Genomic DNA, 144,179 nt, shown 5'->3' with positions numbered 1-144,179 from the left:
TTAGGTCCCATTTGTTTATTTTTGTTTTTATTTCCATTTCTCTAGGAGGTGGGTCAAAAAAAAGATCTTTCTGTGATTTATGTCAAAAAGTGTTCTTCCTATGTTTTCCTCTAAGATTTTTATAGTGTCCAGTCTTACATTTAGATCTCTAATCCACTTTAAGTTTATTTTTGTGTATGGTGTTAGGGAGTGTTCTAATTTCATTCTTTTACATGTAGCTGTCCAGTTTTCCCAACAGCATTTATTGAAGAGGCTGTCTTATCTCCATTGTATATCCTTGCCTCCTTTGTCATAGACTAGTTGACCATAGGTGTGTGGGTTTATCTCTGGGCTTTCTATCTTGTTCCACAGATCTATATTTCTGTTTTTGTGCTGGTACCATATTGTCTTGATGACTGTAGCTTTGTAGTATAGTCTGAAGTCAGGGAGTCTGATTCCTCCAGCTCCACTTTTTCCCCTAAAGACTGCTTTGGCTATTCGGGGTCTTTTGTGTCTCCATACAAGTTTTTTGTTCTAGTTGTGCAAAAAATGCCATTAGTAACTTGACAGGGATTGCACTGAATCTGTAGATTGCTTTGGGTAGTATAGTCATTTTCACAATATTGATTCTTCCAATCCAAGAACATGGTATATCTCTCCATCTGTTTGTATCATCTTTAATTTCTTTCATCAGTGTCTTATAGTTTTCTGCATACAGGTCTTTTGTCTCCCTAGGTAGGTTTATTCCTAGGTATTTTTGTTGTTGTTGTTGCAATGGTAAATGGGAGCGTTTCCTTAATTTCACTTTCAGATTTTTCGTCATTACTATGTAGGAATGCAAGAGATTTCTGTGCATTAATTTTGTATCCTTCAGCTTTACCAAATTCATTGATTAGCTCTAGTAGTTTTCTGGTGGCATCTTTAGGATTCTCTATGTAGAGTATCATGTTATCTGCAAACAATGACAGTTTTACTTCTTCTTTTCCAATTTGTATTCCTTTTACTTCTTTTTCTTCTCTGATGGCCAGGGCTGGGACTTCCAAAACTATGTTGAATAATAGTGGTGAGAGTGGACATCCTTGTCTTCTTCCTGATCTTAGAGGAAATGCTTTCAGTTTTTCACCGTAGAGAATGATGTTTGCTGTGGGTTTGTCATATATGGCCTTTATTATGTTGAGGTAGGTTCCCTCTATGCCCACTTTCTGGAGAGTTTTTATCATAAATGGGTGTTGCATTTTGTCAAAAGCTTTTTCTGCATCTATTGAGATGATCATATCGTTTTCATTCTTCAATTAGTTAATATGGTGTATCACATTGATTGATTTGCATATACTGAAGAATCCTTGCATCCCTGGGATAAATCCCACTTGATCATGGTGTATGATACTTTTAATGTTGTTGGACTCTGTTTGCTAGTATTTTGTTGAGGATTTTTGCATCTATATTCATCAGTGATATTGGTCTCTAATTTTCTTTTTTTGTAGTATCTTTGTCTCATTTTGGTATCAGGGTGATGGTGGCCTCATAGAATGAGTTTGGGAGTGTTCCTTCCTCTGCAATTTTTTGGAAGAGTTTGAGAAGGATGGGTGTCAGCTCTTCTCTAAAAGTTTGATACAATTCACCTGTGAAGCCATCTGCTCCTGGACTTTTGTTTGTTGGAGGATTTTTAATCACAGTTTCAATTTCATTACTTGTGATTGGTCTGCTCATAACTTCTACCTTCCTGGTTGAGTCTTGGAGGGTTATACCTTTCTAAGAATTTGTCCATTTCTTCCAGGTTGTCCATTTTATTGGCATAGAGTTGCTTGTAGTAGTTTCTTAGGATGCTTTGTATTTCTGCAGTGTCTATTGTAACTTCTCCTTTTTCATTTCTGATTTTATTGATTAAGTCCTCTCCCTCTTTTTCTTGATGAGTCTGGCTAATGGTTTGTCAATTTTGTTTATCTTCTCAAGCAACCAGCTGTTAGTTTCATTAGTCTGTGCTGTTGTTTTCTTTGTTTCTATTTCATTTATTACTGCTCTGATCTTTATGATTTCTTTCCTTCTGCTAACTTTGGGTTTTGTTTGTTCTTTTTCTCTAGTTCCTTTAGGTGTAAGGCTAGATTGTTTATTTGAGATTTTCCTTGTTTCTTGAGGTAGGCTTGTATAGCTATAAACTTCCCTCTTAGAACTGCTTTTGCTGCATCCCATAGGTTTTGGATTGTCGTGTTTTCATTGTCATTTGTCTCTAGGTATTTTTTTATTTCCTTTTTGATTTCTTCAATGATCTCTTGGTTATTTAGTACCGTATTGTTTAGCCTCCATGTGTTTGTGTTTTCTACGTTTTTTTCCCTGTAATTCATTTCTAATCTCATAGCGTTGTGGTCAGAAAAGATGTTTGATATGATTTCTATTTTCTCAAATTTACCGAGGCTTGATTTGTGACCCAAGATATGATCTATCCTGGAGAATGTTCCGTGCGCACTTGATAAGGTGTAATCTGCTGTTTTTGGATGGAATGTCCTATAAATATCAATTTAATCTATCTGGTCTATTGTGTCATTTAAAGCTTCTGTTTCCTTATTAATTTTCTGTTTGGATGATCTGTCGATTGGTGCAAGTGAGGTGTTAAAGTCCCCCACTATTATTGTGTTACTGTCGATTTCCTCTTTTATAGCTGTTAGCAGGTGCCTTATGTATTGAGGTGCTCCTACGTTGGGTGCATATATATTTATAATGGTTATATCTTCTTCTTGGATTGATCCCTTGATCATTATGTAGTGTTCTTCTTTGTCTCTTGTAACATTCTTTATTTTAAACTCTACTTTATCTGATATGAGTATTGCTACTCCAGCTTTCTTTTGATTTCCATTTGCATGGAATATCTTTTTCCATCACCTCACTTTCAGTCTGAATGTGTCCCTAGGTCTGAAGTGGGTTTCTTGTAGACAGCATATATATGGGTCTTGTTTTTGAATCCATTCAGCAATACTGTGTCTTTTGGTTGGAGCATTTAATCCATTCATGTTTAAGGTAATTATAGATATGTATGTTCCTATTACCATTTTCTTAATTGTTATGGGTTTGTTTTTGTAGGTCCTTTTCTTCTCTTGTGTTTCCCACTTAGAGAAGTTCCTTTAGCATTTGTTGTAGAGCTGGTTTGGTGGTGCTGAATTCGCTTAGCTTTTGCTTGTCTGTAAAGCTTTTGATTTATCTATCGAATCTGAATGAGATCCTTGCCAGGTAGAGTAATCTTGGTTGTAGGTTCTTCCCTTTCATCACTTTAAGTATATCATGTCACTCCCTTTTGGATTGTAGAGATTCTGCTGAGAAATCAGCTGTTAACTTTACGGGAGTTCCCTTGTATGTTATTGGTCATTTTTCCCTTGCTGCTTTCAATAATCTTTCTTTGTCTTTAATTTTGGCCAATTTCATTACTATGTGTCTTGGCGTGTGTCTCCTTGGGTTTATCCTGTATGGGACCCTCTGCGCTTCCTGGACTTGGGTGGCTATTTCCTTTCCCATGTTAGGGAAGTTTTCGACTATAATCTCTTCAAATATTTTCTCGGGTCCTTTCTTTCTCTCTTCTCCTTCTGGGACCCCTATATAATGCGAATATTATTGCACTTAATGTTGTCCCAGAGGTCTCTTAGCCTGTCTTCATTTCTTTTCATTCTTTTTTCTTTATTCTGTTCTACAGCAGTGAATTCCACCATTCTGTCTTCCAGGTCACTTATCCGTTCTTCTGCCTCAGTTATTCTGCTATTGATTCCTTCTAGTGTAGTTTTCATTTCAGTTATTGTATTGGTCATCTCTGTTTGTTTGTTCTTTAATTCTTCTAGGCCTTCGTTAAACATTTCTTGCATCTTCTCGATCTTTGCCTCCATTCTTTTTCTGAGGTCCTGGATCATCTTCACTATCATTATTCTGAATTCTTTTTCTGGTAGGTGGCCTATCTCCACTTAATTTAGTTGTTTTTCTGGGGTTTTATCTTGTTCCTTCATCTGGTACATAGCGCTCTCCCTTTTCATCTTGTCTATCTTTCTGTGAATGTGGTTTTTGTTCCACAGGCTGCAGGACTGTAATTCTTCTTGCTTCTGCTGTCTGCCCTCTGGTGGATGAGGCTATCTATGAGGCTTGTGCAAGTTTCCTGATGGGAGGGACTGGCGGTGGGTAGAGCTGACTGTTGCTCTGGTGGGCAGAGCTCAGTAAAACTTTAATCCACTTGACTGCTGATGGGGGGGGCTGGGTTCCCTCCCTGTTGGTTGTTTGGCCTGAGGCGACCCAACACTGGAGCCTACCTGGGCTCTTCGGTGGGGCTAATGGCTGACTCTGGGAGGGCTCATGCCAAGGAGTACTTCCCAGAACTTCTGCTGCCAGTGTCCTTGTCCTCATGTTGTGCCTGAGCCACCCCCTGCATTTGCAGGAGACCCTCCAACACTAGCAGGTAGGATTGGTTCAGTCTCCTATGGGGTCACTGCTCCTTCCCCTGGGTCCTGATGCGCACACTACTTTGTGTGTGCCCTCCAAGAGTGGAGTCTCTGTTTCCCCCAGTCCTGTCGAAATCCTGCAGTCAAATCCCGCTAGCCTTCAAAGTCTGATTCTCTTGGAATTCCTCCTCCTGTTGCCGGACCCCCAGGTTGGGAAGCCTGACATGTGGCTCAGAACCTTCACTCCAGTGGGTGGACTTCTGTGGTATAAGTGTTCTCCAGTTTGTGAGTCACCCACCCAACAGTTATGGGATTTGATTTTATTGTGATTGTGCCCCTCTTACCTTCTCATTGTGGCTTCTCCTTTGTCTTTGGATGTGGGGTATCTTTTTTGGTGAGTTCCAGTGTCTTCCCATCAATGACTGTTTAGCAGTTAGTTGTGATTCTGGTGTTCTTGCAGGTGGGAGTGAGAGCATGTCTTTCTACTCCACTATCTTGAACCAATCTACAGTCACATACTCCTTGTTTTTCTTCTACTATTCTTTCTCAGTCTCTTTTGCCGAACTTTTTTTTTTTCCTCCTCTATTCACCCTTTACTGTTGGTGTTCCTCAAAATCAATCTTAGACCTACCATTCTTCTTATGCTATAACCTCCTCACTTGTTTACATGCATATGAATGCTTTCAATTATTATCTATACACAAGTGACTCCCAAATTTATACCTCCAGCTCAGACTTCTGAGGTCCAGGCCATATGTCTAACTGCCTACTTGATAACTCCAGTTAGATGTTCAAAAGGCACCTCACACTTGACATGTGCAAAATCAAACTCAGGGCCTGCCCTCTACCCTGACTACTTGGTCTTTTTTTTGCTTTAACCTTTCCCTGTCTCGCCATCCATCCATTTTCTAGGTCAGAAATGGGGAGTCATCCTTGACTCTTTTCCCTCTCACTTCCCATATCCAATATTTCAGACTGGTAAATTGTTCTCTCCCTGTGTTCTCAGAATTTCCACCAAAGCTCCAAAGCTAACAACAGGCTCCAAGGAACCCCTATCATCTAAAGAGTGGGTTAATGAGAAGCAGCAGAACTAGCTTTGCAAATGCAAGCATCATTCTCCCCCACCCTCCCTTTGCATTTTATACACACACACACACACACACACACACACACACACACACTAGAGTAACATAAAGAGAGTCCCTGGGGATAAATGATGTGTCTCTTTCCCTCCCCATATGCCAAGGTAAGAAAACCAATCAAATTTCTTGTAAAGACAAGAAACGTGTGGAAGAAGGAAATACAAGCATCTCCTTGCTGGGTTGGACATCTACTTAGGCAGTGGACTTGTTAATTTGCTCTCAGCACCACCCTGAGCAGCAGAAAAACAGAACTGGATAATAAAGGAAAGTGACATCAGTTCGAGTGGCACAGCGGTTGGATTACCCAGAAGACACTGAAGAAGAAAGCCACACTTGAAGGGAATTTCTGGTAGGTGTCCAAGAGGGTCACAGTCCAAGTGAGGGTGCCCCAACACCAAGAGGCTGTGGTGTACATTGCTAAAGTAGGGTGCCAAAAGAGGTGGCCCCTCCCACATCAGATAACTATGCAGAGGACCTTGCAGGACCCTGTGAAGAATGCCTCATCAGACAGAGGCAGCATTTGGATGCCTACCAAACAGAATATATCATCAGCAGCTCCAATTACGTGGGAGACATTTGTAACCTTTCCCCAGCTCTACACTCAGGCCCCATAGGCCAGGGAACAGAGAAAAACCAATAATAGAGAAGGTAAGAAAACAGACCACATGGCAACCCAACTTCCAGAGACATCTCTCAGTCCTTGGGTTATAACTGGACTGAGTGGGGGTGGGTGGAGAAAGGTCTGAATTGGGTATAAGATTGGACTAGGCCAGACAGGACTTTTTAATAACAGTAAATGATCTGCAAACTATGATAATCTGCTAGAGATGTCACTAAGGAATTTGAAAGGAAATGGGATCAGCACATGTGAAGACAGTGGTTAGCAACAAAAGTAGAATCTTTCCATGTTTATATCCCACTGAATTCAGTCCCTTCAATCACCTGGTACACAATCAATCATAGAGACTCCTCTCTGCTTCCAGCACTCTTGGCCCTCTCCACACAGCAGCCACAGTGCTCTCCCAAAACACAGATCTGGTCACATAACACTCCTGGTTAAACTCTTTAGTAGCTTATCATTAACACACCTGGGATAAAGATCTAACTCCTTAACACTGCCCACAAAGCCCTGATTCCAGTCTCACCTGCCCCGCCTCCCCGCTCTGTACTCCACCCACTCTGGTCTGTCCAGGCCTCAGGCACACCAAGATCAGCCTTCACATATGCTGTCCCTCTGGCCCAAACACCCTTCCCCACCCCTCCTTTCCCACTTCCCACTCGTCTAGAGTTCCATTCATACGTCACTTCCTCAGGAAACTGTTCCTTAAACTAGGCAGGTATTCCCTCGTTACACACTCTCAGAGCACAGTATACATCTTCATAATACTTATTATAATAATTACATATATTTATGTAGTTGTTCAATGAAAAAAGAGCCTGAGTAGTTTTATTTACCTTTGTACTCCTGACACTTAGCACAGTAGCTAGCAATGAGAAGGCACACAAGAAATATTTGATGAATAAATGAATGAATGAGTGAATGAATGAATGAATTTCCATGCATTTACCAATGTCATTGAGTACATCTCCAACTAGGCATCACTGATCATATTTTATCCTCAGTAACAGCAACAAATGAAGTAGGGCTTACCCTCAACACAAACATTGAGCAAGTCCACCTTAGCTCTTGTCCTCTCTGGGAAATCTCTGATTACAATAATAGACTACTAGTAGTAATAGGAGGTACTTAGTGAGAGCACACTGAGTGCCAGACAGATTGTGCTAAAGTTTCTTTATCTATCTTATCTAATCATCACAACAATACCACGGGCTAGGTGCATTTATTATCCACTTTTTTTAAAAGAGAAGGAAATAGAGGCTTAGAGAAGTTACGGGACTTGCCCAAAACCACACAGCTAATGTGCATTAAGATGGGACTGGAACCCAGATATGGCTGACTCTAAGACCTATGTTCCTCAATAGTCAAGATATGGAAACAATCCAAATGCCCACCAATAGATGAATGGATTAAAAAAAGATGCCGGAGGAGCTTCAAGATGGCAGAACAGTAAGACGTGGAGATCACCTTCCTCCCAACAAATACATCAGAAATACAACTACATGTGGAAAAACTCCTACAGAACACCTACTGAACACTGGCAGAAGACCTCAGACCTCCCAAAAGGCAAGAAACTCCCCACGCACCTGGGTAGGGCAAAAGAAAAAAAAAAAAAAACAGAGACAAAAGAATAGGGACGGGACTTGCACCAGTGGGAGGGAGCTGTGAAGGAGGAAAGGTTTCCACACACTAGGAAGGCCCTTCGCAGGTAGAGACTGTGGGTGTCGGAGGGGGGAAGCTTCGGAGCCACAGAGGAGAGCCAGCAACAGGGGTGCAGAGGGCAAAGTGGAGTGATTCCCGCACGGAGGATCGGTGCCGGCCAGCACTTACCAGCCCGAGAGGCTTGTCTGCTCTCCCGCAGGGGCGGGCGGGGGCTGGGAGCTGAGGCTCGGGCTTCAATCGGATCCCAGGGAGAGGACTGGGGTTGGCGGCGTGAACACAGCCTGAAGGGGCTAGTGCGCCACAGCTATCTGGGAGGGAGTCCGGGAGAAAGTCTGGAGCTGCCGAAGACGCAAGAGACTTTTTCTTGCCCCTTTGTTTTGCGGTGCGCGAGGAGGGGGCAATTAAGAGCGCCGCTTAAAGGAGCTCCAGAGACGGGCGCGAGCCGCGGCTATCAGCGCGGACCCCACAGATGGGCATGAGACGCTAAGGCTGCTGCTGCCGCCACCAAGAAGCCTGTGTGCAAGCACAGGTCACTCTCCACACCTCCCCTCCCGGGAGCCTGTGCAGCCCGCCACTGCCAGGGTCCCGTGATCCAGGGACAACTTCCCCGGGAGAACGCACGGCGCGCCTCAGGCTGGTGCAACATCACTCTGGCCTCTGCTGCTGCAGGCTCGCCCCGCATCCGTACCCCTCCCTCCCCCGGCCTGAGTGAGCCAGAGCCCCCGAAGCAGCTGCTTCTTTAACCCCGTCCTGTCTGAGCGAAGAACAGACGCCCTCAGGCAACCTACAGCAGAGGCAGGGCCAGATCCACAGCTGAACCCCAGGAGCTGTGCTAACAAAGAAGAGAAAGGGAAATTTCTCCCAGCAGCCTCAGGAGCAGCGGATTAAATCTCCACAATCAATGTGATGTACCCTGCATCTGTGGAATACCTTAATAGACAATAAACCATCCCAATTTGAGGAGGTGGACTTTGGGAGCAACGATATATCTTTTTTTCCCCTTTTTCTCTTTTTGTGAGTGTGTATGTATATGTTTCTGTGTGTGATTTTGTCTGTATAGCTTTGTTTTTGCCATTTGTCCTAGGGTTCGGTCTGTCCGTTTTTTTGGGCTTTGTTTTTCTTTTTTTTTAGTATAGTTTTTAGCGCTTGTTATCATTGGTGGATTTGTTTTTTGGTTTGGTTGCTCTCTTCTTTCTTTCCTTCCTTTTTTATTATTACTTAAAAATTTTTTAAATAATTATTATTTATTTTAAATAACTTTATTTTATTTTATTTTCTTGTATCTCTTTCTTTCTTTCTTTCTTTCTTTTTTTCTCCCTTTTATTCTGAGCCGTGTGGACAACAGGCTCTTGGTGCTCTGGCCAGGTGTCAGGGCAGTGCCTCTGAGGTGGGAGAGCCAAGTTCAGGAAATTGGTCCACCAGAGACCTCCCAGCTCCACGTAATATCAAATGGCGAAAATCTCCCAAAGATATCCATCTCAATGGCAAGACCCAGCTCCACTCAGTGACCAGCAAGCTACACTGTATGCCAAACAACTGGCAAGACAGGAACACAACCCCACCCATTAGCAGAGAGGCTGCCTAAAAGCATAATAAGGTCACAGACACCCCAAAACACACCACCAGACGTGGACCTGCCTACGAGAAAGGCAAGATCGGGGAAGGAGGGGCAAGATGGCAGAAGAGTAAGACGGGGAGATCACCTTCCTTCCCACAGATACAGTAGAAATACATCTACACGTGGAACTGCTCCTACAGAACACCCACTGAATGCTGGCAGACGTCAGACCTCCCAAAAGGCAAGAAAATCCCCACGTACTTGGGTAGGGCAAAAGAAAAAAGAAAAGACAGAGACAAAAGAATAGGGACGGGACCTGCACCAGTGGGAGGGAGCTGTGAAGGAGGAAAGGTTTCCACACACTAGGAAGCCCCTTCGCGGGCGGAGACTGCGGGTGGCATAGGGGGGAAGCTTCGGAGCCACGGAGGAGAGCGCAGCCACAGGGGTGCGGAGGGCAAAGCGGAGAGATTCCCGCACAGAGGAGCGGTGCCGACCAGCACTCACCAGCCCGAGAGGCTTGTCTGCTCAGCCGCCAGGGCGGGCGGGGACTGGGAGCTGAGGCTCGGGCTTCGGTGCTAGCCGGGAGGGAGTCTGGGAACAAGACTGCAGCTGCCGAAGAGGCAAGAGACTTTTTCTTGCCTCTTTGTTTCGCGGCGCGCAAGGAGAGGGGATTCAGAGCGCCGCCTAAACGAGCTCCAGAGACGGGCGCGAGCCGCGGCTATCAGCGTGGACCCCAGAGGCGGGGGCGAGCCGCGGCTATCAGCGCGGACCCCAGAGGCGGGGGCGAGCCGCGGCTATCAGCGCGGACCCCAGAGGCGGGCATGAGACGCTAAGGCTGCTGCTGCCGCCACCAAAAAGCCTGTGTGCGAGCACAGGTCACTCTCCACACGCCCCTCCTAGGAGCCACTGCAGCCCGCCACGGCCAGGCTCCCATGATCCGGGGACAACTTCCCTGGGAGAACGCACAGCGCGCCTCAGGCTGCTGCAACGTCACGCTGCCGTCACAGGCTCGCCCCGCCTCCTCTGTACTGCTCCCTCCCCCCAGCCTGACTGAGCCAGAGCCCCCGAATCAGCTGCTCCTTTAACCCTGTTCTGTCTGGGCGGGGAACAGACGCCCTCAGGCGACCTACACGCAGAGGCGGGTCCAAATCCAAAGCTGAGCCCTGGGAGCTGTAGGAACAAAGAAGAGAAAGGGAAATCTCTCCCAGCAGCCTCAGAAGCAGCGGATTAAAGCTCCACAAACAACTTGATGTGCCTGCATCTGTTGAATACCTGAATAGACAACGAATCATCCCAAATTTAGGAGGTGGACTTTGGGAGCAGGATATATTAATTTTTCCCCTTTTCCTTTTTTTGTGAGTGTATATGTGTATGCTTCTGGGTGAGATTTTGTCTGTATAGCTTTGCTCTCACCGTTAGTCCTAGGGTTAGGTCCGTCCATTTTTTTTTTTTTTTTACTTAAAAATTTTTTTTTCCTAATACATGTTTTCTTAATAATTTTTTCCTTATTTTCTATTTTTAAAAAATTAAAAAAATTTTTTTAATAAGTTTTTTCATATTTTTTATTTTAAAAAATTAAAAAATTTTTTTCTTAATAAATTTTTTCTTAATTTTTTTCTTATTTTTTATTTTAATAGCTTTATTTTATTTTATTTTATCCTCTTTCTTTCTTTCGTTCTATTTTTTTCTCCCTTTTATTCTGAGCCGTGTGGATGAAAGGCTCTTGGTGCTCCAGCCAGGCATCAGGGCTGTGCATCTGAGGTGGGAGAGCCAACTTCAGGACACTGGTCCACAAGAGACCTCCCAGCTCCACGTAATACCAAACGGCAAAAATCTCTCAGAGATCTCCATCTCAACATCAAGACCCAGCTTCACTTAATGACCAGCAAGCTACATTGCTGGACACCCTATGCCAAACAACTAGCAAGACAGGAACGCAGCCCCATCCATTAACAGAGAGGCTGCCTAAAATCATAATAAGGCCACAGACACCCCAAAACACACCACCAGACGTGGACGTGCCCACCAGAAAGACAAGATCCAGACTCATCCACCAGAACACAGGCACTAGTTCCCTCCACCAGGAAACCTACACAACCCACTGAACCAACCTTAGCCACTGGGGACAGATACCAAAAACAACGGGAACTACGAACCTGCAACCTGTGAAAAGGAGACCCCAAACACCGTAAGATAAGCAAAATGAGAAGACAGAAAAACACACAGCAGATGAAGGAGCAGGGTCAAAACACACCAGACCTAACAAATGAAGAGGAAATAGGTAGTCTACCTGAAAAGAATTCAGAATAATGATAGTAAGGATGATCCAAAATCTTGGAAATAGAATAGACAAAATGCGAGAAAGGCAAGATCCAGCCTCATCCACCAGAACACAGGCATGAGTCCCCTCCACCAGGAAGCCTACATAACCCACTAAACCAACCTTACCCACTGGGGACAGACACCAAAAACAACGGGAACTACGAACCTGCAGCCTGCGAAAAGGAGACCCCAAACACAGTAAGTTAAGCAAAATGAGAAGACAGAGAAACACACAGCAGACGAAGGAGCAAGGTAAAAACCCACCAGACCTAACAAATGAAGAGGAAATAGGCAGTCTACCTGAAAAAGAATTGAGAATAATGATAGTAAAGATGACCCAAAATCTTGGAAACAGAATGGAGAAAACACAAGAAACGTTTAACAAGGACCTAGAAGAACTAAAGAGCAAACAAACAATGATGAACAACACAATAAATGAAATTAAAAATTCTCTACAAGGGATCAATAGCAGAATAACTGAGGCAGAAGAACGGATAAGTCACCTGGAAGATAAAATAGTGGAAATAACTACTGCAGAGCAGAATAAAGAAAAAAGAATGAAAAGAATTGAGGACAGTCTCGGAGACCTCTGGGACAACATTAAACGCACCAACATTCAAATTATAGGGGTCCCAGAAGAAGAAGAGAAAAAGAAAGGGACTGAGAAAATATTTGAATAGATTATAGTGGAAAACTTCCCTAATATGGGAAAGGAAATAGTTAATCAAGTCCAGGAAGCACAGAGAGTCCCATATAGGATAAATCCAAGGAGAAACACACCAAGACACATATTAATCAAACTATCAAAAATTAAATACAAAGAAAAAATATTAAAAGCAGCAAGGGAAAAACAACACATAACATACAAGGGAAGCCCCATAAGGTTAACAGCTGATCTTTCAGCAGAAACTCTGCAAGCCAGAAGGGAGTGGCAGAACATATTTAAAGTGATGAAAGGGAAAAACATAAAACCAAGATTACTCTACCCAGCAAGGATCTCATTCAGATTTGACAGAGAAATTAAAACCTTTACAGACACGCAAAAGCCAAGAGAATTCAGCACCACCAAAACAGCTTTACAACAAATGCTAAAGGCACTTCTCTAGGCAGGAAACACAAGAGAAGGAAAAGACCTACAATAACAAACCCAGAACAATCAAGAAAATGGTAACAGGAACATACATATCGATAATTACCTTAAATGTAAATGGATTAAAGGCTCCAACCAAAAGACATAGACTGGCTGAATGCATACAAAAACAAGACCCATATATATGCTGTCTACAAGAGACTCACTTCAGACGTAGGGACACACACAGACTGAAAGTGAGGGGATGGAAAAAGATATTCCATGCAAATGGCAATCAAAAGAAAGCTGGAGTAGCAATTCTCATATCAGACAAAACAGACTTTAAAACAAAGACTATTACAAGAGAAAAAGAAGGACACTACATAATGATCAAGGGATCAATCCAAGAAGAAGATATAACAATGGTAAATATTTATGCACCCAACATAGGAGCACCTCAGTACGTAAGGCAAATACTAACAGCCATAAAAGGGGAAATTGACAGTAACACAATCATAGTAGGGGACTTTAACACCCCACTTTCACCAATGGACAGATCATCCAAAATGAAAATAAATACGGAAACACAAGCTTTAAATGATATATTAAACAAGATAGACTTAATTTATATTTATAGGACATTCCATCCAAAAACAACAGAATACACTTTCTTCTCAAGTGCTCATGGAACATTCTCCATGATAGATCATATCTTGGGTCACAAATCAGGCCTTGGAAAATTTAAGAAAATTGAAATCGTATCAAGTATCTTTTCTGACCACAACGCTATGAGACTAGATATCAATTACAGGAAAAAATCTGTAAAAAATACCAACACAGGGAGGCTAAACAATACAATACTTAATAACCAAGAGATCACTGAAGAAATCAAAGAGGAAATGAAAAAATACCTAGGAACAAATGACAATGAAAATACGATGACCCAAAACCTAAGGGATGCAGCAAAAGCAGTTCTAAGATGGAAGTTTATAGCAATACAATCCTACCTTAAGAAACAAGAAATATCTCAAATAAACAACCTAACCTGACACCTAAAGCAATTAGAGAAAGAAGAACAAAAAACGCCCAAAGTTAGCAGAAGGAAAGAAATAATAAAGATCAGATCAGAAATAAATGAAAAAGAAATGAAGGAAACGATAGCAAAGATCAATAAAACTAAAAGGTGGTTCTCTGAGAAGATAAACAAAATTGATAAACCATTAGCCAGACTCATCAAGGAAAAAAGGGAGAAGACTCAAATCAATAGAATTAGAAATGAAAAACGAGAAGTAACAACGGACACTGCAGAAATACAAAGGATCATGAGAGATTACTACAAGCAACTCTATGCCAATAAAATGGACAACCTGGAAGAAATGGACAAATTCTTAGAAATGCACAACCTTCCGAAACTGAACCAGGAAGAAATAGAAAATATGAACAGACCAATCACAAGCACTGAAATTGAAACTGTGATTAAAAATCTTCCAACAAACAAAAGCCCAGGACCAGATGGCTTCACAGGAGAATTCTATCAAACATTTAGAGATGAGCTAACACTTATCCTTCTCAAACTCTTCCAAAATATAGCAGAGGGAGGAACACTCCCAAACTCATTCTACAAGGCCACCATCACCCTGGCTACCAAACAGACAAAAATGTCACAAAGAAAGAAAACTACAGGCCTATATCACTGATGAACACAGATGCAAAAATCCTCAACAAAATACTAGCAAACAGAATCCAACAGCACATTAAAAGGATCATACACCATGATCAAGTGGGGTTTATCCCAGGATTGCAAGGATTCTTCAATATACACAAATCAATCAATGTGATACACCATATTAACAAATAGAAGGAGAAAAACCATATGATCATCTCAACAGATGCAGAGAAAGCTTTCGACAAAATTCAACACCCATTTATGATAAAAACCCTCCAGAAAGTAGGCATAGAGGGAACTTACCTCAACATAATAAAGGCCATATATGACAAACCCACAGCTATCATCATCCCCAATGGTGAAAAACTGAAACCATTTCCACTAAGATCAGGAACAAGACAAGGTTGCCCACTCTCACCACTATTAATCAACATAGTTTTGGAAGTTTTAGCCACAGCAGTCAGAGAAGAAAAAGAAATAAAAGGAATCCAAATCGGAAAGAAGAAGTAAAGCTGTCACTGTTTGCAGATGACATGATACTATACATAGAGAATCCTAAAGATTCCACCAGAAAACTACTAGAGCTAATCAATGAATTTGGTAAAGTAGCAGGATACAAAATTAATGCACAGAAATCTCTTGTATTCCTATACACTAATGATGAAAAATCTGTAAGTGAAATTAAGGAAACACTCCCATTTACCATTGCAACAAAAAGAATAAAATACCTAGGAATAAACCTACCTAAGGAGACAAAAGACCTGTATGCAGAAAATTATGAGACATTGATGAAAGAAATCAAAGATGATACAAATAGATGGAGAGATATACCGTGTTCTTGGATTGGAAGAATCGACATTGTGAAAATGACTATACTACCCAAAGCAATCTACAGATTCAGTGCAATCCCTATCAAACTACCACTGGCATTTTTCACAGAACTAGAACAAAAAATTTCACAATTTGTATGGAAACACAAAAGACCCCGAATAGCCAAATCAATCTTGAGAAAGAAAAATGGAGCTGGAGGAATCAGGTTCCCTGACTTCAGACTATACTACAAAGCTACAGTAATCAAGATAGTATGGTACTGGCACAAAAACAGAAATATAGATCAATGGAACAGGATAGAAAGCCCAGAGATAAACCCACACACATATGGTCACCTTATCTTTGATAAAGGAGGCAAGAATATACAGTGGAGAAAAGACAGCCTCTTTAATAAGTGGTGCTGGGAAAACTGGACAGCTACACGTAATAGAATGAAATTAGAACACTCCCTAACACCATACACAAAAATAAACTCAAAATGGATTAAAGACCTAAATGTAAGGCCAGACACTATCAAACTCTTAGAGGAAAACATAGGCAGAGCACTCTATGACATACATCACAGCAAGATCCTTTTTGACCCACCTCCTAGAGAAATGGAAAGAAAAACAAAAATAAACAAATGGGACCTAATGAAACTTAAAACCTTTTGCGCAGCAAAGGAAACCATAAACAAGATGAAAAGACGACCCTCAGAATGGGGGAAAATATTTGCAAATGAAGCAACTGACAAAGAAGGATTAATCTCCAAAATTTACAAGCAGCTCATGCAGCTCAATATCAGAAAAACAAACAACCCAATCCAAAAGTGGGCAGAAGACTAAATAGCCATTTCTCCAAAGAAGATATACAGATTGCCAACAAACACATGAAAGAATGCTCAACATCATTAATCATTAGAGAAATGCAAATCAAAACTACAATGAGATATCATCTCACACCGGTCAGAATGGCCATCATCAAAAAATCTACAAACAATAAATGCTGGAGAGGGTGTGGAGAAAAGGGAACCCTCCTGCACTGTTGGTGGGAATGTAAATTGATACAGCCACTATGGAGAACAGTATGGACGTTCCTTAAAAAACTAAAAATAGAACTACCATATGACCCAGCAATCCCACTACTCGGCATATACCCTGAGAAAACCATAATTCAAAAAGAGTCATGTACCACAATGTTCATTGCAGCTGTATTTACAATAGCCAGGACATGGAAGCAACCTAAGTGTCCATCAACAGATGAATGGATAAAGAAGATGTGGCACATATATACAATGGAATATTACTCAGCCATATAAAGAAACGAAATTGAGTTATTTGTAGTGAGGTGGATGGACCTAGAGTCTGTCATACAGAGTGACGTAAGTGAGAAAGAGAAAAACAAATACCATATGCTAACACATATATATGGAATCTAAAAAAAAAAAAAGAAAAAATGGTCATGAAGAACCTAGGGGCAAGACGGGAATAAAGACACAGACCTACTAGAGAATGGACTTGAGGATATGGGAAGGGGGAAGAGTAAGCTGGGACAAAGTGAGAGAGTGGCATGGACATATATACACTACCAAACATAAAATAGATAGCTAGTGGGAAGCAGCCGCATAGCACAGGGAGATCAGCTCGGTGCTTTGTGACCACCTAGAGGGGTGGGATAGGGAGGGTGGGAGGGAGGGAGACGCAAGAGGGAAGAGATATGGGGACATATGTATATGTATAGCTGATTCACTTTGTTATAAAGCAGAAACTAACACACCATTGTAAAGCAATTATACTCTAATAAAGATGTTAAAAAAAAAAAGATGTGGTACATATACACAATGGAATATTATTCAGCCATGAGAAAGGAGGATATCCTCCCATTTATGACAACATGGATATACCTTGAGCAAATTATGCTAAGGGAGATAAGTCAGAAAGAAAGACAAGTACTGTATGGTACCACTTGTTTGTGGAATCTAAAAAAGTTACACCTATTAAAAACAGAGAGCAAAATGGTGGTTACCAGGGCATGGGGGGAGGAGGTGCTGTCAAGAGAGATGATGTTCAAGGGTACAAACTTACAATGAGTAGTAAATAGGCCTCAGAGATCTAAGCACAGTAGAATGATTTTAGGTAATACTGTTGTCCAAAAAAATTTTTTTAGAAACCTGTGTTCCTAACCATTATAATACATTGTTTCCACAACACAGGGCTTTCCCCTCATTTAATATTTAAGATTGTATCTGGAGATATAATCTTCCAATCCTTACAGTACTGTTCTTTTCCAGTGCTATTTAACACCTGGATTGAGATATAAGACTTCATGTTTGTATGTTTTGATTTTTCATTAAATTTTAAGTTACTGGCAGAGAGGGGCCTTTTATTGTGTTTTGCTTCTCTGGCTTCCTCACATGGCCCATGCTTGGTTGTGAGGGCTGAGAAATATTTATATAGAATGAATGAATAAATGAGCACCGGAACCACCTTACTTAATAGTTTATATGGACTAAATGTGCCATGTTCATTAAACACAATTCCAAGTTTAGGGAGACATATTTTTAATAAAGATGCCTATGGATCAATGCCATGACTCCTACTTAAGTGTTTGATATGACAATATAATGTTCTTCTGGAAAAGTTAACACACCGTGTTTTCTTATCTAGAACATCAAACCTGACCACTTTATGTTAGATGTTAGTTTCAAAACAAATTGCAGAAATGTTTATGTTAATTTGAGATAAAATATTAAATAGACAATACCTTTTATCAGCTATGTAAAGTACATTAGGTGCATCTTCATTTTGTAAAAGGCTAGAAGGCACCATTCAGATAGTAAACCTCCATTTACCTGCTCAAATATTAAATCTCCCCATGAATGGTGTGAATGTAAAATCTTATTCATGTATTTGAAAACTATTTTGTTACTGAGAAAGAAACCTGGAAGAGAAATCAATAATTCTCCTGGCTTCTGACCAACAATTTTGTAATTGTGTCAACCAAATAATTTTCAATTTATTACCTCACGTCAGGAAATCATAAAGATAATTCTTTCCCACTTACTACAACTGGGAACCCCTGAGGTAATCTCCCTATTTAGTCATAGATATGGGAAACAATACATGAAATATATATTTTTTTGCTTAAATTCATTTTGCCAAAATTGTATCAAGCTCTATCATCTCCACAATAGAAAACATGGGTTGAAATAATTAAATGAAAAACAAATACTGCTCTCACATTCACTGCTTCAAACTTCATGCATCTGCCTCTTTTAAAGGATCCACACTTCACTTCGTCAAGTGCTTTGCTCCTGAACATTCACTGCAGAGTCAAGAAAAGAAAATGAGTTATATGTAGCTATATGAGGTTGTGTTCACTTAATCATTTACTCTAAGTAATATGGACCTAAGTGCATGACACATGGTAAGTTAAAAGAGCAATGGCCTAAAAACTACAATTTGTAGTTTAATCTGGATGCTGTTTTAAATCTCTTTGAATTTCCGTTTTCCCACTGGAAAAATGGTGAAATTCCTGCCTGGCATCTACTTATAGGAATTTTAGGAGGACTGAGATGCTATATCAGAAACACTTTGAGAATATCTAAGGTTAGCTGTATCATAATTCTTGGTATTTTTAAGTAGCTTTGGCTTTATTTTACATAGATACTACTGAGGAAGACTGGAGAGATAAATGGTTCCTTCTATTACAAGCCTTTTTCAGAATTTCTCAACACATATCAACAACCAGAGCAAAATAATATTTGTGATCCTTGATTACTTTAAAAAACAAAATACAATTTTTAAAAAGCACGAAATAAGTAAGACTGGTAACTTTCTACTCAGCTCAAATTTTATTTTAGAAATGTTAACTTCACCATGAACTATTCACCTTCAGTCTTAAATGTATTTCATAGGGACGATTTAAATTTCTGATATTCTGGTTTCCACTGATGAATTCTGCATTTTGACAAGTTTTGATGAAGTCTATTCACTCTAGACAATTAATACAAACCTAACTTGAATAGTTGATTTTGACTTTATCCCCTTGAGTTCCTAGAACTGCCTTGATTAAATTTTAAAATATAATTACAGGTAGCACATTGAGTCAGTCAGTTAGTCAGAGAAATCTGAGCTCTGAATGCCGACTTCCTGCAGCACACTGCATTAAGTGCTCTGGAGGAGGGTGGTGGTAGATGGGAACAGTCATCATGAAATGATTTAAAGATTATTATTAACACAACATATCACTAAGTACAAAGTATTCAAGTGGAAACTGTATACACAAAAGTTCAAGAAATGGAGAATAAAGGAAGCAGCTTTCCTGCTTTAACTGCCTGTCCTATATATTTAGTAAATGTATTTTGTGACTGCTAGTAGCTTTGCTGGCATCCCAAGAAAACAAATTAAACAATGTTGGTCTACTTACAAATGGGCAGCCTGGGTTGGTGCAGAGCAGGTCTTTAATTTCTTTTACCTGGTAATACTGCAACAGTTTTGTTAAGTGAAGGGTTAGGGAGAGATTTTTTTTAAGAAACTTTTTGTTTTGGAATGATTTTAGATTTACAGAAATGTTGCAAAAATAATACATAGAGTTCCTATATACCCTTACCCAGGTTCCCCTAATGTTAACATTTTGCATTGCCATAGTACAATTTTCAAAACTTAGAACCAACATTGGTACATTACTATTACTATTACTATTGACTAAACTTTGGAATTTATTCTAATTTCATTCATTTTCCACTAATGTCTTTTTCTGTTTCAGGATTCAATCCATATATCACATTGCATTTAGCAGGAGTGTCTAATGTCTTGCTGCTGCGATTTAAAAAATCAGCCATTTCTGGACAATGAGGCTAATCAGTCAAAATATTAATGTGAGCAGTAATAGAAATGAATTGAGTGTCCAAGAGCCACCTGGGCACTCCATAGTGTCAGATTCTTAACTAACTTTGGAAAAAAATAAACATGATTTTGTAGGCAGTCATTAATCTCTTTTATTTACCTAAAGGTGACGATTGTATCACTACAAGCTCTATCATCATTTCTAGAGGGGTTTTTTTTGTTTGTTTTGGGGGCTTTTTTTTTTTTTAGTATATCCATGAGAACATTTTGATGTGATCATTCTTTTGGTATCACCTAGTGTAGGCATCTAGATTTTCCAAACGAAGACATGGGAAGAGGCTGATTTGGTTCCCAGTTAAGGAAGCTTACCTTAGACACTAGAGAAAAAAAAAAACCTTAAATGGTCAGCTTATATGTATCAGAAGATAATTATGGATCAAGACCAGTGGGTCTCCAGTTTGGGCATGCACCAGGATCACCTAGAGGGCTTTTTAAAATACAGATTTCTGAGTTCCATCCCCAGAGCCTGACTCAGAGGGTCTTGGCTAGCCCAGGCATTTGCACTTCTAACAAGTTCCCAGGTGATGTGATGCTGCTGGTCCTGGTACTAAACTTTGGGAATCACTTTTGTTGATAGTTGCATGAAAGAAAAATAAAGCTATTTTGTTCTGACAAGGTATAATCATAGGTCCCTGGATTTATCTGTTGCCTACCAGTCAGATAAGGGGTCTGTTAAATCTCATTTCATGTCTGTGCAAGGACTAAGTTAGAAAAATAAGACAAATATATTAGCTTTCCACAGTAGTTCCACCAGTCTGTCTTCCCTTCAAGCAATGTAATCATTTAAAAAATAATATTGTTTTTAACAATAATATTATAAACCAACCATAAATTTTTGGCCTGAAACAAGGCCTCTGACTGATCAATGGACATTAATATGGGTGGGGGATGTAACGCACATTTTCAGCAGTGTTTCTCAGACTTTAATGTGTTTACGGATCACCTGGGGATCTTTCGGTTGGCCTGGGTGTGGACCCTGAGATTCTGCATTTCTGTCGCGCTTCCAGATGGTGCCACTGCTGTCGGGCCATGGATCATACTTCAAGTTAGCTCTATATGCCTTCTGAAGGTTTTAGCAAATACAAGATGTTCTAGCATCTAGTGCTCCCTGGAGAACCCTGGAACTTCCTAGCATGTCTCTGTCATAGGAATAGTGCCTTTGACTAAGGCAAATTTTGGAATATACTAATCTGCCTCTGAACTCTAGACTTTAGAATAAAGAAGGGATAATTGTAGGGAAACTAAATCAACAAAATCTTCCTGGAGGGTACTGGTACATGGTGGAAACTTTTTGGAACCTGGTCACTTACTGAGGGGTCCTTTATCTCTAACCTCCACTTTTTTACCCTAGTTAATCTAGTGAGTAGGAGTGACCTAGCAAAAAAATAGAGAACAGTATAATCCAGTTCTGCAGTTTCTGCCCACATCACTGCTGTGAATGCTGATCTCATGAACACGTCTTCAGTTCCTCAGACTGTTCTTCCATCCCTTACCTCTCTGTCCCAGAGGTCCTACTGGCTCTTATGATGGAAATTCCAGGAAAGCTACTGACTTTTGTTATTTCCCCTAAATGAAGCTTAGCTTTCTTTCAATTTTTGTGGAGCCAAAGGCCAACATTATGTAAGACCTTATCATCCCTATTAGAGTGTAAAGGGATAAAGGATAAGGAGTCTTTTATCTCTATTTCAACTGGTTGCTATAAGAAAAAAAAAAAGGAAACTTCAGAAAAATTGAAAAGGTTTGTTGATTGCCTCAAGAAGAACAGGAGTGGCTATGAGAATGCATTCTTTTCCATAGTGGGTTGGAAAAGAAGAAAAACCTTAGTCAGAAACAACTAATAGTATAAACTTTGGCTCTCCCAAGATGCTGCCTAATGATCCATCCTAGGGTGGGATGGTGGCGTGCATCTTGCACAAATGAACAGGGTAGAAGGACCCCCACAAAGCACCCCTCAGACTGTCTCTATAAGTAGACTCCCAAAATATTTTCAAGTTATTGATAAGGTGGCTCTAGCTAACTAATGGTGGCAATGGAAAAGTCAGGCAATTTTCAGGGGTCCATAGATGAAAAAGCTAACAGTGAGATGGCCTAGCCTGAGAAATAGGCATGGGAAGTATGTATCAACAAGAGGCCCTCACCACTCACGAATCTCCTAATTCCCTGCTTCCATCCCCTGCATTGCATTATAGGCACTACCATCAGTGACCTGGAGCCAAAGGAAGCCCCTATTCAAGAAAATCAGAATTTCAGAAAACTTCTATCCACCATTGTAAGCTTGGCAGCTTAGTAGTACCTGAAGACTTTTCTGATGAGACTAGTAGTGATTTTAACAGACATGATTTTTTGATATTGTAAAATATAGTGTGTTAGCTTTTAGAAGAAATGCATAACTCAGTGAACCAATATTTTCCAGATGACCAATGAATGCATGATATTACAAAAGCATGCATGGGTAAAAGTTCCATTAAAAATGCAAAATGGACTAATAGATTTTAATGTACCAGAGCATAAAGAGCTGCTTAATATGATTTCAGATTGTACATTGCAACTAATCTTTAAAAAACTTACAACTACAGGATTAACCAAGATGGCGGAGTAGAAGGACGTGCTCTCACTCCCTCTTGCGAGAGCACCAGAATCACAACTGGCTGCTGGACAATCATCGACAGGAAGACACTGGACTTCACCAAGGAGGATACCCCACGTCCAAGGACAGAGGAGAAGCCACAGTGAGATGGTAGGAGGGGCGCAATCAGAGTAAAATCAAATCCCATAACTGCTGGGTGGGTGACTCACAGACTGGCGAGCACTTATACCACAGAAGTCCACCCACTGGAGTGAACGTTCTGAGCCCCACGTCAGGCTTCCCAACCTGGGGGTCCGGCAACGGGAGGAGGAATTCATAGAGAATCAGACTTTGAAGCCTAGTGGGAATTGATTGCAGGACTTCGACAGGACTGGGGGAAACAGAAACCCCACTCTTGGAGGGCGCACACAAAATAGTGTGTGCATTGGGACCCAGGGGAAGGAGCAGTGACCCTGGGGGAGACTGAACCAGACATAACTGCTGGTGTTGGGGGGTCTCCTGCGGAGGCGGGGGCTGGCTCTGTTTCACCGTGGGGACGGGGACGCTGGCAGCGGAGGTTCTGGGGGGTGCTCCTTGGCGTGAGCCCTCCCGGAGTCTGCCATTGGCCCCACCAAAGAGCCCAGGTAGGCTCCAGTGTTGGGTTGCCTCAGGCAAAACAACCAACAGGGAGGGAACCCAGCCCCACCCAGCAACAGTCAAGTGGATTAAAGTTTTACAGAGCTCTGACCGCCACAGCAACAGTCAGCTCTACCCACCTCCAGAGCCTCCCATCAAGCCTCTTAGATAGCCTCAACCACCAGAGGGCAGACAGCAGAAGCAAGAAAAACTACAATCCTGCAGCCTGTGGAACAGAAACCACATTTACAGAAAGATAGACAAGATGAAAAGGCAGAGGGCTATATACCAGATGAAGGAACAAGAAAAAACCCCAGAAAAACAACTAAATGAAGTGGAGATAGGCAACCTTCCAGAAAAAGAATTCAGAATAATGATAGTGAAGATGATCCAGGACCTTGGAATAAGAATGGAGGCAAAGATTGAGAAGATGCAAGAAATGATTAACAAAGACCTAGAAGAATTAAAGAACAAACAAACAGAGATGACCAATACAATAACTGAAATGAAAACTACACTAGAAGGAATCAATAGTAGAATAACTGAGGCAGAAGAACGGATAAGTGACCTGGAAGACAGAATGGTGGAATTCACTGCTGTGGAACAGACTAAAGAAAAAAGAATGAAAAGAAATGAAGACAGCCTAAGAGACCTCTGGGACAACATTAAACGCAACAACATTCGCATTATAGGGGTCCCAGAAGGAGAAGAGAGAGAGAAAGGACCAGAGAAAATATTTGAAGAGATAATAGTCGAAAACTTCCCTAACATGGGAAAGGAAATAGCCACCCAAGTCCAGGAAGCGCAGAGAGTCCCATACAGGATAAACCCAAGGAGAAGCACGCCGAGACACATAGTAATCAAAGTGGCAAAAATTAAAGACAAAGAAAAATTATTGAAAGCAGCAAGGGAAAAACGACAAATAACATACAAGGGAACTCCCATAAGGTTAACAGCTGATTTCTCAGCAGAAACTCTACAAGCCAGAAGGGAGTGGCATGACATACTTCAAGTGATGAAAGGGAAGAACCTACAACCAAGATTACTCTACCCGGCAAGGATCTCATTTAGATTTGATGGAGAAATCAAAAGCTTTACAGACAAGCAAAAGCTAAGAGAATTCAGCCCCACCAAACCAGCTCTACAACAAATGTTAAAGGAACTTCTCTAAGTGGGAAACACAAGAGAAGAAAAGGACCTACAAAAACAAACCCAAAACAATTAAGAAAATGGTCATAGGAACATACATATAGATAATTACCTTAAACGTGAATGGATTAAATGCTCCAGCCAAAAGACACAGGCTTGCTGAATGGATACAAAAACAAGACCCATATATATGCTGTCTACAAGAGACCCACTTTAGACCTAGGGACACATACAGACTGAAAGTGAGGGGATGGAAAAAGATATTCCATGCAAATGGAAATCAAAAGAAAGCTGGAGTCGCTATACTCATATCAGATAAAATAGACTTTAAAATAAAGAATGTTACAAGAGACAAGGAAGGACACTACATAATGATCAAGGGATCAATCCAAGAAGAAGATATAACAATTATAAATATATATGCACCCAACATAGGAGCACCTCATTACATAAGGCAATTGCTAACAGCTATAAAAGAGGAAATTGATAGTAACACAACAATAGTGGGGGACTTTAACACCTCACTTACACCAATGGACAGATCATCCAAAATGAAAATAAATAAGGAAACAGAAGCTTTAAATGACACAATAGACCAGATAGATTTAATTGATATTTATAGGACATTCCATCCAAAAACAGCAGATTACACGTTCTTCTCAAGTGCGCACGGAACATTCTCCAGGATAGATCACATCTTGGGTCACAAATCAAGCCTCAGTAAATATAAGAAAATTGAAATCATATCAAGCATCTTTTCTGACCACAACGCTATGAGATTAGAAATGAATTACAGGGGAAAAAATGTAAAAAACACAAACACATGGAGGCTAAACAATACGTTACTAAATAACCAAGAGATTACTGAAGAAATCAAAGAGGAAATCAAAAAATACCTAGAGACAAATGACAATGAAAACACGACAACCCAAAACCTATGGGATGCTGCAAAAGCAGTTCTAAGAGGGAAGTTTATAGCTATACAAGCCTACCTAAAGAAACAAGAAAAATCTCAAGTAAACAATCTAACCTTACACCTAAAGAAACTAGAGAAAGAAGAACAAACAAAACCCAAAGTTAGCAGAAGGAAAGAAATCATAAAGATCAGAGCAGAAATAAATGAAATAGAAACAAAGAAAACAATAGCAAAGATCAATAAAACTAAAAGCTGGTTCTTTGAGAAGATAAACAAAATTGATAAGCCATTAGCCAGACTCATCAAGAAACAGAGGGAGAGGACTCAAATCAATAAAATCAGAAATGAAAAAGGAGAAGTTACAACAGACACCGCAGAAATACAAAGCATCCTAAGAGACTACTACAAGCAACTTTATGCCAATAAAATGGACAACCTGGAAGAAATGGACAAATTCTTAGAAAGGTATAACCTTCCAAGACTGGACCAGGAAGAAGCAGAAAATATGAACAGACCAATCACAAGTAATGAAATTGAAACTGTGATTAAAAATCTTCCAACAAACAAAAGTCCAGGACCAGATGGCTTCACAGGTGAATTCTATCAAACATTTAGAGAAGAGCTAACACCTATCCTTCTCAAACTCTTCCAAAAAATTGCAGAGGAAGGAACACTCCCAAACTCATTCTATGAGGCCACCATCACCCTGATACCAAAACCAGACAAAGACACTACAAAAAAAGAAAATTACAGACCAATATCACTGATGAATATAGATGCAAAAATCCTCAACAAAATACTAGCAAACAGAATCCAACAACACATTAAAAGGATCATACACCACGATCAAGTGGGATTTATCCCAGGGATGCAAGGATTCTTCAATATACGCAAATCAATCAATGTGATACACCATATTAACAAATTGAAGAATAAAAACCATATGATCATCTCAATAGATGCAGAAAAAGCTTTTGACAAAATTCAACACCCATTTATGATAAAAACTCTCCAGAAAGTGGGCATAGAGGGAACCTACCTCAACATAATAAAGGCCATATATGACAAACCCACAGCAAACATCATTCTCAACGGTGAAAAACTGAAAGCATTTCCTCTAAGATCAGGAACGAGACAAGGATGTCCACCCTCACCACTATTATTCAACATAGTTCTGGAAGTCCTAGCCACGGCAATCAGAGAAGAAAAAGAAATAAAAGGAATACAAATTGGAAAAGAAGAAGTAAAACTGTCACTGTTTGCAGATGACATGATACTATACATAGAGAATCCTAAAACTGCCACCAGAAAACTGCTAGAGCTAATTAATGAATATGGTAAAGTTGCAGGATACAAAATTAATGCCCAGAAATCTCTTGCATTCCTATACACTAATGATGAAAAATCTGAAAGAGAAATTATGGAAACACTCCCATTTACCATTGCAACAAAAAGAATAAAATACCTAGGAATAAACCTACCTAGGGAGACAAAAGACCTGTATGCAGAAAACTATAAGACACTGATGAAAGAAATTAAAGATGATACCAACAGATGGAGAGATATACCATGTTCTTGGATTGGAAGAATCAACATTGTGAAAATGACTATACTACCCAAAGCAATCTACAGATTCAATGCAATCCCTATCAAATTACCAATGGCATTTTTTACGGAGCTAGAAAAAATCATCTTAAAATTTGTATGGAGACACAAAAGACCCCGAATAGCCAAAGCAGTCTTGAGGGAAAAAAACGGAGCTGGAGGAATCAGACTCCCTGACTTCAGACTATATTACAAAGCTACAGTAATCAAGACAATATGGTACTGGCACAAAAACAGAAACATAGATCAATGGAACAAGATAGAAAGCCCAGAGATAAACCCACGCACCTATGGTCAACTAATCTATGACAAAGGAGGCAAAGATATACAATGGAGAAAAGACAGTCTCTTCAATAAGTGGTGCTGGGAAAACTGGACAGCTACATGTAAAAGAATGAAATTAGAGTACTCCCTAACACCATACACAAAAATAAACTCAAAATGGATTAGAGACCTAAATGTAAGACTGGACACTATAAAACTCTTAGAGGAAAACATAGGAAGAACACTCTTTGACATAAATCACAGCAAGATCTTTTTTGATCCACCTCCTAGAGTAATGGAAATAAAAACAAAAATAAACAAATGGGACCTAATGAAACTTCAAAGCTTTTGCACAGCAAAGGAAACCATAAACAAGACGAAAAGACAACCCTCAGAATGGGAGAAAATATTTGCAAACGAATCAACGGACAAAGGATTAATCTCCAAAATATATAAACAGCTCATTCAGCTCAATATTAAAGAAACAAACACCCCAATCCAAAAATGGGCAGAAGACCTAAATAGACATTTCTCCAAAGAAGACATACAGACGGCCACGAAGCACATGAAAAGATGCTCAACATCACTAATTATTAGAGAAATGCAAATCAAAACTACAATGAGGTATCACCTCACACCAGTTAGAATGGGCATCATCAGAAAATCTACAAACAACAAATGCTGGAGAGGGTGTGGAGAAAAGGGAACCCTCTTGCACTGTTGGTGGGAATGTAAATTGATACAGCCACTATGGAGAACAATATGGAGGTTCCTTAAAAAACTAAAAATAGAATTACCATATGACCCAGCAATCCCACTACTGGGCATATACCCAGAGAAAACCGTAATTCAAAAAGACACATGCACCCGAATGTTCATTGCAGCACTATTTACAATAGCCAGGTCATGGAAGCAACCTAAATGCCCATCGACAGACGAATGGATAAAGAAGTTGTGGTACATATATACAATGGAATATTACTCAGCCATAAAAAGGAACGAAATTGAGTCATTTGTTGAGACGTGGATGGATCTAGAGACTGTCATACAGAGTGAAGTAAGTCAGAAAGAGAAAAACAAATATCGTATATTAACCCATGTATGTGGAACCTAGAAAAATGGTACAGATGAGCCGGTTTGCAGGGCAGAAGTTGAGACACAGATGTAGAGAACAGACATATGGACACCAAGGGGGGAAAACAGCGGTGGGGTGGGGATAGTGGTGTGCTGAATTGGGCGATTGGGATTGACATGTATACACTGATGTGTATAAAATTGATGACTAATAAGAACCTGCAGTATAAACAAACAAACAAAACAACTAATACTAAACTTTCATTGGGTTATTTGTATGGAAATATGTTAATATAAATGTTTCAGACATTACATGAAATTTCTAAAAATCTTATATGTTCTGGTATAATGTTATAAGTCATAATCCTAGTTATTACTTTAAAATGTATATCTCAGAAATAACTAATTTTCTTGTCAACTGCATTATTATGAACTTTCATCAAATCTTAAAAAAAAAAACAAAAAAAAAAAACTTACAACTAGTCAAATTTTAATGTAATATCAAAGACGAACATCCATGGCTATCTGAGGAAGTTCTTAAATACTCCTCCCTTTTCCAACCACATTCCTGTTTGAGGCCAGATTTTTCTTTATATACTTCAACCAAAATGGTGTGTCACAACAGGTTAAACACAAAAGTAGATATAAACTCAGCTATCTCCTATTAAGCCAGACATAAAAGAGATTTGCAAAGCATGTAAAATAATGTCACTCTTCTCATTAGCTTTTTTGTTTGGAAAAATAGAGTCATTTTCATAAAGTGTGTATGTTATCACATAATGGGTTTATTGTTATTATTTTTAAGTAAAATATATTTTTTCTCAGTTTTAATTTCTACATGGTAAATATTGATAGAAACCACATAAATGAAAGTTCTTTGGGGTCCCCAATAATTTTTAAGGACAAAAAGTTCTAAAACAAAAAGTTTGAAAACTGCTAGCCTAAGCTAAGGACTATGCTTCATTAGCTTTCATTTTTAATATTGTGTCTCTGATAACTGTACAGAATGTTTGCTATATTTTATGTTCATGAAATGATATGGTAGAGAATATTTTATTTCACATAGTAATTCTTTCTATGATTATGGAAAATTAAGACAAATATGGGGAAAATAAACAGTATCGGTTGAAAACAAATAAATGAATGAGTATCTGTGTCTCTGGTCTGAGTTATCTAATCATTACATGCACGTTAATATCGATGGGAAATACATCCTGAGCTACCAACAAGGTATAGAATACTGTAAACGAAAAAGAGAACTCTCAAACTTCCATGAGATAAGTAGTTTAAGTGCCAAAAACAGGTCTTGGGTACCAAGGAAACATTAACAGATGAGACGCTAGCTTTGTAATAGTTCTACTGTTCTGTCAAAAGAAAATTTGGAGAGCTTTACTTGATATAAACATTTTATCAAGCAAGAAACACTACTCACAAACAGGGCGATTTGAGCTGAAAGGTGGTTAGAAGCTCAGCATTTAGCAGTTACAGCTGAATTTATAAAGCATGGATGAGGGAGTACACTTTTTTTGTGATTGGTTACTAGAAACTTACAGTCTTTTTATGGGAGTAGCACTGTGTACACTGACCTGAAGAAAGCTTTTTCGTTTTAGGTCAGAGTCAGTACTTTGGGGAGATCAGGATAGTTTAAGTTTTGGTTATTTAACTATGAGTGTTTGGTCAAAAAGTATATTCAAAATGTGGCCTCTGTTTTGGTTTTTCTTTTAACAATTCTTAGCAACAAACTGAATGGCATAATTCAAGCTCAGAAAGCATTAATTTATTACTTTGTGTTTGTCCAAGGGTTATACCACATTGCAAATAAACAATCTTCCATCCCTAAAACTGCTATTCCTTTTTCTCATGCAATGGATTAATATTTTGAACTTTTGGAATGGTTTCTGTGATATAAAGAGCTTAAGTCATATTGTAAAATACATATCAAATTTTCTCAACAGAATCTTAGGTCATATATTTATTTGGATCACTGAACTCATCTGGTGTCCAAGTGTTGTATTCCATGGTCTCCCAAGTGTCAGAACTAAAACAAGTAAAAAATATTTATTAAATATCAAAAATAAGTGTTTTATTTTAAAATAATGTATACTCTATTAGAAGTGGGCCCTGAAAATAATGAACAATGAAGCAGTTACTGAGAAAAAACAAATGGAAGAAATGGACCTCATATTAAGCAGCACTCTACACTGACCACTACTGAATACTTACACTAGAATTGTGTTTTATCTTCTTCTGAACTGTAAGGTACTTGAGGGCAAACATGATGTCTTTTTTTCTCAACAATGTTTAGCTTAGTCTCTAGACCTAGACGTAATAAAAATAGCTAGTTAGCATTTATGGGGTGTGTGTATTTCTTTAATGTACATTATCTCAACAACCTATGTGGTAATATAATTAGCCCAGTTTACAGATGAAGAAAATGAGGCTCACAGAGATTATGTGATTTAACTGAGATTTTATAGCATCTGAGTCAAAATCTGAACACAGATCTGAATATAGAGCCCACTGTTTCCATCATACTTACTCACCCTATTCATTTATTGAGTAGCATTAAATACACATTTGCTGAATTGATCAATGCTTTTGTGATTTCTTCCAGATAAGAATTTTATTCTGATCATAGAAATTGTCTTATTCAACCCACAGAACTATTATTACCAGTAAGCCATGAAGGCAGTCTCTGTAAACAGCTTTTGGTCTCATTTGTATGGCACCACTGAATAAATTTAAGACAGTTATCTAGTTCAGGATTATTTTGTATTCTTATAAGGAAAGAATGTATTATATGTAGGGAGATAAAATATTAAGGCTAGAAGAGACTTCCAAAATATTTTTTCAGTCTATGTTTTTTAGATAAAGGTTGGTTTGTCTCCTCCTGCTGCCCCTCCTCCTCCTCCTCCCCCTCCAACTCCTTGCTTTTGATCTGATTTTTCCTCTTTAAATAAACTACATAATATTTTATAAATTATTGCAGCCAAACCTGTATGTCAGTGATTTTTTAGCTCAACACTATTTGTTCCTTTCTATTGTATTGTACAATTCAAATCCAGTTTTGGATCTAAACATGATAGGTTTTGTCTTCTAATCACAATTTTGCAGTTGTGGCTTGGTAGTAAGTTTTAGTGGGACTTGTATTCTAAAAGACAGTTTTGATGTTTTTAATGTCCTGTTTAAAAGAACTTAAAAAGGTGAAATACGCAGTATAGACACCAAAATGTTGGATCATCAAAACACCCAATGTCAATATTGAAATACATAACTTGAAATTAAGACAATTTCTGGAAAATCAAGTGCTGACCATAAACCAAAAGGAATTCTGTTTGGAGGGCATTTTCATAAAAAATTAAAATGAGAAATACAGCAAAATTTAACCACTGGGGAAACACTTTCTTCACTTGGCTTCCATGACACTCTACTCTCTTGTTTTTCCCTTCTCATTCTCCTTTACTAGGTCCTCCTTTTCTCTCCAGCTCTTCATGTGGGACTGCTCCAGGGTTCAGTCCTTCATCCTCTTCTATTTTTCAGTTCTTTATCTACACTCATTATAATCGTTTCAAATACTATCCGTTTGCTGATGACTCCCTAGTTTTGCTCTCTAGCCCACATCTCTCTCTTCTGCTGCAGAATCACACATCCCAACTGACTACCTGACAACATGATGACGAGTAAGCATCTCAAACTTAACATAACATTCCGTTACTGAAGTCTTGATCTTACCCTTCAAACTTGCTCCACCTGAAGCCTGTCCCATCTCAACTGATGGTAACTCCATCCTTCCAGTCACTCGGTTAAAAAATCTTCGAGTCATCCAAGACTCTTCTCTTTCTCTCATGCCTTTTATTCAATCGTAGGAAGAATCTGATTACTTCTTACCACCTCCACTAGAACCACCCTGGTTCATGACATTCATTTCGCCCCTCCTGTCACTTTCCCTCCCCTACAGTCCTTTCTCAAAAGAAGAGTCTGAAAGATGCTTTTAAAATGTGTCAGGTCACGCCATTCCTTTTCTCAAAGTCCTCCAAGAAATCTTCACGTCACATAAAAGCCAAAGTCCTTACAAAACCCTACACAATCTGGCACCCTAACCCCCACCCCACCCCGCCAGCACTTACTCTCCTCCTTTCTCATTTGACTCCTGGCTTCCACGGTGTTTCCTGAACAAGCTAGGCTTGCTACTGACTAGGAGCCTTGGAGCTGTAAGTTTCCTTTGCCTGGACAGCTTTTCTCAGATTAACAGATCTTCCCCCAGTTAACTGCATAGTATGCCCCATTACCTCCTTCAAATCTCTGCTCAATAATGAAGCCCACTCTGAGAATCCTATTTAAGAGTTGTAATCTGCCCCTCTATCCCCTCATCTTCTTTTATCCTGTTCTATTCTTTCCACACCGTGCACTACTTAATATTAATAGCTTACCACACTAATTATTTGGGAGCTCATTTTAGTCTCTAGTAGAATGTAAACTCTATATACTTCAAAGATTGTTTTGTTCTTAGGTTTTAGGGGCTCGGCACATGGAAAACCCTCAATAACGGATTCCACCAACTCATCATTTCACTGTTCACACGGCTGGGCAAGCTCCCTAAACTCTCCTTAAGCCTAAATTTCAGCACCTTCTTAAACCGCTAGAACTCACGAAACTATACATTTTCCTTTAAGAACTTTCCGACCCCGGAAGTAATAGCTTACGGACGGGGGTCGAAGGAGAAAGCTACTTCCGTTTCCGTACAGACCACAAGGAGCAAAAATACCATGGCGAAGGCTGGGGATAAGAGCGGCGGCAGCGGAAACAAAGGCTTGAAACGCAAAGCCGCTACTGAAGAACGTCAGGAGGCTGCAGTCGCTGAGGATGGGACGACGGAAAGTGGGGTCCAACCCTCGAAGGCGGCTGCCTTTCCTCCAGGCTTCAGCGTTTCGGAGATTAAGAACAAACAGCGGCGACACTTAATGTTCACGCGGTGGAAACAGCAGCAGCGGAAGGTATGAGGCGCGGAGGCGCCAGAGCGCATGTGCGATGTCCCTCTAGCTCCCCTGGGGTGGAAGTTGGGGTGTGGAGGGGATGTAGAAGGGACATCTAACCCATTCTGGTGTGCAAGTATGGGGGAAGGGTCCTAGAAGACTTCTTGGGACTATAATTTCTAATCCGAGATCTGATGGATTGAGGGTCAACAAGCGCTGGGGGAAAAAAAAACCTATTTTATATTGTGTGTCAAGCATTCTGTTCAGAAGTCGCCAGAAGTTACAGATTTACGGTACATCTTGCCGGTTCTTGATCATTTTAAAAGCACATTTTGTTTATAAAATATTTGAGTAACTAGTGATGGTTTTATTGAAAACAACCTGAAAACTCCTCTCTCATTACCATTTATTTTTATTACTTTTCAAGACAAGCAACCAGCATAGCCACGGTTTTCTTTAGGATGCAACTTGCTAGGAATGCAAAACAAAACAACAAAAACTAGTTAACTTGTTTAGATGTACATTTTGCACTTTCACTTAATTTGAGGCTTTATAGTAAAAGATAAAGCTAGTGAAATTTTAAACATTTAAACTTGTCAATTTAGATTAGTGTTTTGAAGGAGCAGGATGTTTGTTAGAGAAATCTTATTGATTGGCTAGCTCATTTGGTTTACAATAACAGCTGTGAAAATCTAAGTCAGGATGTTTATTTTAATACATTTCTAAGATTGCTCAGTTTAAATATTCATAGCATTAGTAATTTGTAGCTTCAGTATGTGTTTGTCATATAACTGGTGGTTTCTCAATATTGTTCTTTTTTTTTTCAAATCCTTTAGGAAAAGTTGGCAGCTAAGAAAAAACTTAAAAAAGAGAGAGAGGCTCTTGGTGATAAGGTAAATGAAACTTTTAGTCCTCTGCTATCTGTCTGGTATTGAGGAGTGCTCCCTGATACTTACATTGAATCACTTTCTTTTAAAATTTATTATGAAATATTTTGGATATATAAAATGATATAAAAATAATACAGCATACCCCTTTCTATCCTTTACTCAGCTTAAGAAATTATGCATTAGTAGATAGTGTTCAAGTTCTTGTGTACTTTTTTCTGATTGCTTTCCCCTCCAAAGAAACACTCATTGGGACTTCCCTGGTGGTCCAGTGGTTAAGAGGGTTAAGACGCTGCGCTTCCACTGCAGGGGGCACCGGTTTCGAACTTAGATCCCGCTTGACATGTAGCATGGCCAAAAAAAAAAAAGATAAGCACTCATGAAATTGCTCTTTATTGCCCCCATGCACTTCCTTTATTACCGTTACTATGTTTGTGTCCCTAAACAGTAAACCCAGTAGTGGTGTTTTGCATGTTTTCAAAATTTCAAAATGGTGTGTCTACTTCAACTTGCTTATTTTACTTAACTTTATGTGTTTGAGAGGCAGAGACACATCTCCCTGACTGGGAATGGGGAAGATCCCTGGTTTAGGCCTGTAACTGGAGCTCTTCTGACTTGATGCGCTTTGTTATGCAAGGCTGGGGAATGGCTGGGCACAGCCTCTTCTGTTGTAGGGTTGGGGCGTGTAAGAATGAGAGCTGACTCTGAGGATAGGAATCTGCGAAGAGTGAGAATGGGGAGTGGGAGGAAGGTGAGATACCTGAGTGGATTATGGCAAAGAAGAGAGCAGAGATAATGCATCAAGAAAGGATTTGGCTATTTTTGTGATATTAACAAAAAGTGAAATCTTTCTATTGAAAAATTTTAAAAGAACTACTAAATACTTCTGCATTATTGCACAGCTAAGTTATTTTCATTTTAGTTTCATTTTATTTATAGTTAGTTCTAGGTTACAATTTATACTTGCAAAATTTAAAAAATGTTCAACATTTCCCCCCTCCATCCCTTAAGATGAGGGACCAAGAAATGATAAGCATTTTTGAGAAAGGGAAAAATAATAGACTATATATATATATACTATATACAAACTAAACACTTCTTTTTCATGAATTCTCTTTAATAGTATTAGGTTAAATCACAGGAAGTTGCCAATATTAGACTGTTTTGACCTGCGAAATCCTATCAAGCAATGTTAGTCTTTTTTAAACTCTCAATAATCAGTCAGTTATAGCAAATTAATATGCTGATCACCATTTGAAAATATCACCTTTCTTGCTTTTTGGATTGAAAGATGACTTCCTAGAACTGCCTCTTTTAAAAAAATTACTTAAAACTTAACATTCATTTCATAGAATAATAAAAAAATCCTAGTTTGTCAGTTCATATTCATCTCTGTTAGTGTACATATATTTTGGATTAGTTTTAGTCAGTATATGGTTATAGTTCTGTGTTCCTGCTCCTTAAAATTTCATTTACACAATATTTTGGTCCAAGCAAACAATGTTGTGCATGATTGCTGATTCTAATGGTATTCCATTATGCTGGAAATGCTGTAATCATTATCCTGTTGTTGGACATCTGCCCTATTTACTGTTCATTTCCACTAACCATAGTGATAATACATATTTCTTTGTATAAATTGCTCCCCCTTTTCATTCCTTACCATAAATCCCCCAAACTAGAATTACTAGTTCAGCAGATGGAAACAGATTTATAGCTTTTCTTATATATTTCTGAATAGCTTTCTGAAAGTATTGAAACAAAGCTACATATATATGTACCTTTGTAATTTTTTCCCATTTGATATTTTTCTTCTTCATGAATAATTATTTTGATTCCAGTTTCTTCTCTCTGCTACTTCTGCCTGGTTTTAAGCCATTTTATTTAGTGTCAGCAATTCTTCCAGTATGTGCGTGTGTCTGCTCAGAGAATTAAAAAGCCTCTTACTCAATATTGTTATTAGGATTGATGTAGCAGTGGGTGGAAATGAGGAACAGATTGAGTTTTTTTATTATTTGCAGATTTCTGTTACTCTTCCCCAATCATAATGCAAAATTATTAATGTAAAATGCTCCTAAGACTTAACCCTTTTTCTTTTATTTAGGCTCCACCAAAGCCTATACCGAAGACCATTGACAACCAGCGAGTGTATGATGAAACCACAGTAGACCCTAATGATGAAGAGGTAATGTTAGAAGTCTTAAATGAATTTGGATGACCACACTTGATAAATTGTCTATTCGTATGTCAATGTTTAAATTAAAGTACTAGCTGGTGAAGATGTATAATGGACTGATTCAACTGTAATGTTGGCATACTATCATTATTTATTGTAGATTATTTCATAATTGAGTTTCCCAACAATGCTGTAGAAAAAGGCAGTAATTATTTATTTTCTAGAAAGGTATTGTATTTTACGCCTAGGTAAACTTATTTGTCATTTAATCTCTATAATAGTTCCAGTGTTTTTTAATGTCATTTGAAAAGCATTCCTCATACTATAGGTTTTTGTAATATTTGTTATACATTTTTGACACCTAAGGATAACGTTTGATGGTAATTTGTGTCCTCATAAAACTCTTGGTTTCAAGATAATCTTCCACTTTTCACATTTTCCCTTTAAATAGTTTGCAACAGTACAGTGAGAGAATCAAGGTTTTAAAACTTTGTATATATATGTATTCTTTGATTTGTGTACGGGAAACTTGTTTTTGTTATATTTATTTGCTTTCAAACAATGCTGTTACCAACATTCTTTCCCATATTTCCTGGTATAGCCATTCATTCATTCAGTTTATCAGTCAGTTTTCCAGCAAATGCTTCTTGATTGCCTGCTATGTATGGAGATCTGTTTTAGGGACATGGGATTCATCAGTGCACAAAATACACATATACACACAAAATTTCTGCCCACCCAGAGCTTACTTTCTAGGAAGAGAGACAAACAATGAACATAATAAAATAAATTATCATAGGTTAGCAGATGGTAGGTTACTAAAGTTAAATAGGGTAAAGGAGATTCAGGACAACTTGGTGTAGAGCGAGTTTGCAATTTTACATATGGGGGGGTGCATGAGAGAGAGTATCTGTGTGTGTGTGTGCCTGCATTTTATTTATTTCGACATAATTTCAGACTTAATAGAAAAGTAAGAATTCATGTATACACTTCACCTGGATTTCCTAAATGTTAAATTGTATCACACTTCATTTTCATTTATGTTCTCTCTGAAATGCTTGAGAGTAAGTGGCAGACATAAGCCCCTTTACTCATACATGCTTAGTGTGTTTTACCTATAAACTGTTTTTTTTTAATAAGCACAGTGTACAGTTTCCAAAATAAGACAATTAACATTGATATACATTATTATCTGATCTGTACAGCTTACTCAGATGTCACAATGATTTTTCATAAAAGAAAAATCCCAGTTCTTGCATTTCATCCCATTACAATGACTCTAACCTCCTTTAGTTTGGAAGAGTTCCTCAGAATTTGCTTTTAATGACATTGACGTTTTTGAAGAGTACAGACCAGGTATACTTGTAGAATGTCACTTAATATGAGTTTGATGTTTGCTTATGATTATATTCAGCTTATGTACTTTTGACACAACTGAGTACCACAGTTGTGATGTTATGTTCTTTTCAGTGCTCTTAGCAGGAGTCACATATTGTTGATTTTCCCATTACTGGTTATATTAACTTTCATCACATGATTAAAGTGGTGTCTGTCAGGTTTCTCCACTATAACTACTATTTTCCTCTTTGAATTTAATAAATATTTTGGGAGGGAGATACTTTGACATTATATAAATAAATATATGTTACTCTTTAAACTCTCACTCAAGATTTTGCAATTACAAATAATTTTTTCCAGTCTGGTAGGTGAGAAATTGTATTTCCATGTAGTTTTAATTTGCTGTTCTTTCTTTATGAATGAGGTTGGACATCTTTTCATGTTTTCTTCCTTTCTTTCTAATCAATTGTTTGTTCATGTCTCTTGCCCATTTTTCTGTTGGTTAGGGTTGCAATTTTTATACAATGGTTAGGGTAGGCTTCATTGAGGAGATGACCTTTTAGCAAAGACTTGAAGGATGTGAAGAAATTAGCCATCTTTTGGCAGAAAGTAATCCAGGATAAGGGGACATGGCCAGTGCAAAAGCTCTAAGGCAGGAACATGCTTAGTTTATTTTTGAGGATCAATAAGGAAGCCAGTATGCTGAAATTAAGTGAGCAAGAGGGAGGATTGTAGAAGAGGTGCCAGGAAAATACGGGGAAGGGAAGAGGCCAGATCAGTGACTTTGCCGGCCATTGTGAGGACTTTGGCTTTTATACTTAGTGAAATGAGGAGCCATTGGATGATTTTGAACAGGGGAATGATGTGATTGTATTTAATTTTTTTAAGTAATTGGTTGCTTTACTGAGATAGCAGTCAGAGAGGTAAACAGACTAGTTAGGAAGCTAATCCAGGAAAGAGATGATGATGATGGTGGTTGTGGTGGTGATGATGATGATGATTGAGACCACAGTGGTTACAGTGAACGTTGAGAATCAGTCTGATTCTGAGGTTTGAGTTTTTGGCCTTGTTGTATTTTGAAATTAGAGCCACTAAGAATTTCTTGATATGAGGTGTTAGAGAAAGAGGATTCAAAGATGGTATTGAGGTTTTTAGCCTGAGCAATTTGAAGGATAGAAATGATGGAATTATCATTGACAAGATATGGAACAGGCCTTGGCTGGAGATAAATTGGGGATCAAAGACGTGTAATGTAAAAGTTTCCCTAAATATTAACATAGGGGAGAATTTGTTAGGTCATGGGGTGTATAAATGTTCAACTTTACATGAAAGTGCCAAAATGTTTTCCAGAGTAGTGGTTGTATCATTTTGCACTCCCATGGCGTAAAAGCAATATTCCTGGTCATCCATGTTCTGACCAATGCTTGGTATATTCAGGTTAGTGATAAAGGGCTATCTCATTGTGGCTTGAGTTTGCATTTCCCTGATTCCTAAAGTGGTTGAGCATCTTTTTACGCATGTACTGTGGTTTTGGTAGAGATATGCCAGCTCATGTCTTTTGCCCTATTTTCTATCCTGTAGTGTATTTTATTGATTTGTAGAATTACTCTAATTTCTACTAATCCTTTACATGTATTACAAATATCTTCCAATTTGTGGATTCTCTTTTTACTTTCTTCTTTGGTGTCTTTTGATGAACAAAAGTCCTTAATATAGTTGGGTTTAATTTTTTTTTTTTGTAGTGAATGCTTTTTTGTCATGTTTAAGAAATCTGTCTCTATCCTGTAATCATATGATATCATTTTTTTCCTAAAAGAACTGGAGAGCTACCTTTCACATTTATGTACTTAATTATCAGGAATGGATTTGTTTGGTGTGAGAAAGGAAACCAATTTCTTTCTTCCACTGCTCCCTCCTTCCCCCTCATACATAACCAGTTTCCCCAGCACCATTTTTGGAGCAGTACAGCCTTTTCCCATAGTAAATTGTAATGCTGTGTCATATATTAGGTATCCATATATGCTTAGTCTTTTTCTGGGCTATTTTTTTGGTAGTTTGTTGCTGGATCAGTTCTTTACTTTCTTAATTATTTAGCTTCATGATAAGTTTTGATACCCGTTAGGGCAAGATGCCCCTCCCCATTACCATCCTCAAATCCCTCTGTTCAGGAGTGTTCTCTTCCTGGACCTTTGGTCTTCCATATAAAATTATAAATTGTACTAAATCAGATCAGTTTGAGGATATATATATATATTGCTTAATTAGGTCTTGTTTGAATACTGAAAATGTATTTCAGTGAATTTCATTGTTTTCTTAATACAAGTTGTACACATGAATCTTGTTAGAGCTATTCCTGGGTATCTTACATTTTTTCTTATTAGTGTAAAGCACATCTCTTTGAAAACTCTTTAAATTGCTGATTTACAAAAATGCAGTTGATTTTTTTAATACATTTTAAAAAATATCTATCTATCTATCTATCTTTGGCTCCATTGGGTCTTCGTTGCTGCGCGTGGGCTTTCTCTAGTTGCTGCAAGCGGAGGCTACTCTTCGTTGCGGTGCACAGGCTTCTCGTTGCGGTGGCTTTTCTTGCTGCGGAGCACAGGTTCTAGGCCTGCGGGCTTCAGTAGTTGTGGCATGCAGGCTCAGTAGTTGTGGCTTGCGGGCTCCAGAGTGCAGTCTCAGTAGTTGTGGTGCACGAGCTTAGTTGCTCCGCGGCATGCGGGATCTTCCTGGGCCAGGGATCGAACCCATGTCCCCTGCATTGGCAGGCGGATTCTTAACCACTGCGCCACCAGGGAAGCCCCTGCAATTGATTTTTGGATTGTGATCTTCTAACCAGTAGTTGACCTAAATTCATTTCTAATAATTTGTCTGAATGTTTTCATTTCATGTTTAATCATTTCTGCAAATAAGTTTTTGTTTCTTACTTTCAATCCATTAACAGTTTCTTTTGTTCTTACTTAGAACCTCCAGCATGTCAAATAAATAGAAAAAGCAATATTAGCATCTGTGCCATGTTACTGATTTTAAAGAGAATACTTCCAGTGTATCATTATTAATGTTTGTGTCATTAATGGTAGATTCTCCTTATGAGTTATGGAAATTCCATTTATTCTTTTTTTGCTGGGTTTTTTGTTTAACGAATGAATGTAGAAAGTTAGATGCTTTTCCTGCAAATATTAAGATAATTTATGCACTTTTTCTGCAGATATTGAGATGAAGGTGCAGTTTTCTCCTTTATTGCACTAATGTAGTAAATGAAATAGATTTTCTAATCTTAAACCTCTTGTATTCATGGGATAAATCCAATTTAGTTAAGATGACACAGACCTACTAGAGAATGGACTTGAGGATACGGGGAGGGGGAAGGGTAAGCTGGGACAAAGTGAGAGAGTGGCATGGACATATATACACTACCAAACGTAAAACAGATAGCTAGCGGGAAGCAGCCGCATAGCACAGGGAGATCAGCTCGGTGCTTTGTGACCACCTAGAGGGGTGGGGTAGGGAGGGTGGGAGGGAGGGAGACGCAAGAGGGAAGAGATATGGGGACATATGTATATGTATAACTGATTCACTTTGTTATACAGCAGAAACTAACACACCATTGTAAAGCAATTATACTCCAATAAAGATGTTTAAAAAAAAAAAAAGATGTTTTATCTTCTTAACATATTGTTTTGGTTTGTTAATACTGTTTAGAACATGTACATGTGTGTTCATGAGTGAGACTACAGTAATGTCCTATTTTCATTCCTAATTTATTTGGGCTTTTCACCAGAGATGTATCTGTTTTGTTTTTCTTTTCAAACTACTGTTTTCTTTAATCAAGATCTCTATTGAATCTTTGTTTTCTAATTCATTTATATCTCCTCTTACCTTTATTTCTTTTACACTCTGAGTTTATTTTGTTTTTATTTTTTTGATTAGCTTATTTTCATCTTTTTTATTATGAGCAACTAAGGTCATAAAATTCACTTTTGCTATAGCCCCCAAGTTTTAAGATGCATTTCTTTCATTATTGTTTAAATCTGAGTACCTCTTTTAATGAAAGATGATTTCTTCTTGTTTGCTGTATTTTTTTATTTCATTAGTTTTCCCCTGATCCTTGTTATTTCTTTCCTTCTGCTTACCTGGAAGAGCAAATGAAAGCTCTTCCATTTGCTCTTCTTTTTCTAGCTTCCTAAGATGGAAGCTTAGATTATTGATTTTATACTTTTTTCCTAGTGTAAGCATGTAAAGCTCTGGTTTTCCCCTAAGCACTGCTTTAGCCACATCCCATACGTTTTGGTATGCTTGTTGTGTTTTCATTTTCATTCTGTTCAAGATATTTTCTAATTTCTCTTGTGATTTCTTCTTTGGCTTATGATTTTCAAGAAGTGTCCTGTTTAATTTCCAAATATTTGAGGATTTCCCAGATTCCTTTCTGCTGTTGATTTCTAATTCAATTTTATTGTGGTTTGGGACATATTTTGTTTGATTTCAGTCCTTTTCAATTAAAGAAATGTCCTAGCATTTATGTCCTAGCATAAATAAGATCTATTCTGAAGAATGATTTATCACAATCTACTTCAAGTAAATACTGACACGATTCTGGTAAAATACAGCAAGTTTGCACCAGTATAGCTTCATGACTCTCCACTCTTACTCATGCTATTATTGTCAGCACACGTTGTTATATATTACATCTGTCTATGTTATAAACCCAGTGTTGTATTTACTGCTTTAAACATCCTCATGTTTTTTTAAAGAAATTAAGAGCATACATACACAACACACCCACAAAGTCTTTTATGTTTACCTTCATCGTTACCTATTTACAGTGCTCTTCTTTCCTGCCTCTGGATCAGAGTTACCATCTGGTATCATTCTCTTTCAGCTTCTAGGACTTTCTTAAGCCTTTGTTTTTATAGCAGGTCTGATAGCTAATTATCTCAGTTTTTGTTTATCTGAAAGTGTGCTTATTTTGCCTTCAGTTTTGAAAGAATTTTGTGGGATACAGAATCCTTGGTTGACTTTTTTTTTCTTCTGGTACTTTGAACTTGTTCCATTGCATTTTGACCTTCATTGTTTCTCTTGAGAAAGCAGCCATTAATAATCATTGTTCCCATGTACATGATTTATTCTTTTCTTCTTTCAAAATTTTCTGTTTTTTGGCTTTTACCAGTTTGACACTGATGTGTTTAGGTGGTGTTCTTTCTTTTTATTCTACTTAAGGTTTTCTGAGTTTGGACCTTAAGTTAGAGTTTTTCATCCTTTATTTCTTCGAATATTTTTTTTCTGCCCTCTTCTCTCCTTCAGGGACTTCCTTTTCACACACACTGTTGAAATGGTTAAGAGTGTTCTAAAAGTTTCTGCAGCTTTGCTCCTTTTGCGATGATTGTGTTCTCCATTCTTCGGATTGGATACTCATTAATCTATTTTCAAGTTTATTGATTATTCTGTATCTTAGATCTGCTATTAAGCCTGTATTTTTCCTTAATTCCTTGAATATATCTGTTATAGCTGCTTTGAAATTTTCACTAAATTCAACATCTGGGCCCACTCAGTCAGTTTTTATTGACTTCTCTTTTCCTGATTATAAGTCATACTTTTCTGTTTCTTTGTATATCTGATATTTTGGTTGAAAATTGGACATTTTAGAAAACATTGCAATAACTCTGGATTGTTTTATTTTTTAAGGGTTATTGATTCTTTTTGTTTTAGTAACTTGTCTGGACTTAAACTGGAATCTGTTTGACAGTAGCATTATGTTACTACTCAGTTTGTTATTTTTAACATGCCTCCCTAGGGACTGTCCCTGTGTTTGTGTGGCTTAATGGTCAGCCAGTGATTTGGGTAGAGGTTGTGTTGTGACACCATGAACCCCTAAGACATACATACCCTCTGCCAGCTGAGCTGTGTGTGGATTGAGGAATGCATTCAGAGTTGCAGCCATTTCTCAAGTCTCCCTTGCCTTTCAGGTGCACTGGATTCTCAGGTCTCTCTCATGTGTAGTTCAGCTGTCAGTCAGGGATTTTGGGAGAGATTATGTCAGTCCCTCTATGATTTTTACTTCCAGAGCTCTCATTAAATTTTGGGCTGGTCCACATCTACCCTGAACTGGGCCTGTAACCTTGGATTGGCAAAGCTAGGGTCTTCACACCTGCCCCTCCTTGAATCCGGTCTACCACCTCTGGATTCAGGATTGCTGGTTCTCGCCTACTGTCAGTCCTGAAGTTGGTAAAGTTACTGTTTTCACCAACCAGGTTGATAGAGGAAATGGGATAGCTCTAGGCAAGATTCTTGATGTTCTTGCCCACAGATGTATCCATTTTTCAACAATAAACGCATCTCAGTGTGTGTCTTGAAATTGTTTTTGACAGTTTTTTTCCAGTTTCATATTAGTATTCTTCAGATAGAAAATTACCCAATCTCTTCATGTTGCCATTAACCTAAGTCCCTCCTGGGCCCTCTTTAAATCACCAGTCAGCTGGGTAGTTAGTGTTATAGAATCCCTACTGGAACTACTTTTAAAATGCTGGTCCAGTAGAATGTTTGATGTAAAATTATCTCTCTTTCTGTTTTCAGGTTGCTTATGATGAAGCTACGGATGAATTTGCTTCTTACTTCAACAGACAAACTTCTCCCAAGATTCTCATCACTACATCAGATAGACCTCATGGGGTAAACCTATCAATTAGTATAGCTCTTGAATTCTTAATTTTCTTACATTACTTAGATTATTTAAAAGAACTCTGTTCAGAAGAGTTAAATTATTAGTAATTGCCTTAGATTATGCCTGTAAATAAGCTAAATAAAATGTAATGGTGATGTGATATAGGTTCACTAAGCATGATTCTTCAGGATAGGCTTTCTCAGCCTCAGCACTGTTAGTATTTTGGGCTGGATAATTTTTTATTATGCAGATTGTCCTGTTCATTATAGGATGTTTAGCAGCATCTCTGGCCTCTATGCACTAGATATCAGTAGCAGCCAAACCCCACACTACCACCAGTCATAACCACCAAAAATGCTTCCAGATGTTGCCAAACATCCCTTGATGGCAAAATTGTCCCTAGTTGAGAACCACTGCTTTAGGTTGATCAGCCTTTGATGGATGAAACATTGTTTAGGTTTCACTCTTTCCCTAGCCTTGCTCTTTTAATAACACTATCTTATAATAATTACTTCTTTGCTTATAAATATATGCCACACAGATTTGTATTCTTTTTCACTTTTGAGGATTTTTGTTATTTTGTTTTATAGAGAACAGTACGACTCTGTGAACAGCTCTCCACAGTTATACCAAACTCACATGTTTATTACAGAAGAGGACTGGCTCTGAAAAAAATTATTCCACAGTGCATCTCAAGAGATTTCACAGACCTGATTGTTATTAATGAAGATCGTAAAATACCAAGTATCCTTTGTTTTTTTACGGAAGTTTTCCTGTCTAAACAAGAGACAGCTTCAGGGAATTCATAATCTAGTAGGAGAAAAGAAACATGTAAACAAACAAAAATATAGTGTGGATAGTACAATTAAGAGAGAAATACAGGATACAGTGCAAACTCTGGTAAAATCTGCCCTGGGGATATCAGGGAGGAAGTACTTGATAGAAAAAAATGCTTAAACCCCATCTAGGTGGATATGGGTGAATGAGGTAAGGAAGAGGAGGAGTACCCACCGCAAAAATAACCGTTTGGAAAGATAGAGGCGTGAAGGTGCTGACCCAGGTGGGGATCTGCAACTGTCATTTGATATGACTAGATTTTTTGGTGCCAGAGGTGGTATCACAGGATTGCATTTTTGAAGTAGGTATTTGGGCCCATATTATGTATTAACTAGTATATCAGATGCCAAGAATAATCTATCCTTTTACCATGAATCACAGATCTGAGGTGAATGTGTTCCCTAAACCCTAGGTGTTTCTTCCTGTTGTGAGGTAAGAGATCATATAAAGGATGCCTAGATTTTTTGTCATTGCTATTGTTTTACTCATCTCATGGTGGCCTGTGAACTCAGTAACTTTAAGATGGCCAGTTGAATAAGTCAAAATTATTAAAACAAGATTATTAAGGACTTATAAACAATGGGGACAGTACTTCTCTGCTGCCAGGGTAACATTTTTTTTCTTAAATCAATGAACACTTTTTAAAAAATAATGGTTTACAAGCTGTCTTTTTTTTCATCTAAATAATTTTTATGGCTTTTATTGTTTTCAATATAAGTTAAAGACTTTACCCACTTGTACAGGTTGCTTTTCAGAGACTTTTAAGACTAAAACTAGCTTTGTATTGTGGTATATTGTTGGTCATTTTATAATTTGGCCGGATCCTGAGTTACTGTAACAAAGTAACAAAAATCTCTTGAATACTTAACTATTCCAGAAGAGATCTGTTTTAAGGTAGTTGCCTTTTTAAAACTACCCTCCCAACATAAGGTGGCAAGGTCTGCGTTCCTCTATTTTTGACAGTTAAAAACCCATCATCATTTCATTACTAGCAAGCCTGCTAGTAACTCTTTGCTAAGAAGCAAGCATTTATCAATTCAATAAACATTCTATCCATCTCTTGCCTTTAGAAAGCTTATATTCTCTTTACTTTATAATACTGTGTTGTCTTTTTACCCAAAATGTATTAATATTTTTCTGTTTACCATATCGGACACCCTAGAAAGTAAGTTAACCATCAGGTAATTAAGGTACCATCAGTACACAGGCCTGATTTAAGGAAATAATTAGGCTACTTAAGTAATCCAAATGTGAAATTGCTTACTCCTATTCATATAAACATACATATACAGTCTGCCCTCCCTGTCCACGGGTTCTGCATCTGCGGATTCAACCAACCAACCGGATTGAAAGTTGGAGGGCTTACTCTACTATGCCAGTTTATATAAGGGACTTGAGCATCCTTGGATCTGCCATCTATGGTGGGTCCCAGAACCAGTCCCCCACAGATACTGAGGGAAAATTACCCAAGACTTTAATTTTTGGATACAGAATCATGCAGCAGTTTCTAAAAGTCCTCATGATTGGAAGTTTTATAAGTATAATCCTGCCTGGATGTTAATTTTTATAATTTCAAAGATGTTTCACTTTCTTTTCTGATTAACATCTAGTAATGCAGCTGATGTCAAAGTATCAGTAAAAGACACTAGGAAAACAAATCTCTTGATTTGCTTGATCACATAGAATGATCTTCAGACTAATGGACATTGGTAAGCCGGACTGGAAGTCCATCTTGGATAAAGAGATTGTAAGATAAGGCAAAGAATATCTGCAGAAACTTGTAAATGAGACTGTTGCTCTGAGGAAGATATGAGACAGGTAAATGGAGGAAGGACAGTGGCTAATCTTTGCCATGATTCCCCCCCGCCAAAAAAAAATGTAGAATTAAAGGGAGAATAATTTGTAAGCACCTAATAGAAATAGTGGTGATTCCTAGAGACTTAACATGGGCTCAGAAATAACAAATCATGACTCCTAATGATGGCACTTGGAGAAAAGTTGAAAGAATTGAAGATATCCAGCCTGGAAATAAGAAAGTGGGAACATGACAGCTGTCTAAAGATATATTGACAGTAGGAAGGGCTACTGTGTGCCATATGGTGGAAATTTATAGGGGTATACATTTTTGACTTATTCTAGAAAAGAACTTCATTATCCTACCAGTAGCCTTGTGGCTTTGGGTCAGGCAGATGTGATATCAAGTTCAGAGTTCATTACTTGCTATTTTTGTGAATTTAGTCAAGTTTCTTAGTCAGTTTCCTCATATTTTAAATGTAGGAAATAATACCTATCTTTGGGGTTCCCACAAGGATCACATTAAATGTATTATGTTTCAGAGGCATAGTGCCTGGCCTGTACTAGGCATTTTTTTAATTGTGGTGCAGTGGGAAGCATGAAGGCTTTTTCTGGAGAGACAGACTTCCTCTATTCATTATTTCTAAATGGAAATTTGAGGTAGGATAAGTCTTTGTGCTTTTGGCAGCTTATAGGGTGTTTTACATTCCTAGCCTTTGTATCAATCGTAACAAAATGCCTCTATACATTTGTAAATGGAAATTACCAGTCAAGGGTTTGGGCTCAGGTGTAACCCCACCCCAGTTGAGATCTACTGCCATGTAGCACTGAAACTTGGGTTGAATCTCCCTGACCCTTCTCAAACTCTTCCTCATTGCTAAAATCAGTAGGACTCCTATTTTACATGGTTTGGGTTGGAGATTAGCAATAACATAAATAAAGCCTTTTGTACAATGCAGGTACTTAACGAATTGATACGTCTGGATTCTGTAGTTTCTTTTGACACAAACCACAATTTAGTGGGAATGTTCTGGAAAGGATTCAAGCCTTGATTTAGGTTGAAAGAAATGACTTGTACCTCTCTTAACCCCCTCAAGATTTTATGATTTTTTCAATGTGCAAATGATACAGAAGTACTTTGGCCTGTACCTCATGAGGTTGAACTTTTGGTGAGTCCTTGAAGGAAAGAATTCAGACATTTACTGATAATCTGCTATGTAGTAGGCACTAGTATCTGTCAGAAATTAGTTAATGGATTTGTTGGGAAGAAAGGCATTTTAGATGACTGTAACTCAAATGACAAGTGCTGTAGTAACAGTGAGATCGAGAATATTTAGAGCTTAATTTTGACTGTAAAGAAGTGGCATTTGAAGTGGGCCTTAATGGTTGAGTAAAATATTGTAGATATTTGAAATAGCATGAGCAAAAATCACGATAGGATTAATGTGTATGGTGTGTGAGAGACTGTCAGTGTCTACCAGCTGGGAAGCAATATGGGGAGACAGCAGGTTAGAAAGGTAGTTTGGAGCCACAGTATGACTGCTATGACGATGTCTTAAATCTATATAGATGAGTCTGTGGTGAGAGTAGTTTGAAATTAGCTACAGCTGTCAAACTCTCACAGTATCCACTTTTTCACATAGCACACGAGGAGCTATGGTACAGATACAGTGACACAGCTGAGTCCCATAGCTTAGTAACTGTAGAACCAAGGCCTGAATCCAACCTGATTTAGTCTATATTAGAAGATGTACTTGAAATGGTGAGAGGTCAAACCAAGCAAAATACTGTTTTCCTAATCTGGGTGAAAAATCTCAAGGACCTCAATTAAGACAATAACAATTGGGGTAAAGAGGAAGCTGTAGAAGTGAGGAATTTAGGAAGGTAAAAGCAGTAAATAGGATTTGATGGGAGGAGGAAGGTGATGATGATAAACACTGTAGTTTTTCAGTAGATGAATGGGAGAATGTTGATTTTTTTTTTTTAATCTTGGATTTTATATATTTTTTTATACAGCAGGTTCTTATTAGTCATCCATTTTATACACATCAGTGTATACATGTCAATCCCAATCTCCCAATTCATCATGTTGATGGCTTTTAAATATGGCAACATGTTTTATAAAACTCATATTGTGTGCAGATAGACTTAAAACTGTCTAATTCTGACCTCCTTTTAAGGTTAAGTATTTGAAAGAATCAGGTTGTGCTACAAAGACTTGAGGTATGTTGTGTAGTTTAGCCGCATTCCAAACTTTTAAAGCCCTTGGGCTGCTAATCCTGCTGATTGTAGGTAGTTGTCTTACACTTCATTTGTAGTTTAGAGTGTCTAGCCTAATTCTGTTTGTGGTAGGGTCAGTAAGTGGTTAATTAATTGGTTGATTTTAAATTGTGGTACAGTAATCCCAAGAATTAAGACCATGTCTCTTGAGAACACTAATAACCTCGATTTCCAGAAGAGAGTTTGTCTCTGGTCTTGTAGGATGATATTCAAAACTGCATATCCTGAAATTACAAATGTGTAAGACATATATATGTATGAAAGTGTGCCTTTTAAGGGTTATAAAGCCTCTGAACGTAGAGGTAAACTTATATTCCATTTGCAATGCTACAGTTATGCTAGAATCTCATCCTTTTAGAGTATTAGAGTAGTGTACTTCAGTTGAATGCCGCACATACCCTACAGCTATTTACCATATTGTGAAGAGAAAAAGTAGGACTGCTATAGGTTAGTCTATTTTTCTGAAAGATTTAGGTTGACTTCTGTGTCTTGAGTTTTGGGTATAGTAAGAAAATCTGTCAAGCCAGAGGAATACATGCACCCACCTATTTACCTAGCTACAGATTTTAGGAGGCTTTGGGCATACAAAGGACTAGTTATTTAAACAATTTAAGACTTAGATTACAGAGTGTAATCTAAATGTGTTCTTAGCTTTGTGAACAGATGGATTAATTCTGAGTCACTTGCCAAATGGCCCAACTGCTCATTTTAAAATGAGCAGTGTTCGTCTGCGTAAAGAAATTAAGGTAAGTTTTATGCATTCCTTGATTGGTATTGGTCTCCTCACAGTATTTGATCAGTAAATGCTATAACCTATATAGATCTAATTGATTTTAATAATGGTATTTGCTCTTCTGGTTAAAGGGACAGTTTTGTGTACTGACCGTTTTCTTGTGAGATTATAATTGAGTTACGGCAGACAAGCAGTAGCCTTCGTTAATATGAAACATGTCACTTTTTAGTAGAACTTTCTTTTTGGTGCATTCACTGCATATTAAATAATTTTAGATAAATCTTATTTCATGGGTTTGATTAAGCCATTAAGATAACTAAAATGTTTCAACGGCATGTAAATTCCCAAACTTGAAATTGCAGTGAGATCGTTATTGTGACTTTTCATCATTTTTCTAGAGAAGAGGCAAGGAGCCCACAGAACACATACCTGAAATAATTTTAAACAATTTTACCACACGGCTGGGTCATTCTGTTGGACGTATGTTTGCATCTCTCTTTCCCCATAATCCTCAATTTACTGGAAGGCAGGTTGCCACATTCCACAATCAACGGGATTATATCTTCTTCAGATTTCACAGGTGAGAAACTCCTTGGACTTCAATGATGAAATACATTTTACACACAAACCTGTTTTCTAATGTATTCTGACAAGTATTGTAGATGAGAAATTATCTTTCAAACTGTCATATTAAAGAAATAACAGTTTGGGTTCATTCACACTAATTTCCTTAACTCTATTTTATCCTTGAAGATACATATTCAAGAGTGAAAAGAAAGTCGGAATTCAGGAACTTGGACCACGTTTTACCTTAAAATTAAGATCTCTTCAGAAAGGAACCTTTGATTCTAAATATGGAGAATATGAATGGGTCCATAAGGTATGTGCTTACTCTAAGAAAAGCTAGTTAGAGAATTTTAAAAGGATGGAATGAGAATAAAACCACGTACTTTAAGCTTTGGGTGTTTATACCTTAAGTTAGGCTTCTGAATTTCTTCCCAGGAGCAAGCAATAACCAATCTCTGATACAGTGTTCTGGTCTAGAGATTAACCCTGGTTCATCTGAAATATCCCTAAAGATCAGTGGTTCTCAAAGTGGGACCAGTAGCATCACTTAAGAACCTGTTACGAAGGCAGACTGTTGGGCTACAGACCTGCTGAATCAGTAACTTAGGGAGTGGGCCAGCAGTCTGTTTATGAGCCTGTGTTATAATGATTCTGCAGCATGCTTGAACATTATTGCTATAGAGGTTTTATAGAAGTTTGGAGATCATTTTAAATCATAAATGAAAACCTTAATACTTTAAAACACATAATTTTTCAACCTAATAAATATTTCACTTAAGTATGACTAAAATTTTATATATATTATGCACACACATATTGGAACAATAATTTCCAATACTTTTTGTATTAGAGCTAAAGACTTAAATTGTCTCAGAGACAAACCTAGAGGTCCTTTTTTTATAGCACTGTTACAGATTGTTTACTTTTGTTGTTGTTTTCTAATTTTCAGCCCCGGGAAATGGATACAAGTAGAAGAAAATTCCATTTATAAAGTACTGAGGGGATAGTATTGGATTGTGCTGACAGGCCTATCTTGAATTTATGAAAGAAGACCCTTTTCAAAATGGCATTTACTGATTTCATAAGCCTTCTGTCATGTCTGGATAAAGTACCAAGTGCCATGAATTGCCACTATTTATGTAGCAAATAAAAGGTCATTTTGGTAAGAATTTGTAAATTCAAGTTTCCTAAAGCTTAATTCTCTTATTTTTAGGTAACTGTTAATAGTTGAAATTGGGATCAGCATTCAAACTAACATTCCTGTTTGTACTTTCATGGAACATGTGGGCTGGAGAGAAGTACAGTGCTTGGTAGATACTGTGTAGCGCACTGGTTTTCTATCAGACTGATCTTCATAGTTTTAATTCTGTTTCCAGAAAATACATATATTTGGGGGTGAGGTTTCTAGGATGTTTTAACATTTCCTTAAGCCTTTCAAGAAGGGTAGAAATTTTTAAAGCAAAGTGGTTTGCCAAGGACTTAAAGCAAAAGTTGCAAATTATTGATGCTAGTCTTTGGTACTTCTTTACCTCATTACGTTGTACTGTAGTGCTCCACTCAGGAATTACCTCGGGCTCTGAAATTTTTCTCTTGCATCTTGTAATGGAATTCTTATATCTAGTCTTTACTATCCTTACTGGGAGAGCCATCTGTTATGAAGTAAATAACTTCTAGGTGTAATGGTAATACCCCACAAAGTAGTTCATTAGAAAACAAAGTTAACCCTGTAAATAACTCATGAATAGAAACTAGTATTATTAGCAGCCTCCTCCTGACCTTAAAAGAATAAATTTGCAACTTACCTTTAATTCTCTAGCAGTCTTGCAAATGTATGGCATAAAGTTATGTGAGATGAGTTGCTGGAACAAACACTAAAAATTTTAACCCCTTAAAGATGATGGGAAAATTGTCATTTTTTTCTTAGGTGTTCAAAACAAATTAATATTGTACATAGTATATTTAATACCAATAATTAATCCAAAAACTTTTATACTAAGTATTTTATTATACGCTGCCACCAGTGTATATAAAATAATTACCCTTGTGAAACAGAAATTCATGAATATTCAGAGAGGTAGACTGACAAAAGTAGAAGTTTATATAGTATGGCACGTGTTATAGAGACAGGCTTTTGTACAGGCTTCAGATTTAGCTTTCCTTTGAATATTCACCGGTTTATGAAAAGTGGTTTAAAAACCTGAAATGAAAAAAAAAAGTGAATTAGGGTTAAGTATCATAAGAACAGTAGCTTTTTTTCTGAATAGCAGTACATCTTACATTACATTTAAGGCATTCATCTGAATGTCAGCTTATAAAATGCTTTCAGTTAAACTAAGCCTGTTTAAAAAAGAAAAAAAAAAAAAAAACAGACATCACAGGGTTTCTAGGGAAAAAAATGAGAAACAGGATAGAAAATGCCTGTGGTGTAAAATGTAACTTTCTCTTAACCACTCTCAAGTATATATAACTTATGATTTATAACCACTCTGAAGTATATATAACTTAGGGTTTAGAAATAAACAGACTTAAAGTTTGACTTGCCAATATTATTGCCAAAATACACTCTGGATCCTAATTTTAAAAAAGGTTAATATAAAAATCTCTGAAGTTGAGGAAAATCTGAACACCTCTACGAAATGAGCAATAGTATCGAGGAGAGCAAGATGCAATCCCTTCTATTTACCCACATAAACCTATATACAAAGAGAAATGTGTACATGAATATTGACTATAGTAATGGTTTAACAGCAGAGAACTGGAAGTAGCCTAAATGCAACTCAATAAGGCAATGGATAAATAAGGTTCATACACATGACAGAATACTATACAGCAATTAAAATGACTAAACAATCTGTGGATTAACACAAATCTCAAAAGTAATGCAGTAATAGTTCCTTAAAAATAATAGCTATGTTTTAAAACTATAAAACAATAAATATATGTAAAAAGTAAAAACGGGCATAACAACTTCAGGATAAGTCATCTATATGGAAAGGTAGGAAAAGTATCTTTTATTTCTTGAAAGTTGGGAATTCCCTGGCAGTCCAGTGGTTAGGACTTGGCGCTTTCACTGCCAAGGGCCAGGGTTCAATTCCTGATCTGGGAACTAAGATCCCACAAGCCACACAGTGCAACCAAAAAAAAAAAAAGGTAAACCATTTAATTCAGGAGAGTGGACACCTGGTTTTTTATACTTATTTTAAAATTTCTGTTACTTCATTACAAAAATGTTCAAGAAACATAAACAAAATCAGTGGTGAAAAAACAATGTTTAGCCTCAGTTAATCAGTGCAAATTACAAAAATGAGATAGGCAGAAGAAAGTAGCAAAGAATCTGAGATCTGTTTGGCAAGGGCTCAGCAAAAAAGTACTCTTAAGCTCCAGGTGGAATAGCAAAGTTTAATTTGGCAGTTTTCAAGGTTATTACATTTTAAATGTCATTCCTTATTGTTATTTCTGGGAATTTATCTTAAAGAAATGGGTAAAGTATATGTATGGGTACCAAGATCTTCGCCTCAGTGTATCCTCAAATGTGAAAACCTCAATATTCGATGAAGTATAATTTAAGTTATAGTACAACCACAGAAAATCTCATTTACAAGGACTATTAAATGAGAGCACCAAATCCTAACCTCTAGACCACCAGGGTACTTACAAAGACTATTAAATGAAATAAGAAAATTCAAGTGTAGAAAAAAACTGTGCATACTATGATCACTAGTTTTCAATGATTGTTTTTTCTCTTAAAAGGAAGTATCTGTTAACAGTGGTTATTTCTAGGTATGTGGATCATGGTAACTTCTATTTTAATACCTTGTACTATCTGTTGCTAAATTATCTGCTTTTAAAAAAATTATATAAATATATATATTTTTAAAAGCTATGAGTATAAAGACTTAAATACAGACTCTTTGCATCCATGCCACTCAGGGTGCCTAGGACAACCAACATCAGCATAACATCCCAGACCTACTTTCAAGTTTGAGAAGAAATGCTTTTACATCCAAATATTCTTTTCCTAGCCAAAAGTGTTTCAAATCATAATATCCACAAAGTTAAGGGTTTATTATACTGCCAGAATTAGCAGCCATTATTTTACTTTGAAATCTGGATTCTTATCCCAACCATATTTTAACCTTGAGCAACTCATTAAACACTTGTCTGCCGACTCCTATGAAATGAAACTATTAACAGCCAATTAAGAAGCCAGGCTTAACAGTATTTTAAATGAAAATAAACACTTTGTGAAGAGAATACAAGAGGAGCTGTAAAAATATGAAATTTCCCAAAACTGCCATGAAGAATTAATACTGCCAGGAGCAAACGACTTTTAACCTGTTAAATATGAAGGTGCTAGACTGTTAAAAAGAATTACTTCCCTTAATCTCAAAGGCGGGGTTTTTTTTTTTTTTTTTCCTGTGTTTCGAAAATCTTAACCAATTCAACCAATCATTGTATTTACTGGAAACATGTTGTACTTACACAAACTTCCTGGACACTCCCAAGTCTACAAAGTTTAATTAGGGAGGGCACAACTATGTAACATGGTATTTTAGGAAGCAGCTTCCTGCACTTTGAGGAGTCAGAATGTCTGTAGATGGTGTGTGCCATACACAGTCTTTTTTTTTTGAAGCACTATTTAAGTTTGCTTCTCGTAGGTCAATATGAATAAATGCTGTGACAAAAGTCCTATGGATTTGTGAAGGTAGTACCCTTGGATTACATTTTCAATTATGCACATCATGTTTTCTTGTCACATCTCTTTTGGATTAACATATGTTTTTGCATACACTGACATCTGTTCTGTAAGTTACAGGTTAACATATAAAAGTATGCTTTAAACCAGCCCAAAATTTAGTTTCTTAATTCTCTGAAAACCAATCCACTGTTTGCCACCATGAACATATACGCTTCATTTCTCTCATTTTATCTTTACCTAACAACAATAAAATTAAAACCTGTTGTTCCCCAGTCCAAATGCCAACACCATGTTAGCTTATTCGGCTATCTCTTCAGTTTCTCTTGCATTCACAACTCCCAATTATTTTCTATGCTGTTCTATTAGATCATTAATCCAAATCAGTTATAGTACTTCAAAAGCCACCACCATGAACACTGCAGATTTTTTTTTAATGTCTAAATTTTTTTTTTTAAATAATGTGCTGTTATTTACTGATTTAGCCTCTTTTTTTTGTTTTTTGGCCGCACAGCATGTGGGATCTTAGTTTCCAGACCAGGGATCAAACCCGTGCCCCCTGCGTTGGAAGCACGGAGTCTTAACCACTGGACCGGCCAGGGCAGTCCAGTGTCTAAATATTTGCTAGATACACAAAAATAAAACTAAACTAGTATTTGGGGACACCAGAATACACCATTAGGCCAATGCTATAAAAGGTAACATGACTTGTCACAGCAGTGAAATTTTCTAGTAACTCCTATATCCTCTTTATGGTTATTAAATCCTCTACTTAACCCTCTATGGTAAAATAGAAACAACTAGTCTTTTTATGACTACTAAATCAGCAAATTTCATCAATCCTTACAAAACAAAGAGTGCCAGACAAAAGTGTATGGGATGATTTTGCTCAACTTATAAGCGCTGCAGAGAAAGGGACTTGACTAGTTATCCCTACTATGTGGGGCTTTGTTGTTTTAATTTAAGGAAACTTACCTTGCAAAGATTCATTTTACTACAAAAAGGAACAGACTTTCTGAGGTCTGAAGGGATTTGTACTTGAAGATACTCCAGTCAGCAGGGGGTCATGTTGAGCATTCTGCAGACAGAATTGTTTCAAATCTGCAGCTGCCTGGGAAACCTGTATATAACAAAGGGTGGGGGAAGTGGGTGGGAGGTGGTGACAATGTTTTAATGAAGTTTTTCTCAAATCTTCAAAAATACCTGCCAATAAACACTTCTCTTAACTCAAAAAAGATATATACTAATTGACGCTCAACAGTCATATACTGAGCTTTTATACTTAAAACACTGCATGTAAATAAGTACGAACAGTACAATTCTGTTTATTTGTAAAGCATAGCACATCCTGCTAGTTTATTAGTAAGTAGGTTGTTCTAGTGTAACCTTGAGGGTACTCAACATCTTGTCTTTTATTAAAAGCAGTACACAGGATATTATAGTTAAAAAGTGTTAAAATGCTAGTAAACTATCACTCTGTCTTGAAAGCAGTATGGGAAATGGGAAAATGCTACTCTGAGTGAACATCATGTTCAAAATCTGAACCATTCAGTTTATTGTTTTGGTGTATGTACCATCAGCTGTTTAATGTTACAAAACTGGACAGTGACAGTTTCTGCTCAGTGTCATGTGACTGAAAGGCTGATTAGCAAACTTCAGTTTATTTTAACAACTTTACCAAGCAGCCTGCCTTTAAGAAACTGTATGCCTTAAATGTGATTTAATAATTTTCATATATGTATGCAAAGCCATTTAAACAGGACTTAAGGAACTTCTGTGGCTTCATAGTTAAAATAACTTTATATCATTTATCACTTAAACATCTAATATTTGTATATATTCTGGTAACGTGTGATACAGGACACCAAAACAATAAACTGAATAGTTCAGATATATAACATGAATGACTAAAGGATGCCTCAAATACATACAATATCCTAACTCTTGAATTGAGGTTTAAGAAGATGGAGAAGATAATCATTTATTGTTTTAACTTCCCGTAAGGAGGGTGAGAACAGGTGTCCAGTCTGGCTGGGTAATATTTAGCCTTTGAAAGGGAGCTTAGGGCATCACAGATGCTCTCTGCAAAGAATACAGCTGTACCCCAGACATTAACCTGATAAAAGGATCCATCTTCATGAGATGAATCTAAACTCTTCTTGGAATCTATTTATATGTTTGGCTTATATACCAATCCAGGGTAATGAGTTCCATAAATTTATTTAGCAACTGTGTGAGTAAACAGTTTATAAATACCTGGTACCAAGTACTATAACAAATGGGTACCCTGCTCCCCTAAAAGGTGTAGCTACAGTGGGGGAATGGTGGTATAATTTTTCACTGTCTTATAACATGGTTTCTTTCATTCACATTAACCAGCAGTAAAGAATGTGTTAATTATCTGCCTAAAGTGTAGGTAGGCTCCAGCTTAACTCCCTTTCACAAACTTCTCGTCACCTCTATGTGCCAAATATAATTTTAGGCACTGAAAATACGTAAGAACAGCCAGATCCCTGCTGTTATGGAGCTAACAGTTCAGATGAAAAGAGACAAGGTGCTCTGCAGAAAAAAGAGTGGTTTTTTAGATCAGGACCTAAGAGAAAGTGTCTTTGGGGAGGTGACATTTAAATTGAGATCTCAGTGACAAGAGATCCAGCCAAGTGACCATCAGTGAGAAAATGATCAGTGAGAATTCCAATCAGTGGGGAAAATGGACACAAAGGCTTAAAACTCTAACAAGCTTCTAGCCCCTATGGCACTGTAATAATCACCATCCAGGAGGCTGAAACCCTATAATCCTGGCATAATAATCAGTGCCCTCTTTCACTCTCAAAAGTGCCCTGGGTTAAGTGTATGGTTACCCAACAGTGGGAGAGTGTGTCAAGCATTTGTGATAATTTCTATCAACTACTCAAACATAAAGGTTTAAAAAGTAAAGCTGTGGTAATTCAAAAGTAAAATATCACTACAAAACCATCTAGCATAGAGTCATGGGTAAAACAGAAGCACAAAATGAAATCGAACTAACCACATTTTGCAACATGTCTAATGAAAAGCTCATTTAAAGTCCCAAGGTGTGATGCCTCCTCTCCTTGCTACACACAGCCCTGGCATCAGACAAATTGAGATTTCTAAAACCAAATCACTTGTGGCGCCTTTAATGATTCCGACCAAAACCCTCCTAAGAATAGGAGGAAGGCATCATGCTGGGGAGTTATTGGAGGGGCTAGAGTTTTCATGGTAAAGCCCTCAGAGTACTTGAGCCTGAGGACTTCAACTCATTTTCTTTGGAGATTAGGGCTAAATACCCCTACTTAACACTTTTCTGTTTTCAACCAGCATTTTTTCCCCTCCCCCCATTTTTTTCTTTCCCGGGCCACTCCAATCTATGATAAAGACACGCCTGAATGATAAGATAGTGATTTCAAAGTTAAATCCAGCCAAGACTAACCATAAATCACTGGGATGAGGTAAGAATCTGGAGATTAGACAAATGGATTCGAGACTGCAATGGAGTTTACAACACTTTAAGGGCAGGAAGAGAGGAGAATCCCACCCCAAGACTGATGGGAATTTCCCTTCCCTCCCGAGATGACCACAACTGAGTAAACTAGGTCCCTGACATTTCTACTTAAGGAAATGGGTAAATAGGAGACCATCTTACTCCACAAAACATTTCAGGGGGAAGTAAAAACTAGCCTAATGAGTACAGAATCAAATCACCTTGGAAACTGGCTTTTTCTTTCAACAGAGGGCATGCTTTATACTCTTCTCTGTTTCTTTTTTAATTACAAGTGTTTCTCACGTAAACTGACCTGCACCAGAAAGAAGCCAATCCACGCAGGATTTAAGAAATCAGGAAACTCGAAATAGCACTTGAACGTCAGGTTGTCATATCACCACACACAAAAGGCTTTTTCCCCAAAGTAAATACCCCAGGACAAGATCAATGCTAACCAGATGCCAAAATAAATAACACTGGTCCACCCTAATTACTTTTTCGGGTACGCGCGGACCAGTAGATATACCCAAAGTCACAACACAGCAAGCGGTGCCAAACAGATACGACATGCACGCTTTGTACGATGTTGTACAGGGCACCAGTGGTAACCTTAGACATTGCGAACTTTTCCAAAACAGGCTTCTTTAACCTACAGTTAAAGTTATGCAAGAATTCGTTTTCAAGTGTGTGTTCGGTGAATGAGAGGAGCTGGAAGTAAGACTACTACTAAGAGAGTGGATTTGGGAAAGTTCTGAAATGCAAAGAAAAAATACTTCTGAATCAAAAGTCGGATAAAACCCCGTCGGGTGACAAAAAACAGAGGAGCTGGTCGAGAGGGCCGGGAAGGGTGCGGACTGCGCGCAGAGGAGCAGCTGTTGGCGAGCACAGCCGCGGAGTCACTACGGAGGGAGGGAGACAGGGAGGAGGACCGGAATGCGGAAAGCCGCTGTTCAAACCAGGGCCAGCCCGCCTTGGAAAGTCTTGGGGCGGAAGGGCGCACTAACCGGCCCCTCCAAACCACAGCGCCGACCTGCGCCGCTACTTTTCTAAAGCTGGCCGCCGAGCTCGCCGCCGCCGCCGCCGAGAGCGCGTCCTCCCTAGGGGTGGCGAGAGCCGAACGCGAGCCTCGCTCGCCGCGCCAGCTCGCCTGCCGAATCCCCCCCCGCCACCTCCCCCGCCCTCCCCTCCCCCTCAGCCGCCCGCCCCCGCTCACCTTCACGCGGTTGAGCCCGGCCTCCAGCCTGAGCTGTTGAACCACTTTCTTCATAGCGGCGACGCTGGAGGAACCAGACATGGCGCACGCGAGAGCTGGGCAGATCGGCAATCCGGCGGTGGATCGGTGGTGCGTCCGCAGGGCCAGACGGGGGGACTGCGGGGCGGCGGGTCAGCAGAGCGGGGGGCGGGGCTCGGAACTTTGTCTCTAAGTTTCCGGTTCTTTGCCCCGTGGCTCCACCCGCGGCGCGCATGCGCGCCCTCCTCCGCGTTCTGTTTTAGCTCCTCACCCGGGCGGGAGCCCGACCCTCAGGGGGGTGAGGGGAGAGCTGGGAGCGACAAGGGGCGGAGCGGACAGTGGGCGCGGCAGCGGCGGGATGCAAACGGGACCAGACACCCATCCTCTCCGCTCTCCCTCTCTGGAGAGGCCGATTTGAGAGAGGTAAGGAAAGAGCTTGTCGTTATCCTCCAAGACCCGAGGGGACCGGTGAGAGAAGTCAGATATTGAGGGACTTTGTAAAAGGCCTGGTAGCGGGACGACGAGGCGGTTCCTGTTTTCCTGACGGAGTTGGCGGCAGAGGTTGAGGGAAGGGAAGGGGAGAGCCTTACCGAGGCGTAGGAGCTAGAAATACGGGCTTGAGTCACTGGCACCCTGTCCCCTTAGAGACGCATCCCTAAGTGACCCGAGTTTGTCCAACGGGCGGCCCATCCACAGCCCGCTTCCCCATCGTCGGACCCCAATAGAAGTAGATGCAAGGTTAGGGACCTCAACAGCAAAAAAAATCTGACTCTTCTCTCTAGTGCTTAGCTATAAACGTGAATCACCTATGTATCTCCTCAGCTGACATCTCACTACTGGTTCAATCAGTCGTTCTCTCTAGTCTTTATCTCTTTTTCTATTGTGGTTTACAAATGATTACAGCTTTCTCATAACAGGGCTTGCTTCATGGATATGATACTGCTTCATGACTTCCCTTTATACATTCATTTTGCTTCAGTATCTACTAACTACATACTTGAATCTTGAGTTCTTCTCCCAATTCTAATTCCTAAGGGCTCATCTTTTCATGCCAGGCCACTTTGTCTCTGGCCAGCCAGGATTTGGTCTTTAGTATTGATCCAGTCAGTAATGACAAAGGGAATTGTAGCTCAAAACACGGCTTGTTTGCTGTTCCTTTAGAAGGAATACTATAGGGGGGCAGTTTAACTTAGGATAATAGTAAAGCAGGTCTTGATTGCTCTATCTTGAGTTCACTTAATTAAAAATTTGTTCTGAGTTAGAATATCAAGTTTTTAATGCATCCAGAAAAATTGAAAGTTGTAGTCTCCCAATTGGCATACTAGTTAATGAATGCCAGTATGCTGTATTTAATATAGATTATTACCATTAATTCTTATCTAATAAAGAAGCTGAGTTGTGCTTTGTTAGGTTCATAATTGAGACTAATAGTAGTACAATGTCAGAAAGAGCCTTTGGATAGATACAGAAATAGAAATATCTTAATGTTTCCTTAAAGTACTAATGTATTTAAAATAGCGTTTGAGATGGTTAAAATGACAAATCACATTTTGTTTTAATTGTTGTAAAAAATTTATATAGGAAGTAATATGTGGAAATAATTTGATTTGAAAGATTGTGTGTCCCAGAATATAATCTTTTAATTTTGATACCATTAGAACAATTAGTGGAGTCTGACAGTATTTCATAGAGATGTAATCAGTACTAGATCACAGGAATTTTAAGTTCTGTCAGATTTAAATCACTATCTTAACATAAAGCAAAGCTTTGGAATCTTTTTTTTTTTTTTTTTTTTTTAAGAGAAAGAAGGTTTATTCAGGGAGATACACACTCCATAGACAGTGTGGGCCATCTCAGAAGGTGAAAGGCACCAGGGTATGGGGGTTGTCAGTTTTTATAGGGTGGGTAGTTTTGTAGGCTAATGAGTGGGAGGAGTATGCTAGCTGTTTTGGGGGAGGGGTGAGGATTTCCAGGAATTGGGCCATGGCCCACTTTTTGACCTTTATGGTTAGCCTAGGAACTGTCATGGCACCTGTGGGTGTGTCATTTAGCTTGCTGATGTGTTACAGTGGAAGTCAACTCATCCACCATCTTGGACCTCTTTGGTTCTAATGAGTTTAGGTCGTGTCCTCCAGCTATGTCATTCTTTTAAAGGTTGTGCCCTGCCCCTTCCTGTCTCGTTCCCCCGCTCAGAGATTTTACTCCCATAATCTTATGGGAAGCAGAGGGGTGATGGTCTGTCTTCTGTAGCTGCTTCAGGGCTGAGTAGGGGCGTCAACCCTGCCTGTCAGGGAGTGAAAATCTCTGGATGCCTGATCTAGAGACCCCAGGGGCAGGACAGCTTCTTGTTTTGAGTTGGTATGGGCTGGAATCCTTGCATAGTCATCTTATGTGGGACTGTTGTAACTGCTTCTGTAGCCTTCCTATGAATCTTCTTTTTTTTTTGAATTTTTGAATTTTATTTTATTTTTTTTTTATACAGCAGGTTCTTATTAGTCATCCATTTTATACACATCAGTGTATACATGTCAATCCCAATCTCCCAATTCATCACACCGCCACCCCCACCCCCTGCCGCTTTTCCCCCTTGGTGTCCATACGTTTGTTCTCTACTTCTGTGTCTCAATTTCTGCCCTGCAAACCGGTTCATCTGTACCATTTTTCTAGGTTCCACATATATGTGTTAATATACGGTATTTGTTTTTCTCTTTCTGACTTACTTCACTTTGTATGACAGTCTCTAGATTCATCCACGTCTCTACAAATGACCCAGTCTTCTTGAAGAGGAAGTACTTTTGTAACAGCATCAGAGTACAATGATAACTATCTATAAATGACAAGACTTAAAAGGCATGGTTAAACATCTGATTACAGTGTAATCCATAAAGAAGTGACAGACAACATTTTAAGATGACAACTAGAACTATAGCATTATACCAGGACATATCCAAATTCCAGAAACTATATAATTTTTAGAATGTCTATGTTAATAACATTCATCTATACAGTATATCTTAAGTAGGTTAATCGCTCGTGTGATAATGCTCTCTATGTAATTTAACATACCAAATAATACTGGTTAAATATTTCTCTCTGAGATGCCTCAGGGGCCCTCCAAAGCATCCCAAAGTTAGCTGAAAGTCAAAAGAACTTTGATTAAAATTTGATATTTGGGAAGTTTCTCAAAAAGTTTCAACACTTGATCAAATAAGGTCATTGGTCACTGTGAGACAATACTTATTTGTTAACCAAAGTTACAAGAGATTTCAAAAGCAAATACAGATCACTTAAAGGCAAAGAAACTCACATAATATGTTATCAGAAACGGCATTCCAGGGACTTCCCTGGTGGCACAGTGGTTAAGAATCTGTCTGCCAAGGCAGGGGACACGAGTTTGAGCCTTGGTCCGGGAAGATCCCACATGCCGTGGAGCAACAAAGCTCATGCACCACAGCTACTGAGCCTGTACTCTAGAGCCCACGAGCCACAACTACTGAGTCCACACACCGCAACTACTAAAGCCCGCGCGCCCAGAGCCCGTGCTCCGCAATAAGAGAAGCCACCGCAATGAGAAGCCCGTGCACTGCAACAAAGACTAGCCCCCGCTCGCTGCAACTAGAGAAAGCCCGCGCGCAGCAAGGAAGACCCAATGAAGCCAAAAATAAATACATAAAATAAATAAATTAATTAAAAAAACAGTATTCCAAGAAAACCTTGTTCTCGGGACTTCCCTGGTGGCTCAGTTGTTGAGAATCCACCTGCCAACGCAGGGGACATGGGTCCAATACCCTGGTCTGGGAAGATCCCACATGCCGCGGAGCAACTAAGCCACAACTACTGAGCCCGTGTGCCTAGAGCCCATGCTCCACAGCAAGAGAAGCCCGTGCATCACAACAAAAAGTAGCCCCGGCTCAATGCAACTAGAGAAAGCCCACGTGCAGCAATGAAGACCCAATGCAACCCCAAATAAATTAATTAATTAATTAATTAATTAATTTTAAAAAAAAAAAGGAAAAGAAAACCTTGTTCTCTTAACGGAAAGAGAAACCAAATCCAAGTCTTACCTTAGCTTACTCCCAACAAAATCCATTTACCCACCTAAATTCAATCCAATCTTAGAAAATCCTGATCATGCATAACTCTTCAGGATTTTTTCATCCTCACACCTTCTTTTACTGAAGACACATATCTAACTTTGCTTAAAAATTTTTCTACATTGGGTTACTTTTCTTACAAATTTGCAATAGATATAATAAAGTCTAGTAAACCTAAGTACAACAGAAATATTGTGCAGTATTATACTTAACATTGATGACTCTAAAGACGTGTCTATATTAATCAAGCCAACAAGCTTAAGCCACCTTCAATACCAGATATCAGTTTAGTACTGAATATTTTCCAGTACTACTGGGGCTACTCTTTGTTGCAGTGCGCGGGCTTCTCATTGCGGTGGTTTTTCTTGTTGCAGAGCACGGGCTCTAGGCGCGCGGGCTTCAGTACTTGCGGCGCATGGGCTCAGTAGTTGTGGTTCGCGGGCTCTAGAGCGCAGGCTCAGTAGTTGCGGCGCACAGGCTTAGTTGCTTCTTGGCATGTGGTATCTTCCCAGACCAGGGCTCAAACTCATGTCCCCTGCATTGGCAGACGAATTCATAACCACTGCGCCACCAGGTGAAATTCATTCTGGCCAGATTATTTTCTATTTCTGAGTATATAAGCTCTAATTTCCTTTAAGTCAGTGAAATAGAGCTCTTTTACTAATTACATTTTAGCAATACCATACATCTACGACACACATAGATACATAGGAACACACAAACAAACATAGAGGCCTCATTGTTCCCATTCCAAAATTTCAGCCATGAGCCAGGTACAGCAATGTAAAACCCATCAGTCTGCAAAAGAGGTTGGATTAAAATTGAGTTTCTGACAGATGTAACAAATCAAGCTCACTTGTCTAGATGGCTAAACCCTTGTTAATAATATTTATGGAAAAGATGCTTAAGATTTTTATTTGTCCTTGACAAGTTCCTATTTACCCCCTTTTTCAAAATCTGCATTTTAAGAAGATGGCAGAGATAAGGGTTCCTGGAGAAAACCAGGTAGGATATTTGCATCTCAGAGGCACAGGCAAGTTCCTCCTAGGATGACTCTGTTTCCCCATTAATACTTACAAGTCTCTTAAGATAAATAGGGAAGCTTTTGGGAGTGATAAAAGGATTGGTGGGCTTTGGATTATTTTTGGAGCCATACCTCTGATCCTGTAGAGACCAGATTTGTAAAACAAGGACAGTTTTGGGTTTTTTTTTCTTTTTTTAAATAATTGGGTGGCTACCTCAATGATACTGAAGGACCGATATACCTTTTAACCTATGTTGGAATGTTTTACTTTCCTCATTTAGCTTAGGGGAGAACACCTCCCCAAAAATTTCTATCAGGTACGGTTAGCTTAGACCAGTGGCTTCCCATTTTGTTATGCTATTTACAACACTTTTGGGGATCCTCCCTGGGTTTAAGAAATTTTTAAATTATAGCCCTCAGTCAGGCCTTTGATCTGAGGAGGCTTGCCTACAGCCTCATGTGATCTCATTTTTAAAGGTAGCCAGATAATTTTCTTTTTTTTTCTCCGTTCCATTCCTATCCTGCAGGCACCCTCAGCTTGAATTTTAAGTTTTGTCAGATTTAAATCACTATCTTAATATAAAGCAAAGCTTTGGAATCTTGAAAAAACTTCTCTACTATTGGTATTATAGTATATCCCTAAGGATTGTCCCACTTTGATCATTCTTTTTTAGAGTAGTAATTCTGCTACCTTATTTTTTTAAACTTTTATTATATATTTATATACTTTGAATTTTATTGTGTGTTCTTGTAAACTGTCATACATTTTCTGAGGAAAAACACAAGAAATAATACACAAACATAGGTACACAAACCTGATATACTTAAAGACTGATATTTTCATCTGGAATAATTGTTCACATTTATTATTATTGAGGTATCCAAGGCCAGGAAGAAATGCAAAGGGTAAAACAGTTTTCATCATGCTACAGCCATTTGTGTAAGTTTAGTCTTTCTACTTCCAAAAGTATATTTCTACTTTGTGTAAAATACTATATATATTTAACCTTAATTTTTGACCAAGAGAAAATGAATTGTTTAGAATAGTAAAAAATGTTCTAGTCACAGGTCTATTATAATTTACCACTTTACTTAGTTGTATGGGATATATGTTCATTTCATTGCAGTTACCAGCCCTACTTACTAGTAGTATATCTTTTTGAATTATTATAAGATTGTATACTTATCAAGTTTTCATTTTGAGTCTAAAGCCTTTTGTGTTTTTCTGTTTATTTTTTGAATGAATCAAAGACCAGAGGTGAGTGGAATGCTATCTTAAACAAGCCAAAAATCCGTTATAACCTTTATTAAATACTACTTCAATGAAGAAAGATTAAAAAAAACCTACAAAATTCCAACTGATAATTACCCCATTCAGACGTTGGTGAATATGTCCCTCAGTCCAAGTCGACCTTCCTCATCAGAGGTAAGAAAATCTTTTTACACTAAAATATGAGAAAAACCTGCTTATCATTGGTTTTGAAAAGTTTTGATAAAGCAAAAATATGGATTATATAAAGTATTAGATACCAACTCCACTGTGAACCCAACTTTGTGTATCCCAGTACTTGATTACAGTTCTTGTATCTCTAAGGACCCCAATTATACTGGGACCTCCAATGCATTGATCCTATCACCTTTTTTTGTTTGTTTGTTTATTCCTCTTCTCGGGATGCCTTCCATGGCTGGCTTAAATATCAAGGAGCACTCTTTTTTTTTTTTTTTTGGAATTTTTGAATTTTATTTATTTTTTTATACAGCAGGTTCTTATTAGTTATCCATTTTATACATATTAGTGTATACATGTCAATCCCAATCGCCCAATTCATCACACCACCACCCCCACCCCCCGCCACTTTCCCCACTTGGTGTCCATACGTTTGTTCTCTACATCTGTGTCTCTATTTCTGCCCTGCAAACTCACGGAGCATTCTTGATCACTCTCTTGCACATACTTTTGACTCCTTGCCCTCTCTCATTTCATTGTACTCCTTGACAAAACAAAAACCCTGCTTAATCTTCTTCACCTATTCTTCACATATACCTACAGTGGAACATGGCTGGAGAAAAATATACCAGCATAGGACTACTCTCATTTTAAATTAATGACCATGAATCTCAAGTGGAACTTTTTGCTAGTAGGCAATAAGACTGTCTCCCACTCACTCATTCACTCTTCCACTATTCTAGATAACTATTTCATACCTTCTCAAACCCCCAATACCTTCTTCTCATTTTCACTTTAAATCAACTCCAGTCAAGCTTTCACTCCACTATTCCACCAAAACTGCTCTGTTAAATTCACCTTTACATTACTAAATCTATTGCTTAATTCTTATTCCACATATGCTTGATCTGTGTGTGCACAGTAGTTGACACTGTTGATCACTCTGTCTTCCTTGACATAATTCCTTCACTTGGCTTTTAGCATACACATTATCTTGGTTTTCCTTCTACATTCCTTGTTATTCATTCTCAGTCTTCTTTTTTGTGTCTTTTTCTTCTGCCTGATCTCTTGACATTGGGGAATTTCAGGGGTCAGCTCTTTGTTCTCTTCTCTGTGTGCACTCATTGTGATCTCATCCAGTCTAGTAGCTTTAAATACCAACTTTATGCTAAGTATTCTCACATTTATATCCCCATCCCAGCCCTCTTTCCCAAACTCCAGATTGATATTTTCATCTGCCTACTTGAAATCTCCGCTTGGATAACCAGTAGACAGCTGAAACTCAGTATGTCTGAAACTGAACTACAGTTCTCCCCCCAGCCCAAACCCGTACTAACCATGACCTTACCCATCTCAGTTGATGGCGAATCCATCCTTTCGATATCTGAGGCCAAACACCTTGGAGTCATACTTCACACCTTAGTCAAACTTCACTTCTTGGACTCTAGCTTCAAATTATATACAAAATCTGACCACTTCCCATCACCTATATTGCTAGCATGTTAGTCTGAGCCACTATCACCTCACACTTTAATTATTCAAATAACTTTATAACAGGTTCCATTTTCTTGTCCCTTATAGTCTGTTCTATTATCCCTTTAATAATTATTGAATATACAAATATTTGGAAGTAGAGTATTATGTATGCCCAAATGTGAAGTAATATGTAATACAGGGTATTATGAAGTGTTCTTACCCCAGTTGATTAACATGTGTCAATTGAGGGCTATAAAGTCAACTGTTTACAGGAGAGAGAAGGATTGGAGAAATAAGTTAAATGACACCTTACGAGTTAATAAGGTAAATTCAGAATGCAGAACAGCCTGTTAAACAATTGGTCCAGTCTCTTTAAAAAGTGCCATGAAGAGAAAAAAAAGCAGGTCTGGAAAACTCTTCCAAATTAAGCTTTTTAAAAGTTGTGACAAAGGGGAGAGGGAGAGAGGGAAGGACAAATTAGGAGTATGGGATTAATAGATACACACTACTATACATAAGATAAATAAGCAACAAGGATTTACTGTATAGCACAGGGAATTATATTCAGTGTCTTATAATAACCTGTAATGGAATATAATCTGAAAGAAAATAACTGAATCACTTTGCTGTATACCTGAAACTAACACAAATTGTAAATCAACTATACTTCAATTAAAAAAAAAAAAAGACATAACAACCAAATGCAATATGTTATCCTTGATTGAATTCTAGATTGAAAAAACATTCTGAGGACAGTTGGACAATTGGCGAAATTTGTATATGGACTAGATATTAGTTGACATTAAGGAATTGTTAATTTTCTTAGATTTGTATCCGGACTATTCTATTTAAAACTGAAAACTACTCCCTCTTTTATCTTCCCAATTTCCTTGCCCTGCTCTACTTATTCTCTTTTCCCAGTACTGCCCACTTTCTGATTTGCTATATCACTTACCAGTGTTTCATATTTAATGTTTATTGTCTGTGTCCCTCACAGGACGGAGACTAGTCTGAGGAAAATGAGTCACTTGCCTTTGGTGCAAAACTTAAACAGGCACCAAAAAATTAAGTAATTAAGATAAATATTTTAATAAAAGATTTTTAAAATGAAAAATTAATGCAAGAACCTGTGACAAACAAGATATCAACATTTTAAATAGAAACAGGATCTAATAGTGCTATGCCTAGCCATTTTGGAGCCTGAGGCAAAAGGCAAAATATGTGCCCGTCTGTATACCTTTTAATGTATTTTTATTATTTATTTATTTATTGTAAAATAGTTATTTTTATTTTTACTTATTTAAAAACAATTTTTTAATCAAAGTATAGTTAATTTACAATATCATGTAAGTTTCAGGTATACAGCACAGCGATTCAGATATATATATATATCTGAATATATATATATATTCTTTTTCAGATTATTTTCTCTTATAGGTTATTGCATAATATTGACTATAGTTCCCTGTCCTATTTAATGTATTTTTAAAATAATAGTTTTAATAAGAATATTATTGATGAATTTGCTTCCATTAAAGCCAGTATAAAGTTGGGTTTTGATATAAATAGAATGTTTAACCTTAAAATGATGTTGTGAGTTTTAATACAGGCTTTCAAAATTTTCAATATTTTTTCAACTATGTTGTTCTGGAAAAAGTTAACCATTAAGAAATGTATTTTTTTAAAAAACATGTATACAGCAGTTCATATTTTTCCTTTCTACTCAGGCTCTAATAGTACCATTCTGTCTTTAAATTTATAATATTTTATTCATCATGAATTTTTTGCATTGAATAGATTTATTTATTTATTTATTTATTTATTTAATTTTTGGCTGTGTTGGGTCTTCGTTGCTGCGCATGGGCCCTCCCCAGTTGCGGTGAGCGGGAGCTACTCTGCTACTCTCCTTTGTGGTGTGCGGGCTTCTCATTGTGCTGGCCCCTGCCGCTGTGGAGCACAGGCTCTAGGCATGCGGGCTTCAGCAGTCGCGGCACACGGGCTCAGTAGTTGTGGCTTGCGGGCTCCAGAGCGCAGGCTCAGTAGTCGTGGCACGTGGGCCCATCTGCTCCACGGCATGTGGGATCTTCCCAGGCCAGGGCTCGAACCCGTGTCCCCCGTGTTAGCAGGCGGATTCCCAGCTGCTGCGCCACCAGGGAAGTCCCTGAATAGATTTTTTAAAATATTATTTATCTTGATTACTGAGGTTTTGGTACCCCTTTAAATTTTGTACCTGAGGTGAGTGCTTCACTTCCCTCACCCTTCTTCTTGTCCTGATACCTCATTAGAATCTCAGCTGCGTGCAGGCAAGGATCTTTGTTTTATTCACTACGTATTCGTAGTACCTAGAACAGTGCTGGCACACAGTAAGCATATTTGTTGAATGAATGAATAAATCCAAATTCCCAATAAATTAATTTACTTCACAAAATGTTTCAAAGGCCAGGAAATGTTTGGTCAACTATATTTTCTTTGTATTGCTTCCTCTTTCAATTATAGAATGAAAGTCTATACACTTTGAATTATAATTCATGAATTGTTATAAAATATATAGAATTACTTCGTCTATGAAAGCAGAGTAAAAAGTTTAGTTAAAGAAATATTTTTTTTCCTGTAAAATATTAATACATTTATATAATGGGCAAGGCCATATTTACTTCAGATTTCTGAAGGTTTTACAAATATTTAATAGTATAGCTTTAATATTTAATATTATAGTATTAATATATAGTATAGCTTTAGCTGTTAATAGGATGGTATAGTTAGAGAATAATCTTTTAAATGCCCTGATATTCAAAATACAGCATATAGGAAACTTCACTATTCCATCTATTCAAACATCTTAAACTGTTGGTTAATATTCTGACATCAGAACTATACAAGTAATCTGCTTGGTCTATAAAAACAACTTGAGCAAAATACTCAGTTCAAGAGCCATTGTCATTTCCTATAAAAATTACTAATATTAATATAAGGTCATATTTACTTAAAATTTTTAAAATTTTTCTGACTTAATATCATAGAGTATAATCATTTCAATGCTTTGACTTTTAATGTACATGAATAGCAAACTTTCATTAGACTAAAAGATAAGCCTTTATTTGCTGTAATTGTTCTGTTGTAGTAATCTAAATATTCTTCTCAATAGATGAATTCTAATTGAGGTCATAAAACACTAATAGGAAAAAAGATAGTACATATAAGCACAGACAAGCTAAGCTTACAGACATGCCCTATGTGAAAAAAACCATTCCTTTCTGCATCACTGGTCAGGAATAGGTTCTTCCTTGAATTCTGGGAAACAGAAATATTCCCCAAGCCCTAGTATTCACACTTTAGCAGGTGCTGAGAACTAGCACTCATCACAGCTGTGTTAGGGAGACAATATGTAAAGGATAAGGATTCCACAAGATAACACCAATGAAACTGTGTAGGTAGAGGTCAGGGAAGGGGGAAAGGTTGGTAATAAGAAAACTGATCTTGGCAATCTGGTATCCTTACTGAAAGCCACAAAACAAGCATTGTATGTCGGTATGTTAAGGAACTCTAGGACCACAGCTATGACATTGTTTCCAAGGGAAAATGTGCTCCAAGTGCCAAGTAGCCAACCTAACAAATTTATGGCTCTTCATTTTGTTTTTTTATGTTTGTTCAGAAGGATACATGTATTCCATGTTTATTTCAATTATGTTTATTAAACTTAAAATTCTAGAGGACATCAGTTGATTTTTTTCACTTTAAAAATATTTTAACTGATTTTATTCTCAATTTATTCAGTTGGTGGAACTTCATGTTTTTTATGTCCCTGAAGGATCTTGGAACTATCAGTTAAATACCATTTCAATAGAAGTTGTTAACAAATTAATTTTAGCTGGATTTATAAGGCAAGTATTTTGTAGTCATGTTACAATGTGCCTGAAAAAGCAATCTTTTTTTTTTCTGCGGAGAAAAATGCTTTCTGGAAATTCAAAAATTCTAAGTGAAAAATATCTTATTCATGTGATGGATCCAGTCCCTGACTTAATGAATGCTATCAATAAGTGGTGCTATATAACAGTTAGAAAGTACTATAGGAACAGATGTCACTTAGCCATAGTACTGCCACCTAGAAAACAGAGTATAACCTGTGTATTACTATGGCTATACCCAAAGAGAATTAAGAGAGAAATTATCTGAAATTAGAAACCTGTTGAAGAGCTGTGAATAGTGATTAAACCAGTATATCTACAGTGACTTTTTCACTGAACTATTTAAAAATAGAAACAGAATACACACACACACACACGTGTGTATATATATATACATTTTTTTTTTCACATTCACAGAAACACACATGACACTATGTGATCTAACTGCCTGTTATTTTTCTTGAGGACACCTCAATCTTCCTAATCCCCATCATTTTCTTCAAGCACACTAACCTCCTTTCTGTTCTGGAACACATTAGACATGGTCCTACCTCAGAACCCTTGTACTTGCTGTTTGTTTTGTCTAAAATGCTTTTTTTGCCTTTACATATGCTATCTCATCTCCTTCACATCTTTGCTCCAATATTACTTTTTTGTTTATATCTTCTCTGATCAGTGTATTTTAAATTGCAGGTACTCTCCCTTCCCTGCTTTATGTTTCTCTATAGTACTTAGCAGTGTCTTATGAATTAAATTTTTTCTTACTTATTTTGTTAATTTTTCACTCCCACCATTAGATTGTACGGTCTGTAAGGGCAAAGGTATTTGTTTTGTTGATTGCCTTATCCCCAGCCCTTAGAATAATGTCTGACACAAAGAGGGGCTCAATATATATTTGTTAATTGAATGAATTAATTATATAATATTCCCATAAGATCCTAGAAAAATAAGAACTCAGAACAAGAGCATAAGTGATGGCTTTAAATTTTAGTTGTTGAGGAATGACGTATCTCCAGTGAGCAAAGATGTGGAATCTGACAACATTTGATCATCAAAGAAAATTTTAAGCACTAGCTAATCCTGTCAAACTTCCAAAATATCTGTGGCTAAATCCTTCTTTAATATATGTATAAAATTATATAAATTTCATTGCAAAGTTTTATTTTAACAAAAAATTTGAAGGTAGATGAGAAAAGTAGACAAGCATTTTCCTTTTTAGTACAAAAAGGACTTTTATAAACAGTGTTCATTTGCATAATTTTAAAACTTAATGATTTTATGGATTAAATTACTTTTAGTCATTTATTTTAAAAAATATTTACAGCCTTCAGGCCTACAAAGTACCAGGCAATGTAGAAACACAATATATTAAGCTATATATGATACATAAAATTAGTCTTTGGGTTCACAATAGGTGACTAAAGTTATTAAATCTTTAGTACAGCTGAAACCTATTTCATTTTACATTATCAGGCAATGTCATGATATTTCAGAGTATCTCCTCACCTTACTTTACAAACCCTGAGGGAGCGACTCGGTGAGTTCCTTGGTGAAGATCCTGTTGCAGAAAAATTTTTATTTCTGAAATGCATTGGAAAAAATCTAGCTGTAGTAAGTTTTCTTAATTTTTTTCCTTTTGATTAAAGAAAAGCATACCTTAACAAATTTTGTTTCTTAAATGCTTATCAACTCAACTCTTTAACATACTGTGCAATATGTGATCTCAATCATAATGAAATGGAAATATCATTAAGCACACAGGTCATCAAGAAAAGATGGTCCTTTCTGGCATATTATGGGGCACTAAAATATGGGAGTATTTTTTGTGTGAATTTCCTTGGGAAGAAAAGAAAGACTAATTTTAAATGTGATCATGTATTTTTAAATTTAAATAATAGCATTTAAAAGCTTTTTAAACAAGTACTTAGGTTGTGGAAAAAAATGGATTCTCATTGAGGTCACAACTAACCTTATTTGATATGAAATGATATGACTCCAACACACTGCATTTGAGGGGACAGGAACCAGCTATTCTCTATTGAATACTCCTATTTGTAGCTTGAGTGGCAGGATTTTCTAAATAGAGAGTTTTCCAAGCTGAAATTCTCAATCCAGGAAACCATTAGATCTCAAAGCTTCTAGTTTCTCGTATTTATATAAGGTTTATTTCTTTAATCCAGATTTTTCCATATTTAAACCCTTTAAAATGCAGTATATTCCTATTCTATGCTAGTTAACATATCATTATTATGTATTTGCTTATGCGATTATTTGTTTAACATAACTCTGCCATTAGACTGTAGCTCCCTGTGAGCAGACTTTATTTTATTCACTACTGTATTTACAACCAGTGCCTAACAAGGTGTTTAGCACTTAGAGGCATTTAAATGTTTATTGAAAAAATTAAATAATGAATGATAATGGGAAAATAAAACCATTTCCCCCCAAAGTAGAACTATAAAGGAATTTGCTATGTGGAATTCTTGGGCTCAGTAGGTAGATTTAAAGTTTTTGTCATTAGAGTTCTGTTTAATATAGCAGAATATTAATTTGCTGATCATTAAGTTAGTTTTCCTTAATCAGGGAAGGAAAGGAACAACCTCATAACTTTTTGTTCTTTTTCATGATATGTAAAATTGCAAAATACCAATCACAGAATTCTAGATTGGAAGGGACCTAATGGCAATTTAAGCCAACTTCTAAAATGCTTCTAATATCAATATTTTATTATAATATTTTCAACAAATATTTATTGATGTTTTTCTGTATACAAAATGAGAAAAAATTGACTATGGATCCTGCTCTTAAAGAATATTCAGTGTAGTGGTAAAGATAAAATACATAAATAATTAAAATAGCATATTCTGTATATTTAGAAGAAAAAGAGACTGCTTCCAGCAGGACAAGAGGGGAGATGGAGAACTTTAAGGAAAAAGTGATCATCAGTTTAGATTTTGACAGATAAATATTTGATCTTGCAAAGATGTTGGGTGGGAGAAGCTTTCTGAGCAGAGAAAATAGAATGAGCACAGAAGTGGCAGAGGAGGCAACTCTAGGGAAAAGTGAGTGGTTCAGTTTTTACTAGAGCATTGACTGTGTGAAAGGGAATAGTAGACAACAAGTTGTAAAAGTTGTTTATTGAAGGTCTTGAATGCCAGATTAATGAATTTGGATTTTTTTTTTCTGAAGCTTTGGAGTTTTTGAGCAAAAGATGACATGATGAGAGCCTTAAGAAACTAGAGACAGGAATGGTAACCCGGAGACTTTTGCAGTGGTTAGGCAAGAGGTAAGGAGAGTCTCAGGAACAGGCTGCCTCTCAGATTTCATCTACTACTATTTTCTCCTTGGTTCTACACTTTAGCCACAAAAATCTTCCTTTGATCCTCAAATACTGTGAACTCATCTCTATTTTGTCATCTTTGTACTTGCCTGGAAATCACTTCCCCCGATTTTCAAATAGCTTGCTTCTTGTTTTCGTAATTCAGTTCTCAGCTCAATTATTATCTTTCAAAAATGGCCTTCTCTGACCACCTAGGTTTCACATATTCTTTCTCTGAATTCCTCTCTATTACATCACTCTGTTTCATTTTCATAAATCACATATCACTATCTTAAGTCACATTTATTTAACATATGCTCTCCCAAGTAGAATATAAGCTACATGAGAGCAGGGACTTTGCATTGTTTACAGTTGTATCCCCACCATGTAGAACACTACCTGACACATAGTATACCTCAATATTTGTTGAAAGAATGAATGAATAACAAATTAACTCTGTGGGCTGAATATTTAGGAAATAAAGTTTACAAAGTTGGATTCTAGAACCAGATTACCTGGTTTTGAATCCCAACTTGAAAACTTCCTATTTATAAAATCTTGGGCAAGATGCTTAACCTCTCTTTGCCTCATTCTTGTCTGTGAACTACAGACAATATGTGTGCCTATCGCATGGAATTGTGAGGATTAACTGAGCTTTATATGTAAAGCATTTAGAATAGTACCTGGCACATAGTAAGTTCATGCAAGTGATAGCCATAATTATTATTATTAAATGACATAGAATTTCTATTATGTTTAGTACAGTGAATAGAAATAGGATTATATTCTACATTTTCTAGAATATAGCCTTAGTTACTAGCTTTTTGATTTGATTTTTATGTCACAGAAATATGCCGTCTGCAAAAAAGTGAGGGTAAAAGTAATTGAAAAATGTTACAGAAGCTTTAATTATTTCCTCATTTATTTCCAGGTGAAGGCAAAGCAAGAATCAGAACTGAAACTCAAATCATTTGCTCCTCCATATGTATGTAATGTGACATTTTAAACTTATACTAATTTTTTAACTTATTTTTTAAAGTATAAACTAATTTTTTTAAAATTTCCTGTATGTTTTAGGCTCTTCAACCGGAATTATATTTGCTTCCTATAATGGATCATTTAGGAAATATTTATTCAGCATCATCAGCAGTTTCTTTAGATGCGCAGCAGACTAATAGTGGTGTTGCTTAGGCTGATGGAATAATACACAGACCACTTAGTGTAACTTCGTCAAAGGAAGAACTTGGAACAGATCCCAGTTGTTTAGAAAACACTTTGAAAAAGCTTCTTAACAAGAATCAGGAAGAAGGTGATTTCAACTGGAATGGGAAAGACAAAGAGGTTGTTATAGTACATTTTAACAGTCAGGTCTGGGCAAATTCTGGGCAAATCTAGCCTTACAAATATAGGCAGTATAAAAGGAAAGCTACAATTCAATATGGGGATTTTAAAAAATAGTTTCACCAGTTGGGAGGAAAAAAAGACAATTTAAGTACTGTTCGAAAATAAAAATAAAATCAGGGCTTCCCTGGTGGTGCAGTGGTTAAGAATCCGCCTGCCAATGCAGGGCACACGGGTTCAAGCCCTATTCTGGGAAGATCCCACATGCCGCGAAGCAACTAAGCCCATGTGCCACAACTACTGAGCCTGTGCTCTAGAGCCTGCAAAAAAATAAAAATAAAATTTAAAAATCAAATAAAGTCAAAATACTTACAGCACTTAAAGTCTACCACCTTTTATAATAGTTTCAGATAAAGTTAAGGCTAAAGGAGAAAAGAAGTTATTGTTTCATAAAACCTTCGTATTATTATTATAGTTCAGAAGTATCTTAGCCAGGAAAACAGTATCAAACCAAAGCAAAACAACTTTAATGTTGGGAGACATTTGTATTTCAAAGACTTTGAAAATGTTTATATGGTTACACCCACCAATTTACTGATAATTCAGTTCTTAAAAAGTGGTAGGTAATTAAAAAAATCAAAATTAAACATAAACATATAAATAAAGCTGGAACTAGGGCTTCCCTGGTGGCGCAGTGGTTGAGAATCTGCCTGCCAATGCAGGGGACACGGGTTTGAGCCCTGGTCTGGGAAGATCCCACGTGCCATGGAGCGGCTGGGCCCGTGAGCCACAATTGCTGAGCCTGCGCGTCTGGAGCCTGTGCTCCGCAACAGGAGAGGCTGCGATAGTGAGAGGCCCGCGCACCGCGATGAAGAGTGGCCCCCGCTTGCCGCAACTGGAGAAAGCCCTCGCGCAGAAACGAAGACCCAACACAGCCATAAATAAATAAATAAATACTTTAAAAAAAAAAAAAAAAAAAGCTGGAACTACACTCTAAGAATCAATTGAAAAAAAGTCAGTTGCATTTTTTTACCTTATTGCATACAGCAAATAAATTGTGATGGAAAAGCAAATATACTAAACATTTATGAATTCCCCCCCAAAATAATGACAACATTCATTACAGCTGCAAAATACACTTATTCTTAACCAGTTTTTCTTCATCTTCAATTATAAATTATTACATTCTAAGTTTATACTATACCTAGTGATATTCCAAACCTAGCCCCTTCTTTAACCTTAGGTACATTTAATATGCTCAGTGAGAGTCTTTACCTCCTTCTTTATCTAGGTATGTCCCTGCAATGTTAAATATGGCTTTCTAGTCATGGTATCAATTAGAGATTAAATGAAAAAACACCTGGGAAAAAATTCAGAGTAGAATCCCACTAGTCCTGAAAAGTACAAGATGAGGTAGCTAATGAAGTAGGCAATTGCCCTACATAAAGTTGTGAGTAGTATCATATTTTATACCCTGGGCTACTGGCCAAGTTCTTGAACTATGCTATTGATACTTGCACAAAACCCCAAAAAATATTTGGTTGAGAGTATTTAATCCTATGAATTTTGTGTAAGTGTAATTTTTAAATAGTATTAATTTGGTGCTTCACACCAAAAAAACTATAATTTAAGTGAGAGCCTAGTGTATGCTCATTTTTAAAAGTTCTAGAAAGATCAATGAGTATTAAGAAGAAAATAAGGATTAACAATAATTCCACCATCCAGAGATAGCTGTTAGTATCTGTTAGTATTTTGGTGTATATTCTTCCAATTTTTTTCAGTTCTTGCTCAAATAAATATTTTTTAATTTTTAAAAAATGAGGACACATACAAACTCTTTTAAATCCTCTTCTTTTATTTTAGAATATATCATAGGCATTTCATACCAATAAATATAGATCTACATCATTATAGAATTCCTTTGTGGTATATTTGTTTATATAATCTTGTATTAATGTTCTTGCTATTATGAATAGTGCTGCAGCAACATTTTTCTAAATATAGCTTCATGCATTTATCCTGTTATTTTTTTTAGAAGTTTAATGGCTGTTTCTAAGGTAATGTATTTGTTTGTTTGTTTGTTATTCTTATATTCATTGGTTTTATTTTTTAGATTCCACATATAAATGACAACATACAGTATTTGTCTTTCTCTGACTGGCATATTTCACTACGCTTCTTATAAGAACTTTCCAACCTTGTGTGTCTCTTTCTGGTCACGTCTTCCTCCTTCCCCAATAGAGATAACTACCACTTTGATTCTCTGAGATAATTATTTTCTTACTTTTCTTTATAGTTTTACAACCTGGATATGTATTCCTTAACAATAATTTAGTTTTGTCTCTTTTGAATTTTATTTAGACAGAATCATATTGAAAGCATTTTATTTGGGACTTTCTTCTTTTACTTGATATTGTAATTGTAAGATTCAATCATGTTGTCATGTATAATACTATTTCATTTCTTTTTATTGTTGTATAACATTTTATTGTATGACTGTATCGTAATTTATTTACCTATTTTGCTGATGGACAGTTGGTTTCCAATTTGGGGCTATTACAAATACACTATTTTCTACATTCTTATACGTGACTCCTAAATGTACATGTGCAAGAGGATCTCAAGAGAGTATACCTAGGATTAGCATTGTATGCACATGTATAATTTCCATGTGTTTTCCAAAGTGGTTGTACCCAGCAGCAATGTCTGAAAGTTCCTGTTGAACCATAATCTTGCCATTCTATCAGACTACATTCTGGACAATTTGTTCAGATCTTTCTTCCAAATCTACCTTACTCATTCTCTCTTTAGCTGTGTGTAATCTGCTATTAAACGCTTACACTGAATTTTTAATTCCAAATATTTTATTTTTCTTTTCTAGTGGTTCTCTTTGCTTGAACATTTTTTCATACATTTCATGGCCATTTGAATTTATTTTCATTCACGTGTTTTGCCCATTTTATATTCTTTTAAATATTGATTCATTTTATGTACAGATGCTTTTTCTAGCATGTGTGTGTGTGTTGTGTGTGTGTTTATAATTCACTCTAGATTTTAGTTTGTGGCTTGTCTTTTTTTTTTTAATTGGGGTATAGTTTTTTACAATGTTGTGTTAGTTTCTATGTGGCTTGTCTTATTTTTCTCTTTATGATTCTTTTGATGAAAAGAATTCTTAAATTTTGTCAACATGCTCTAACACTTACAGAGATAAGAGTGTTGACATTTTCAACTGTCAGTTTTGTTTTATGCATTTTGAAGCTCTGTTATGAGATGTATGCACATTTAGGATTATTATGTTTTCTTGATGAATTGACCCCTATATTATTATGTAATGTTTCTCTTTATCTCTGGTAATAGTCTTTAGTTTGAAGTTCACTTATTCTGATATTAATATAGTCATTCTAGCTTTCTTTTGATTAGTGTTTGCATGGTATATCTTTCTCCATTCTTTCACTTTTGTCTGACTTTATATTCAAAATGGGTTTCCTGTAGACAGCATGTATTTAGATCTTAATTTTTAATCCAGTTTGACAATCTATGCCTTTTAATAGGGGTCTTTAGACCATTTATATTTAATGTAATTATTGGTTTTAAATCTACCATTTTATTATTTGTTTTCTATTTGTCTCATCTCTTCTATTTTCTCTGTTTTTCTTGTTTTCTTGGCTTTTTTTTTTGATTGAGTAGTTTTTTATGATTCAATTTTATCTCCCCCATTGGCTCATTAGTTATTCCTCATTTTAAAAAGCATTTAGTGGTTACCATAGGGTGGAGGTCAGCAAACACCTTTTTTTTTTTTTTTGCTTTATTTTAATCCATACCCTATGGCTTGTTTTTTATAAATAAACTTTTATTGGAACACAGCCATGCATGCCCTTTCACTTACATATTGTCAGTGACTGCTTTTGCACTACAGTGACCGAGTTGAGTAGTTATGACAAAGACTGTAATGGTCTACAAGCCTGAAATACTTACTGTCTAGCCCTTTAAGAAAAAGTTTCTCCAGGATATACATTATACAACTGTAATTTGAAGTACACTTTCAAATTATATACAACTTCATATATAGTATAAGAACATTACAGCAGTATACTTCTAATTCCTCAAATCTTTTGTGCTATTGTTGTTCTACATCTTACCTCTATATATGTTATAAACTCCATAATACATTTTTACCATTTTTACTTTATACTGTGAGTTATCTTTTAAAGGAATTAAAAATAAGGGAAAAATGGACTTCCCTGGTGGCACAGTGGTTAAGAATCCACCTGCCAATGCAGGGGACACGGGTTCAATCCCTGGTCTAGGAAGATCCCACATGCCATGGAGCAATTAAGCCCGTGCGCCACAACTACTGAGCCTGCTCTCTAGGGCCCACGTGCCACAACTACTGAGCCTGCGTGCTGCAACTACTGAAGCCCACGTGCCTAGAGTCCATGCTCCACAACAAGAGAAGCCACTGCAGTGAGAATCCTGTGCCCCACAACGAAGAGTAGCCCCTGCTTACTGCAGCTAGAGAAAGCCCACGCGCAGCAACGAAGACCCAACTCAGCCAAAAAAAAATTTTAATTAAAATTTTAAAAAATAAGGGAAAAATGACTTTTTTATATTTAGGAGAAAATTTCTTTCCCCTAACCCAGTGGTAGTAAACCCATGATGTGTACGTTTGTGATCCTGGGCTCACGATGATCCTGCCAGCTTTTGTTTCTACCCTTCCTTAGCCTTTGCCTAAGACTGGCAGTGGGAGGGTTTCCTAACCCCCCCTCAGTAGTAAGACTTTACAAGGCTAAGATTGGTGGGACGGGAGTTACCTGCTTTTTTGCTGGCTTTTGCTTCTATTCCTTCTTCAAAGCCAGTGGATTTTTGTCTGAGCCCTGCGATGGGAGAGTTTCCTGCTCCTTCCCCATTGGCTTAAAGCTCTTGCTTTGTGTGAGAGAAGAGTGTTAAGAAGGATGAGGTTTCATACCTGTGTGCCATTGATGGCTCTTTTGAGTCTCCTGCCCTGCCCCCAGTCTTTCTTGAGAGCATATGATACAGGTACATGGAAAGGAGCTTGCTGTTAAGTATTGACTGCCTTTTGTGTCTGGGGATCCTAGAGATTCCAGACTATCTTGGTAGCCCACATTAGCCTTTAGAATTCCTTAAAATTTTAGCTGTTTTCTTCTTACTTCTTTTAATGGAGTTACCTCTTCCTCCTATGTTTTGCCAAATATGAAACAATTAGTTTATTTTCTCCCTGGAGGGAATTGGAATCTGATTCCTTGCAACCTCAACTCTTTGATGAGTTCAAGAAGAATTATTATTTTATAGATTATTTATGTTTTTCTCTTTGGGTGGGTGCACTGTTTTGTCTTTCTACATCCTCAGCAAAAGTAGAACTGCAGTTCTTTAATATTGTCAAGTTTGCTGGCATTTTCTTTTATGGTTAGTGCTATTTATGTCTTCTTTAAAAATCCCTTTTCTACCCTGAGATCATGAAAATAGGGCCCTGTATTATATTACAAATATGTTATGGTTAGCTTTTCACATTTAGTTCATTAATATACCAGGAATTAATTTTTATGTGTGATGTGAGATAGAGTTCCTTAATTGTTTCCATATGTACACTACCATTTATTGACAACAGTTGTGCAGTTTCTTAAAATTGTCAGATTGCTCTTTAGTAGTGCATGAAAATACAAAATATCTGAGCTCTAACATTGTGATATTATCAAATATGACTGGTAAAAATATGCACAGTATGTTTTACAGGTCCTTTAATGAAGAAGAAAAGAAGTATTGTGTTACTTATTTTTATGTATTAAAATTGATAGTCCCTTGCATTAGTTATCTTCTTTCCCAGTGCTACACATCTCTACATTTTTGACACGCCTCAACTTTAACATGTTTGATCCTTGACTCTGTTGTTGTCTCCAAACCAGTATACTTTCTTGACTTATTTCTTTGGTTTCATCATTCTTCCAGGTGTTCAGACTTCAAGCTTTGAAAATTTCCTTATTGTATAATAGAATGATAGATTCTTAGGTTAAAAGAACCTTAAAAGCCACCTCAAGTAGCCTCCTTGCTTATATTTTTTCTAATCTGTCCTCTAGAGTGCCGTTAGCATCATTCTTCTTGTTACGAGTTAGATTATTTATATCCCTACTTAAAAACCCTTGAAAGATTCACTGATTACTACTTAAAGCCCACATCCTTAAGATGGCATAGAGAACTCTTCATACTCTGACTTCAAACCCAGAGTTGCAAATGTTGGTACATGTATGTTGTTCACTGCCTAACTCCAGAAGACTGTCTTCATGTAGATTATGATATGAATGGAGCTTTCAGGATTTGCTCAATGTGGTAGCTGGTTCAATAATTTCTAGCTGTTATTAGTATTAGTACTATTATTATTATAGTTTGGTGGTAGGGGGAGGAAGAAGTACCAGGTAGTACAACTGGAGGTAGGTAGGGATTTAACTGCAAGATCCTTGTTTGCAAAGCTAAAAAATTTTGTAGGCAATGGGAAGCCATCTGAAGTTTTTAACAGGAGTGGCTTGATTGGATTTCAGTTCTAGAGAAACAATGTAGGTGACAATATGGAGGCTAGACTGAGGTAATAAAGACCTGAATTAGGAAATGCAATGGAATGGAAATCAGAACTTGAAGTCTAGAGACTTCTAAGGATTGGGTACTGTGCTGAAAGTGTTTTACATGCACTATGCCGTTTTAGAGATAAGGAAACTGAAGCAAGAGAAATAACTTACCTGAGGTCACACCCGTCGTGATAATGCCAGGACCTGAACTCTTGTGTGTTTGACTGAAGCCCATGCTTTACAACACTGTTCTAGAGTAATACTGAACTTTTCACTATTGTCAAAAATGCTATATACATTAGTACAATACTTTGTCTTGCAAATGCCATTTTCTTTGCTTAAATTCCTCTTTCTTCTTTGCCAGGCAAACATCTCACAGTTAAAAACATAGTTTCACAGTTATCACTTCTTTTTCTGTGACTCTATAACATTTTTTATGTACATCTACTCTAGCTCTCAAAACACTATATTTTTTCAAAAGTAAATAGGCCTGCTTTCTTATTAAGTTGCATAGGTATTGAATGGTGCATTGCATCATTCTCTAAACTGTTATTAGGAATAAGAGATACATGTCATATATTCCTATCAAAATGTCACTCAGAATCTACTGAGTTTTCCATTGTTTCTTTTTGGGGGCAGGTGGGGGGAGTGGTATTTTACTACCAGTTTTAAGCAGCTGACATATCTATTTTTTGTTCCTTTGCCTTGAATATATCTTTTAGAAAATCCCTATTTGTTGTCTTTAAATGACTAAATCCAGTGCCAGATAGGAAATAAGTGGTAGCAACCTGACTAAAACTAAACCAATATGGGCTTCAGGTTGCAAAATATTGTGGCAACTCTTGTAAAATGACTTTGCAAACACTAATATGACTCCAATTTTTTCTAAATTAAAAAAAATTGATTTCCCCAAGGGAAAAAAATCTGCATTAACACTACCCGGTTCACGGATCTCTTGTTCATATAGATCATGTGGAACATTAGTGTTAATGTTTTAAAGACATTGTGTGGTTTTCTTATATGGAGATATTCTGTTAAAATGAAGGGAGATTTTATAAATGAAAATGTATGTGAAATAACAAATGGCATTATATGCTTTGTATTTATACCCAGCACTTTCCAGAGAAGGATCCTCAGAATACTATTTTAAAAGATGCTTTTGGCAAAAGCTTTATGAAGACAACAAAGTTTGAATAAAACCCAACTTACCCCCTCTTGCAGATTCATATTGTACATAAAAACAGAGAAATCCTGCAATAGGGGTGTGGGGGGGAGGGAGGGGGGGATTTGTGTTCTGTTAGGATTGCTTAATCCAATTTTTCCCAAACTGAATTTACCAAAGAATTCTCCTTTTGCATAAACTAAAGTTTCATGAAATTCAGTTTGGAAGAGTAAAGTTCATAGAGATTCTGAAACATGGGACAAGAGTGTATAGTATGTACATTAAAAAACAAAATTTCATTTTAGTATTTTCTTAATATTATGAACTTTCTTTGCTATGGATGGACATCAACATCAGCTGGGAGGGAAAGCCACTCCAAATGAAAATCAGACTGGAAATAATCAAATTGGAAATGCTGAATTGCCAGGATCACAGGAAGATTCAGATAATGATTATTTTAGCGGCAAAAAAAGGTAATTAATATGGATGTTGATTCTACATGTCATAATCTAGACTATAAGAAAAAGAGTGAGATATCCAGGGTACTGTTATAAAGACTTCTAATTAGAACAAAGATATGAGTGAAGTTAGTGACATTTTTAATTAAAATTACCTTGATTCTGATGTTTACTGTTATATACTAATATTCCCTTCCAACATAATGAGGAATAATTTATTGCTTAAATTTATTCTGTTGTAATCCTTTTGTCATCAGGGGCAACCTAATGACAGAAAAATTTCTGTCTTCATTTGCCTTTCTTAGAATTAATTTTTCTGCCTCCTTTTATATTCCTGGTTTTGAGTAAACTAATCATGCTTGAGTTTCACATTGGTATCATTTCATTCAAAATTATAGTACTTAGACAACAGTTTTGCATATAGTCTTCTGAAATTAAGATAAGGAATTTTATAAACAATTATTCACAAAAGAACTATAAGCAAAGTATGTTTACAAAATTTCCAGTTATTTTACCTTGCTATAGACATTGGACTATGATTTGAATTTAGCTATAATATAATGAAATATTATTTTATAACTCATGCTAAATGTAGTTGATGTTGATCATTAATGATTTTGAAAGATAATATAATGGTTTCAAGCAGACTTTAAAAATTTTTAATGTTATATTTGTGTTTATAGAATATTAAATAAAAAACATGAAAAGTTAATATTCATGGAATCATTTTTTAATATGACTTTCAAATCTGTCATTCCCCTTTAAGTCAGTTTCTTTGGAAAAATGAAGATGATAGAACTAATATCATTAGAAGAGAGGACAATCAGGTATGATTTCTAAATTTTTAAAAAATTTTTATTTATTTTTTTATACAGCAGGTTCTTATTAGTTAGCTATTTTATACATATTAGTGTATATATGTCAATCCCAATCTCCCAATTCATCCCACGACCACCCCCACCCCCCCGCCGCTTTCCCCCTTTTGTGTCCATACGTTTGTTCTCTACATCTGTGTCTCTATTTCTGCCTTACAAACCAGTTCATCTGTACCATTTTTCTAGATTCCACATATATGCATTAATATACGATATTTGTTTTTCTCTTTCTGACTTCACTCTGTATGACAGTCTCTAGGTCCATCCACATCTCTACAAATGACCCAATTTTCATTCCTTTTTATGGCTGAGTAATATTCCATTGTATACATGTACCACATCTTCTTTATCCATTCGTCTGTTGATGGGCATTTAGGTTGCTTCCATGACCTGGCTATTGTAAATAGTGCTGCATTTTTTTAGATATGGTATTGTACCATAATATTTATACTGAAATTGAAATGGAACTGCAGATTAAAATGTCTTAAGTTTTCTAACCTTAAATGTTAGAGTAGGGGAGATAAACCTCAAAATTCAGGAGCCTGCCAATTCAGTGAAATTTCTGGGAGTTTCATGATCTGGGACATGTTGAGGTATGCCCTTTAAAGTAAAAACCAGGTTTTTGTATCTTGCCCCAGCTACCATGAAGAATGAGTCACTTGATGGACCTCTTTGGAATTTGGAGATTTACTGCATTCGGATGCATGGCTCCAATTCTTTTTTTTTTTTAATCAAGTAATCTAAAAGACTGCCAACTTTGAGTGGGCCCAAAGCAAGAGAAGGCTCACAAGGTGATCCAAGAGGCACAGCAAGCAGTGCTGCCAGTTGTGTGCTAATATCCATCTGGTGCAGTGATGCTTGATATGTTAGAATACATATGTTGGTTGTTGGTTGTTGATTATATATGATATGTTGGTTGGAATGCTGAATGGAGTCTGAGACAAGTCCTGATAGGAGAATCACAGCTCAGAGCCTTTGAGTTTTGGAGCAGAGGCATGCCATATTCAGCAAATAATTGTTTTATTTTTGCTAGATATTAATAAAATATGCTGTCTTCACACTTCAAAATTTTTCCAGCTGGTGGGTGCTTAATGCTATTTCACTGTGGTTTGAATTTTCATTTCCCAGATTACCCATACAGTTGATCATATTTTTATATTTTATAGACTCCATTTTGATAACTTTTTTGGAGAACTGCCTTTTCAAGTATTTCTATTGTGTTGTCTGCCATATATTTCTGATTAGTAAGAGTTTTTAATATACTTTGGAAGATAGTCCTTTGATGCTTATGTGCATTGCAAATATCTTCCCCTACTCTGTGCCTCGTCTATAATCTGCGTTGTTTAATATGTTGTTTAAGTGTTCCATATCCTTATTTTTTTTCTACATTTTTCTATGTCTTGGACTGAGAATAGTATATTAGAATCTTCTGTTATTAGTATGTTACTGTTTATCCTTACATCTCCTGTGGTTTTTGATTTATTTAGATTTCTATGTATTATTTGACACAAAGTTGTTCTCATGAAAATAGTAATATTATCACTTTTGCATTATGAAGTGCCCTTCTTTGACTCATTAAGTGCTTTTTTGACCTGAATTCTCCCTTACTGCATATCAAGATACTAACCTCTCCTTTCTTTTTGTTTACATTTATTTGGTATACCCCTATACTCCTCCCCTACTTTTTTTCCCCAACTTTTCTGAATTGCTTTGTTTTAGGTATGTCTTTAACAGACACGCTAGAGTTGGGTTTCCCTTTGTAAGCCAGTCTGAAAGTCATTTTCATTGAGTAGATGAGTTATGTCCATTTATGTTTTTGATAGGACTGATACATTTGACCTCAGATTTCTCATTTTACTTTATGTTATAGTTACTATGTGTTACTATGTGGTTTATTTGCACTCCCTCCCCCCCCCACCCCGCTCCTGGTATTTAGGAAATCTGAATCTCTTTCTAGTGTTTACCTTTATACAGATACAAATTTATGCTAGTATTCCTAGCCCTCCTTTTTCCTTTTTTTAAAATTTATGCTTCTGATTTTGCTTTGTTACTTCTAAAATTATCCTCTGACTCCTATCTTTAAATTCAAGGCAATTAAAAAGTCATCTTTCCCCCTCCTTTCTCCTCTCATGTACTTTAAGTTGTGTTATTTCTACTTTGTTAAAGAACAGAACATTTATGGGCTGTGCTTCTTGTCTTATCCTCCTCACCTTTGTTTTAGTCTTAGATCTATAATTAAATATGTTCAACACTTACTGCCAGTTCTTTTGCACAAGATTTTTCAATCATTTCTTCGTTGGGTAAAGGTCCACTTATTAAAAAAAAGCTCCCAGGTATGATATTCCCTTACTTCTTACATATTTAAAATTTTGTCTAGATCAGGAATAGGTAGACAAGGCCCACAGCTTGTTTTGTGAAGCATGGGACCTAAAAATGTTTTTTACATTTTTAAAAAGTTTGAAAAAAGAAGAATTATGACAAATACCATATGTGGCCCACAAAACCTAAATTATTTACTCTGAGGCCTTTTACAGAAGAAGTTTGCTCATCCCTGCTTTAGAGCCTTGATACTTGAAGGATAGCTTGATTGGCTGTAACATCCTTGGCTTACACAATTTTTCCTTGAGTTTATTAAAATGTTGCTCTACTGATGTTTTGTTTTATATGTTACTGTTAAGAAGTATGATGCCAAACTGATTTTCTTTTCTTTGTAAGCTGGCTTGGTTATTTTTGTCTGGAAGGCCAGAGGATTTCTTTAATGTGTAGTAGTTTTATCAGGCTATATTTCAGTTGAGAGTTCTAGGTCTGGTTTTTATGGGTACCCAGTGGACCCTTTCAGTATGAAAATCAGGACTTCTTTTATTTCAAGAAATTATAACTCTAGAAAACAATATAAATAACAGATCCATTCCATGGTTTTTTGTTTTTTTTGTTTTTTTTTCGGGGACCTCAATTGGTCTTATCCTAGTTCTTCTTTACCTTTTATCTCTACTACTTTCTCTCTGATCTAGTTTACTATTTTCTTTATGTTTAATTTTCTTTACTCCTTTTATTTCTGTTCTCCATTATGCTTACTGTATTTTTGGTCATATCTGTTCCTTTTTGGATACCTGTTATTCATTTCTGAGACAGTTTTGTTTTTTCTTTAATTTCTTTCTTCAGTTTGGTCAATTTCCATTTTACATCTTCCTGTTATTTTTCCATTTTTATTCTGAGTTTCTAAATTTGTGATTTGTGGTGTTCATTAATACCTAAAATGATTTAATTTAATTTAATCTATGTTGGGAATATTGTTAATTTTTTCTCTGCTTCTTGGCTGCTGGTTTTGTTTTGTTTTAGTTCTCAGTTTTGAGGGTTTTCAAAAAGTAACTTTGTATGGATGCTAGATTATGTTGTAGATTTTGTCTATGTTTATTTGTGTTGGATTTTTCTGAATCAGTAACAGGTGTTCTTATAGAGAAACAGGTGTTCTGGTGGTTTATTTTAGCTTGTATCAATAGATTAGGAAAGCTCTCTCCTGTTGTTATAGTGAAATGCAGTTATTTATTTATGTATTTTTAAATAAATGGGGCCTTTAGGGAAGTGGTCTTTTTTCTTTGTATTCTTCCCTGCTAATTTAATTCAGCAGAGCTCTTAACTTGACCACCTTCTTTTCTCTTACCACCTAGCCCTGATGAACATCTCTTGCTTCCAAAGAATTTTCCTCTCACCCAGTAGCTGTGTTTTCCCATAATTACCACCTCTGGCCCCCTACATTTTAAAAGCCCCTTTCTTTTAGATTCCTCATAGAAAGAGCTTTGATTTACCATTTGGTACCCTTACTCAGTATTCTTCCACCACATGCAGGACCTTCTCCTTTAAGACTAAATTGTGGTTGATGTTTACTGTGTTCTCTGTGTATTGTGCTCTTTAATGCATAGTTCCCATAAGACTCTGCTCAGGTGTGAGCTCCTAAGCACACTCTGCTGGTCTAGGGTGTTTATTTCCCCACTTACATGTAAATTAAAGTATATGTAAATTAGAGGATTATTATTCTCCAGACATAAATTATGGGTGATTGTATTTGCTTTCTTTTTATAGTAGTTGAGAGCATGCGTGGAGAGATTTTAGTGGCTGCCATTATCCTGTGGAAACCTGACCTTGTAAGTTAAGGTCAATGCAATAAAATAGAAAAAGAATAATAAAACAAACAAAGTAGGGGTAAGGGATTAATGAAGATAAAAGTAGAAGCTAATAAGTTACAGAAGTTAAGAGCCTGGTAGAATTGAAAACAATTCAATGTCTATAAAGTGGTAGTGGCAGAAACATTAACATGGGTAAGGCTTGAGGTAGTTTATCAAAAAAAGGATAGAAACACAAAAATTAGGTGAGATGAAGGCGATATAACACAAATACAGAGGTGATAAAATTTATGAGAATAAAATGTATGCTAAAATTTGAAAATGTGCTAAGATCTCCAATTTTCTAAGCAAATATAAATGATCAAAATTGGCTCAAAATGAAAAAAATTCAATAGCCATCTTAGAAACATTTAAAAGTTGCCATAACAAGTAACTGAAATCAGAAATCTTGGAAGGAAATCATGTTTAGAAAGGAATATGGATTCTTTTTTTTTCTTCTTTTTGAATTTTAAGTTTAAGAAGCTCCTGTGGTATAATGTCCAAGTAATGTTCAGTGGAATGGAGAAGCTAGAGCACGAGGGTCTATAGTTATAAAGAAAGATTTGGGAATTCATCACCATACAAGTAAAAAAATGCATTACTGTTGTGCATTACCAGATGTTTACAAATAGGTGAAAAACAATGTGTAACCCTACCAGATCTTACTGATTTTCATGTTTGCTTACAGCTAGGTAAAAAAGAGTGCATCAGCCTACCAGACCTTATTGATTTTCCTTCAGTTCCTTGTCAACCTGCTCTTTCTCCAGGAATAACTGATACATTGTTATTACAGATTGAGAGTAAGTATGATGATACCATAGGTACAAATGTAAGTACAGATGATTCTGTGAGGTAAAGTTAAATAATGTTAATGAGGAGTTAATTGTTTAATGCATACAGAGTTTCAGTTTGGGAAGATAAAGTTTTGGCGATAAAGGGGTGGTGGTTTTTGCATAACATTATGAATGCATGCAGTGCCATTGAACTGTACATTTAAATATGGTTAAAATGGTCAATTATGTATGTTTTACCACAAGAAGTTAAAGTATTTTAAAGTCTATGACTACATATGTGTGTCACTAATATTATTTCTGCTTTTTAAATATGTACTCTAAAATAAACGTTTTTCCATGTAAGATTTAAGTACAGTAACTTCGGTCCCAAGATAAATTTACTTAAAGAATTAAAACAAGAGGTATAACTACATGAGCTTTGCCTAGTTTCCATACATGTATATAAATGCAGAAGAGACATACTGTATTGTTTACATATATATAAATCCCCTGTAGATACTGAAATGACGACTGAGTGTTTTCCATCGTGGCACATGCTGTACTGCAGCCAGAAAACCAGAGTTTGGGGTAAAATTCATACTTGCTGTTGTAAGCATTTTTTAGTTTTATACTCTATATTTTAGGATATGAGCCATCTTTTAGCTTTTAGACATTGATGAGTATGGGTTATAATCTTCTAGGAGAGAATATTATCGAACAAATGAAACAAGTAAAGGAAGAAAGAAGATATCTGGAAAGAATTAGAGAAGAACTAATAAAAAAAGTTGAAAGGCTATTGGAACAAGGCAAATTAAAGCGATATCATGGTAAAGTTTATTACATATCTTTTATCACTATAAAGGAAACTCAAGTTTTACAGAATTTATGCCTTTGGAATAAATGATAAAATGATAATATTTACTATTTTACTGTTGTAGTTTAAGTGGTACACTACTTATATAAATTCACTATAGGAAAGGTGAAATCATTGTTCAACTCTATACAATAAATGCAACATGCTTTTTATTAAAATTCAATTATTTTTTAAAATGGACATTTGTTTATTCATTTCAACATTCATTTATTAAATAAGTATTTATTAAGGGCCTACTGAACTTAGTCACTGTTCCAGGGGCTGAGGTGATACTAATAGGCCAACATAATCTTGTCCCTGCCTTCAAAGTGCTTATGGTCCTGTGGGGAAATGATGATCAAGTTAAGCAGTAGTGATACATACTGATGACTGCTATGATAAAGGAATTACAAATTCTATGCATAGGAGTACAGAGGAAGAACACCTAAATTAGATGGAAGAGGTCAAGAAAGGCTTGCAGGAAAAGTGGTGTATGTACTAGAATCTGAAGTGTGCCTCCTCTTGGCTGTAGGCCTTCAGGCATTCTTTCCCCTCTGCCACCTAAATCTTCTTTTCCTATCTTCTCCTTCTACCCCCTTCTTCCCAGTTCCTGGTTATTTCCTACCAGTCATTCAATCTCAGCTAAGATACCACTCTCGAAGCCTTCTTTGAGTCCCTTAGTGTCCCCTAGGTGCTCAATTTTTTTGGTGTGTGTGTGTGTGTCTGCTTTGCTAAACTGACTGGATGAGTGAATGAATGAGAGAAATGAGGTAGGAAAAATAGACAGTTTCCTTGCAATAGAATTAGAAACAATGTTGTTAGAACTGGTAGAAATGGAAAAATGAGCCAGGGTGGAGAAAGTATAGGATAATGGTTTGAGAGATGTTAAATAATTTGAGAGGCCTGCATTTTGGGTTGTATTTGAGGATAAAAAGGGTAAAAGGTATATATGGAATTAACTGCCTTTAGAATTCTCAATTTACAGCAAAATTATTGCTTCAGTACTAGATCTGACTAGAGGTTATACAGTGTCAGGAGGTATTTCTTAATGTTCTACCTCATAATATTAAAGTGTTATCCCAGAAGTGGTGGCAATGATTTGGCCTTGTTGTGCTGTTAAAAGAGCAATTTTATCAGACAGATTTGAGCAATGGATTAGAAATCACAGGACAAGGATTCTAATACTAGAATAATCTTATACTTAGGCAAGTTATTTCTCCTCTTTGTGCCTCACTCCTTCTATTTATAAAATGAGAATCATCGGTCACTTTCTATTTCAACAGGAATGTTTCAAGATAAAAGGTATGTATCAGCTGTCAAATATTTATTGAGCCTACTATATACCTCAGTTCTCAGCATTGTTTTAAATGCTGAGGATACAGCAGTAAATAAGACAAACATGGCCCTGCCCTTAAGGAGCTTGCCTCTAATGGGAGGAGACTGACAATAAATAAGTAAGACAATGTCAGCTACTGATTAGAGCTTAAAAGTCAATTAAAAGAGTGCAGTAAAGAGTGGTGGGGCAGGAGAGATGGTTTAGCTAGGGTTTTCAAGGAAGGCTTCTTTGAGGAGATATCACTAAGATTTGATTAATAAAATGGTAAGCATGTGAAGAGACAGGGTAAAAAGAGTCCAAACAGGAGGAACACTAAAAATCAAGGTACAGAGATAGAAATAAGCTTGCATAATTAAGGACCTGAACTAAGACCAGTACGGCTGGAGTGTGATAAATAAGGAGGAATGTAGAGGGAGAAAATCAAAAGATCAGCAAGGCACAGATAGGCCAATTCAAGGAGTTTGGATTTTATTATCAATACAAGTAATATGGGAAGACATCAGAGGATATTTAAACTAGGGATTTATGTGATTTTTAAAATAGATCAGGATGACTGCGGTATGGAATAGCCTGTAGAGGGGCAAGAATGGAAGCAGAGAGACCGTTAGAAAGATAATACAGCTTTCAAAAGATGATAGTGGATTGCCTAGGAGTGTAGCATTGAAGAAGGGAGAATGTTCCAGATGCTCAAAGTATTTTGGCAGTGGTACCAGTAAAACTTGCAGAGGGATTGGATATAGGGCTGAGGAAAATAGTTAAAATCTTGAGTTAAAAGTTCCATATAGTTTTATATTTTTAATTAAATCACTTTATAATATAGAATTTTAAAATTTGGTGTTTTCGTTTCTTCGATAATCTTAAAAAAAGAAACATAAGCATATTCTGGTATAGTAGCATGCAGTTTGTGTTCCAATTAAGTTTATATTTAGAATCTCATTGGTGTCAAAGTGATTTCCTAAACTGGCAGAGTTTAATTTCTAATTTTCTAAACCAGAAGTCTCAGGTTTAAGAAATTCTACCCTACAGAAGTTTGGGGATATACCTGGAATAATGTTGATAAATGATGAATCAGAATCAGCTGATTTCACAAAACAGGTCATTTTGGGGCTGAAAAATAAGGAAAATCTGAAAAAATATATTTTGCCTTTTCTTTCATAGCTTTAATTATATAAATAGTGAATTCAAATCAGATTATAGATAAAAGTAATTGAAATAAAAAGTATACACTTCTTGCTATAGGTAGTATTTTGAAGAAAGATTTTCTAAACAAATTACAAGCTTAAAGAAGAACGTGATTTTGGTTCCTGGATTTATCAGTATTTTACTGTATTTATAAGCAAGTCCTTTTATTATCCAATAAACATTTTACTCTTAACTCTAATTTCCTCAGAATATAAGAGAGGAAGGAGAGGAGAGAGGAATGGTTTAAATTAACTCTAGGGTCCTTTGCAGGTTGAAAAGTTTAAACAAACTATAGCCTTTGCTTTTTTTTTTTAAATAGCCTGTGATGTTTGGAAGAAAAAGTCCTTTGAAACAAAGAAAGTTGCAGCATCATTGGAGGAGGTTTTAACAAAACTTCGAGAAGATTTGGAACTTTACTATAAAAAATTGCTCATTCAGCTTGAAGCCAGGGAGATCAAGATGAGACCAAAGAATCTGGCAACCATCACAAACTCTAAGGTACTACTAAATATGTTCACATTCTGTTAGAGAAGCTCTATTTAAAATACATGCTCTGTAATTGTTAGTATGATCATATCTAGGATGTTTTAGGCTACAGGTAACAAAACCTCGGCTTAACCTGGCTTAAACAATAAGTACATTCATGATCTCGTGTAATGGGTGCTGAGGAGGTACAATCAGCTGCTTAATGATGTCTTTAAGGGCCTAGGTACTTCTGATATTTCCTCCCTATTATTTTCAGTGTTGGCTTCATTCTAAGACTGCTTTTCCTCAGGGTAGCAACAGAGTTACCAATGGCAAGTAGGGATATATGCCTCCAAAACAGGAGACAACCTCTTCCAGACGCATGGACTATATAAAACTTTCCCGTTGGCCTGGTTGGGAATCAACCAAGCCTACCCTGGATTGATCATAGTTACCAGGGAATGCTATATCCTGACTTAGCCTAAGTAGGATCTACCTCTGAACCAGGGGAAAGGGTCAAGATTCTATGGGTAAGAGAGAAATACCTAATGAAGTATGGCAAGGGAATAATAGTGAGCAATACATTCCTTTTCTTTCAGTTGGGGGTGGGAAGTGCAGTTTGATAACCACAGAATCTATAGGTAGTGATATTCCAAATAAATTATAAATTATATTAAATTTTGATCAATTCATTTTCTTGAGATAGTCTTCAATCTTGACAGATGAGAGACATGAAGTTTATTTTTTAGTTGAGTAATTCCACCATATAATTAAACAACAAATTCCAAGGGCCATTTATCAGTTTAATTTTTGTTTGTTGATACCACTTATCCAAAAAAGATTTTATAATATGTTAATTATGATTGAGTGTAGATTTAACTTTAGACATGATGAAATATTAAAAGTTTACTTTTTTTCCCAGTTTTATTGAGATATAATTGACATATAACATTGTATTAGTTTAAAGTAGAAACATAATGTTAAGACATATGTTTATGTTGTAAAATGGACACCACAATAAGTTTAGTTAACATCCATCACCTCACATAGTTATTTTTGTGTGTGATCAGAACTTGTAAGATCTACTCTCTTTGCAACTTTCAAATATACAGTACAGCATTGTTAACTATAATTGCCATACTGTATATTACATCCCTAGAACTTACTTATCTTGTATCTACAAGTTTATGCATTTGACCACCATCACCCATTTCCCCTAATCCCCACCTCCTGTTTCTGCCAGAGCCACTAACCTCTTCTGTTTCTATGAGTAAAAGTTTACTATTTTAGATCAATTTAATATAAAATCCAAATAGTTTCAAGTAAAAGTTTCTTCTTATTAGCTGATACTTTTTTTTAAGCATTATTGAAACTTTTTATCTTACTGTTTTCTCAAGTTCAATATATGCTAATGTTTTTTTCACAAAAGCAGCTTAAATAATTTCTTTGTTGACTATTACAGCTCACAAACTTTTCTGAACAAAAGTAACCAAAAGGCTTCTAGAATAGGTTTTCTCATATTAAACAGATTTTCTTATAAAATACAGTATTTCATTATTAAATATTTTTAAGTAATTCTAATATGATTCCACTGATAAACCATTATGCCAATTTCTAAAGCCTTGCTAAGTATCTTAATCTAGTATATTCCTCTTATAGTAATAGTTGTTGGTTTTTATGGTGCTAATTTAATGGTAACTTTTACAAATACCTATTTATTTTTATAATACATGAAAATGGTAGTAAAACAGAAAGTGGTCCCTAAAACATAAGAAATCAACAGTTCAATAGTAATTTACTCTAAAGCAATAAGTTTATTTTATGGAATGGGTTATTTTCATGATTTCCTTTTTTGATATTTGATAATACTTTGTAGTTTACATTGGCAGGCAATTAAAATTAAAAATGAATAGATGTTATACTAAACAAAGATGTCTTTCTATGTCTCATACAGAATTACCTTATCATCCAGATCACTGAAGTACAGCATGCTATTGACCAACTTAAGAGAAAATTGGATACTGACAAAATGAAACTGATAACAGAAATTAAGGTATTTTGCATTTCCCCTAATTAGATTATAACATTTACCTTGAAATAAAATATTTTGGTGTTTTAACTTTGGCTGTCAGTAGCATAAGGGTAGTAAGGACTGACTGTCTTAAAATTGTTACCTTAACAAAAAAAAGAGCATGAATGGAAGATGGGTTCAAGATGGCGGAGTAGAAGGACATACTCTCACTCCCTCTTGCAAGACCATGGGAATCACAACTAACTGCTGAACAATCATTGACAGGAAGACACTGGAACTCACCAAAAAAGATACCCCACATCCAGAGACAAAGGAGAAGCCACGATGAGAAGGTAGGAGGGGCGCAATCACAATAAAATCAAATCCCATAACAGACTCACAAACTGGAGAACACTTATACCACAGAAGTCCACCCAGTGGAGTGAAGGTTCTGAGCCCCAGGTCAGGCTTCCCAACCTGGGGTTCCGGCAACAGGAGAAGGAATTCCTAGACAATCAGTCTTTGAAGGCTAGAGGGATTTCATTGCAGGATTTCGACAGGACTGGCAGAAACAGAAACTGCATTCTTGGAGGGCACACACAAAGTGGTGTGCACATCGGAACCCAGGGGAAGGAGCAGTGACCCCATAGGAGACTGAACCAGACCTACCTGCTAGTGTTAGAGGGTCTCCTGCAGAGGCGAGAGGTGGCTGTGTCTCACCATGAGGGCAAGGACACTGGAAGCAGAAGTTCTGGGAAGTACTCCTTGGCGTGAGCCCTCCCAGAGTCAGCCATTAACCCCGCCAAAGAGCCCGGGTAGGCTCCAGTGTTGGGTTGCCTCAGGCCAAACAACCAACAGGGAAGGAACCCAGCCCCACCCATCAGCAGTCAAGTGGATTAAAGTTTTACTGAGCTCTGCCCACAAGAGCAAGAGCCAGCTCTACCCACCACCAGTCTCTCCCATCAGGAAACTTGCACAAGCCTCGTAGATAGCGTCATCCACTAGAGGGCAGAGAGCAGAAGCAAGAAGAACTACAATCATGCAGCCTGTGGAACAAAAACCACATTCGCAGAAAGATAGACAAGATGAAAAGGCAGAGGGCTATGTACCAGATGAAGGAACAAGATGAAACCCCAGAAAAACAACTAAATGAAGTGGAGATAGGCAACCTTCCAGAAAAAGAATTCAGAATAATGATAGTGAAGATGATCCAGGACCTCAGAAAAAGAATGGAGGCAAAGATCGAGAAGATGCAAGAAATATTTAACAGAGACCTAGAAGAATTAAAGAACAAACAAACAGAGATGAGCAATACAATAACTGAAATGAAAACTACACTAGAAGGAATCAATAGCAGAATAACTGAGGCAGAAGAACAGATAAGTGACCTGGAAGACAGAATGGTGGAATTCACTGCTGCAGAACAGAATAAAGAAAAAAGAATGAAAAGAAATGAAGACAGCCTAAGAGACCTCTGGGACAACATTAAACGTAATAACATTCGCATTACAGGGGTCCCAGAAGGAGAAGAGAGAGAGAAAGGACCTGAGAGAATATTTGAAGAGATTATAGTCGAAAACTTACCTAGCATGGGAAAGGAAATAGCCACCCATGTCCAGGAAGCACGGAGTGTCCCATACAGGATAAATCCAAGGAGAAACATGCCAAGACACATAGTAATCAAATTGGCAAAAATTAAAGACAGAGAAAAATTATTGAAAGCAACAAGGGAAAAACAACAAAAAACATAAAAGGGAACTCCCATAAGGTTAACAGCTGATTTCTCAGCAGAAACTCTACAAGCCAGAAGTGAGTGGCATGACATATTTAACGTGATGAAAGGGAAGAACCTACAACCAAACTTATTCTACCCGGCAAGGATCTCATTCAGATTCGATGGAGGAATCAAAAGCTTTACAGACAAGCAAAAGCTAAGGGAATTCAGCACCACCAAACCAGCTCTACAACAAATGCTAAAGGAACTTCTCTAAGTGGGAAACACAAGAGAAGAAAAGGACCTACAAAAACAAACCCAAAACAATTAAGAAAATGGTCATAGGAACATACATGTCAATAATTACCTTAAACGTGAATGGATTAAATGCTGTAACCAAAAGACATAGACTGGCTGAATGGGTACAAAAACAAGACCCATATATATGCTGTCTGCAAGAGACCCACTTGAGACCTAGGGACACATACAGACTGAAAGTGAGGGGATGGAAAAAGATACTCCATGCAAATGGAAATCAAAAGAAAGCTGGAGTAGCAATACTCATATCAGATAAAATAGACTTGAAAATAAGACTGTTACAAGAGACAAGGAAGGACACTACATAATGATCAAGGGATCAATCCAAGAAGAAGATATAACAATTATAAATATATATGCACCCAACATAGGAGCACCTCAATACATAAGGCAACTGCTAACAGCTATAAGAGAGGAAATCGACAGTAACACAATAATAGTGGGGGACTTTAACACCTCACTTACACCAACGGACAGATCATCCAAACAAAATTAATAAGAAAACACAAGCTTTAAATGACACAATAGACCAGACAGATTTAATTCATATTTATAGGACATTCCCTCCAAAAACAGCAGATTACACTTTCTTCTCAACTGCATACAGAACATTCTCCAGGATAGATCCCATCTTGGATCACAAATCAAGCCTCGGGAAATTTAAGAAAATTGAAATCATATCAAGCATCTTTCTGACCACAGTGCTATGAGATTAGAAATCAATTACAGGGAAAAAAATGTAAAAAACACAAACACATGGAGGCTAAACAATATGTAACTAAATAACCAAGAGATCACTGAAGAAATCAAAGAGGAAATCAAAAAATACCTTGAGACAAATGACAATGAAAACACGACGATCCAAAACCTATGGGATGCAGCAAAAGCAGTTCTAAGAGGGAAGTTTATAGAAATACAATCCTACCTCAAGAAACAACAAACATCTCAAATAAACAATCTAACCTTACACCTAAAGGAACTAGCGAAAGAAGAACAAACAAAACCCAAAGTTAGTGGAAGGAAGGAAATCATAAAGATCAGAGCAGAAATAAATGAAATAGAAACAAAGAAAACAGTTGCAAAGATCAATAAAACTAAAAGCTGGTTCGTTGAGAAGATAAACAAAATTGATAAACCATTAGCCAGACTCATCAAGAAAAAGAGGGAGAGAACTCAAATCCATAAAATTATAAATGAAAAAGGAGAGGTTACAACAGACACTGCAGAAATACAAAGCACCTTAAGAGACTACTGCAAGCAACTCTATACCAATAAAATGGACAACCTGGAAGAAATGGACAAATTCTTAGAAAGGTATAACCTTCCAAGACTGAACCAGGAGAAACAGAAAATATAAACAGACCAATCACAAGCACTGAAATTAAGACTGTGATTAAAAATCTTCCAACAAACAAAAGTCCAGGACCAGATGGCTTCAAAGGTGAATTCTATCAAACATTTAGAGAAGAGCTAACACCCATCCTTCTCAAACTCTTCCAAAAAATTGCAGAGGGAGGAGCACTCCCAAACTCATTCTATGAGGTCACCATCACCTGATACCAAACCAGACAAAGATACTACAAAAAGAGAAAATTACCAATATCACTGATGAATATAGATGCAAAAATCCTCAACAAAATACTAGCAAACAGAATCCAACAACACATTAAACGGATCACACACCATGATCAAGTGGGATTTATCCCAGGGATGCAAGGATTCTTCAATATATGCAAATCAATCAATGTGATACACCATATTAACAAATTGAAGAATAAAAACCATATGATCATCTCAATAGATGCAGAAAAAGCTTTTGATGAAATTCAACACCCATATATGATAAAAACTCTCCAGAAAGTGGGCATAGAGGGAACCTACCTCAACATAATAAAGGCCATGTACGACAAACCCACAGCAAACATCATTCTTAATGGTGAAAAACTGAAAGCATTTCCTCTAAGATCAGGAAGAAGACAAGGATGTCCCCTCTCACCACTATTATTCAACATAGTTTTGGAAGTCCTAGCCCCGGCCATCAGAGAAAAAAAAGAAATAAAAGGAATACAAATTGGAAAAGAAGATGTAAAACTGTCACTGTTTGCAGATGACATGATACTATACATAGAGAATCCTAAAGATGCCACCAGAAAACTACTAGAGCTAATCAATGAATGTGGTAAAGTAGCAGGATACAAAATTAATGCACAGAAATCTCTTGCATTCCTATACACAAATGATGAAAAATCTGAATGAGAAACTAAGGAAACACTCCCATTTACTACTGCAACGAAAAGAATAAAATACCTAGGAATAAACCTACCCAGGGAGACAAAAGACCTGTATGCAGAAAACTATAAGGCACTAATGAAAGAAATTAAAGATGATACAAACAGATGGAGAGATATACCATGTTCTTGGATTGGAAGAATCAACATTGTGAAAATGACTATACTACCCAAAGCAATCTACAGATTCAATGCAATCCCTATCAAATCACCAATGGCATTTTTTACAGAACTAGAACAAAAAATCTTAAAATTTGTAGGGAGACACAAAAGACCCCGAATAGCCAAAGCAGTCTTGAGGGAAATAAAACGGAGCTGGAGGAATCAGACTCCCTGACTTCAGACTATACTACAAAGCTACAGTAATCAAGACAATATGGTACTGGCACAAAAACAGAAATATAGATCAATGGAATAGGATAGAAAGCCCAGAGAGAAACCTACGCACCTATGGTCACCTTATTTTTGACAAAGGAGGCAAGAATATACAATGGAGAGAAGACAGCCTCTTCAATAAGTGGTGCTGGGAAAACTGGACAGCTACATGTAAAAGAATGAAATTAGAATACTCCCTAACACCATATACAAAAATAAACTCAAAATGGATTAAAAACCTAGATGTAAGGCCAGACACTATAAAACTCTTAGAGGAAAACATAGGCAGAATACTCTATGACATAAATCACAGCAAGATCCTGTTTGACCCACCTCCTAGGGAAATGGAAATAAAAACAAAAATAAACAAATGGTACCTAAAGAAACTTAAAAGCTTTTGCTCAGCAAAGGAAACCATAAACAAGAGGAAAAGCCAGCCCTCAGAATGGGAGAAAATATTTGCAAATGAAGCGACTGACAAAGGATTAATCTCCAAAATTTACAAGCAGATCATGCAGCTCAATATCAAAAAAACAAACAACCCAATCCAAGAATGGGCAGAAGACCTAAATAGACATTTCTCCAAAGCAGACATACAGATGGCCAAGAAGCACATGAAAGAATGCTCAACATCATTAATCATTAGAGAAATGCAAATCAAAACTACAATGAGATATCATCTCACACCGGTCAGAATGGTCATCATCAAAAAATCTACAAACACTAAATGCTGGAGAGGGTGTGGAAAAAAGGGAACCCTCTTGCACTGTTGGTGGGAATGTAAATTGATACAGCCACTATGGAGAACAGTATGGAGGTTCCTTAAAAAACTAAAAATAGAATTACCATATGACCCAGCAATCCCACTACTGGACATATACCCAGAGAAAACCATAATTCAAAAAGACACATGCACCCCAATGTTCATTGCAGCCCTATTTTCAATAGCCAGGACATGGAAGCAACCTAAATGCCCATCGACAGATGAATGGATAAAGAAGGTGTGGTACATATATACAATGGAATATTACTCAGCCATGAAAAGGAACAAAATTGGGTCATTTGTTGAGACGTGGATGGATCTAGAGACTGTCTTACAGAGTGAAGTAAGTCAGAAAGAGAAAAACAAATATCGTATATTAACGCATGTATGTGCAACCTAGAAAAATGGTACAGATGAACTGGTTTGCAGGGCAGAAATTGAGACACAGATGTAGAGAACAAACGTATGGACATCAAGGGGGAAGTGGTGGGGGGGGTGGGATGAACTGGGAGATTGGGATTGTCATGTATACACTAATGTGTATAAAATGGATACCTAATAAGAACCTGCTGTATAAAAAAATTAAAAAAATAAAATTCAAAAAAAATAAAAACAAAAAAAAAGAGCATGAATGAAAAAAAATACAATAATAATGAAATTCTGTGAAAAGATTCCTAACAAGGCCAAAGTAAAATTGAATAAAATTTCACTAAGAAATAAAGTAAAAGAACCTTGTGAATCAGTATAGAGTCTCCATAAAATATTTTGAAAGAAGAAATATTCCTACATTAGAGTTGTTCATAAATAAGTCTGACAAACCACTGAGCTCTCCGAGCTCCCATTTAATTTTCATTTTTTTGTCCTCTCTTGGGTAACTATCTCATTCTCTCTGGTTATTTTCATATATATATATGTGTGTATATATATATGTGTGTGTATATATATATATATATATGTGTGTGTATATATATATATATATATAAAGTTATATGAGTGCTCTCGATTCACCTCTATCAGAAGTAGCTTTATGACCCAGAATAATTACCCCTATGTTGAATTAGCACTGTCCAATACAACTCTCTGTGATGGTGGAAATGTTTCATACCTGCACTGTCTGATAAGGTAGCCACTAGCCACATAAGGATGTTGAGCATTTGAAATGTAGATTGTTGTGTGACTGAGGAAATGAATTTTAGATTTAATTTTAGTTAATTTCAATTTAAATACTTACATGTGGCAAGTACTCTACTGGACAGGGCAGTTCTAGATTCTTTTCACTAGCAGCATACTCAAGGCTAAATCCTGGCTCAGCGCTGAGAAGCTTAAAACTTAAACTACAGAAAAGGAAAAAGGCAAAGGACAATTTTAAACCAAAAAAAGGAGTTATTTAACATTCTTATACAGTCTGCACTCAAAAAAGTAGTTCGTTCAGTGAATGAAAACTCCTGTGCATTCAGAAAAAAGGAGAGAAATCAAATGTGGAAGCTTGTCCACTTAAGGATAGTTGGATGGGTAGAAGGGAGTAATAAAAATACCCCCAGCGCCTTCATTTATGACTCTCTCAATGCTCTTTTCTTCTGGAAAGCATACAAATTAGTTCTTACCATTTTTGTATATTTTAACTTTATAAATATTACATATAAATGGTTTGAACCCAAATTAGAATTATTAGTGAAAAAACAGGAAAGACAAATGGAAAAAAAGAGAACCAAGTTTTCAGCTTACACACTGGGGGGAAAAAATCCTACATTTAACCATAGTGCCTAATTGTCACATAGTAGACATTATAAGAATTTATTATTGATTTCTGAATGGTTTACTCCAAACTACCCATAAGATACAGAACTAAGGGGCAGAAAACCTAGCTTGACTGTTGCAACCATGTTCAAGATAATATAGCACTATCAATGCTTCTCAAAGTTCAATATAATGTCACCTGGGGATCCTGTTAAAATTAGCAGGATCTGACTCAATAGGTCTGAGGGGAGGCCTGAAAGTCTTCAGTACTAACAAACTCCCAGGTGATGCTTATGCTGCTGGTCTACAGACAATACTTGGAATAGCAAGAGCTCTGGTACCAGATGGTTTAAGTTTGAATCCTGGCTGTGCCACTTACTAGTTTTATGCCTTGAGCAAGTTACTTAACTTCTAGGCATCTCAGTTTCCTCAACTGTAAAATGGGGAGAAATAACAGTATCTGCTTCAATTAAAAATTTGAAAGTATCAAAGTACACTTAGAAGAGCGCTTGCCACACTTATATTTCTTAAGTACTTATTCAGTTTCTAAGGGCTGGGAATTAAGGTTTTTTGGAATTTTTTTTAGGAGGCAGAGGTTTTTTGTTTTTGTTTTTACTACTTTCTTTGCACAATGAGAACAGATTTTGAAATAAGCAAAAGATAAAATTCTTTCTCACTCTAGTTTTTTAGAACCGTTTAATTTTATCATGCCTATATACTAATAAATGAAATTATTTGGTAGCATATCTAGCATGCTTATTCAAAGGGACTTATGAACTACACATTTACCATAGTAATCCAGTGCAAGTGAAGGCATTGAAGGCAAATGAGAGAAGACGTGAAAGCCGTTATAAAAACCCTTATTTATATGACGATTATGTAATTTTAGAAAGGTAAGATAGAAGTTCATTTTTGAAAGTCAATTGTTCTTTTATAGGTGAGAAAACAAGCAGTTTCAGATTTACGCACATTGAAAGCTGAACTGGCCCAGAAGAAATTTAATACATCTTTTCAATCTCAATAAGGTATGTTAACTTAAAATTTTTATTTGTTAAAAAATTTACTTACTTGAACAGATTTGTTTAACCGTTGTTCTCCTTGTTTTCATATAAATTATAAGTTTTACATCTTTTCCCTTTTCATGTGGTTATTATACAGTGTTTCAGGAAATATTAGACGTAAAAAAGCAAAATGGTGTCTATTTGACTATTTTTGAAGGTTTCAGATGTGTTACATATTATTTTACAGTACTATATTGCATTATTTTCATTTTTTAATAGTCTTAAAATGTAATATCTAGAATGACTGTAATATGAAAAATCATATATTTTAATAAATATGAATCTAACTTGCATCTACAGCTATGTAGAGATTAGTACTAAGAATTTAAATTTTTAAAATTTATTTAAAAAATACAGAGACAATAGTAATTCAGCAAGTACTATGGAAAATGGTTGGTTTTACTTTGCCATAAATAATTGTGCAAATAGGAAATGAAATATTCTCATAACAGATGACTGAATTGTCATTTATTCCAATTTGGAGAGGGAAAATGTACAGGGAAGGCAGGATTTATGTAAATCCAGAGTTTAAGGATGCAGATTTCTAATCTAAGTATTTACAGGAACTAATATAAGTTCTACACAATATTCTTCTTAATTGCCTTGAGACAGGAAACTGAGACCTCTGTACATTTCTTTGCACAAAATGTCTCTTTTAGAAAGAAAAAAACAGTTGAGAAACCAATGTCTTTAGATAATTAAAAGTAAAATGCAGATATAGAAAATGAAAAAATTTAACCATGGAAACAAAACTAACCAAGAAATATATTATAGATGTCCATAAATGAAGGAATATTAATAATTGGAAGGGTAAATACCAATGAATAGAATCGGGTTCAACACCAAGTTTTTCATAAACATTTCAGATATAACCTCAAAAAAATAATTTAGTTGGAAAATATTAGGTGGCTCTAACCTACTAATTCAAAATATTACTACTAAGTTATCTTCTTGTATTTTCTAAGTATTTTGATCCTTTATATTCATTATTTTCCCCCCCCTCTGGAGGCATAAGTGAGTTTAATTCAAGTGACTCAGAGAACATGAGTGCTATATGGAGTCAGGAAGGAGAAAAATGATTTGCATCAAATGAACCTAAAGACACAAAATTGCAGGTTTTAAATTTAGATTTATTGAATAAAAAATATAGAGCAAACTGATTCCCAAAGACTAAATTTTTAAAAATGTATTTCTAAGCAAAAAATTTCTACTTCAAATTATACATATTTTAAAAATTAGCATTGATTGGTCAGCATATATTTTAATATGGGGGAAATTTTAGCATAATAAAATTGTGAAAGCAATTGTTCCCAACTATAATATTAAACATCATACAGAGGAATATTTGATATGGTAGGTTGACTTGTTTCTTACCTTTATGTTGTTGTACACTGAAGATGTAAATAGGTATGTATTTTTCAAATTCAAACAATCAAAGCATTTCTTTATTCTTTATCTGTTTTTGAGTATACTAATAACTAAAATATATAGCAATGTGAAAAAAGGTATATATTTTTTAATCTCTTCAAGAAACTAGATCTGTTCAAACAGATCATTTTTCTAAACCTTAATAGTTTAACAAAAGATGGTCATCTCTGTCACAGCTTTGGTTTTAAGGCTTTCCACATTTCTTCAGTTTGCTGTTTGGCTATAGCATCTCCAGAGTAGTCAAGACAGTTTGCATGCCACATGCCAATGCCGAGTAAGCCACGATTTTGTACATATGCTGCCTTTAGAGAAATGCTCTGAGGGTCATCATACCACACTTGATGAAAATGTCCAGCCTGATCCTATACAAATAAATTAAAATGTAACTTTAAAGTATTCAGTGCAATAAGAGAGAAAGGTGTTTCTTAAATCCAACGATTCAAGAAGGATACAATGAAATAATAAACATTTTAGGGCATACATAATACTTTCCATGGTTCTATATGTAATACTTTCTAGATATCATTGCTTGTGGCACTTTTACAACAATAGAGATTACACAAATGAGCCTCCCAGTATATCCTATTTAAAGTCCTTCTCATGCCCTAAGATTCTTTCCTTGCTCTGATCTGATGATTATCAACCAAGATGTACTGTACACATCTGAATCACTTGTGAGGGCTTTTAAAAACAGATTCCTGGGACCCACACCACATGAAACCTATTGAATCAAAATCTTCCAGGGCTAGTGCTATAACATATATTTATTTGTTTCCTTATGTTATGTTTTAATGTTCCATTAGGTAATTCTGCTATGTAGCCAAGGTTAAGGAGAATCACTGCTTTTGTCCTCTAAAACCAGCTTATATACTTTTTTGGATTTCCTTACAGTTCCTGGAAATGTGCCTAGTTAGGAGCTCAACAGGTGATTTTGTTTATGATGAATGGCAGTGGACAAAGAAAACATCTCCTTTTCTAGGTCTTACAGAATTGAGTCTAAGAGCCTGTTGGGTTTGGACCCCATGGGTGACTTAGGCACACACCTAAGAACCACAAACTAGAAACTAGTCTTATGCTCACCTTCCACCCTGTAAAGTCCTTCTCCCCAGCATCACTTGCCTCTATCTAGTACTAAACACAGTCTCTTTTAGAAGGTATATAAGCTATGGATAAAGGATAAAACAAAGAGGAAAGGAGCAGAATTAGGCAAAAGGGTAAAGGAAGAGAAAAAGATAGGAAGTAAAAATAGAATGATCTGTGATTTAAAATAATTTACTGATTTTTATATACCTCTGGGGACTCTTTAAAGACAATTCTCAATGAATACCAGTAATATTTCTATTTATGGTAGCACCACGAGAATTAGAATCATCTCCTAAGATGACTGCTTTAAAGGACAATAGTCACTTGGTAAATGAATAAGCTATGGCATATTTAAGTATAGTAGATTCATTACATACAAGCATATCTCATACTATATCTTATATTTGATTCTTTAAAATCTTTAGAACTAGAAAAAGCTATACATGCTCTAGTTCCAATTGTGATTCAATATTAAAAGGCAACTAGAAAGATTTATTTTTGTAGAGTCAGGGGCAAAGACATGCACCTTTGAATTTTGCCATCATTCTAGCTAGTACTTTGAGCCTTTTTGATATGTTAAGAAATTTCAAATGCCTCAAATAGTGAAGGATCAAAGGATAAAAAACTGAGTATATGTAAGTTTGACAGATGCCTGGTTAAGGAATGTATGCCTCCAAGAATATTGAGTGCAAGATGAAGCTGCTATTGCTGAGACAGCATAAGAAAGCAGAATGATTCTCTTCAGTTAAAACAAAAACTTGATTTGGGTTGCTGTGGAATTTTACAGTGAATGAAGAAGAACAAATTGTTTATAAATAGATGGTTGTCTGAAGTGCCATTAAATGAATGGTTTTCAAGGCTCATCAAAATGTTTCCTGAATTCTAAAATCTTGAAGAATGTGTCTTCTTATGCGTTAAGGAAAAAATAAGTCAGGAATTACAAAAAACAGTACATCATAGGGTAAACTATTTATTCTAAATTACATATTTCCAAACTATGTATAGTTGGTTAAACAAACCCTTTACCAAACTGATATCCATGAAACACTGTTCCCCTGCATGTTTCTAAGAGTGCTAGGAAACAGGGTTCTATGTTAAACAATTAAATGGCTTTATGTACTGTAGTACATCTTAAATCCTTGAATATAATGTTATACATTATAAATCTCCAAGAGAGACTTACAGTTTGTAGTGTTTTCCAAATATATTTGGCCATGGCACATGCGTGTGTATTTGTGTGTGTTTGTGTGTGTGTGTTTGTGTTTTTTTAGTATATTCTTTTTAAGTTTAATCTTTAAAATGAAAAAAAAATTATACAATTTTAAAGGTTACTTTCCATTTACAGTTATTACAAAATACTGGCTATATTCCCTGTGTTGTATAATACATCCTTGAGCCTATCTTATACCCAACAGTTTGTACCTCCCACTCCCCCACCCCTATCTTGCCCATCGCCCCCACTCTTCCCACTGGTAACCACTAGTGTGTGTGGGTGTGTGTGTGTCTATGTGTTATTAACAGTTCCCAGAACAGAGTTCTATAAATACTGTTTGGTAAAGACAGGATCACAGTATACCCTAGTTTAATGTTTATACTTTAGATTCTAAAGTTTAAAAAGCTCTACACTAAAGCTTTCTACATAATTGATATACAGGCATGTACATGTATATCAATTATAATTTATTAAATATGTATATTTGCAGTCATCCTTTTGTAAATGGGTACCAGACCATTAGAAAGAAATGTAAATTCTTGCTGGAATTAACGTTCATCATATCATTTTAGGGTTCCTTTTGTAGTAACATAATTCAAGGTAAATTAAAGATGGTTTGTACTTAGATTTTTGAGCTGTGAAAAAGTTTTTATTATGCTAAAGGTAAACTATGGAAAAGATAACTTTTCTTTGTCCCTTTGGTATGGCAATTCCTATTTATCAAACACCACCTGACAGAATTGCTAGTCATTTACTCTGTTTCTTCCAGTTTCTGTTTGTAATATTTTTCTGTCTCTAATTTTTAATTTTGTTGAATATCACATAGTTTGAATTGTGGAATAAATTTGAAATGATACCATTTTCCATTGTGAAGTCCCTGATGACACATCTCCTGTTCTCAGCCTCATTCCTCCCTATATAAGAGCCTCATCAGAATTTTGAGGCTACTTTGAAATAGAGGTTTTCAGAGCAAGTAACCTATTTTGGCCCAAAGCTCTTTCAAAAGCCACAGACGTCATTTATAATTGTCAACTCTTAAGGAAATCCTGTTTGTGATACACATGTTTTTATTATATCATCTAAAATGACAAGTGGCCCATGCAGAGCAGTTCCACTATTAGCATAACTTGAATTACTCACAAGGGAAGTAAAGTTCCTGATTACACAGATTCAAAGACAAGTCTACTCATGTAAACAGCAGTCTGTATGTTGTACCCTATAAGAAAACTGATAGAAAATCTTACTTTCAAATATGTAATTATGAAAATACGCAATTATGAAAACTAAAGATTGATAACTTGTGAAAAGTCTTACTTGTTAGTGATAATAAGGAGACTGCTGATTTTTATCCCCCAGTCTTCCAGAAGTAGAACTATTTACTTGCTTCATGATCATTTGATAGGCTACCTGACGGTATACAGCATCTTTACAAGGGTATTTTGCAGTGGTACAAACATGATTCTAGAAATGCAAAAATGTTCATGTTATAGATTATCAATTAAGCAAATCTTAAGCAATTAAGCAAATCTAAAAATATAATAAAATTATTTATTAGACATAAAATATATACTATAAATAGATAACCTGACTATATGGAATAAAAGTTGAATTTCATTATTAAATAGAAATATAATATTCAGAAACTTGTATGGGATTTAATTATTTAAAATAAACTGTCTACTTTTTAGTCTCAAACTATATTAAATAAATTCTCAATAAAGTATATATATTCTATATAGAGAGAAATTTCTAAATTCTAAATAAAATGAAGTTTATATAGAGGAAACAAAACAGACTCTAAAAAATATAATAGAAAGAGAAAAAAATTACATAAGAAATGATCTGTTCTTACCGCTGATAGATTTTGGCAGGTATAATCATAACCATACCAGGGAATACCCATTACAAGGTTCTTAGGGTTAATGCCTATCTTGATGTAGTCATCATATCCTAATCAAATAGGGACAGAAAAAGCATATTTTTTTCTCTTCATATGTCTACTAATGTGTTTATACAAGCTATGCAACCACTCAGAATCCAAGTTTGTAACAACAGGTACATTTATGTAAAATACTAATATGGTGTTTTTTGAATATATTATAAAAGTCATCCCTTAAGAACTATAAATTTGGTATCACTTTCTAAACAATTTCTTTTTGAATAATAGAAAACATTCAAAACAATTTAGATCAAATTGAAGCAAAAAATGCACAAAATTTAATTTTAGGAACAATGACCATTTTAGTAACAATGACACATTTTAGGAAAGCATGCTAATTGTGTCTATTAACTGCTAAGGCATGGATTTGATATTCTAGATTCTAAAGCTTTAGAAAAGTTCTGTAAGTCTTAAACTTTCTGGCAGGTGTGGTCTCACAATTACCTACAGAACACACAAGTGTTCCACATTTTATCAATATCCTATAAGCATGGATTACAGCTTGGGATAAGGAATGACCCCATCTTACTCTGTAGTAGCAGATAATTTGTAGTTATAGGAAACAAAGAGAAAAATGAACAAATTCCTGGTACTATCAATCCCTTTCTTGCCCATGCTGCAAATTATGTTTTCCCACCAAGATATGTTCCAAGATTAGCTAGAATGTTGAGTAAATTTGCTGTTTTTCAGAGGCTTTAAAGTTATTGTGTACTGTTAAATATCCAAGAGAGGGGTGGAGTATGCATCATTTCCCAAACATATTTGATAATGAACCTTTTATTGATATACATAATTATCATCTCTTTCATAAACACAGTTGGCAAACATTGGGTTAAATAATTATTTTGTATTATAACACAAATTATTTTTCAAATTTTAAATAGTATATGCTTATGATCAGACTATTCTGTCCAGACAATTAGGACATGATAAAATGAGGCCAGGTTCTATGATTTTACCTCTATATGAAAAAGAAAATAATTTTTATTTATTACTCAACACTTAAATCTATGCTAACTATCCCAGAAAATCTCACTTAAGTCCAAAAGATAGAAAGTAGTCTTTAATTCAATTGGTTGATGGGATACAAACCAATCCAAACTTTGGAAAGGATAATGCAAAGGCCACATCATATGAATGACAGATCAGAAGTACTCTTAATTCTAACAGGAATATAATTTTTAATGTAGCATGGGTACTAATAGTAAATGCCAAATAAGATAAAGCCAATCCTATCAATCATGTATAATAGGTACTCACATTATAGTTACCTTTGCTATTAAATTATTTAACATTGGTTATTTCAACAAAAATATTCTATCAAATTCTAAGTAAGCAAATATCTTCTTCGTGTAACTTTCTGACAAGTGTTGACTTGAGGTTAGAACACCTGCTTGAGTTCCAACCATATAATACTTAATAGCTGTGCAATCATGAGAACTTAACACCCTTCGTCTCATCTATAATAGAGGGTTAATATAATACACCTTCCTCCCAAGATTTTTTAGAGGTAATTGAAAACTTCAGAACTTTAAAACTTTTTGTAAACTTTAAAGCTCTCAAATTAAGAGGTTTTATGCCATGGAGCAGCTGGGCCCGTGAGCCACAATTACTCAGCCTGGGCGTCTGGAGCCTGTGCTCCGCAACAAGAGAGGCCGCGATAGTGAGAGGCCCCTGCACCGCGATGAAGAGTGGCCCCCGCTTGCCACAACTAGAGAAAGCCCTCGCACAGAAACGAAGACCCAACACAGCCATAAATAAATAAATAAAGTAAATTTTTTTAAAAAAAGAGGTTTTTATATGTTTCAAGAAAGTGTTACAAATGGAAAAGGTATACAAATGACTTAGAAATACTAAAATATATCTTAATGTTTGAGGTTATAGAATTAATATTGCTGATAACTGATTGTTTTGTGAATTCTTACCAGTTAATGTCTTAGTATAGGGAGAATTGGCTCCTGCAACACATTGTGACCAGACCAGACTTCGTTCACCATAAGACATCACAAAGAGAAAGTCACAAGCATCTGCAATTCCGGTATAATTATAGCACCTCCTACCTACGCAGTTTGGAGACCAAGATACATCAAAGGTTACCTGTGGGAAAACCATTTTATGAACATGATCAAATATGCATATTATGGCAGATGTTTTGTTGATTATATATTCTCTTGCCTCATATTACTACCCCCCTCAAAAAGAACCACTTATGTATCTGACGTAAGGTTTGACATGTATGGAACTAGAACAATTCTAAGAAATATATTTTTTGCCTACACGGACTGACCCAGACATATATTTTGGACAATGTTTTGGACATATATTTAGATAATGGACATATATTTGGACCCAGGCATATTTGGACATATACAATGACCAGGAGCAGGCACTGTGTAGAAGAGGAGTTTTAAAGTCACATGCCTTCAGAGGACAGACTAGCAACTCGACTGATTGAAGGAAACTGGTGATCACAGTAGGGTGTGGTAGGGCCTATAAGCAACTAGAGAGTAAAAGCACACTAAAAGAATTCAAATACAAAAGTTCTTAAAAGTATCGTGCAAGCTAAATAGGTCATCTCTTGGCACAAGCTTACTGGACTGTGTTGGCAGTTTGAGCCCTTGATTTACAATTACTTTACATGGTAAGTTTAGTCCAACATTATAGGTAAAGAGTAGTGGTGTTTTATGGCTACAAGTATAAATTAATCAACTCAAAATGTTGAACAAATCACTTAAATGGTCTTATTTTATGGAAATATTCAAATAAAACTGGAGTGTTAAATTATCTTTCATTTTGAATAGTGAGCCAGTCCTCAATAAGGATGAATCTCTTTAAAAGATTTATTGCCTTAAGATGTTGGTCAAAGGGTCAAACTTACAGTTATAAAATAAATAAGTTCTGAGACCTAATGTAAAAAAAAAGATTTATTGCCTTAACTGAATATTAATTAGCTTTATTTTATTAATATATGTCTGCAAACATTCTAAATCTTCATTAAAAGTTTTCTTCTTAATTAGGCTCTCAATAAATGTATTGATTAATATTACAAAAAATTGAGGTATTTTAGTTAAATATTTACACTTTGGCTAATTTATTCTACTATAACTCTTTTTAGGACTTTCTCAAAATTCTCTCTATAATTCTTTCATTATTAACACTAAAGGAAGCTCTGCTTTGTAAGAATAGGCTTTCCCCAAAGCTCTCCAGCAAAATAGGTTATAAAGTGAAATTTTTACATATTGGACTTCATTTTATCGCTGTCCCCTCTTAGAAAATGGAAGTATAATAAGGTAATAGAGAAAGTGATTACCTCTAAGCAAGTAAATTTCAAATCCATTTTGTAAGTCCTTACCTCTCTCCTGAGCAGTGAGAATATTTTCAGCTGGGTTTCCTCCTGAGCAGTGAGAATATTTTCACCTGGGTTTCCTGTCATGGTTAATCTCATATTTTTGAGAAGGCAGCATTAGTATATTAGAAAAGAAATCAAGACTTTGGTTCTTATCTTGGCTCTCTTATAACTAGGTTATTTCATTTTAAATATCTGATCTGTTTTCCCACATGTAACAATGAAGGTGTAGAAAGAATTCTTCAAGAGCACTTCTAGCTCTTTAATTCTGTGATCACAAATTCTATAATCCTAAATTATCATCTTTTCCCAAAAACTCATCTCTCCTTCCTGGGGCTCTATATTAGTGATTTTTTTCTGGTCACCAGTTTAAGAACCTTTGGGCCATTTTCTGACTCTTCTTCCCTCACACCCCATAACTAATCTCACATTTTCCTTTGGGTGGCCTCTCACAGTTGTTCTGCCCATTCCTTTCCATTAATTAATTAATTCAATGAATATTGAACACTTGCTGAGTGTTAGGGTTATGCCATCATCCCAATTCAAACCATAAATTCCAAGTTATTGGATTACTGGGTTAGTCCTTACAGGTCTTTCTTTCTCCTCTAGACTTTTTTACGTACTACCATAAATAATCTTCCCCAAATACTTTCTATACACATTACGCATTACATACAGAATAAAATGCATACTCTTCAGTGTCACATCCTGGATCTTCCACAATCTGGTTCATCTTGGCAACTGTACTTCCCACTAACTTAACTAACATGAACTTGACATAGTAGCCCAAATTGCTCTACTTGCCCCTCAAACATGGAAATAGACATTCCTACTGCAAAGTCTTTGCTCAGTCTCTTCCCCCTTGCTCTTTCACTATAGCTTAATCAGGACTAGCAAATAAGTTCCCATACATTAATTCTACCCTATTAACAACAGCAATCTACAGAATGAAGGAAAAGTGTCTGAGACCAAAATGTGTGAGGAGAGGAGTATGGTGGCCTGCATACCAGGTATTTGCTATTCTTGATCTAAATTGTACTCATTTGAAAAGCTGAATTCCACACTGACAAACCTTCCCTACTTGTATAAAGCCACAGAGATGTTGATCGTTACATCATTTATTATTTTTCCAGTGATTCTCAAATTCATGTTGACCAACTACACCAGAATCACCTATAACACTTGGTAAAAATACAGTTCCTAGAATCTATGCCAGAATCAACTTCTGGGCATATTTTTAACAAGCACTCCCAGGTGATTCTGAGATAGATTTAGAGTCATTAGTTTATACTATATATATCCTACTTAACTAGATTTAAAATTTTGAAAGGCAGGTATCATTCATATATTCAATAAGTAATTTTTAAACATTGTGTTAGACATCAAGGAACTGGTCCCTGCCTTCAAAAAACTCACTGTCTAGCCTAGCAGTTTTTTCTCAGCTTTACTGAGGTATAATAAACAAGTAAAATTGTAATATATTTTAAGTGTACAACATAATGATATGCATATATATGCAAAAGTATTCCCATCAAGTTAATTAACATAGCCATCACCTTTATTTATTATTTATTATTTATTTATTTTGGTGATAACACTAAAATTCTACTCTCAGCAAATTTCAAATTATACAATACAGTACAATCAACTATAGTCATCATGTTATGCACTAAATCCTCAGACCTTATTCATCTTACAACAAAGTTTATACCTTTTACCAGCCTAACTGTATCTAACTACAGTTTCCTTATTGATGTTTCCCTATTGATTATCTGTCTGAATAATCTGTCCATTGCTGAAAGTAGAGTACTAAAGTCCTCTACTATTATTATATTGCTGTCCGTTTCTCCTTTCAGATATCTTAGTGTTTAATATATTTGGGTGCTCTGATGTGGAGCACCCACAATAAATATTTACAATTGTTGTACCTTCTTGATGAACTGACCCTTTTATAATTATATAATGAACTTTGTCTCTTGTTACCATTTTTGGCTTAAAGTCTATTTTGTCTGATATAAATATAGCTACCCCTGCTCACTTTTGGTTTCCATTTGCCTGGAACTAGTTTTTCAGTCCTTTCATTTTTAGTCTATGTGTGTCCTTAAAGCTGAAGTGAGTCTCTTATAGGCAGCGTATAGTTGGATCTTGTTGTTTTTTTTAATCCATTCAGCTACTCTGTGTCTTTTGATTCGAGAATTTAGTCCATTTCCATTTAAAGTAATTACTGATAGGTTTCTACGTAATATTGCCATTTTGTTAATTGTTTTCTGGCTATTTTCTAATTCCTTTTTTCCTTTCTTCTTTTCTTGCTCTCTTCCTTTGTGATTTGTGATTCCCGGTAGTGGCATGCTTGATTCCTTTCTGATTTTCTTTTGTATATCTAATGTAGGTTTTTGCTTTGTGGTTATCATGTGGCTTACATTAAAAAAAATTTTGTAACTATGTATGGTGATGGATGTTAACTAGACTTATTGTGGTGATCATTTTGCAATATATACAAATATCAAATCATTATGTTGTACACCTGAAACTAATATAATACTATATATGTCAATTATATTGAAATAAAATAATTTTTTAAAACATCTTATAATTACAACAGTCTATTTTAAACTGTTAACTTAGAACACATACAAAAGCTCTAAATTTTTATACTCCACCACCCAACATTTTATGTTTTGGATGTCAAAATTTACATCATTTTTTATGTGTGTCCACTAACAAATTATTGTATAGTTTTTTTTAAGAAGGAAACATCCTAATGTGTTCCTTTGTAATTTCTGTAATATACTTTTTTATTGACGTATAGTTAATTTACAGTGTTGTGTTAGTTTCAGGTGTACAGCGAAGTGATTCAGTTGTACATAAATATATACCTATTCTTTTTCAGATTCTTTTCCATTATAGGTTATTACAAGATACTGAATATAGTTCCCTGTGCTATACAGTAGGTCCTTTTTGTTTATCTGTTTTGTATATAGTAGTGTGTATATGTTAATCCCAAACTACTAATTTATCTCCCCCCTACCTCCCCCACACCGCTATCCCCTTTGGTAATCATAAGTTTGTTTTCTTTGTCTGTGAGTCTATTTCTGTTTTGTAAATAAGTTTATTTGTATCATTTTTTAGATTCCACATATAAGTGATAACATATGATATTTGTCTCTGTCTGACTTACTTCATTTAATATGATAATCTCTAGGTCCATCCATGTTGCTGCAAATGGCACTATTTCATTCTTTTTTATGGCTGAGTGTGATCATTCCATTGTGTATATATACCACATCTTCTTTATCCAGTCACCTGTCAGCAGACATTTAGGTTGCTTCCATGTGTTGGCTACTGTAAATAGTGCTGCTATGAACACTGAGGTGAATATATCTTTTCAAATTATAGTTTTGTCTGGGTATATGCCCAGGAGTGGGATTGCAGGATCATATGGCAACTCTATTTTTAGTTTTTTAAGGAATCTCCATACTGTTCTCCATAGTGGCTGCACCAATTTACATTCCCATCAGCAGTGTAGGAGGGTTCCTTTTTCTCCACTCCCTCTCCAGCATTTATTATTTGTAGACTTTTTAATGATGGCCATTCTGACTGGTGTGAGGTGACACCTCATTGTAGTTTTGGTTTGCATTTCTCTGAATAAGAATCTCTGGGAGTGGGATCCAGTGTACGTGTGTGTGTTTAATTTTTTTAAGATTCCTGGTTATCTTGGTGTATGACCAGTTTTGAGAATCACTGATCTGGGGCCACACTGTCCTTCTGTTACTCACACATTGCCTGGCAAGATGCCTTATGTTGTGATCTTCTCTCTGATCATGCTCATTATGGTAGTAGGGAAGAATACTGCCTTTTGTCATAGCACTGACAAGTTCTATGGAATTAGGCTTTGAGCCTTACTGGGCCTTGGGTGCTTTGCAAAGTAATTCAGAGTCTATGGAGCAAGTAAGACACTTCCCCAGAACTACCTCTACTCTTAGGCAAGAGCTGTTTCTGTCCTGCACTGATGAAAGCAGAGCCTGGGCAGCTAAATCCTTTCTGATTCCCATTGCCTATCTAATATTTCTAACTGTGCTGCAAGGCAAGTAGGTGGGGCAATTCCAGTATTGTATCCTGATGTGAATAAAGAACAGATTTGGCACCTTAAAATTTTATAAAACTTCTCTAGTTAAGAACCTCAAAAGTTCCAGAAAATTTTTTAGGATGTACTGAAACTCTTCCTACTCAATAAAACTGAGATTCTATTTGTCATACCTTCGTGAATACATTTTGATAGGAAAAGTAAGGGGTTTCCAAAAAACAACAAATGAATTTTTACCTGTGATCTCTCAATTTCACGAGGAAAGAGTCTGCAGTTTCTTTGACTAAAGCAGTTAATGCATAATATTCAGGTGATGAACGAGCAACTTCTTGTCTAGATTAATTCCATCCATATATTGTGTTTTGGCCAGCTTAACTTGTTGAGCTATCCAGGATGCTCTGAAAGTAGCATTAATGATATCCCTTATGGATACATCGCCTATGGAAGAAATATACATCTTTCGTACATACATGCTTTTCACAGTTTAATAAAATTTACTTCACAAACTCATTCCAAAGAGATCCAAATGTCTTTAAAGCATATCATAATTTTGGAATACTAAGCCCCAAATTTAAGTTTTCCAAATGAAGAAATAATATATCAAGATCACAGAAAATCATTAGTCATTAATCTTCTAAATAACCATTATGAATAATTAGTAATATTCTCAAATTAAAAGAAGAAATCATGGACTATGGCTAGCTAAGGGTCATCATGCTAATTAGGATTCATATTTTGCTCAAAACCGTACAGTAGTTTACTTAATTCTTTAAAAATATCTCTACCCAAGAAATGAATTAAACAGTATCTAAGATTAATTTTAGGATGCTAAAAAATATAAACATGAAAAGAGAATTTTTTGGAAATTTAAGATAGCAGATGATGCAAGTAAAACCAATTAGCTTAGACACATCTGGTAAAAACTGTAACTCACCTTTTAGCACTACTCTGGCTCCTTTTGAATGAGCATAGCACATAAGTTCTGAGTCATAATTTGAAAAAAGTACCACAGTTGTAATCTGTGACCAGTCATAATATTTCCAAGTTTTATGTCCAACATCAAACACAAAGACCTGCCAAAACAACAGGGATAAGCACCCTCACTTAAACCAAGAAGAATATCATGCTGACCACCCAAAGTAACAATTAAACATTGATCATATGCCAGGCACTGAGAGTACAACAGTGAATAAGACATAGGGGTCCCAATTAATTGGTGGCAGAGGAAATTAGTGGGGCCTGGAAAGTAGGAGAGGGTAGGCTAGGAAGAAATAGTGGCAAGTGTCAAGGCCTGGAGGCAGAGCATGGAGGTTTATATGGCTGATGCCTAAAATTTGGAGGGAGACAATAGTGAAGAACCTGAGGGTGGTAGGCAGGGTTAAATCATGAAAGGATTTGAAACCCTCCTGAGAAATTATCCCAAGAGAAAGGGTTTTAAAAAGAGAATATACAGATTTTAGGTATTCATTTTAGAAAAATCCCTTCAGCTGAAGTGGGAAATGGTTTAAAGAGGCAAAACTGGAAGCAGAATATCTAATAGGAAAGCTTTGGAAGAATGCAGGCAAGAGATGATGGTGACCTCAGCTAAAGTTGTGGAGCAGCGGAGACTATGAGACAAATGAATAAATCTGGAAGATCCTAAGAAGGCAAAATTAACAGGACTCTGACCCACTGAATGAGTAAGGTAAGAGAAAGGGAGGAGGTTGAAAATACTCAAGTTTCTGGCCGCTGCAGATGGACTCATAGATGCTGCATTTACTATGAATGATTTCTGGTGAACCTTACTTCTTAGACTAGTGCTCAAGTTAAATACTAAGGTGGTTGATGTTATGTTTCTCCCGTATTTTTTTCTCCACAGATAATATTAGAAGCACTGATCATTTTTACTTTATCCCAAAATAAGGTGTTAATTCATTGATTTAGCAAATATTTATTGAATCCCAATAAGGTATAGGCAGGGTATATTGTTAGGCATTAGTGACACAGACCAGGTCCATTGGTTATTTAATGCAATAGTATTAAGGGCTACATGGAAATTCAGGGCGCCATGACAGCATATAAAGGGGACCTGCGACCCTGGTAGGGCAGGAAAACTTCCCTGAGGGCTACACTCTTTAGGGGAGGACTGAAATCTGGGCAATGACCTAGACAGGACAGAGGAGGGGTACCAATGCAGACAAAAGAGCATTCTCAGAAGAGGGAACAAAAAAAGGGCAAAGGTCTCAATACCTCAGGAGAGTTCTGAATTTCTGGAGCCGAAAGAAGGTCAGTGAGGCTGGAGCACAGAAATCCTCAAAGTACATGGAAACAGATGAAACTGATGAAACTACTGAGGTAGGTGGTGGCAGGATCAAGTAGGGCTTTGTAGACCACTGAGGAGTTTCTGTTTTCTCCTGAGATGAATGGGAAGCATTAAAGTATTTTAAGCAGAGGATCATAAGATTTGCATTAAAAAATGAGAGAGACAGACACACAGGGAGAGGGGGAGAGAGAAAGGGAGAGCGCTATCTATGATCACTGGGCCACTGTGAGGAGAATGGATGGGGGAGGTTGGGGAGAGCTAGCTATAAAAATTAAACCAGGCTTTTCCTAATTTTCTGTTTCCTTTTTGGTTTTTTGTTTATTTTTCAGAATTAACTGTGCATAACCCATTTTTCTACTAGGCAGTTACCCACTGAAATAATAAAAATTACAAAATGTGAAACTGAACAGCCCATTGTTTTTAGACTTCTTAGAATCATATTTATGTCACAAACCTTACCCTATTTCAATTCTGATAACTAAGATTGAATATGTTAAAAATATACAGAGAGCTTGTGATATAATAGAAATCCTAAAAAATAGCTTGATGAACCAATTGAATATATAAGGGAAAAAGTAATGCAGTCTAGTCTTTGTCTTTGAAAAATATAGGTCAGTAGAGAGAAAAGACAATTAACCACCAACATACAAATGAACAAAATTTGGCTTCTTTGCATAATTGGTTTTCTAAATGCTCACAGATGCCGACTAACCGACTAAGAGGTATTGGGTGCTACAGAAAGTCTTTCAGATGTTAGGCTTACACACTAGGCAGGTTCTCCATAAACACTTCCACCGTTTTTACTTCTTCTAAGCAATTTATATTACTTTTGTTAACTGACATTTAAATGTCCCTGCCTCAAACGTAATCTGCTAGATTAAGAACTGGCAATTGTCGCTATGTTTACACAAGAATTGCTCTTTTGGACTGAACTTTTCCACCTGCCTGATGTGTCCAGTTCCTGGTGCAGTCATCAAACTCTAGGCAGACAAGTGGTCTTCACGTTACCTCCGAAAGGGTGTTTGCTTAAAGCTGCCCGAGGCCTTATAAATTCTTAGGTGGGTAGATGGAATTTTTACTTAAAGACCTATTTTTAATCCCCCTTCTTGTGTGGCAGGTATAGAAAAGCAAAGTAAGCAGAACGTTCAGTCTTCCACTGGACCGTGGGAGTGCTGAGATTCTTTCAAACTCATCCTCAATTCTCTTGGAAACCAATGGGTCTTGCTACTTAGGGAGTATCTCCTTACCAGCCTCCTTGCTTGTCTGGCCAGACTGCCTGGGGAGAGGCACAGCAGGGCAATGCAAGAAATTTGCACTTGGAGTCAGATCTGGGTTGGAATACTTACTGTGAGACCTGGGAGGAGTTACTCAACTTCTCTGAGCCAAAATTTCCTCATCTTTAAGGCTGAAGGAAATCCGTGGACAGAAAGGCCCCTCCGCGAGCGGTCAAAGCTGGTTTTGCGCCCCCAACACCTCTTTCTCGGGCTCGGTTATTCTACTGTAGCTCCTCTTAGGGCCTTGAGGACCAGACCCGGAGCGTCAGGGGAGAGAGAGGCCACTGACCTCGAAGTCGGGGCGATGGGTGATGGGACGGCACAGCGCTGGGGCCTGGCACGGGCGGTCGGCCCCGAGCCCGACGCGCAGCGCCAGGGGCAGCGGCAGCAGAGGAGCGAGCCCCGGGGCCCCGCGCAGCGAGGGAACCAGGCGCCGGCTCCGCAGCTGCGGCCAGGCCCTGCTAGCGGCTCACCAATCAGCAGAGCTGTCCCGCATTCCCGGGCGGCGCCTGCTTTATAGAGGGGAGGGGAGGGGAGGGGCCGGGCCGAGCTCCCTGGGTGGGCAGGGGAGGAGCTGGGCGGTCGCCAAGTCCGGGGGATCTGGGGCTGCGGGAGAGACGGACCGAGGCCGCGGTGCCCCTAGCACGTCGAGCCCAGGGAGCCGGGGCCTCGGTGCCCGGCAGACAGTTGACTCAAGTGTATATCGCCTACCATCTATGTGCCTCTCTTTGGCTCTGTGTCATAGTTGTTTGTGTCCTCCTTGTGGAGTCTGAAACTGGAGGGAGTCCTCAAAATGGAGAAGTAGGATGCCTTGGAAGGGATGACTGTGCTACATGGTTGGAATGGCCCAAAGATTTTGAAGATACAGATATCTGTTGAATTAAGACAGCGGTTCGAATACGGCCTCCAATTTTGCCTCCTCCCATGTTTAAACTCCAGTGAAAACCTCAACCCACAAGGGAAGGGAGATGACAGCAACATTTTGGAAGCTTGAAAGCACAAGTATGAGGGGTAAGTGCCCCAGGCCCCAACAGTGCGGAAACTTGAGAAACAACGCAATTTAAACCACAGAATCTTCAAAAGGTTCTGGAACTACAAGAGGTGCCTCAGGAATTAGGGGTGAAGGGGAGATGGAGGTTAGGATGTACGAAAATAAAGGGGAATAGGTGAAAGCTGCTTGAGAAGCAGTGAAATCTCTAGATCCTTTCTCCAGCCTTATGTCTCTGGGCAGCTGCCCCTCTCCCACCCAGGCTGAAGTTTGGAGGTTTAATGCTCTGGGGAGGGTGAATTCTCTGGTACTTGCTCGGGTACCATACCTAAAATAGGATATAACTGACTTTGTGCCTGACCAAAGATATTGGCAACATGCCCCCAGATCATCCTATAGCAAAATTTAAAGTCAGAAACAACAGGCACCCACTCAGAGCTCCCTCTTTACTTTTTATCTCTTACTTTTAATCATGGACAACAAACAAGACAATTGAATAATAGAAAAGGAACAACAGAAAAAGGAATATGGAGGAAACAAACATTGTAGGGAGGACATAAAAAAAAAAAAAAAAACTCTCAGTAATATCCGCAGAAAGGCAAGAGAAGATGAAACCACAACAGGATGAAATATTTTAAAAGGGGGGGTGGGAATAGAAAGAGTTCTTGGAAATTAGAAAGAAGATCACAGAAGTGAGGGAAAAATCACAGAAGATTTGAGCAAAGTAACACAAAAATACTCTTCAAAAAGAAAGAAAATTGGAAGAGCAGTCCAGATGGGAAGAAATCATCAATTAAGTAATTCAAGAAAAATTCCAGGAATGAATGACAGGAGTTTTCAGAAGGAAAGGGCAAAGAATAGATCCTAAGAGCTTCCAGAGAGAAAAAAAATCACAAAGTATCAAGAATCAGAATGTCATCAGATTTCTCAACAGCAACATCTAAAGTTCAAAGACAATGAAAAAATGCGTTTGAAATTCTGAAAGAATATGCTTTCCACATAAAATTCTGCAGAATTATCAATCAAGTGGAAAAGTCATGTAAAATTTCAAAATATTGACCTATCATACACTCCAAATGGAGTGTTCTAGGCCCTGCCCCCAGAGATTCTGGTTCACTGAGTCTGGATGGGGGCTGTGAATATGAATTTGAAACAAGAGCCCCAGGTGACTCTGATGCAGGTGGTTGTGGTATGTAATCTGAGAGTCACTGCCATAATTAGTGATTTTATAATCTCTCTAAAGTACAGCATTTCGATTTTACATCTCACCACTATTTCAGAAGACTTCCCCATTTAGTAGGGCAGTATTTCTTATTATGGGAGCTCACAGTTTTGTTTTGTTTTTGAGGATCTGTGAATAGCTATGAACTCTCTCTCCAGAAAACAGCATATACATATTCATACAAATTTTGTGAACCAGTTTTTAGTTTATCTGTGGACCACTAGGTTGCTCTTAGGTATAAGGCTAAAAAGTGGTGTTTTACATTTACATTCCTGGAGTGGCATTCATATTTCTTTTACTGCCACAGTTCACTCATGCCCCATTTTTCAAAAGCTCCTCAGTTCGGCTCCTTCCCATTCTCCTTACCTACTGCTATCTTGTCACTCCTGCTGCTAACCCTGCATATAAAAGTATCGAATTTTCCTGAACCAAATCAGAATGACACTTGATACCAATGACAGAAAACTCGACTTGAGCAAAAAAAGTGGGAATTTATTATCTTAAGGAACTGAACTTTCATGGGTAGATCTTCAGGACCCGGAGACGTTAATCATATCACTAGTTCTCAGTCTCATTCTCCATTTCTTGGCTCTGCTTTTCTCTGAGTTGGCTCTGTTATCGGGTAGATTTTCTCCTTATGGTGCAAAGATGGTTTCCAACATCACAGGCTTCCTGACATCTCCAGAGCCTCCCCTAACATTTGCAGGCCCCAGGGCAAGGGCACAAATGGAAGTCCACACACCTGAAGTTTAATTTTTTTTTTTTCCTAGAGATTTTATTTTTCAACAGGAAGCCAAAGTGAAATGAGTGCAAAACTGAGACTAGAAGTCTCAATATAGTTTTTCCACTGATTAGTATCTCATTTTCTGCCTACAAATCGGTTTAAGGACACTAAATTTTAACTCACAAAGTTGCTGGGAGGATACAGTCTGACAGTTAATATCAACATCTTTTGGTAGTGTTTGTAAATGCTTGGCATTCTCGTTATTAGTAATACAATGTTTTTGCATTCTTATTAGTAACATTTTTGTCATAGAATATTGTAGAGTTAACATTCTGAGAAGATCAAACAATATTCAAATTTTTATTAAGTGCTGGTGAAAAATTAAAGAACACATTGCTTAGTGTTACACATAATTTTTGAGAGGGGGCCTATGCTTTCAACTAATTAACAACTTCCATATCACGTCAGGTTATTTGGGTACACAGAAGTGATTTTTTTTTAACCCACAGCAATTGCGGTAAATTGGCTCCCAAACTGATCACGAGAGACTTCATTTATTCTTGTGTTGTCATGAGGTGAAGATGTATTAGGCCCCAAGTTTGTATGTTAGGCTGATTGCAGTTTTGAATTGTATGAAATGACTAAATTTCTCAGTTATTTAGCTTGAAAAAATACAATTCAAATATTGTAGAAATGAGACTGCACAGTGAATCCCCACAGTAAGGAGAATGATCCACTTATTTCTAAATGGAAATCCCCAGTTGTCACACTACATCAATGATCTGACATATAATCTGACTTCCACTGAGCTGGAATGTGCTTTAAAGATCAGATCTCTGGACAAAGAATTTTAGCTTAGTGGGTTATGCAACAAAAATGCCCAAACCCAGAGCACTGTTTTAATGTTGACAGAAATAGCTTCTGTTGAAATAGCAGACAGGAAGAAAAAAAATGGAAGATTTTAAGCCCAAAGTCTTTTGCCTAAGCACATTTCCTAACGTTTCTGCCTGCATCTCATTAAAAGCTGGATAAAGGAATAGGGGTGGGGATAGAACCACATCATCTACTTTCATAGAAGGTGCATACTGGAGTCCCACAGGCAAATTTATTTGGCCTACACTTTAGAAATTTGGGAAATGCCGTATTATTTTAAAAATCCAGATTTCTGGCTTCTCTTAAGAAATGGAATCTTTGGCCACAGTGGGCCTGTATTCATAAGGGGGGAAAGCAGGCTGGATTTGAGAATCAGCTGCTCTCTTTACACACGCTCTATGATTTCCTGTTCCTTACCACCCTGAACGTCTTACACCACCATGTTCACTCTACCTGCCTCAGCCCTCAGGCATTGCGATTCCTGCAGCTTATGAAATGGATGAACGGGTCTTTTCTTTTTTCCTGTAATAATGGGCACATCTCTTTGTTAAAGGAAGAGGGTCGGGGAATGGGGAACTAATGGCCGGTTTTACTTCCGAACAGTCCTAAATCTGCCATTTTCAGCAATCTGACCCTAACCTACTTTTTCCGAATGGCCCAAAGTATAAAACTAAGTATCAAAGAATGGCCCTTGTAGTCGCAGCTCTATCACAAGTCAGCCATGTGACCCTGGGCAAGTCCATTAAGCCCTCTTGGCCAAAGGTGATGGAAGGTGTCTAAATGGACTTAATACCTGTTCTGAATACTTCCCAGGGCTGTCGCACAGCACACACGAGATTTTGAAAGCACTCCTAAGTCATTTATAAACCGCCAAACGCTCCCTAGCACAAGCGTCTGCGACACCAGTGCTTTAGAAGCTGGGTTACTGGAACCGGCTTTGGTTCCGCTGGGCTGCCACCTCCCACGCGAGCGGAAGAAGATCCTCAGGGGAGGAGCTCTGGAAAAGCGGCTTAGAAATGCAGTGAGAAGTCCCTTAGCAGGGGTAAGGTTGTTGACGGCATTTTCAAGTCCCCAGAGTGGCATACCAACTCCTGGCCGAGATGACAGACCCCGCCGCGCAGCCAGTGCAAGAAAACGGGTCCCCGGGCCACCTTCCTGCTGGAAGCCCGGACCCCAGAAGCCAGGCCTGAACCCTCCCAACCAGGACCCCAGACCAGGGATCCCGGACCTCACCCTCGTCCAAGTCTAAATATTTCAAAGTTATAGCCAAGCCAACAAACTCTTCTCTATCTTGAAAAATATACTTCATAGTGACTAAATAGATAAATGTATCTCTCTCTCTCTCTCTCTCTCTGTGTGTGTGTGTGTGTGTGTAAGGCTATAGTTTTGAGTTTTATTTATTTATTTATTTATTTTTGGCTGCGTTGGGTCTTCGTTGCTGAGTGCGGCTTTCTCTAGTTGCGGCGAGCGGGGGCTACTCTTCATTGCGGTGCGCGTTTCTCATTGCGGTGACTTCTCTTGTTGCGGAGCACGGGCTCTAGGCGCACGGGCTCAGCAGTTGCGGCACACAGGCCCAGTTGCTCCGCAGCGAGATCTTCCCAGACCAGGTCCCCTGCATTGGCAACCAGGGAAGTCCGAGGCTATAGTTTTTATAACTGAATATCAACGAACTATTAAGATGATTACATTTAATTATTATTACAAAGACGTTAATGATTTGTTTGGATTTTTTGTGTTTTTATTATTCCATTAAATTTGTTTATCTTGTCTTTATTTCAGCAAAGTCATGCTGTTATAATGAAGATCTTCACATAATTTCTGTTCTGTTGAGAGTAATGATCTTAAAGATTCAAAATAAGTGTAATAAGTTGTATTCAGAACACATGAAATTTTAGTATATATATTTAAAAAGTAGATTAAAGTCAATGTTAAACAAAAATTTTAAATTATTTTTATGCTTCTAAAAAGTTATTTTTATTCTAAAATAGTCAACATTTTATATTAAAATATAAAAGCAAAATACAAATATTTAATGAGCATAACATTTTTAGAGTAGTTTTATGTTTGCAGAAGAATTGAGCAGAAAATACAGAGTTCCATATACCCCCTGTGCCTACACATGCAGAGCCTCCCCAAATATCAACGTCGCATACCAGAGGGGTACATTTGTTACAATCAATGAACCTACACTGACACATCATTATCACCCAACTTGCATTAGGGTTTATTCTTGGTGCTGTACATTCTATGGGTTTTGGCAATTATAATGACATGTACTCTCCATTGTATAATACAGAGTAGTTTTACTGACCGAAAAATCTTCCCATTCATCCTGCATTCCTCCCTAACCCCGGGCAACTACTAATCTTTTTGCTATCTTCATAGTTTTGCCTTTTCCAAAATGTCATATAGTTGGAATCCTGCAGTATATACCCTATCAGATTGACTTTTTTCACTTAGCAATATGCATTTAAGATTATTCCATGTCTTTTCATGGCTTGATAGCTCATTTCTTTTTAGAAACATGAAATATCAAATATCCATGAATAAATCTATCAAAGTTGTGCAAGACCTCTACCTAGAAAAGTATAAAACATTACTGAAAGAGGCATTAAAAGATATAAGTAAATTAAAACTGCAGTTAGGCAAGAAAAAGGAACAGCATACAAATCAAAAAGAAACCAAATTATCTCTGTTAGCAGATGACATGATCTTACATACAGAAAACCCCAAAGACTCCACAAAAAAACTGTTAGAACTAATAAAAGAATTAAGTAAAGCTGTAGGATACAAAATCAACATACAAAAATCAGTGGCATTTGTATACACTCACATTTTCTTTTTAAAATTTAAAATTTCTTGGGTCTGATACACTTAAGGACATTCTTTTCCAAGTCTCAAAACAGGTTGTTAGAAAACTATAAATTACTTGGGATAATATATTTATGTTACCATATATCCAGTTAAGTATGAATTGTGATCTCCCAGCAAAAAAATAAAGTAACTTTAAAGACAGTGGTCCAATGATCGGAACTTGTGGATTATAGATTCATGTAGAGCACTGCATTTTACTACAGAAACATGATGTGTGAGCATCAGTAGTTTCCACCAGATCCTCACACTGGTGGTCTACATTACATTGCTATGAGTACCAGTGGATCCTAGAAGAAAAGTACCTTTTGAAAAGTATTTTGTGTCTTAAGGATTCTCCTTTTTAAACATCAATAGGCATACAAATTCTTTTCATGACTGGGAAGAAAATAGAATACCACAAAGCTCATAAAATAATAACAATTAAGACACTAATTAAATCATATGAATTTCAATTTATTTTAAACCCCCTGAACACCAGTAAAATTTAAAACGATGTAAATTCCTTTTCCAGAATCAAAATATTACCAAAAGGATGATCTCAATCCAGGTCTCTGAGGAGAAGACAATACTTTAGCTAACTAGAAACAAAAATAAATGAATATATTTCTACTTTACATGGATTTGAAAAGCTGAGTTTGAAATATTGTTTCTGAAAGGAAACCAGATTTCTTTTCCTCATCCTGAAGTCCCCTTTGTGATACTTGGCACCATACTACTGTTCTTTCTGTCTTGTAGGCTCAAAACTCTGAGAGGAGTTTGTTTGTTTGTCTGTTTGCTTGTTTCTTTTTTTCTTAAGTATTTGAGTGTTTTTTTCGATTTATTTTATTTTATTTTTTTATACAGCAGTTTCTTATTAGTTATCTATTTTATACATATTAGTATATATATGTCACACCCAATCTCCCAATTAATCCCACCACCACCAGCCCCACCCCTGCTTTACCCCTTGGTGTACATACGCTTGTTCTCTACATCTCTGTCTCTATTTCTGCCTTGCAAAATGGTTCATCTGTAACATTTTTCTAGATTCCACATACATGCGTTAATATATGATATTTGTTTTTCTCATTCTGACTTACTTCACTCTGTAGGACAGTCTCTAGGTCCATCCACGTCTCTACAAATGACCCAATTGCGTTCCTTTTCATGGCTGAGTAATATTCCATTGTATATATGTACCACACCTTCTTTATCCATTCATCTGTCGATGGGCATTTAGGTTGCTTCCATGACCTGACTATTGTAAATAGTGCAGCAATGAATATTGGGGTGCATGTGTCTTTTTGAATTACGGTTTTCTCTGGGTATAAGCCCAGTAGTGGGATTGCTGGGTGATATGGTAATTCTATTTTTAGTTTTTTAAGGAACCTCCATACTGTTCTCCATAGTGGCTGTATCAATTTACATTCCCACCAATAGTGCAAGAGGGTTCCCTTTTCTCCACACCCTCTCCAGCATTTGTTGTTTGTAGATTTTCTGATGATGCCCATTCTAACTGGTGTGAGGTGATACCTCATTGTAGTTTTGATTTGCATTTCTCTAATAATTAGTGTTGTTGAGCAGCTTTTCATGTGCTTCTTGGCCATCTGTATGTATTCTTTGGAGAAATGTCTATTTAGGTCTTCTGCCCATTTTTGGATTGGGTTGTTTGTTTTTTTGATATTGAGCTGCATGATCTGCTTGTAAATTTTGGATATTAATCCTTTGTCAGTTGCTTCATTTGCAAATATTTTCTCCCATTCTGAGGGATGGCTTTTCATCTTGTCAGTGGTTTCCTTTGCTGTGCAAATCTTTTAAGATTCATCAGGTCCCATTTGTTTATTCTTTTTTTATTTCCATTTCCCTAAGAGGTGGGTCAAAAAGGATCTTGCTGTGATGTATGTCATAGAGTGCTCTGCCTATGTTTTCCTCTAAGAGTTTGATAGTGTCTGGCCTTACATTTAGGTCTTTAATCCATTTTGAGTTTATTTTTGTGTATGGTGTTAGGGAGTGTTCTAATTTCATTCTTTTACATGTAGCTGTCCAGTTTTCCCAGCACCACTTATTGAAGAGGCTGCCTTTTCTCCATTGTATATTCTTGCCTCCTTTATCAAAAATAAGGTGACCATAGGTGCGTGGGTTTATCTCTGGGCTTTCTATGCTGTTCCATTGATCTATATTTCTGTTTTTATGCCAGTACCATACTATCTTGGTTACAGTAGCTTTGTAGTATAGTCTGAAGCCTGGGAGCCTGATTCCTCCAGCTCCGTTTTTCTTTCTCAAGAGTGCTTTGGCTATTCGGGGTCCTTTGTGTTTCCATACAAATTGTGAAATTTTTTGTTCTAGTTCTGTGAAAAATGCCAGTGGTAGTTTGATAGAGATTGCATTGAATCTGTAGATTGCTTGAGTAGTATAGTCATTTTCACAATATTGATTCTTCCAATCCAAGAACATGGTATATCTCTCCATCTGTTTGTATCATCTTTAATTTCTTTCATCAGTGTCTTATAGTTTTCTGCATACAGGTCTTTTGTCTCCTTAGGTAGGTTTATTCCTAGGTATTTTATATTTTTTGGTGCAATGGTAAATGGGAGTGTTTCCTTAATTTCTCTTTCAGATTTTTCATCATTAGTGTATAGGAATGCAAGAGATTCCTGTGCATTAATTTTGTATCCTGCAACTTTACCACATTCATTGATTAGCTCTAGTAGTTTTCTGGTGGCATCTTTAGGATTCTCTATGTATAGTATCATGTCATCTGCAAACAGTGACAGTTTTACTTCTTCTTTTCCAATTTGGATTCCTTTTATTTCTTTTTCTTCTCTGATTGCCATGGCTAAAGCTTCCAAAACTATGTCAAATAATAGTGGTGAGAGTGGACAACTCTGTCTTGTTCCTGATCTTACAGGAAATGGTTTCAGTTTTTCACCACTGAGAATGATGTTGGCTGTGGGTCTGTCATATATGGTCTTTATTATGTTGAGGTAAGTTCCCTCTATGCCTACTTTCTGCAGGGTTTTTATCGTAAATGGATGTTGAATTTTGTCAAAAGCTTTTTCTGCATCTATTGAGAGGATCATATGGTTTTTCTCCTTCAATTTGTTATTATGGTGTATCACATTGATTGATTTGCATATATTGAAGAATCCTTGCATCCCTGGGATAAGCCCCACTTGATCATGGTGTATGATCCTTTTATGTGCTGTTGGATTCTGTTTGCTAGTATTTTGTTGAGGATTTCTGCATCTATGTTCATCAGTAATATTGACCTGTAGTTTTCTTTCTTCTCAAACAACCAGCTTTTAGTTTTATTAATCTTTGCTATCATTTTCATCATTTCTTTTTCATTTATTTCTGATCTGATCTTTATGATTTCTTTCCTCTGCTAACTTTGGGGTTTTTTTGTTCTTCTTTCTCTAACTGCTTTAGGTGAAAGGTTGTTTATTTGAAATGTTTCTTGTTTCTTGAGATAGGATTGTATTGCTATAAACTTCCCTCTTAGAACTGCTTTTGCTGCATCCCATAGGTTTTGGGTCATCATGTTTTCATTGTCATTTGCTTCTAGGTATTGTTTGATTTCCTCTTTGATTTCTTCAGTGATCTCTTGGTTATCTAGTATTGTATTATTTAGCCTGCATGTGTTTGTATTTTTTACAGACTTTTTCCTGTAATTTATATCTAGTCTCATAGTGTAGTGTTTGGAAAAGATACTTGTTATGATTTCAATTTTCTTAAATTTACCAAGGCTTGATTTGTGACCCAAGATATGATCTATCCTGGAGAATGTTCCATGAGCACTTGAGAAGAAAGTGTATTCTGTTGTTTTTGGATGGAATGTCCTATAAATATCAATTAAGTCCATCTTTTTTAATGTGTCATTTAAAGCTTATATTTCCTTATTTATTTTCATTTTGGATGATATGTCCATTGGTGAAAATGGGGTGTTAAAGTCCCCTACTATGATTGTGTTACTGTCAATTTCCCCTTTTATGGCTGTTAACATTTGCCGTATGTACTGAGACGCTCCTATGTTGGGTGCATATATATTTATAATTGTTATATCTTCTTCTTAGTTTGATCCCTTGATCATTATGTAGTGTCCTTCCTGTCTCTTGTAATATTCTTTATTTTCAAATCTATTTTGTCTGATATGAGTATTGCTACTCCAGCTTTCTTTTGATTTCCATTTGCATGGAATATTTTTTCCATCCCCTCACTTTCAGTCTGTATGTGTCCCAGGTCTGAAGTGGGTCTCTTGTAGACAGCATATATATGGGTCTTGTTTTTGTATCCATTCAGCCAGTCTATGTCTTTTGGTTGGAGCATTTAATCCATTTACACTTAAGGTAGTTATCGATATGTATTTTCCTATTACAATTTTCTTAATTGTTTTGGGTTTGTTATGTAGGTCTTTTCCTTCTCTTGTGTTTCCTGCCTAGAGAAGTTCCTTTAGCATTTGTTCTACAGCTGGTTGGGTGGTGCTGAATTCTCTAAGCTTTTGCTTGTCTGTAAAGGTTTTCATTTCTCCATTAAATCTGAATAAGATCCTTGCTAGGTAGAGTAATCTTGGTTCTAGGTTTTTCCCTTTCATCACTTTAAATATATCCTGCCACTCCCTTCTGGCTTGCAGAGTTTCTGCTGAAAGATCAGCTGTTAACCTTATGGGGCTTCCCTTGTATGTTATGTGTTGTTTTTCCCTTGCTGCTTTTAATATTTTTTCTTTGTATTTAATTGTTGATAGTTTGATTAATATGTGTCTTGGTGTGTTTCTCCTTGGATTTATCCTATATGGGACTCTCTGTGCTTCCTGGACTTGATTAACTATTTCCTTTCCCATATTAGGGAAGTTTTCCACTATAATCTATTCAAATATTTTCTCAGTCCCTTTCTTTTTCTCTTCTTCTTCTGGGACCCCTATAATTTGAATGTTGGTGCGTTTAATGTTGTCCCAGAGGTCTCCGAGACTGTCCTCAATTCTTTTCATTCTTTTTTCTTTATTCTGCTCTGCAGTAGTTATTTCCACTATTTTATCTTCCAGGTGACTTATCCGTTCTTCTGCCTCAGTTATTCTGCTATTGATCCCTTGTAGAGAATTTTTAATTTCATTTATTGTGTTGTTCATCATTGTTTGTTTGCTCTTTAGTTCTTCTAGGTCCTTGTTAAACGTTTCTTGTGTTTTCTCCATTCTGTTTCCAAGATTTTGGGTCATCTTTACTATCATTATTCTCAATTCTTTTTCAGGTAGACTGCCTATTTCCTCTTCATTTGTTAGGTCTGGTGGGTTTTTACCTTGCTCCTTCGTCTGCTGTGTGTTTCTCTGTCTTCTCATTTTGCTTAACTTACTGTGTTTGGGGTCTCCTTTTCGCAGGCTGCATGTTCGTAGTTCCCGTTGTTTTTGGTGTCTGTCCCCAGTGACTAAGGTTGGTTCAGTGGGTTGTGTACGCTTCCTGGTGGAGGGGACTGGTGCCTGTGTTCTGGTGGATGAGGCTGGATCTTTTATTTCTGGTGGGCAGGACTGCATCGGGTGGTGTGTTTTGGGGTGTCTGTGACCTTATTATGATTTTAGGCAGCGTCTCTGCTAATGGGTGGGGTTGTGTTCCTGTCTTGCTAGTTGTTTGGCATAGGGTGTCCAGCACTGTAGCTTGCTGGTCATTGAGTGGAGCTGGATCTTAGCTTTGAGATGAGATTTCTGGGAGAGCTTTCGCCGTTTGATATTACGTGGAGCCGGGTGGTCTCTTGTGGACCAATGTCCTGAACTTTGCTCTCCCACCTCAGAGGCAAAGGCCTGACACCCAGCCAGAGCAGCAAGACCCTGTCAGCCACACAGCTCTCAATTTGGGATGATTCGTTGAGTATTCAGGTATTCCAGGGATGCAGGGTACATCAAGTTGATTGTGGAGATTTAATCCACTGCTCCTGATGCTGCTGGGAGAAATTTCCCTTTCTCTTCTCTTTTCGCAGAGCTCCTGGGGTTCAGCTTTGGATTTGGCCCTGCCTTTGCATGTAGGTCACCTGAGGGTGTCTGTTCTTCGCTCAGACAGGACAGCGTTAAAGTAGCAGCTGATTAGGGGGCTCTGGCTCACTCAGACCCGGGGGAGGGAGGGGTACAGAATGCGGGGCAAGCCTGCAGCAGCAGAGGCTGGTGACGTTGCAACAGCCTGAGGCATGCCGTGTGTTCTCCCAAGGAAGTTGTCCCTGGATCACGGGACCCTGGCAGTGGCGGGCTGCACAGGCTCCCGGGAGGGGCGGTGTGGATAGTGACCTGTGCTCGCACACAGGCTTCTTGGTGGCGGCAGCAGCAGCCTTAGCGTCTCATGCCTGTCTCTGGTGTCCACGCTGATAGATGCAGCTCGCACCCATCTCTGGAGCTCATTTAGGCAGTGCTCTGAATCCCCTCTCCTTGCACACCCCGAAACAATGGTCTCTTGCCTCTTTGGCAGGTCCAGACTTTTCCCCGGACTCCCTCCCGGCTAGCTGTGGCACACTAGCCCCCTTCAGGCTGTGTTCACGCCGCCAACCCCAGTCCTCTCCCTGCATCCGACCGAAGCCCGAGCCTCAGCTCCCAGTCCCCACCGGTCCCAGCTTGCGGTTGAGCAGACAAGTCTCTCGGGCTGGTGAGTGCTGGTCGGCACCGATCCTGTGTGTGAGAATCTCTCTGCCTTGCCCTCTGCAGCCGTGTTGCTGCGCTCTCCTCCATGGCTGTGAAGCTTCCCCCCTCCGCCACCCGCAGTCTCTGCCCACGAAGGGGCTTCCTAGTGTGTGGAAACTTTTCCTCCTTCACAGCTCCTTCCCAGAGGTGCAGGTCCCATGCCTATTCTTTTGTCTCTTTTTTCTTTTTTCTTTTGCCCTACCCAGGTACGTGGGGAGTTTCTTGCCTTTTGGGAAGTCTGAGATCTTCTGCCGGTGTTCAGTAGGTGTTCTGTAGGAGTTGTTCCACAAGTACATGTATTTCTGATGTATTTGTGGGGAGGAAGGTGATCTCCACATCTTACTCCTCCACCATCTTGAAGGTCTCTCCACCATTTTTTCTTGATTACTCTAGCTTTGTAGTATAGTCTGTAGTCAGGGAGTCTGATTCCTCCAGCTCTGTCTTTTTCCTCCGAATGCTTTGGCTATTTGGGGTCGTTTCTCTCTCCATACAAATTTTAAGATTTTTGTTCTAGTTCTGTAAAAAATGCCACTGGTAATTTGATAGGGATTTCACTGAATCTGTAGTTTGCCTTGGGTAGTATAGTCATTTTCACAATATTGATTCTTCCAATCCAAGAACATGGTATATCTCTCCATCTGCTTGTGTCATCTTTGATTACTTTCATCAGTGTCTTATAGTTTTCTGAGTACAGGTCTTTTACTTCCTTAGATAGGTTTATTCCTAGGTATTTTATTCTTTTTGTTGCAATGGTAAATGGGAGTGTTTCCTTAATTTCTCTTTCTGATCTTTCATTGTTAGTGTATAAGTATGCAAGAGATTTCTGAGCATTAATTTTGTATCCTGCAACTTTACCAAATTCATCGATTGGCTTTAGTAGTTTTCTGGTGACATTTCTAGGATTCTCTATGTATAGTATCATGTCATCTACAAACAGTGACAGTTTTACTTCTTCTTTTCTAATTTGTATTCTTTTTGTTTCTTTTTCTTCCCTGATTGCCATGGCTAAGACTTCCAAAACTACGTTGAATAATAGAGGCGAGAGTGGACATCCTTGTCTTGTTCGCTATCTTAGCGGAAATGCTTTCAGCTTTTCACCATTGAGAATGATGTTTGCCGTGGGTTTGTCGTATATGGCCTTTATTATGTTGAGGTAGGTTCCCTCTATGCCCACTTTCTGGAGATCTTTTATCATAAATGGGTGTTGAATTTTTTCAAAAGCTTTTTCTGCATCTGTTGAGAGGATCATATAGTTTTTATTCTTCAGTTTGTTAATATGGTGTATCACATTGATTGATTTGCATATATTGAAGAATCCTTGCATCCCTGGGATAAATGCCACTTGATCATGGTGTATGATCATTTTAATGTGTTGTTGGATTCTGTTTGCTAGTATTTTGTTGAGGATTTTTCATCTATATTCATCAGTGATGTTGGTCTATAATTTTCTTTTTTTGTCATATCTTTGGTTTTGGTATCAGGGTGGTGGTGGCCTCGTAGAATGAGTTTGGGAGTGTTTCTCTGCAATTTTTTGGAAGACTTTGAGAAGGATAGGTGTTAGCTCTTCTCTAAATGTTTGATAGAATTCACCTGTGAAGCCATCTGGTCCTGGACTTTGTTTGTTGGAAGATTTTTAATGACAGTTTCAATTTCATTACATGTGATTCGTCTGTTCATATTTTCTATTTCTTCCTGGTTCAGTCTTGGAAGGCTATATCTTTCTAAGAATTTGTCCATTTCTTCCAGGTTGTCCATTTTATTGGGATAGAGTTGCTTGTAGTAGTCTCTTATGATGCTTTGTATTTCTGCGGTGTCCGTTTTAACTTCTCCTTTTTCATTTCTAATTTTATTGATTTGAGTCCTCTCTCTCTTCTTCTTGATGAGTCTGGCTAAAGGTTTATAAAATTTGTTTATCTTCTCAAAGAACGAGCTTGTTAGTTTTATTGATCTTTGCTATTCCTTACTTTGTTTCTATTTCATTTATTTCTGCTCTGATTTTTATGATTTCTTTCCTTCTACTAACTTTGGGCTTTGTTGGTTCTTCTTTCTCTAGTTCCTTTAGGTGTAGGGTTAGATTGTTTATTTGAGATTTTTCTTGTTTCTTGAGGTAGGATTGTATTGCTATAAACTTCCCTCTTAGGACTGCTTTTGCTGCATCCCATAGGTTTTGGATTGTTGTGTTTTCATTGTTGTTTGTCTCCAGGTATTTTTTTAGTTCCTCTTTTATTTCTTCAGTGATGTCTTGGTTATTTAGTTACAGGTTGTTTAGCCTCCATGTGTTTGTGTTTTTTATGTTTTTTTCCCTGCAATTGATTTCTAATCTCGTAGTGGAAAAGAGATTTTCTAATCTCATGTTGTCGGAAAAGATGCTTGATATGATTTCAATTTTCTTAAATTTACTGAGGCTTGATTTGTAACCCAAGATGTGATCTATCCTGGAGAATGTTCCACGTGCATTTGAGAAGAAAGTGTATTCTTTTGTTTTTGGATGGAATGTCCTATAAATATCAGTTAAATCTACCTGGTCTAATGTGTCATTTAAAGCTTGTGTTTCCTTATTAATTTTCTGTCTGGATGATCTGTCCATTGGTGTAAGTGAGGTGTTAAAGTCCCCCACTATTATTGTGTTACTGTCAATTTCCTCTTTTATAGCTGTTAGCAGTTGCCTTTTGTATTGAGGTGCTCCTATGTTGGGTGCATATATATTTATAATTGTTATATCTTCTTCTTGGTTTGATCCCTTAATCATTATGTAGTGTCCTTCCTGTCTCTTGTAATATTCTTTATTTTCAAATCTATTTTGTCTGATATGAGTATTGCTACTCCAGCTTTCTTTTGATTTCCATTTGCATGGAATATCTTTTTCCATCCCCTCACTTTCAGTCTGTATGTGTCCCAGGTCTGAAGTGGGTCTCTTGTAGACAGCATATATATGGGTCTTGTTTTTGTATCCATTCAGTGAGCCTGTGTCTTTTGGTTGGAGCATTTACTCTATTCATATTTAAGGTAGTTATCAATATGTATGTTCCTATTACTATTTTCTTAGTTGTTTTGGGTTTGTTTTTGTAGGTCCTTTTCTTCTCTTGTGTTTCCCACTTAGAGAAGTTCCTTTAGCATTTGTTGTAGAGCTGGTTTGGTGGTGCTGAATTCCCTTAACTTTTGCTTGCCTGTAAAGCTTTTGATTTCTCCATCGAATCTGAATGAGATCCTTACCAGGTAGAGTAATCTTGGTTGTAGGTTCTTCCCTTTCATCACTTTAAGTATATCATGCCACTCCCTTCTGGCTTGTTGAGTTTCTGCTGAGAAATCAGCTGTTAACCTTATAGGAGTTCCCTTGTATATTATTTGTCATTTTTCCCTTGCTGCTTTCAATAATTTTTCTTTGTCTTTAATTTTTGCCAATTTGATTACTATGTCTCGGCGTGTTTCTCCTTGGGTTTATCCTGTATGGGACTCTCTATGCTTCCTGGACTTGGGTGGCTATTTCCTTTTCCATGTTAGGGAAGTTTTCGACTATAATCTCTTCAAATATTTTCTCTGTTCCTTTCTCTTTCTCTTCTCCTTCTGGGGCCTCTATAATGCGAATGTTGTTGCATTTAATGTTGTCCCAGAGGTCTCTTAGGCTGTCTTCATTTCTTTTCATTCTTTTTTATTTATTCTTTTCTGCAGCAGTGAATTCCACCATTCTGTCTTCCAGGTCACTTATCCGTTCTTCTGCCTCAGTTATTCTGCTATTGATTCCTTCTAGTGTAGTTTTCATTTCAGTTATTGTATTGCTCATCTCTGTTTGTTTGTTCTTTAATTTTTCTAGGTCTTTGTTAAACATTTCTTGCATCTTCTCGATCTTTGCCTCCATCCTTTTTCCGAGGTCCTGGATCATCTTCACTTTCATTATTCTGAATTCTTTTTCTGGAAGGTTGCCTATCTCCACTTTATTTAGTTGTTTTTCTGGGGTTTTATGTTGTTCCTTAATCTGGTACATAGTCCTCTGCCTTTTCATCTTGTCTATCTTTCTGTGAATGTGGTTTTCATTCCAAAGGCTGCAGGGTTGTAGTTCTTCTTGCTTCTGCTGTCTGCCCTCTGGTGGATGAGGCTATCTAAGAGGCTTGTGAAAGTTTCCTGATGGGAGGGAGTGGTGGTGGGTAGAGCTGACTTTTGCTCTTGTGGGCTGAGCTCAGTAAAACTTTAATCCACTTGACTGCTGATGGGTGGGGCTGGGCTCATGCAACTCAATATCAAAAAAACAAACAACCCAATCCAAAAATGGTCAGAAGACCTAAATAGACATTTCTCCAAAGAATACATACAGATGGCCAAGAAGCACATGAAAAGCTGCTCAACATCACTAATTATTAGAGAAATGCAAATCAAAACTACAATGAGGTATCACCTCACACCAGTTAGAATGGGCATCATCAGAAAATCTACAAACAACAGATGCTGGAGAGGGTGTGGAGAAAGGGGAACCCTCTTGTACTGTTGGTGGGAATGTAAATTGATACAGCCACTATGGAGAACAGTATGGAGGTTCCTTACAAAGCTAAAAATAGAATTACCATATGATCCAGCAATCCCACTACTGGGCACATACCCAGAGAAAACCATAATTCAAAAAGACACATGCACCACAGTGTTCATTGCAGCACTATTTACAATAGCCAGGACATGGAAGCACCTAAATGCCCATCGACAGATGAATGGATAAAGAAGATGTGGTACATATATACAATGGAATGTTACTCAGCCATAAAAAGGAACAAACTTGGGTCATTTGTTGAGACGTGGATGGATCTAGAGACTGTCATACAGAGTGAAGTAAGTCAGAACGAGAAAAACAAATATATTAATGCATATATGTGGAACCTAGAAAAATGGTACTGATGAACCGGTTTGCAGGGCAGAAATTGAGACACAGATGTAGAGAACAAACATATGGACACCAAGCGACGGGGGTTGGGGGTGGTGGTGTGATGAATTGGGAGACTGGGATTGACATGTATACACTGATGTGTATAGAATTGATGACTAATAAAAAAAAAGAAATCTGTTTTAAAGGTCATATAGACTGTAATGATGGTGACGTTAATGGTGATGGTGACCACAGTGGGGATGGTAATTGTGGTGCCAATTTTACTAAGAACAATTGCATTTCAGTACTGTGCATGAAATAGTATAATGGTGGCACCAAAAAACTGTCATGCTTCAACATGCTCCACATGTTTCTTCAATGGAAACATGTATTCCCATAAGTCAGGGCCTGATAAACAACACTTCGTTTTGTAGGGAGCTAATGTGTCCTTCTGACTACAATTCTGGTCCTTAGCATATTGAACCTGATCATCACTATGATGCCATTGGTGTCAGTGCTGGCCTTTCAGCACTTTTGATTTTGGACAGCATCAAAAGCCCTGACTTCTACTCCCAGGCCTATGTCTTTACCAGTTATGTAGCCCTAGAGGCTTCACTTATCTTCACTGGTTAGTGGAAGGTGGACAAAGAGAAAGAAAGTGGCATTTTAGATTATGCCTCAGTCATTCCTAGATTTGGTTTGCAGGGGTCAATCCCTTTGAAGCTGTTAACTTGGGGTAACTGAGGAAGCCAAGCTGAGGCATCAGCAAGGCCAAGGCCAGGCCTGGGGCAGTAGCCACTCGCCTGCCCACTCTGCCTCTGCCCGAGAAGAAGCAGGACGTCCTTGCTGATACTGACCCCAAGTCTCCAGGGAGATTTTTAAAGATCACAAGACTTGAGGCAGCCTACTGCACCCATCTCACCACAAGGATGCTCACTCTCTCTCTCAGTGTGTGTTTTCTGTAAACTGGTGGTGCCCCTTTTTCAACTGAATTATGCTGGAGACATCCTACCAGCATGTGAGACAAGTTGCATAAGTTCATAGTGATAAACTAGTAAAGGACCCTGTTATATAAGCTAAACTAATGTTACTCAGGAAAGTTAATTTGCTCTTAGTATAAAAGTAGATTTGGGGAATATTGGCAACTCAAGGCTGAGGAAAGAGGTATATTTCCCTTCGTACCTGAATTACAGGACTACCTGCTAACATTCATGACTGAGCAGAGCTCCCTGAGTCTTTAGCTATTGGGCATTTGGAATGTGATTTTTTTTTCAGCCTCAGAGTTTCCACAAACCGTGGGTTTTTTCCAGTAATCCAAAAAGAAAGTTGGATCTTTGTTTTTAATAAAGGACAACAGGAAAGAATATGATTCTGTATTTTTAATGAGCAATTGTAATAATGATAAGATTTAATCATAATAGTAACGGTAATAGACTTGGCATGTTTCTCCACAATGAAAAAGCTCAATGACATAATCATGGGCTGTTAGTGTGAGACCATTTTTCACAGGCTCAACCAGTACATTAGGCTCTATAATGAAGAAGAAAAATAGTTCAAGTAGAAAATTTGGATTGTAATATTCCCTATTATGTCTTTATTATGTTAAGAAATATTAGATATTAAAAAATGCTTTCAGTGCTTTTGAAATCTGTAGGGCAACTGGGCATCCTGTTAACCTTGACAAACCACCTTTTACTTTTAAAATACATTTGACATGTTACATTTTATAAATTTAATGTGTGATCATGTTATTTTGGTACATATATATTGTAATATGATTGCCATTGAAGCAGTATTTATCACATTACATCATAACAGTACAATATTGTTGTCTATATTCATTATCCTCTCCATTAGATCTCTGTGACTTATTTACTACTTGTTACAAGTTTGTACCCTTATGTTGGTGGGAATGTAAATTTGACAAACCACCTTTTTAACTCTTGGTTTTGTTCGGTGGTCTTTTACTCAGATGCTACCTCCCTACCTTTGTTGGACAAAGCTACAGCCTGAGCTCCCCACTACTTTGCTGCCCCTGAAGAATGGGCTTTCGCTGTTGCTGAGGCTTGGCTGCTACTGTGGCGGCCTCCTGTATCTGACTGCGGGGGAGGGATGTTGTCGGCATGCCCGCTGCTGCTCGTGTCAGAGCTTGAGGCATCCCTGTGGCTACTGATGCTTCAGCTCCTGTTGCAACTACTGCTTTTGCCACTCTCCTTGCTTTCCAGAGCTTTAATTTTTGAATCCTGAAGCAACCAGAATAAATTTCAAGAAGAAAATAGGACACAAAATCTTTTCATAGAATTTACAGAAATGCCTCTAATGATCTGCAAATATGTCCCTGACACAGTTTATGTGTACATGTGGGGAGGTGGTTGCTTTTAAAGTTTTGAGTGTGTTTTCCCTAATTTTGAATGAAGACACACTCCTTGAAAATAATTGGGCTTTTACCTGATGTAAGATCCAACCTTAAGAAAACACCTTATAATTTATGGTTGGCCTTTACTAGGTGATAAAAATATTTTATAATGTTATATCATACTGGTTTTGTTTCAAAACCAATTTTAAAGTTATTTTTAGTACTTGAAAATTCGGAATAAAGTAATTTACCCAGGGGAAGGCTTCAAGAAGGCGGAACAGTAAGACGCGGAGATCACCTTCCTCCCCACAAATACATCAGAAATACATCTACACGTGGAACAACTCCTACAGAACACCTACTGAACGCTGGCAGAAGACCTCAGACCTCCCAAAAGGCAAGCAACTCCCCACGTACCTGGGTAGGGCAAAAGAAAAAAGAAAAAACAGAGACAAGAGAATAGGGACGGGACCTGCACCAGTGGGAGGGAGCCGTGAAGGAGGAAAGGTTTCCACACACGAGAAGCCCCTTCGTGGGCGGAGACTGCGGGTGGCGGAGGGGGGAGCTTCGGGGCCACGGAGGAGAGCGCAGCCACAGGGGTGCGGAGGGCAAAGCGGAGAGATTCCCGCACAGAGGCTCGGCGCCGAGCAGCACTCACCAGCCCGAGAGGCTTGTCTGCTCAGCCGCCGGGGCGGGCGGGGGTTGGGAGCTGAGGCTCGGGCTTCGGTCGGATCGCAGGGAGAGGACTGGGGTTGGCTGCGTGAACACAGCCTGAAGGCGGCTACTGTGCCACAGCTAGCCGGGAGGGAGTCCGGGAAAAGGTCTGGAGCTGCCGAAGAGGCAAGAGACTTTTTCTTGCCTCTTTGTTTCCTGGTGCGCGAGGAGAGGGGATTAAGAGCGCCGCTTAAAGGAGCTTCAAGACGGGCACGAACTGCGGCTATCAGCGCGGACCCCAGAGACGGGTATGATACGCTAAGGCTGCTGCTGCCGCCACCAAGAAGCCTGTGTGCGAGCACAGGTCACTCTCCACACCGCCCCTCCCGGGAGCCTGTGCAGCCCGCCACTGCCAGGGTCCTGTGATCCAGGGACAACTTCTCCGGGAGAGCACACGGCGCGCCTCAGGCTGGTGCAACGTCACGCCGGCCTCTGCTGCCGCAGGCTCACCCCGCATCAGTACCGCTCCCTCTCCCGTGCCTGAGCAAGCCAGAGCTCCCGAATCAGCTGCTCCTTTAACCCCATCCTGTCTGAGCGAAGAACAGACGCCCTCAGGCGACCTACACGCAGAAACCATCAAACTCTTAGAGGACAATATAGGCAGAACACTCTATGACATACATCACAGCAAGATCCTTTTTGACCCTCCTCCTAGAGAAATGGAAATAAAAACAAAAATAAACAAATGGGACCTAATGAAACTTAAAAGCTTTTTCACAGCAAAGGAAACCATAAACAAGACGAAAAGACAACCCTCAGAATGGGAGAAAATATTTTCAAATGAAGCAACTGACAAAGGATTAATCTCCAAAATATACAAGCAGCTCATGCAGCTCAATATCAAAAAAACAAAAAACCCAATCCAAAAATGGGCAGAAGACCTAAACAGACATTTCTCCAAAGAAGATATACAGATTGCCAACAAACACATGAAAGAATGCTCAACATCATTAATCATTAGAGCAATGCAAATCAAAACTACAATGAGGTATCACCTCACACCAGTTAGAATGGGCAGCATCAGAAAATCTACAAACAACAAATGCTGGAGAGGGTGTGGAGAAAAGGGAACCCTCTTGCACTGTTGGTGGGAATGTAAATTGATACAGCCACTATGGAGAACAGTATGGAGGTTCCTTAAAAAAGTAAAAATAGAACTACCATACAACCCAGCAATCCCACTACTGGGCATATAACCTGAGAAAACCATAATTCAAAAAGAGTCCTGTACCACAATGTTCATTGCAGCTGTATTTGCAATAGCCAGGACATGGAAGCAACCTAAGTGTCCATCGACAGATGAATGGATAAAGAAGATGTGGCACATATATACAATGGAATATTACTCAGCCATAAAAAGAAATGAAATTGAGTTATTTGTAGTGAGGTGGATGGACCTAGAGTCTGTCATACAGAGTGAAGTAAGTCAGAAAGAGAAAAACAAATACCATATGCTAACACATATATATGGAATCTAAAAAAAAAAAAAAAAAAGGTCATGAAGAACCTAGGGGCAACACGGGAATAAAGATGCAGACCTAC

The 144,179-nt window shown here is 37.2% G+C and overlaps 4 protein-coding genes across 4 annotated transcripts; 2 read left to right on the top strand and 2 right to left on the bottom strand.

The window, feature by feature from the left end:
- The first annotated feature begins 33,101 nt into the window (after positions 1-33,101).
- On the top strand, positions 33,102-51,726 carry RPF1 (ribosome production factor 1 homolog). Its single transcript, XM_061186408.1, has 9 exons — positions 33,102-33,347; positions 34,163-34,219; positions 36,318-36,398; positions 44,301-44,396; positions 44,979-45,132; positions 49,963-50,045; positions 50,431-50,612; positions 50,786-50,912; positions 51,549-51,726. Exons 1-9 carry the CDS (start codon positions 33,120-33,122, stop codon positions 51,588-51,590), a joined length of 1,050 nt encoding a protein of 349 aa, XP_061042391.1. The 5' UTR covers positions 33,102-33,119; the 3' UTR covers positions 51,591-51,726.
- An 858-nt stretch (positions 51,727-52,584) lies between these two features.
- Positions 52,585-60,246, bottom strand: GNG5 (G protein subunit gamma 5). Its single transcript, XM_061183951.1, has 3 exons — positions 60,011-60,246; positions 56,271-56,415; positions 52,585-52,796 (listed from the first exon to the last, which is right to left on the bottom strand). The coding sequence occupies exons 1-2, from the start codon at positions 60,089-60,091 to the stop codon at positions 56,290-56,292; spliced, it is 207 nt and encodes a 68-aa protein (XP_061039934.1). The 5' UTR covers positions 60,092-60,246; the 3' UTR covers positions 52,585-52,796; positions 56,271-56,289.
- SPATA1 (spermatogenesis associated 1) lies at positions 60,090-112,691 on the top strand. The gene is given in 14 exon segments (XM_061183933.1): positions 60,090-60,139; positions 66,431-66,572; positions 71,844-71,950; positions 73,468-73,585; positions 76,225-76,278; positions 76,371-76,634; positions 84,729-84,844; positions 85,596-85,656; positions 90,553-90,664; positions 91,339-91,464; positions 94,328-94,506; positions 96,428-96,526; positions 104,617-104,704; positions 112,344-112,691. Coding segments are annotated over 13 exon segments (1,515 nt in total). The 3' UTR covers position 104,704; positions 112,344-112,691.
- CTBS (chitobiase) lies at positions 106,339-126,299 on the bottom strand. The gene is given in 10 exon segments (XM_061183931.1): positions 106,339-106,530; positions 109,779-109,925; positions 110,317-110,414; positions 112,329-112,500; positions 114,002-114,024; positions 118,093-118,164; positions 118,167-118,271; positions 118,768-118,906; positions 121,699-121,867; positions 126,010-126,299. Coding segments are annotated over 10 exon segments (1,407 nt in total).
- Positions 126,300-144,179: the final 17,880 nt, after the last annotated feature.

Source organism: Eubalaena glacialis, chromosome 3 (assembly GCF_028564815.1).
Source record: "Eubalaena glacialis isolate mEubGla1 chromosome 3, mEubGla1.1.hap2.+ XY, whole genome shotgun sequence".
In the NCBI taxonomy this organism is placed as follows: domain Eukaryota; kingdom Metazoa; phylum Chordata; class Mammalia; order Artiodactyla; family Balaenidae; genus Eubalaena; species Eubalaena glacialis.
Note: the sequence above shows the minus strand (reverse complement) of the source record. Positions and strands in the feature narration are given on the sequence as shown.

Coding starts and splice junctions, on each gene's coding strand:
- RPF1 (XM_061186408.1), top strand. CDS start 33,120: ATGGCGAAGGCTGGGGATAAGAGCGGCGGCAGCGGAAACAAAGGCTTG. Junction 44,397..44,978: donor CATCAGATAGACCTCATGGG/GTAAACCTATCA, acceptor TTTGTTTTATAG/AGAACAGTACGACTCTGTGA. Junction 45,133..49,962: donor TGAAGATCGTAAAATACCAA/GTATCCTTTGTT, acceptor CTTTGTGAACAG/ATGGATTAATTCTGAGTCAC.
- GNG5 (XM_061183951.1), bottom strand. CDS start 60,091: ATGTCTGGTTCCTCCAGCGTCGCCGCTATGAAGAAAGTGGTTCAACAG. Junction 56,416..60,010: donor CCGGGCTCAACCGCGTGAAG/GTGAGCGGGGGC, acceptor TGTTATATACAG/GTTTCCCAGGCAGCTGCAGA.